Genomic DNA, 109558 nt, shown 5'->3' with positions numbered 1-109558 from the left:
ACCCTGAATACAAGCAGCTTGTCAGCAATGACCCTGACAGATGTCCACCCTCTTAACTTTGCAGAGGAAATCACTTTGGGATTCTTTTGTATGACAAATCGTTCCTCTGCAGGTAAAAAAAAATACATATTGTTCAGCTTAGCAACAATTACAAAATATGTCTATACAGATGTATAGGGAACATCTACTGACCCAAATGCACTTTGCTGGGAAAAGCTGTGGAGGGAGGAGGAGGACAAGATAGAAACAAAAGGAAGCAAGGGGCCAGAGGTACGAGGAAATCCCGACCTGAGTTAGGGAAGCTTAGAAGGCTGAGCGTGGGTGGTGTTTGAAGCAGAAGATGCTGAAATCTGCTGAACTAGAATATGGCCCTATTACCTGCCAAATCGTCTGCGTCTGACCCGTTCAATCACTGGGTAAGGCAACAGCAACGCCAATGTGTAATACACAGCTAAGATGGACACCCCAATACCACACTCGCTCGGTAGGATTCCTGAAAAGGCTTCGGGTTTCTGAGCTCATCTCCTCCTCATCTGAAGGGTCATTGCACCCAAGGAGCCAAAGGATGCAGGACACCCCACACAGGGGTAAGACACACGGCCAGAGCTCCATGGCAGAGCACTGAGACGCGTGCTTGCTCGGGCTCAGTTCAGTCTGTCCCACACCAGACGGACGACCTGTTTGTTCCCTCTGGCTGACAACAGGTCCTTGTCTGGGGGAAATCCATCAGCTTGACTGGCTCTAGTAACTGTGTAAAGGATTTGGGCGATCACAAGGAAACAAACAAACAAAAAAACAGGAGCTGCTCTTGGTGTCATCTCAGTATTGATCAGGGCTCCTAAGGCTTCATTCCTCACCTTCTTCCCGGGGTCCTGAGCTCCCCCCAGTCTTCAGTCCTTGTTGATTTCAGGGTTCTGCTGAAACCGGGTCAGCCCGGGAGCTGTTTGCTGCCTCCCCGCCGGCCCACCCCCTCCTCCTTTATTAGCAGACTCTCCACCCCTCTGGTCTTCTCTTTTCCTGGCTGGCCGGCCTCAGCAGATGGTCAGGAGACCACCAGAGACTCAGCAAAGCTCTCCTAAGTCTAGTAGAAACCCATCGTTTAGGATGGCAACCCCAACTTCCTTCCCAATCCCTCTCCCCTGACCTCGAAGATCGGAAGATCCCCCCAATCAGGGAACTGGGTGTTGGGTTTCTTTGAAGGAAAAGGCCCGCCTGCATCCAGAAAAACGTAGAACACAGGTCTTCCTCTCTAGGTGCAGGAGGGCAAACTCACTGCTCCCATTAGGCACCGTCTCGACTCCAAATGCACCTGCAGGCCACGAGAGCTCTCCAAGTCCTGGCAGAGAAGGAAAGTGCGAAAGGGAGTGATTTCTGAGTCCTTCAAAGCCGGTGATTCAGCCAGAACTCTTCGCTGCTATTGATGTCCAGCAATCAATAGTTTCTCTTCGATAAGCAAGTCTCATATTCCATCCTCCTCTCTGCAAGCCCCCAAAATAAACCCAGCCAGTCCCTAAGAGCCTCCCCTCCCCCGCTTCTGGTGCTCAAGGCTGACCTGAGTTTCTTTTTGAAAATGGGGATTTCCTCCAACCCCTAACCCCCCCAAGAAGGACCCCCCTGGTCCTGAAAATACAGAACAGAAAGCAGCCACGGAGAGCCGATGTCTGTGTAATTAATAAAAACAGTGACAGCCAGCCCGGCCCAGCGCCTCCCCGAAGATCAGCAAGCGTTCACGCTCTTTCTCGCCAAGCAAGGCCCACGGAGGACTCAGTCTAGCTTCTCCAATCACATCGTCAGTGTATTAATAATTCAGCCCCAGGGTGGGGTTGTCTCCGCTGGTAGTAGCTTCGGGGCCTCCAGTTATCAAAATACTAATGCTACCATTTATCAGTGCTGGCCGATGGGGTACCAGACGCTGTTGGAAGTTGCGGGGGAGGGGGTCCTGTCATAACAGGGAAGACCTTGTCCACACGGTTTTGGAACAGGATTTCCTATGTGAGGAAACACACACTGGCCGGTTCTATGCCCCTGGCCGTCGTGGGACTCTCTTTTTTTTTTTTAATTTTATTTATTTATTTGACAGAGAGAGAGATCACAAGTAGGCAGAGAGGCAGGCAGAGAGAGAGGAGGAAGCAGGCTCCCTGCTGACCAGAGAGCCTGATGTGGGGCTCGATCCCAGGACCCTGAGATCATGACCTGAGCCGAAGGCAGAGGCTTTAACCTACTGAGCCACCCAGGCGCTCCCGTCATGGGACTCTCAAGGGAAGACTTTGGCTCAGAGATCAGAGGCCCCACTCCCCCCCTCCTCAAGGACCAAGGGCAAAGGGGGGACGGAGGGTGTGACAAGCCGGGTGATTTGGATTTCTGCGATCTGCTACGAGGACCCCCATGGAGCCTCCTTATGGATTATTTCGCCACCTGCCAACGTGTGGGACGCGTGGCCTCCGGTGGTAAGAGGAAAGGGTTCGGTGGAAATCGGGCATGACGAGGGTAACGTCAAATCCGAGTGAGGATTTCTCCCTCTCCAATTCGCTTTCAACCCGCATGTGCCCGAAAGGGAATTCTGTGACTTGGGGGCTCCTGCGTCATCCCCCCCACCCCCGCCTCCCTGTGTCTTTCTCAGCCTCCCTCACACCCGCTCACCTCCCTCCTTAACGAGGAAAGCCACCCTCGGGCTCCTGGCCCGGAATGGGAACATTATCTCCAGCGACTGACAGCCCTGTCTGGTTTGGCCGCATTTCTTTTCACAGTTACCTAAGGTTTGCAGCAGGTTGTACTGATTTTCCGTTTACCATTGTGATGCAAAACGTTCTTTCGAAGCACTTGGATCTGAGTGACGCATCAGACGATTCAAAATAAAAATGGGAAGTCGGCAATAGGCTGGGGGGCGCGTGGATGTGGCGGTCGGAGTGAGCGCGACACGGGAGAGCGCAGGGTGAGGGACGCTGAGCCGGTTTGAGTCGTCCCGGGGGTGGGAGGACCGGGCGGGGTCAGGGCTGCTCAGGGAGACTGAACCCCACGGCTCCTCTCTGGCGGCCAGCACCCCCGTCCCAGGTGCTGGGGACACACGAACACACTCGGTGTCCTCCCGTCCGCCTGACACCAAAAACTCACTTTCCTTCGGGGAACTGCAGGGATGGCCCGTTAACTGGGCGTGTGACCCAAGCCAGGCCCGCAGAAGTCCCTCCCCGAAAGTTTTCATGCTGAATCGAAGGGGGAAAGTCCTCTTTTCCCTACAGTTCTGGAACTGGAAGGCTGTGGGTGCCTCACAGCTGCTCTCTCCGACAGACGGGGCTCAGAGTTGAGATGACAGAGGGACAGAAAGATACGTCTCCGGTCCCGTTGGAGTCGCTGGATGCAGGGAAGCCCTTCAGCCAACTCGTATTGGCCTGTTCACCCAAACCAACAAGAACACACTCTTTCGCGCCGACGGTGGTTTGAGGAAGGTTTCTGTCGCTTGCATTTCAGAGTGTCCTGATGAGGACGCCTGGGTGGCTCAGGTGGCTGGGCGGCTGCCTTCGGCGCGGGTCATGGTCCCAGGGGCCTGGGATGGAGCCCCACGTCGGGATCCCTATTCAGCGGGGAGCCTGCCTGTCCCTCTGCTCCTCCCCCTGCTTGTGCTCTCTCTCTCTCTCTCCCTCTCTCTCAAACAAAAAGGTAAAATCCTAAAAAAAGAAGAAGAGGAAGAAGAAGAAGAAGAAGAAAGAGAGAGAGAGGGAGGGAGCCCTGCTGAGATAATGATATTAAAGGTGCTCAGTAGCCAACAGGGAAATGAAAATCAAGGCCCGAGAGGCAGCACTTCATGCCCACTAAGGTGGCTAGAATCAAAAAGAGAGTGACAGGGGCCGGTGAGGGGACGTGGGAACTGCATGCCCCGCTGGCGGGAAAGTAAAACGGTGCCACCACGTCGGGAAACGGCCTGCCAGACCCCCGGTAGGCAAAACACAGAACTACCATTTGATCTAGAAATTCCACTCTTGGGGACATACCCGAGGGACACGAGAACGTGTCCGCAGAAAAATGTGTACGTGCGCGTGGACGGAACTTCAGGGCGTTATGCCAAGCACAGGACGTCAGAGAAAGAAAAATGCCACCCGATGTCCCTCGTGCGGAAGTTAAGAAACAAAGCAGATGAGCAGAGGGGAAAGGAAAGAAAAAGAAGACAAGGTGAAAATTAAGAGGGAGACAAATCTTAAGAGATTCTTAACAATAGGAAAGAAACGGAGGGTTCCTGGAGGGGAGAAGTGATTGGGGTAACTGGTGATGGGCATTAAGGGGGGCACGTGATGTGGTGAGCACTGGGTGTTTTGTGCAACTGATGAACCACTAAATTCTGCCCCTGAAACTAATAATACACTATTAGTTATTATTATATTATATTATATATTACATTATTATATCTGTGTATTATTTTATATATAATATATAATATTATACTTATATATTATAATATATAATATATTATGATATATAACTAAATTGAATTTATTTATTTATTTATTTTTAAAGAGTTTATTTATTTATTTGACAGACAGAGATCACAAGTAGGCAGAGAGGCAGGCAGAGAGAGAGGAGGAAGCAGGCTCCCTGCGGAGCAGAGAGCCCGATGCGGGGCTCGATCCCAGGACCCTGAGATCATGACCTGAGCCGAAGGCAGCGGCTTAATCCACTGAGCCACCCAGGCGCCCCTAACTAAATTGAATTTAAATTAAAGAATGCGTATGAGCACATTCACAACAGCATCATTCATAATAGCCCAAAGAGGAAAACAACCCAAATCCTCACCCGCCATCGACTGGATAGAGAGAATCGCCGTCCATCCACACAGTAGGGCATCTTTTTTTGGCAATGAAAAGGAACGGAAGCCAGGTGCATGCCACAACACGAATGAAACTTGGACGCATTCTCCGAAGTCAAAGAAGCCAGGCACCACACAAAAAAATGTCGTGTGATTCCGTTTCAGAGGAGATGTGCAGAATAGGCAAATCGATAGACAGAGGGTAGATGAGTCGTTCCCAGGGTCCCGGGACGGAGCCCCACATCGGGCTTCTGCTCTGTAGGGAGTCTGCTTCTCCTTCTCCCTCCATGCCTCCCCCTGCTTGTGTGCTCTCTCTCTCTGACAAATAAATAAAATTGTAAAAAAATAGGTTTTAAGAGCCCCAAGTGGTATCATGGTTACTGGCATACTTGGGGCGCCAAGGCAATCTGTGAACGCTTCTCTGCAGATCAGCGCCGCGGGGCAGCCCTCGCCCGCCATGGCTGGCCGGGTCACCTCCGCTGCCTCTGCCAGCAGGTCCTTGGGTCCTTGACCTGAGGGAGATGACTCCGTGACCTCAGGGGCCTCAGCTACAGGTGATGGGAGCTGGTGGCGGTGACCCTTTCGACCTGGGTCTTGCATAGAATTTAAACGTGCGGATGACGGCAGGGAAGGGAACGGTGTTCCAGGCAGAGGAACAGCACAGGAGAGGGCAGAGCTGAGAACTTGCGGCTCGTGTGCCGGAAGCACAGGCAGCTGGATTTGGAGTGGGGGGGGTCCCTGGGGTGGGGGAAAGAGGAGCTCGGCGAGGGCAGGGGAGCTAATTCTCTTCTGAGCACCCCTGGGATATTCGTCTCATGATGGTCCTCAGTAAAGTCTCACTGACTGGTCACGGCTCAGGGCTTTGAACTTCTCTCCTACCAAGACTGAGATTTTTCACTGTCTTTCCACTCTTTTCTGCGTCCGCCTGAGAAAGCAGGATATGAGGGCTGGGCCTGCGGGATGCCAACATGCGGGCTGAGGCGATCGGCCTGCAGAAAGCAGTGTTTGGAGAAACAGAACCAGTCGGCTGCTTCCTTAATTAATCATAATAACCAGCAACGGACACTTCCCGTTCCCTCGTAATGCACCAGGATCTGTCCCGCACACACACAAGCCTGGTCTCGCCAAATCTTCATACCAGCCTGAGAGGTGGATGTTATCCCTGTTTTATAGATGAGGAAACTGAGGCACAGAGAATTTCAATAAGTCAGTTATTAATGTATTAATTAATATATTAACCTCTGCCCTGGTGGTCCCCTTGTAGACGCAGTTCAGGTGATGCATAAGTATGTTGTGTCACTTCCTAAAGAACACGGATGATGGGGAGAAGCGAGTAATAGCTCTTTACCATTTACGGAAGGTCAGGCTTGGTTCCAAGGGCTCAGTGTGTGGGATCTGGGGAAGTCCTTTCTAGAGGACTAGAAATGGGGTTTTCTTACCCATAGTTTGCAAATGAAGGCTGTAAAACACGATTTATGAAATTTGGGGACTTGCCTAGGGTCACTAGTACGTGACAGAAAGAGGACCCAAACAGGGCCACGTGAATCCAAGTCCCACACGGGTGAGCCTGCTGCTGAACGTGGGCCACAAGCCAAAGGGCCCCAGCACAGACGAAGCCTGGCCTCCAGCCTCCGCCCCTCCCTGCCTCTCTCTCAAGCCTGGGTCCCCACGGCTCTTTCCCCGCGCAGAGCGGGAACTCTACCAGGCTGGGCCCAGGCACAGGTCTAGTCCCGGCTGGCGTGGGAGGCAAGGCCAGGGTGGGGGGTGGCGAGCAGAGGACAGGGACCTCCTCCGCTTCCCTACCTATAAATAGGGATATTTAGGTTACATCAAGAGCAAATGAGAACAGTTTGGGAAAGTTCTAAACATAGGGAAGTTGCTATAAAAAGGTAAGGGGTATGGTTAATGATGTCATACGTTATATTTCCTTTCCCCATGAACCCCTGGACCCAGCTTCCTCCCAAAGGAGGGAGACTTGGGAGATGCTGACGGGCTCTTGTGCCACGCTCTGTGCAGAGGCCTTTAGACACGCTCACTCGCCTTCCCAGCCCTCGGAGGTGAAGGGGGCCGTCCTCACCCTCAGGTGAAGGCCGAACAGAGGTGTGGAGAAGGCAGGAGAATTCCCGGGGAGCCCGGGCTCACAACCCAGGAATCTCTGCCAAACCTGCCTTCCTACCCCCAACACCTTCCTGCCTGATCTTCTTACCAACAAGTAATTGCATGATTCCCAAATCAAAACAGCACAGGAGGGGCGCCTGGATGGCTCAGTGGGTTAAAGCCTCTGCCTTCAGCTCAGGTCATGATCCCAGGGGTCCTGGGATCGAGCCCCACATCGGGCTCTCTGCTCCGCGGGGAGCCTGCTTCCTCCTCTCTCTCTGCCTACTTGTGATCTCTGTCTGTCAAATAAATAAATAAAATCTTTAAAAAAAAAAAACGCACAGGAAAGAGTACACACACTGAGCCACCTGCTTCCAGGGGTCTTCCTCCCCGGACCACCTACCCTGCAGACAGGCATCTCACTACCTTCCTAGCTCCCCTTCGAGGTTCTCTATGCAGACACAAATAGAGGATATATATTATATCTAATATACGTATTCTTATTTTGCTTCTCCTTTTTGCATACAAAAGTAGCATGCTGTGAGCATGGACGCTTCCCTTTGTGGGCGTTTCGTTGAGCGATGTGTCCCGGGAAGTCCCCAGCAGCGGTGCGAGCCGTGGCTCTCATCCTCCGCAGCTACACACTCTTCCACTGGGCAGCGGAGTGTCCCATATCCAGCCAGACGCTCACACGAGACACCAGCATCGTGTCTGATCATTTGTTCTTTAAATAGCACAATGCAAGATGTCTTGCCCACCATTTTTTATTTGTGCAGAAGGACCCGTAGATAGATTCCCAGACGTGTGATTCTTGGATAAAAGGGAACATTACGGAGAGTGTCTGTAGGCGGTCAGATGGCTCAGACCAGGGGTACCCATGTCTGCCTGGGCATCCCAGTGCCCTGGGGGACTTGGTAACAATACAGACTTCCAGGCCCCGAATGAGGCTTGCTGAATCCTTCGCTCTAGAGTGGGAGCCCGGGAATTGTGTATTTCACGTAGGTGTTCTTACAAGCCATAATGATTCTGTTTGCTTGCTTCTGTGTTTTCTGTCTCTCCCGCTGGAATGGAAGCCCCCAAGGCAGGGGCCATATCCGTCTCGCTCGTGCCTGGATCCCCAGTCTGGCTCATCAGAGCTGAATAAATGAACGGATAGATGAAGGACTATCAGAATGCCAGCCAGGCGAGGGGGCCATGAGTTTTCCTCTGCTGCCTCTGCAGTAGAAAGGGTCACCTGCATGGCACTAAGGTGTCCGATTACTGACAGCAGCAGGGGGGTTGGAGGGAACTGGAGAGGCAGGGTGATGTGTGTGGTGTGCTGCCGGGGGTTGGCTGGACACGGAGAGGGGTCAGGACCCCGGCCATCTGGGAGCAGCTGCACCCCTGTCAAAGTCCCGCGTGCAGCGGGCACACTGAGGAGCGCACAAAGACACCGGCAGCCCCCTCTCCCTCACCATGGAGCCTGACGGCCTTTTGGACAGCCTGCCTCGGAAGCTAACCCATCCTTTCTGGAATGATGAGAGCAGGACCATCCAGGGACTCAGTCTCATCCGCCGGGGCGCTCCTGGAGAGACTGGGGACCACAGTGCTTGCCCTGGTTCTCAGAGGGCAGAGCTCACCAGTTCCGAACACTCGAGCTGATTGTTTTCCTTCTTGAGCAGGGAGGATGGGTTCACACTGGATTACGCTCAGTGCTACCCCGAGGACCCATGTTTCCGAGGGGGATGGGCTTGGGGCGTGGACCATATATCCGAAGTGTGGTGTCATGGCACCAATGAGCCCCACCCCCCAAGGTTAGAGGGGCGGGTTGGGGTAGAGCCTGGGTGGGCTGCAGGCTCACGGAGCATGCTCGCTATAGATTTTGAGGGTCTGGGGGCAGGTCCTTAAACTGCCACAGAAAGAAGTGAGTGCTGCCTGAGAAGGCCTGCTTCAGGCACCGGGACAGCACAAAGTGCAGTATTTCCCTCTGCAGGCATGACGACCCTCCCCTCCTGCAGCCGCCCTCACTTCTGGGCTTCACAGCTCCCTAGCCCTTTCGAGGAGTGGAAGGCACCCTTTAAGCCCTGATATGGGGGGAATTGTGCCTGCCCCCCCAAATCCATATGTTGAAATCCTAAACCCCAGGACTTCAGGATGTGATTGTATTTGGAGATGAGGGTCTTTCAAGAGGTAAAATGAGCTCGTTGGCTTGCCCTGAGCCAATATGACTGGTGTTTTTATGAGAAGAGGTTAGGACACAGACACAGGCAGGGAGAGGACGGCCATGTTCAAGCCAGAGAGGCCTCAGGGGAAACCAACCCTCCCCGCACCTTGTTCTTGAACTTCCAACGTCCAGAGCGGTGAGAGACAACTTTCTGTGGTTTAACTCCCCATCACCCCTCACCCCTGTCCGCAGTCCGTGTTACAGCTGCCCTGGTAATAGAATATAGGGTCCCTCATACAGTGCGTACCTGGGCAGCCACCTGCCCTATTGTTTCTTGCTTTGGGTATTTTTGACCTGCCTTTGGTGATGGAGATGGGCTCAGGTACGTTCAGCCCCACTTTACCGGGGAAGCCTGTGGTCCAGGGCGCAGGCAGATGTCTTTCCTGCCCGAACCACTCTCTAGCTGGTGAGCTCAGCCTGTTTCTTAGCCTCTCCGAGTCTCCTGCTTCCTCGCCTGCGGTGTGAGGGGGCTGCGGCATCACTGGTGAGAAGTGAAATCACGGGCGTAAGACACTTCACATCCAACACTCACTTCGATAAATAGTCATCCCCTCTCCTTCGTCTGCAGTATATACTAAGCCCTTCTTAGGTGCTAAGCGCGGTTCCAGGCACTGTAGCATAGCAGTGAACACTGTGGGCAGAAATTCCCCAGGAATGAAGTCCAGAGAGACTGACGGTAAAGGCGACGGGTCCCCCTCTGCTCAGACTGGCTCTCCGTGCTTGGGGGGCCGACCGAAGGATGGCCTCCCTCCAGCGTGCCCGGCCCCTTCCCCCACGCACTCCCCAAAGATAGACCCAGGAAGGCGGGGATTGCGTGAAATTCAGCCTGGCGCCCACAGCTCCTGGCAGAGACCTCGGATTTGTAGCATCTTCCTATCGTCGTGGCTGGAAGCGTGTTCTCACCTCAATCCTCGATACCACGTACCCTCCACGAGCTAAGCCCCTCAAGCCGAGCCTGAGGGACTAGTTTCTGCTTCAGAAACTCTTCCCTGTACGCCCCCGTACCCCAACCCCCCAACGGATGCTCAGGCCTTTGCATTTTGCCAGCAACGCCAGCCTCGATCCACCCCCCCTTGGTTATCATCTGTGTCTTCTTGAAGGTTCTAAGTGTCTCACTACGCCCGTGGCTGGGCTCCAGGCAGGTAGAGCTCTCAGGTAGATCGGAAAGGCCAGACAGCTCCTGGCCGGCGTCTTCCCCTCCCAGCACATGTCGGTGGTGGTGGGGGACACGCTCGCCCCGCTGCTTCTGCTCCCATTATCTTCTGCAGCCGGTTCCTGAGCAGGGCTGGGCCACCCAGGGCAGCCACAGCCAGCCCCCTAGACATCTGACTCCCCCCTTGTTCTGTTTACTCAGGCATTTGGCTAATTTCAACCCAGAAATATGTCTGGAGCTCCCTAAGCTCTTCCAGAACTTTCCATCCTGCCCTAAGCAGACCTCTCTTCCTTTGACCAATGGACCCCATCTCCTCCCTTCAGATGGAGATTCTGCTGATTTGTGTAAAATCTACATTATAAAGTATTCACACTGCTCAGCCCTGGCCCCGGCCTTCCTTCACAGTTCTTGCTTTCCTGGCTCTGTGCTTTCCCAGGAAGATGAGGAAGTGGGCAGAATGGTGACCAGCCACGCCCGTGCACGCGCCCCCCTGACCTCCTTCCACCACCTCCCCTTTCGGTCTGGTCGCACAGGGGGTCAAGGCGCCCTCGTGCTGGGCTCAGAGTCAGGCATTGTGAGATGCCCGCACGTGAACAAGGGGTGTCCCCGCCTGAAGACGCTAGCATCCTGGGAGGTGAGGCGGGGCTGGAAATAGAAAGCTCTCCCTGGGTCAGCTCTGATGAGTCATGAGGAAGGTCCAGACAGAGCCCTTCTTGGGTGCCAGCTTCGGGCGGGGGTGGGGGGGGCACAGAGAGAGCTGCCCTGGGATCATGGTACTCGACTCTAGGTAGAATCAGAGGCGGGGTGGCAAGGGGTGGAGCCATGAGTGGTGACAGGAAGCAGGTGGATCGTTCTGTAAAGGAGAGAAGGAAAGTTGCTCCTACTGGGCGTCTAGTCTGGGCCAGTGTATTAGTTTCTGGTGGCTGCTGTAACAAGTCGTCTCACACTCACTGGCTTAAGACAATACAAACGTGTTATTTTATGGTTCTGGAAGTCTGAAGTCCAAAATCGGCCTCTGACAAGTCAAGGTGTTGGCAAGGCTGGGTTCCTTCTGGAGACTCTCTGGGGGAGAGTCTGTTCCTGCCTTTCCAGCTTCCACAGGCTACCTGCGCCTGTGCCCGTGGCCACACATGGGCCATGGCAGCTGCTTCCATCCTTGCGTTTCCTCCTCTGACTCTGACCTTCCTTCTGCCCTTTGATAAGGGCAGATAATGACCAATGATTGGTCATTACACCGGCCCTTCCAAATAATCCAGGATAATCTCCCCATCTCGAAATTCTTCATTTAAAGACACGGGCAAAACTGCTTTTGTCATGTAGAGTAGCATATTTACAGGGTCTGGAGATTAGGACGTGGACATCGGTGGGGTCAGGCATGACTCAGCCCACCACGGGCGGGAATTTACAAACGGCCTCATTTAGTTCCCACCTAAGTGCTCAAAGCAGCTTCTAATTCCCATTCTACAGATGTGGACTCGGGTTTCTGAAGGTTTACTAGCACTTGGAGGCTATAGTTAGTGAGAAGTTCATGGGGGATTTGAACTCGGTCTGCCTGACCCCAGAGCCTTCTCCGCCCACGAGGGGACCATTCCGGGATTCTCTGGAGCAGGGAGGATTTGCAGTGGCCTGGAGACATGTCGCCAAGAGCTCTGGTGGGAGGTAAAGTCAAGAGGAGTGCAGAGGGGAGGGGTCGAGGGGGATGAGAAATCCTGCAGAGGGACACCCGTGATTCGGCCCCTCTGTTCCGTGTGGCGGAAGGCCCAGAAGGAATGCGTCCCTAAGTGCATCTGTGATGCAGAGTTTGTGGGGCTGACAAAAGAGTGGGGAGACGTGGCTAAGGATGGGCTCCGTCTGGGGTCGGGGGAAGGGCAGAACTGGCAGGTAGGGGCCAAAGGTTGAGCAAACGGGCTGGAGACAGAGTTCGAGGGTCAACCACTCAGTTGAAGAGGAGGCCGTGGGGCGGGGGGAGGTAGAACCAGGAGAGGGAACAGAGCCGGGAGACAGTGGGAAGGCTACCAAGCTGCCATGAGGAGCGAGGAGCACCGGCCAGGCTGGCAGGTGGTCCAGGGCCCAGCACCAGACTCTGCCGGGGTGGGGGGGAGATGCAGACTTTCAGGAAGAGGTGACCAGCCATGGCAAACACCAAGCAAACGTCTTGCTTGGTTTAGCAACTTTAAAACTCTTGAGGGTTTAGCAACTCTCAGGTGGTCTCGGGAAGGGCTGAGTTTGGTGCCGCCCAGGCCAGGATGGCCACGAAGACAGACCCAAACTTGGAGAGGTAGGCAAGCCCGACAATGACCCTTCTCAGTGGGGGAACAGGATGCGTCCGAGCAAGTGGCCTGTGGTGACTCGCAAACAAGTCCTCTAGTCCTCTGATGCTCCTCCCGTAACAATTCCCGTCCCTGAATATGGGCTGTGACCCACTTCCAGCAAACGGAATGCCTCGGTGCGGATGTGACTTCTGAGGCTAGGTTAGCAAAGGGGCTCGCTCTCTCCTCTCTCCTTCTCTCTCTCCTCACACGTGCACAAGGGCTTTGGAGCGCTGAGCTGCCCTGTATGAAATCTGGGGGCTCTGAAGCTGCCCCGCTGAGGGGATGAATGGAGCGCGCGGAGAGACGGGCTTCCCCACTGCTGTGCCTTCTCCTCTGGCAGATTCCAGCCTTCACCACGGTCTAGCTGCAAGCGCGAGAGGGACCCTGAGCCAGAACCGCCCCGCGGAGCCGAGTCAGGCCCCTGCTGTGGGAGGCAACAGTCATATTTTTTACAGTTGAAGCCACTAGGCTCTGGAGAAATCTGTTCCACATGGTTAGGGGACTTGGTTCAAGGGTGCTGTTGGCTGTTTGGGGTGAAACTTGGCAAGACAGTCAGGGGTCCGTCGGCAGGCATCTTGGTTCCCAGTGCCCCCCCCACCGCTGTGTTCACTCTATGCCCCTCCCCCTCCGCTGGCACAGCCCCCCACGACTCCACAGAGCCCTCCGCAGGGTCCAGGTTTTGGCGACCCCATCCATCGAGTCTGATTTAGGGGAATGATCCACATTGAATCTGTGGCTCTTTCCTTCCAGGGGCGCGAGCTAAACCTACACCTTACACCTGAGCCATGCCTGGGAAAGGAAACATTTTACTCCACGTTAAAAGGATTGAAGAAACCAGGAATGAGGGAGGGGAGAAGTGTCAGCGGATGAGGGAGGGGTCTGCTCTCCCTGGAGGGGCCCATCTCCAGAGCGGGTCATTAAACGTTAAAGAATTTGGTGAACTGGTTGTTAAACACCTTAGATTATAGGATTAGATTAGATTATTAGATTATTATTATCTAATAATAAACCATTATCCATAAGCAGACTCCCCGCGAAGCACAGAGCACAACACGGGGCTCTATCCCAAGACCCTGAAATCACGACCTGAGCCGAAACCAAGAGTCCTGAACGCACCCATTATTAAAAATTAAATTATGTAGGGGTCAGCTAAGTGTCTGACTCTTGGTTTCAGCAGGAAGTCTGCTTAAGATTCTCTCTCCCTCTGCCTGTCCCCGCTCCATGTACTCTCTCTCTAAAATGAAAAAATGAAATCTTTATAAAAAATTAAATTATGTAAACTTATAATTAGGGGCACCTGAGTGGTCAGTGGGTTAAAGCCTCTGCCTTCGGCTCAGGTCATGATCTCAAGGTCCTGGGATCTAGCCCCGCACTGGGCTCTCTTCTCAGTGGAGCACCTGCTTCCTCCTCTCTCTCTGCCTGCCTCTCTGCCTACTTGTGATCATTGTCTGTCAAATAAATAAATAAAATCTTAAACTTATAATTGAATAAATTATATAAAACACATTAAATACTCAAAACTCCTCCCTTCTAATTATTTCACCACATTCTGCTAGCCCCTTCCTCGTGCGGTTGTTTGCGTGGTGGAGGGGCACCCGAGGATGGCCGCTGAGCGTCTATTCCCAAGTTCACATTCAGCGTGAAATCAACCATGGCGGGAACATTTATACCGTGGAAATTGGCCAACACTACACACCAGAGCTTTTTTTGCTTTTTTTCTTCCCCTCCCAGGGAACAGGTTGTAGAACTTTTACAGATTTTGAGATGGGGCTCCGAGGAGCAGCCATGCTTCTTGTAGCTTTTCACTGGCAGCTGGGGATTTCGTGTGCCTGCCATGAAGGTGTGCGTGCTGTTTTCCTCCGGCCTTGTGTGAACAGTCTCTGGGCTGTGGATCCTTGCCTTCTGCTCACCCTGTTTCAGATGCAAATGTCCTGTGGTCCTCTCTGAGCCACATTTAGGAGGTGTGGGAACAGAAATGAAGTGAATCAAGATTCCCCAAGGAATTCCCTCCATGCTCTCACTTAGAACTTTAGCTCTTCTCTCCCCCCCCCCATTATTAGGCGGAGTTCAACAGCAATAAAACCCACGTTATTCTTTTCTTTAAAACATAATTTATTTGGGTGAAACTCACGTAACATAAAATTAAATATTGTAAAGTGGCATTCACTGACATTTAGGGCATTTACAATGTTGTACAGCCACGACCCTATCTGGTCCCAAAACAATTCTGTTACCCCAAAGTAGAACTCCCCACCCACTCTGTACTCTTCCTGCAACCTAGCGCTGGTGACCACCGGGCTGTGTTCTGTGTCTAGAGATCTGTCCGCTCCAGAGATCTCCTATAAGTGGAATCTTGCAATATTTGATCCCTTAGCATATGTTTCCACACTGCGGCATGGATCAGTACTTTGTTTCTTTTTGTGGCCAGATAATACACTGAATTATGTGGCCGGATAATACACTGAATCCACCGTGTGACTCCATCACGCCTGGGTCCATCCTCTTGCACCTGCTGGCCGCAATGAACGTGCCGCGTGAACGCCTGCGCTGGGGACTGGTTTCCATGCCTGTTTTCAGTTCCTTCGGGTCTGTGCCTAGGAGTGGACCCGCCGGGTCCTACAGCGATTCTGTGTTTGGATTTCTAAGGAACCATCAGCCCCCACCCACTCCTGCCGGGCGGTACTTCTGTCATTGCACCCCCAGAGGCACACGGATCTGGGTCCCCCACTTACTGGTGGGACACCCTGAGCTCTTTCTTCAGCTGTGCTGGGCTTCAGTGCATCCCCTGTGAAATGGGAATTATCAGGGCACTAACTTACCTCTTAGGGAAGCGGGGAGCGTGTCACATTCTTCATCCGGGGCTTGGCCCTCCCGGAGCCCTGCGTGAGCGGTCACAGTGTTCAGACGGTCGTGTCTGTAAACGGGGCTGACATGAAGAATGATGGAGCTGGGAGAACTTGGGGACCATGAGGACACAGGGGCCTCCCTTTCCTAGTGGCCTTGACCCTGCTATGAGAGCACCTCTCTCCTCTGTTGACTCTGGGGACCGACTCAGGGGGAGCCACCCACGCTCTTAGCCCACTGGTCCCGCTCAGCCCGTGCAGCTGTCAGGAGAGGCATCTAAGCTAGGGGGTGGCTGAATTAATGGACCCCACAAACCCTGAGGTCACAGAAGCATCAGAGCAGGGTCTCCCCTCTCCTAGCTCTGCCACTGGCCACATCTCAACTGGTCCTTGACTCCCCAGGGCAGCACCACGTGCAGCCTCCGGAAGCCAGAGCTCTGGATCCCAGAGGATGGAGATCAGCCCCAAGGCGGTCATGGAACCTTGGAGTGTCTGTCTCCGCTCCAGACGAGGGTGGTAAGGGGACGGCTTCACAGCGTTCCGAAGGCTCTGGCCTCACTGCATTCCCATCCACTCACCTAATTCACGCCCAGCGGTCAGCGCGCTCATCAGCCGGAGCCAACACCCAGGTAACAGGGTTTCAGTCAGTTAACAGCCGGTTCTAAGACAGCTGGCATCATTAACGATAATAAAGAACAGTGAGAGGGACAGTCTTGTTCATAGGCCTTGAAAGGGAAATTCACTTGTGCCAGGAGACAGAGGCCTGGAACCTTCTAGGCACGTGGCCTCAGGCACTCTTTTCCCCTCCAGGGTCTCAGTGTCCCCAATCTGTAAAATGGGAGGGAAGGGTCCCGAGGAGGTTTCCAAAGTCCCGTCCAGCGCAGGCACAGTGAAGATTCCAGGAAGGGCTCCCTCGGACTGTCCGAGGCCCTCAGATCCCCGAGGGGCAGCTGACCCACCACCTCAGCCCGCCCCGCAGGCTGTGATTCAGCCGTGGTCCGCCCCTCCCCCACTCCCTGCCAGACGCAGTGCTCCTTCCCAGAGAAGGGTCCAAACAGCTCTCCTGACACTTGTCCCCCCCACTGATGGGGGAGCAGGCTTTGTGGAGAGGCTTTTAAACCTTCCTGGTTGCGGTAAATATTGATTAGCTTTGTTCTTTAATGGGATTCTTCTGTGCTCTCGGCCGGCCTCCCCTCCCCCAGTCCCCATCACTCGGGGCCGCGGCTGCTTTGGGCCTCCTTCCTGGCCCTCCACGCTGAACACGCTCCTCACAGGACAAGCCAGGTTGCTGTCCCTGGGGCGGGGGGAGGAGGGCAGGGCCCTGAGCCCCTAACTGTCACGGGAGATGGCTGGCAACTGAGCTCCTTGTCCTAGAGGTTCCTGGCTATTTGGCGACTGCCCGTGTTGGCGTCCAGTCCTCAGAGCCTCTCTTTCCGTCCCTCCCGGGTCCCGGGGAGTGTGGGCCCTCGAGTGGGGGTGGCCTTGCCACAGCACGGAGCCTGCCTTCCCCATTGTTACCGAAGAACTCCCCAAAAATGTATTTCTAAACATTCCACCATGGCTTGGGGGAATGATGGTGGTTTGGGGCCGTCAGTTGCTATGGATTCTAACTCTCGACAATTTGGTGCCTTTTGCTGGCCGCCTGCCTTGGGTTCTCTGACTTCCTTTACAACCAAGTCCATAAACATGTCACCTCGCCCTCCTCTTCTTAGCATTTATGTTCCAGATCAATGTGAGGCCCGAAGCCCGTCGATTACCCTCCGATGAGCTGCAAAAAAGTGCAGTACTAAAAACGGCTGGTTCTGAGATGGACCCGGGGAAGTCGCCAGTAACATGAGTCCAATCTTTTTCGCACAGGACCACATCTTTTATTTATACGATTGCGATGTCCACCTCTGTTTCAGCCCCGTTAACCTTCCCAGCAGCCTTCGGGGACCGCACGTCCAACCCTCTGTGCTCTGCGTCTGTTGGTCACAAGCCCTTTGCAGCAGCCTCCGGTCTTTGCAGGTGTGTGTGGCAATTTCTGGAACCACCCCGGAGGGGACATCTTCTCCAAAGAGACGGCTCCTGGGCAGCTACAAAACTCATGGCACACCAATGAGGCTGAATTTGCCCATTCCTGGCCGGTCTGGGATGAGAAGATGCCTTTTCTGGGTACATGTAATACTCCTGACGGCCAATCGATATGCAAGGTACGGGGTCAACCCCCCTCGGTTCACACATTCCAATAGCTCCTGCTCCGGCCATTGATAAAGTGGCAAAGACGATGCTCATCTCCAACTTTGTACTGGGCCCAGAGCCTCTTCCGCAGTGGACAGCAAGCCCCCTACATCTGGAAAGGGGACACAGGTGTGTGCAGGCTGGATTTAGACACCCTCGTAAGGGACGCTGCGACGGGGTCTCTAAGATGTAGGCTGGAGACAGGGAGCCCTGACCTTGCTTCCACCAACATCCCCCAGGGGATGGTGCAACGGGGATGAAAGAAATGAGTGTCCAGGCTTTCAAAACAGAGAGAAAGCATCCCAAGGATTTGGCAAAGGGGGCAGAGCGCAATCAGGTCTGCAAAAGGTCATGGTTTTCTTTTTCTTTCCTTTTTTTTAAAGATTTTATTTATTTATTTGACAGACAGAGATCACAAATAGGCAGAGAGGAAGATAGAGAGAGAGAGAGGAGGAACCAGGCTCCCCGCTGAGCAGAAAGCCCAATGGGGCCTTGATCCTAGGACTCTGGGACCATGACCTGAGCCGAAGGCAGAGGTTTTAACCCACTGAGCCACCCAGGCCCCCCATGGTTTTATTTTTCTTAGTAATTTATCATTTAGGAAGCAACAGAGCATAATGATAAAAGAATACACAGACTTTGGACCTGGAGAGACCTGAATTCCAGACCTAGGTCCTCTCCTTCTTAGCTGTGTGATTTTGGGCAAATAACTTAACATTTCTGAGCCGTTGGTTTCCTTATCTGTAAATTGGGGATAGTAATAGTGCCTAGTTGATGGGGCTGGGGACCGTGCGTGGAATGGAATGATACAGGAAGAGTCTGGCCCCCGTGTCTGGGCCAAAGGACACACCTGATCCTTTTTTTAGCTGGTGCTATTGCTTCTGTGCACAATGCTGTTTTAGACACTTTCCTGTGCATTAATTCTTTGGATCCGGAATAACGGGATGGCCAGTCAGTCATCACCATAGTTTCCAGAAAAGCCCTTGCAAATCTGAGAATCTGACCGGTGTCAGTGCTGGGTCGAAAGAGCGCTCTCTTGGTGGGGGCGTGGGATTGGCAAGGGGCTCGTGATTGGAAACGCGGGGGCAGGTGACCGAGGACTCCTGGCTAGGGGTCCCTTAAGGAGACGGACACATGCAGTTTGTCTCTGGCTTGGCTTCTCACATGCTCTGTTTCTTCTCTCACTTGTTTTTTTGTTTTTTTTCCAGGCAAAATTCACGTAACAAATTAGCCATTTTAAAGTGAACCTTTCAGGGGCATTTAGCACATTCCCAGTGCTGTTCAACACCACTGCTCCCTCGTCCCCAAACATCAGCCCAAGGGAAAGCCCTGTACCCTTGGGCTACCCTCCCCACTCCTTCTTGCCCCAGGCCCTGCCATCATCTGTCCTGTCCCCATGGACCCACACTTTACATAACGGAATCATACACTTCATGGCCTCTTGTGCCGGACTCTTGGCACTCAGCACAATGACTTCAACCCTCATCCACCTTGAAGCAGGCGTCGGCAACACATTCCTTCTCAAGCCTGGATAATAGTCCATTGTACAGACCTAAGGCATCTCACTGACCCATCGCCAGTTGGTAGACAGTTGGTTGGCTTCCGATTTTGATGGCTGTGAGTCACGCAGCTGCGAACATGGGTGCGCACCTCGCTATTGATCTACGACACTCAGAGGTGCCCTCAAACCTGTCACTTCTCTCTTCCCGCCTCTGGGCCTCTGCACATGCCTGTCTATCCCTGAGGTCCTCTCTCCCCTCTTTAACTCCTACCCACACTTCAGGGATCGGCTTCATGCCACTTCCTCCAGGAAGCCTGCCTGCTACACTCGGACAGACGGGTGGTCCCCTTCCTCAGGGGTTCCCGTAGCACCCGGATTCTCCCGGGAAGCCCTCCCACATGGGGTTATGGTTGCTCACGCATCTGTCTTCCCTGAGGGGGGATGTGGCTGGGATTGTCGTCGCTAACAGTGCAGCCTCAGAGCCTAGCCAAGGACTAGATACACGACAGGGACTTCCAAAATGTTTGCTGAATGAATGCATGACCGTCATCTCTTTCATTGCCAGGTCTTGGTGGCAGCCTCATGGGTATTCTGACCTGGGAACAGTCGCCGCCCCACAGGCTGGCCTGGGGTCCCTCTGGGGGGGCGGGGAGCAGCCACTACCACTTAATATTCCCAGTGGCGAAAGGCCCTTTGGGAGACTTATTGATTAAAAATGCAGTATGAAAATGGGAGCAAAGCTGCCATTAAAAATGATTAATTAGAGTCCTGCTCATTATTCTATTTGGAATGATGCTATTAATATTAATGACCCTTAAAAATACTTCGCATACAGGCACTTATTCCTTATTTCTCCACTTCCCACAGTTGGGTCCCATCCCTTACTCAAGCTCTCCAAACCTTGGACTCGTCCCAGAATTGTCCTCTCTGGAGGGCACATGGCCAGCATTTCTGCCACCCACTGACCCAGGGACGGTCACCGTTGTCTTCCTGACCCCCCAGCTGCAGGTGCTGGGCAGCTCAGAAAGGGGCGTCCCCACCCACTCCAGCCAGGAAGGAGGGACTGTGTGCCTTTTAATAGTTCTATTTTGTAGTTCAAAGCCATGGTGGTTTCTGGGAAGAGGAGGATAATCTTGGACCCTGGGGGCAGGGCTAAGCTTTCCCTAATATGATGGCAGCGAAGATGACCGAGATGGCAGGACGGGGCCGCTTCATTAGAGAGACTGAAACTCACTCCCAGGAGGGTGGAGTGAAAAGCCATGGGGCAGCCTCCCCAGGAGCCAGCGGCGTCAGGGCAGCTGCAGTGGGGTGAAAACGCCACTTAAAAATGTTAACCCCGGGGCGCCTGGGTGGCTCAGTGGGTTAAGCCTCTGCCTTCGGCTCAGGTCATGATCCCAGGGTCCTGGGATCGAGCCCCACATCGTGCTCTCTGCTCCGCAGGGAGCCTGCTTCCTCCTCTCTCTCTGCCTGCCTCTCTGCCTCGTTGTGATTTCTCTCTATCAAATAAATAAAAAATATATATATATATAAAAATAAAAATAAATAAAAATAAAAATGTTAACCCCGCCGGCAGGGCTCGGCGTGCAGGGCCTGGTCACGGCGGAAGCAGCAGCTGCGGTCTCCGAGGAAGATCTTGGTGGCCGGGGTGGGGGAGCACCTTGCAAGAAACTGGGGGAGGACGTGGCACAGACTTGATCTTGCTCCTCGTTTTGTCTGTCCTATTGGAGTAAAAATTATTTCCTCTCATATGTGTCTGTTTCCTGCCCTCGCGGCATTATTATCATCCATCGACCACTTAGGGTCTCCTATCTCCGAGACCAAAGGTGATGGCGTGGACCCAACTAAAAACTCTTACGGGCAGGGACCCTGCCCACTGTGCTCCCTGGTGCCCAGCACACAGATGCGTTTTCAAAATCCTCAGTGAATGATCATGATAACGTTATCATACCCCCAGTGCCCTGAAAGCAACTCTCAGTTGTCTGCGAACGACCCGGGGAGGGGCAGAGAACACGTGAGCATCTCTACTTGTCTTAGGAGGGGCTTTCTTTCCTTTTTTAAAAAAGATTTATTTATTTGAGAGAGAGAGAGAGCAAGCACCAGCGGGAGAGAGAGAATCCCCGGCAGACTTCAGTGAGTGTGGAGCCCAGCACGGGGCTCGATCCCATGACCCTGAGATCCCAACCTGAGCCAAAACGGAGAGTCGGATGCTTAACTGACTGAGCCACCCGGGTGCCCCAAGAGTTGCTTTGCTTGAGCGTGTGTTTCCTTATATATCTATCCGTGTTAGGAATTTAGCAGAAATTTTCTTCTCTGAGTTCAAGATATGTCCATTTTTTTTTTTAATGCAAGTGACATTTATTGGGCACTGGGCATGCCCCTGGGCCTGCTCTGACAGTTTTCGTTCACAAGCTCACGTAACCCTCGGACACGTAGTATGACCGCGGCCTCACTCTCCAGCTGGGTGAGCACCTACTCAGTGTGTCCCGAAGAAGAGACAATCTGCTCTGCTCCCCCCGCGTGCACACCCCACAGCCACAGAGCTGCAGGCCGTTTTAGCAATCGGCCGGTATAACAGGGGTTTACAAATCCTCGAAGGTTAAAAAGACTCCGTCACTTTACCCAGGACTCACATTTCTCACCTTCCGACCTTGATCAGGGAACTGAGGCTCAGAGAGGTTAAGGAAACTCTTAAGGTCACAGAGCTGGAAACCGACAGACCAGAGGCGACGGTGCTTGTTTCCCCGCAAACTGATTCGAAACCTAGGCTAACAGGATCTTTCTCGGATTTGCTATCCGGCGATTTGCTCCCGGCCCTCAAACGGAAATGAGCTGATGCTCCCTCCTCCTTTGTGCCCAGGGCAGCCACCAGCAGCCCACGGCAGCGTCTGCAGGCACGGCCCGGAGCCCCCCTCACCTTGCCAGATTGCTTCAATCCCTCCAGCCGATCAAGCTGGTCTTCCCCGGCTCCCTGGTTCTGCCTTCAGTTCAAGTCCTCTTTAATTAAACACCAGCTCTCCCTGGAAAGCAATTGAATTATCTAATTATGCGCTCCTAACCTGATTGCTATCATTAATGCAGGACGCGGTGACTCACGTGTTGATGGGGCTCTACGGGAGCCAGCGCTGGTGAGCTGCGGTGACGGATGTGACCCCCACGCTCACTTCCCTCCCTCCCAGCCTTCCCCCTGCTTCCTCGGGGTTGGGGCAGGGCCCTGCAGACACGATCCTACATAGTGACCAGTCCCTAGCCCCAGGCGGCAGCCCCTGGAGACTTGGCCACCACTGAACTCTCCCGAGTGACTTCTAGTCCACCTACTAGTGGCCGAGAAGGACAGGGGAGGTAACACAGCCCCCAGAACCCCCACCACTCGGACAGGGCCCCTTGGACCGCTCGGCGGCACCTACAATCTTTGGGTCCAGGACCTGCTGGTTCATCTTGTGCGCTCAGCCTGTTGCTCTCTGGCGAGCATCTCTCCTGTGTGGGCACGCTGCCAGGACCAGGGCACGGCAGCAGAAACCTGCTGTCCCCTGACTACAGTCCCAACAAGACCTTCCCCCCACCCTGCCCCCGAGCCCCCGGGGGTGGGCGCTGCTGACTCATCCCTGCCTCCGCTCCGATCGCACCGAGGGGAGGGTTCAGAACATACCTGCGAAAATAAATCATAACTATGAGGGTGAACTTCTGCTGTTGCGTAGGCGCACCGCGACAGTAACCGCGTTCTTGAAAGCGCTCCCTGCGACGCAGCCAGCACGCGCTGGCTTTAAATGAAGTGTCCTTGTTTTCGGTTTTCCGCTTTTTAATCCGAAAAAATTTCAGACCTCTGCAAGAATAGGAAAGTATAGCCTTCGCCTGGACTCCGCAGCTCCCCACGTGTGCTGAATCCCCACCCCGCCCCCGCTGCCCCGTAGTGCTGGCCTTGCTGGTGGTGTTCTGCTGAATCATGTAGGAGACGTCTGTGGACGTCGTGCCCTTCACCACCAATCCCTTGCAGTTTGTGTCTCGTAAGAATAGAGACGCTTTCTCTTTTTCCCATATACTTTTGAATGCACAGAGGTGAAATGCGTGTCCCCTAAAACGGACCATTCAGAAGGGAACAATGTCGTGGCGCTCAGCACACCCAGGGTCGAGTCCGGAACATTTCCAGCAGCCTAGCCTCAAGCCAGTAACCACGACGGGATCGCTCCCAGTCTCCTGCCCAATCCCGGCCGCAATGGCCTGCCTTCTGAGGGCTGCTCCCTTTGGCCGCCTCAGGATGGTGATCAGGGCAGGAATTCCCCACCGAAGGGATCTACTCCCCCGTACACGGCCCGTGTGCACATTCTGCTAATTTCCGAAGCGCTGTTGCTTCTGGTGATTTCCTTTCTCCCCCTGGCGCGGGATCCAGTCCAGCAACCCACGCTGAGTCGGGTTGTGCTGCCTCATCTCAGGGCCCCTAAGACCAGCCCTTAAAAATGACCAAGTCAGGGACGCCTGGGTGGCTCGGTTGGTTAAGCGGCTGCCTTCGGCTCGGGTCGTGATCCCAGCGTCCTGGGATCGAGTCCCACATCAGGCTCCTTGCTCGGCGGGGAGCCTGCTTCTCCCTCTGACTCTGCCTGCCACTCTGTCTGCCTGTGATCCCTCTCTCCCTCTCTCTCTCTCTCTCTGACAAATGAAAAAAAAAAAATAAAATCTTTAAAAAAAAAAAATGACCAAGTCATATATCTTTTTTTTAGTGTTGGAAAAATTCTAGATTTACAGTAAAGTTGCAAAGACCGTGCAGAGAGGTTCTCCAGGCCCTTCTCCTAGTTTCTCCCGGTGTCAGCATCCTGAGCAACCATGACGCACCGGTCAAAACACAGAAATTAGCACTGGCACAGAACTGGTCCAGGGTTTCGCCCATTTTTCCGCTGACGCCCTTTTTCTGCTCCGGGATCTGGCTTTGCATTCGGGTCCAGCGGTTCTGCCTGCGCGAGGCTGGCCGATGTCAGGTGCCTGCACAGCAGTCATTTTAATCTCAACGACCCTAAGACGGAGGGACTTTATCACCGCCGGGCAGAGGAGAGGAGGCAGGCAGCAGAGGTGAAGTGACTCGCCCAGGACACTTGGTAAATGAGGAAGCCGGACTCAAACCCCATCGCTCTGGCCCTGAAGCTTCCTCCCCTCCATCCGCACCGTGACTGCCACACGCACACTCTCTCTCACACACGCACAAACACACACCACGTACTCACACACACAGCTTGGTGCCCTATTTAGCACTGGGCCCACAGGAAAAGTGTTCACAGAGCATCAGATGGTCAAATAATAGCTCCCTTAATACAACGGGTACGTTCCTGGGAAGTTAGCTGCGGTTCTCTAGAAGAACTGACCAGAACGCTGGGACGTGTGGACTGCGTGCTAACTGCTACGCACCGGCATAAGTCTCTTCGCTGGATCAGCGTGCAGCCCTCGGTGGGGTGTGCTGTTACACCCATCCGACAGATGTGAAAACTGAGTACAGAGAGGAGAATGGACGCATTCCAGGTCTGATAGTTGGGTATTAGCCAACGCAGTTCCTTGAATGGCTTTTTCTCCCCCACTCCTCCCCGTCCCCAGGCCCCCAGGCTCCGTAGGACCCACTTTTAGGTCTCGGGGTCCCCCGGTGTCCTCAGACACCCTGGTCCGGTGGCAGTCGCAGACTCTGGGTGGAGTGGCCACAGAGTCTCCGGGGTCTGGCGGAGCGAGGCTTCTCGTGACTCTGCCCCGGGGCCCCCGCGCCTCCGGATGCCCGTCCAGCCAGCAGGGGGGCAGCCGCAGGCCCCCCGCGCTCACGCAGAATGTGCCGATGCTGGGGCTCCTCTTTAATGACGGGTCTAGCTGGTAGGAGCTTTCATTTCAGCAAAGTGTGAATATTGTTGCCAGGGAAGGCAGCCTCACGCCCAGGGAGCAGGAGTTACCGGGAGGAGAAGCTGCTCGGTTGTTGTTCCCTTTCTCCAAGTTTCACTTCCCTCCGTGTGCTTCGCCACCGGCTTTCATTTTCGTCTGCCTGGAAAACTGGCACACGAATGACGTTTGAGTCAAGGCTCAGACTCTCTCTTCCCCACTCTCCATATGTTTACAAGCTACCCCTTCTGGGGCTGGGTCGGGAGAGGGGAATGAAACGGTTCTTTTTCCCACCACGCGTGAAAAGAGCATCGCGGGGGAGAATGGAGCAGGGCTGGTCCACCGCGGCCCACGTCGAGTCCTGCTTCCCATAGGACGGTGGTCCCCGAACTGCTTCTCCGTCGCGCTCCGCTCCTGTTCATCCTGGTTTGAGAGTCTCGGACAAGAAACACAGGCTGGGAGCCCTCGGTCCTGCTTGGCTGGGCGCGTGCGTACAGGTGGGCGCGCCCTCTGCAGCCACTGTCCGTGGTGGCCGTGAGCACCCCCTTGGGAGCCAGCAGGCCGCTTCCCACCAGCTGGGTGATCTCGGGCCAGTGACTTCACCACTCTGAGCCCGGTTTCCTTGTTGGCAAACAAGGGGGCTACAGCACAGTTCCGGGGGGTGAGGGTGATGGGTATAGGGCGCACGGCCCCACACAAACCAGCTGCGTGGCTGGGACTTGGCAATGGCCTTGCCTTTTCGTTCCAATACCACTTCCTCCTTCCTTCCTCCCAAGGGAGTGGGGGTGTGAGGGCAGGAAGGCACGGGAGGGAAGGAAGGACTAAAATGAGACATGAACGGTCCCTGACGTCAAGTTCTTCGCAGCCTAGAAGAGGAAGAAGCCATATGTGCCCCTCGCGGCAGCGTAAGTCAGACCGTGATCACGTCCTCACGGCCAGTGTCTGCCGAGCACTTACGACGCGTTACACTCGGCTCGGAAGTCACACAGTCACGCTTGTGCGTGATCTCTTCCCGTCTCCAGAGCCATCCCGTGGGAGACCCTTATTCCCGTCCCGCCGAGGGGGAGGCTGAGGTTCAGCTGACGTGTCCAAAGCCGCAGACGTCCTGAAGGCGTGCCTGGGACCCCAAGCGTCGGCAGTCACGAGTTTCATCATCACACTGTGTTTTCTCCCCACAAGAGTCGCCCAGAGGCCTCAGGGTGAGGGCTGGGGTTAGTTCCTCCAGGACGAAGGCCAGGGTCGGCTTCTCCGGGAAGAGAGTGTGGGTGCCGCAGCCTTCGAAGCCGAGCAGAGCTGCCTGAGACCCACAGAGGAAGAGGGACCCAGCCAGAGAGCCTCGGATCTGCTCCAGTCCACTTATGTGCCTGCTTCTTGGTTGCCAGGGGCAGGCAGATCTGGGCAGGGGACATCCCAGGCATGTTTGGGGAACCCCCCCACCCTAACCCTAACCCCCCCCCCCACTGACTGGGGCAAGAAGGGGCAAGGGTGGGGCCGTGAAGAGATCACGCAGGTAACCTGGGCTGGCACCAACGTATCAATCTTGAGCCTTATTTTCCAGGCTGAGAGCCGAGTGTGGCCAGGTATGGAACGGAAGCAGGAAGGCAGAGGCCTGGGGACATAGAATCAAAGCAAGGAGACAAGAACTAAGCTGTCTGCTGGGGGACCTCGCGTGGGTCAGCCATTTATTCCCTGGATGCACTTTTTCTTTTTTTTAAAGATTTTTTATTTTTTTTATTTGACAGAGATCACAAGTAGGCAGAGAGGCGGGCAGAGAGAGAGGGGGAAGCAGGCTCCCTGCTGAGCGGAGAGCCAGATGCGGGACTCAGTCCCAGGACCCTGAGATCATGACCTGAGCCGAAGGCAGAGGCTTAACCCATGGAGCCACCCAGGCGCCCCTCCCTGGACGCACTTTTAAACTAAGCTGCTTTCCACCTCCCCAACTCAAAAGCTCGCTGAGGTCAGACAGAAGAACACTCTTCTTTGGGTGTTCACGGAGCGGTAGGTCACACATACCCGATGATTAGACGCTCCGTGGTGAGAGCATCAGAAGCGCCTTTGGCGCTCATGAAATCACAAGGGATACCTGGAAACGGGATGGAAAGACCAGGGCCCTGTGGCAGGCAGCTGAGGTGGGCCGTGCGTGGCCGTGTTCCGTCTCGCCCGTGGCAGGGGTTCCTGGTGCCCCGGACCCAGTGTGGGAATTCCAGACAGGGTGGGAGTGCTCGGACGGGCCCCGAGATGCGTGTGACGCCGAGCGAGGCACACGTGGACCTCCACGCTTTTTATCAGAGTGCGTTGTCCAAGTCAACGCCGACCGTGGAGATGATGCTATTTTTGGGGGAGGAACGAGGGGGAGAGAGGAAATGAGCAGGGCGCTAGCAAGAACAGAAAGGAAATTTGATTTTAATATTCCAATTAGCAGCGATACTGATCCTATTAACCCACTAATTACTCAGCTTTACCTGTGCACATGCGAGTGATTTAGGATCAACAGCATCACACGCTCTCGTTCCCGCTGCCTGTCCCTTCGTGCAGGCAGCGGACGCTGACCGAGCACCTACCGTGGTTTAGACACTGGGAAGGCCCCGTCGACCAGACCGGCACAGCTGTCCCGGTGGAACTCATGCGCCAGCAGGGGTGTGGGGAAGGGACATCAGGGACCAGGAAATCATACCGCGTGGGAGCAGTAAGCCTGGGCTCTGCTGGGAGCTGCCAGGCCCTGGGGTCCCGCATCAGAGGACCCATATCTGTCTCCTGACCCGTCTGAGTTTTACGAGCCAAGAACTGTGTGCGTCTGGTTCTCTGTCTCGCCCCCAGACCAGGCACTTGGAGCGGCCTCAGTGGGCACTTGGAGGAACTGCCATCGCTTTTGAATGACTCCTCGGGGCCGGCCCAAGGCATCAACAGCCCCTTTAACGCCGTGGAGTTGCAGCTCTCATCTCCTTTTTGTAGAGGAGGGGACTCAGAGAGGGGCCTAATGGGTGGCAGAATGGGGATCTGAGCCTGTTCTCACCCGCGGACTCTCCCAAGGTCTTCTCTCTCCTGTACTCTTTCCAGCAGCACCTGCAGCCTCCCGGACAGCCTGAGCAGGTGGAGACTTCAGAAGGAAGGGCAGCTGGAAGGGAAGAAGGAGGGAGAGGGCAGGCAGGAGTCGTGAGTATCTAACATCTTGTGATTCGGAAACTCAAGGGCCCCCTGACTCAGCAGGATATTAATAAGCCCGGCTGGTCCTTGGAGGGCGGCGCTGCCGGGGAGGCGAACAGCACGGCTGTATCCACCCCCTGCTACCAACAGCAGCTCACACACCACCCATAGTCACCTGTCCGTCTCCCCACACCCAGCCGGCAATGTCCTAGAGCTGGTCTGTATCTCCACCGGCCTGCGCGGAGCTCAGCATACAGGAGAAACTCAAAAAACTGCTGTGAAGTGGATGGCTGGATGGGTGGAGAAATTAACTGACCCCGAAATGTCCCCGAACCATCACGGCTGGTTCCCCTCCCTGCTAATCGTCCGCGTAAGCGTGCGCAGGACGTCCTCGGTCCACACAGGCGGCTGAGACCAGGCTGCACGCCCTCCTCCACGAGCAGCATTTCCCAAGCACCTATTTGTGTCTCGTGCAATTCTGGGCTGTCCGCGGAGCGGACCGAGACTCATCCGCTCGCTCCCGATCACGGAGAACGATGGGAGGCCGAGCACGTGTCCCCAGATCCATCCCCAGAGATCCAGACCCCTCGATCGCAGCACTGTGTCCTGATAAGCTGGGGTCCTGCTCAACACAGCCCTGTGGGTCATCCCGTGAACGGGGCCCTGAGGGGTGCCTGGGAGTGGGGTCTTCCTGAAGCCACCCACAGGGGAGCCTGTGAGACAGCAGAGAACCGCACGGCTGGCATCTGGGCTCAGAGAGCGGGGAGTGGGTTTGGCCAGCAGTGATCATTACAATAGTTCACGACCCGGAGGCCCCAAGTGCTGACCAATCCGACCATTTGTACTGGGTGATCTCAGACCGTGGCGTTGGTAGAGAACCTGCCAGACCGGCAGTTCATCAGAAAACGCTTGTGCTGGGAGGACCCCCTCACTTGCAACCATGAGGGTCCTGAGGCCCAGCAAGGGAGTGTGGGACTCAGGCAGGGTCCCAAAGCTCACAGGGGACACATTGGGGTGAGAAGCTCTGAGCCAGTGCGGTATGGGGGCGGGGGGCAGTCAAGAGCATCGGCTATGAGGTCAGGCGGGTCTGAGGTTGAGTCCGAGCTGTGTCTCTCTGAGCCTCAGTTTCCCCATATGTAAGGTGGAGACAAAAAAGAGAACTTCCCCCTGAGGTTGGGCGCGCAGTCTGTTATCAGTTGATAGAGATTTCTTTCAACCCCAGTAGTCTCTCCAAAACTCTGCTGTCCAGAGTCGCCATGGCCGCACATACGGGCCAACAGGGGAGCTCAGGTGATCGGGAAATCCCAGGGAGGCGGCGTTTGGAAGAAAGAGGGTCGTGCTCCCAGCCCTGCAGGGGATGGTGATTTGAGCCGGCCTCAGGGGACGGTTCCTCCGCACAGTGGAGGACACGAGTGATTCCCTATGATCCTGGACCACGCAGTAGTTTGGTCTGGGACTTCGAAGCAAAGCTGCTATTTCCCCTTTGAGGTACATGAGCTGAGCACATCCTGTCGCTAGAGGCTGTGTGGGGACAAGGGCCAACCTGGCCCGCCAGCCTGATCCCAAGGGGGGCCCCTTGCAGCCCTCTGAGCACACCCTGCAGCACCTGTTAACTGTTTCATTGTGGAATCCTCACAAGGAGCCTCAGAGGCGGGCGCTGCCGCGGACCCCGCTGTACGGATGGAAAATGAGGAGCAGGCAGGTGTCCAGGGGAACAAGCCGCAGTGTGGGGACGCTGCACCCGGCTGTCGGGGTCGGCCACTCTGCTCGGACACGCCAGGCTACGTGCAGATGTGGCCAGAGACCCTCACTCTGGGTCTGAAGGCTGTGACTGGCGGGGGGCCATCGCCCCTTGCTCGGCGACCAGAGGCGCCACAGCGATGTCCGGAGCAGTGAAAAGAGCAGGGCGGTCAGAGGCAGAGGGATCCATGCACAGCGCCGACCCATCCGGATTCGGGCATTAGCCGAGTCCAGGCAAGGAGAAAATTGATCTGGAGCTTGTGTTTTTCCAGATTAAAAAATAGTAATAATAATAAGCATTTCTGGGAGTCCTCCACGGGGTGGGACGTCAGAAGCCATGCCCTTCTGCCTGGCAGATGACACAAAACGCAAAGCATGCGGTCAGGTGACCAGCCGGCTTGTCGTCCCCAGCCCTGGACACATCTGTTAGTGAGAAGGGGGAGCAGGGATGGGACCAGAAGGCAGAAGCATCAGGAAGACCCCAGTGAAGACAAAGGCTCACCAGGACCTCTCGGAGCGGGAGGAGTTCTCCTGGGAGTGGGGGCTGCGTGGGTTAAGTGTGGACATCCTGGAGGTCGCGGGCGACAGACAGCAATCCACCGAGCAAGGGCAGGGCGTCAGCTGCGAACTGTCCCCGTCCATTAGGCCAACTACCGTTAGGAGAGAAATCGAAGCGGGTTTCTGGGATCAAGAGTCATGCTTCATGCATGATGGTGCCTGCAGCTTCTTGGGGACACTCATCCCCAGGCCCCACTCTGGGGAGAAGAGCTTGGCCAGGAGTGACGGCGGCGGCGGGGGGGGGGGGGGGGGGCCGGAAGTTCCCGGAGGCATAGCCAAGGGCCCTTCGACACGGGAGCCGGGCTCCTAGAATTCAGTGTTTTCATGGCAGAGAAGTTCGTACGCCCAGCGGGCCCCGGACGACAGCCTGATGAGGAAATCGTTACAGGCACGGTGACACACATGCCTGCGAATGCCCAGCAAGGACGGAGCTGGAGGGACTGCCTTTCTGTTGATTTCTTTCCCTCCCCGAGCGCTCTTTCGGAATTTCCGGCCTCCTTGGGTTGCAGGGACTCTTGTTCCTGGCTGGTCCCCATGCAGAGGTCGATCTGCCCAGGACGCAGCCTGTCTGCTTGGTGGGGGACGTGAGCCCCTCCAGGGTCCCTGCGCTCACGGAGCAGGAGGGAGCGGGCCAACGCGGTGCAGCAGGTAGTACTATAACTGGGTGAATTATTTCTGATCGGCACATATCGGAGAGGAAAACCACACCGGCCAGCCTTCTGGAGTCCTGGATCACCCTCACCTGGTCAGTAAGAAAGAAAAACGTTTTCCTCCAGGCGAGGAGTCCGGGGTAGGAACAACGGGCAGCTTCCTCCGGCTGACACGGCCTTCTCCCTCGGATCACCAGATTGCTGCTCTGACTCGGCTTCCCTCTCCTGGCTGGTGTGGACCCCCACCTCCGAACACCCCTCACGCCAGGCAGCCCGCCAGCTGCCTGCACACCCGGCAAGCATGGGGAGGACCCAGGTGCAGGATGGCACCTGCGAGAGTGGGCGTGGCTCCTTCCTCAGCTCTCCTGCCCCCCACACTGACAGCCGGGAGGAACATCCCACGTGCACCGGGAGAGGACCGGGTGGGGATGGGGGTGGCCGTTCAGCCTCCCGAGAGCAGATTTCGAACTGTGGGGATTTCGAACTCCTTTTGCTAGAGGAGCTGCCTGGGCCTGGAGGAACGCTGGGGCTGGTTTCCCACATACTTCCCAGACTCGAGCAGAGGACACCCCTCTGCTGGTCCCCCGGCTCCCGCGGGGTCCTGGACTTGCCCTCGCAGAGGTGCTCCGGGGACACTCACCAGAGCCAACATTTCCTGAGCATTTACTGCCACCAGAGCTGAAGATTCCTAGGCCCCTCTCCAAGAATCCCCCCGCCCCCCCCCCCCCCGACAACCGCAGGGAGTAGGTGCTATGACCCTCCCCGCTCGACAGATGACAGAACTGAGGCTGGGAGGGCGGGAGTCAAGGTCTGGGCTCCCGCAGAGCCTGGTTCTGCTTCTGGTTCTGGTAGCTTCCTCCCTCCCGTCCCGAGAGTGAGGCCTGCCTCTGCAGTTCCCTTGGATTTGTCTAGTGTTTTCTGGCAACTCGGCAGCTTTGCACACTTACATTGGGCGTTACGCACACGCGTATACACACACACACACACACACTCATACTTCCCCAGACTCAGCGTCCCCCTAGCTTGCCCTGACTGTGTCTGGCACATAGTATGCTTAGCAAACCTTTATGAGGTGCACGGGCCCCTCGGGGCCTGGGACATGAATAATCTGAAGGCAGGACCCAGAGGACTTGTGATCACTCGCATAGCCAGGCCTGGTGGGGTGCCGGCTCACAGTAGGTGCTCAGCGGGAACCCCACGGTCTCCTGCAGGGAGACGTCTCCATAGATGGAAGCTGGCGGGGCCAGGGCAGTTACCCGCCCCCCACCGAGAGGGGGAGGCCAGTGGTCCTTGGTATCCTCCGTCTCGCACACCTGAAGCATTGCCCCCGAGACTCCGAAATCCACAGGGGTGAACAGTCGTACGCTAGAGACCTGCTCTCTGTCAAAGGCACTCTAGGCTCCGACTGGGCTGAAACTCTGAGCTGTCCACTGGCCTCCCCAGGAACTGGGGTGGGGGACATCCTCCTCGCAGCAGCCTCCCCCCACCAGCTCCCAAAGGGGCCAAGCAGGTGTGCCTGGAGGAACCAGGCTCTTCTTCCTGGGCTGGGGTTCACCAGCACCATCCTGCCACGCAGCCTGGGGCTCAGGGATGGGACATTCTCACGCGGATCCTGGGACCCCGGCAGGGCTTGGGGTTGGGGGAGAGACCATATGCCAGAGAGCCCAGCCATGAGACATGAGTTCAAATCCTGACGCGGCCCTAACCCAATCGCCCAGGACAGGCTCCTCAACCTCGGCGTTCTCATTTGAACAATGGAGAGGATAAGAGCATTTTCACAGCAGGAATGTGAGAACATCCGTAACGTGCTGAGCACCACGCCTGGTGTGGAATACCAGAGCCACCTTGTGTTAAGCATTTTCTAGAAGCCAAACAGGTCTCAAGCATTAGCTCATTAAATCCTTCCACCAAGCCAAGGCGCTGGATACCATCGTTATGCCCATTTTCCAGAGCAGACAACTGAGGCTTGGCAAGGTGAGCCCACGACCCAAGGTCACACAACGAGGAAATGGTGAGCAGGAGTGTGAGCCCAGGGCTGCTTGTCTCTGAAGCCTTGAACCCCAACCTTTACTAGAGCGTGTGCTCATTTAAGACCTGGAATTAACCCTCAAAGCTGATTGGCCATCCCATTTTACAGCGGATAAAACCGAGGCCCAGAGACGAGAAGAGAGCAGTGCGGTCCCAGGGCTGCTGCTGGAACGGGGCTTCCAGCCCCCACAGTCACTGCTCCCATTAACCTAGCACTTCCTGTGCGCCAGGTCTGAAGCCCCCCATGTGTATCATTGCACGTCAACTTTATAATAACCCTAGGTGGAAAGATACGTGTATCAATCCCATTCTTTGTTTGGGTAAACTGAGGCAGGGAGGGGCAGTAGTTCACTCAAGGTCACACAGCTAATTAACAGGAGAGGTAGGACTCATACCCAGCAAACCAAACTCTAGAGCCCTCCTCCAGGGCCCCTGCGGCACGGCCTGCCCAGAGAGCCCAAGCCAGCCTTGCCCAGCAACTTGGGTCCCAGGCAGAGTTACCTGCCAGGAGAATGGGGTCTGCAAGGCCCCCCAGGGCACAGCCACCCCCAGGCAAGGCAGGGTGTAGCAGGAGCCCCCAGCTGGGAGAGCATGGCGTGAGCTACACTACCCAGGGAGATGGGCACGGAGCTGGCAAGCCCAGTCTGCCCGAAAACCATTAGCCCCCTGCCTCTGCGAAGAGAAGTTTTTCCAACAAAATGCAGGCGAGCAAAGAACACGTTCTGCTTTATGTGTCTCTTGTTGTAGGCAGCACACATCTTGGGAGATGTGTGGATGAAAGGCGCCATATAAAATGCAATCAATTATGAATCACCATTACTGAATTAATCACATGTATGATTAATACAGTAATAATAATTAATGGGACTATGGTCTGGAGATTGGAGCGGAGAACTGGCAGGGAGGAGTCAGGGTGCTTCTTGAAGGCTTTGCTGCTGCCTGGAGGTGTCACCTTGGGGAAGGCCCTGGGCTTGGGCCTTGGTCTCTCTCCCCCTGCCTTGGCTGTAGAAGTCAGGGGCCCAGGGATGGCTTGAAAACCCTTGGATGGTCCTGGGCTAGTCCCCTGGATCTTAACTACTCACAGCTGCATCGCAACTGCTCAAGGTCAGGGGGACAAATCAAAATCTTGGTCTGGCAAAACAGAGACCGGAGGGAAGGAAGCGCAGGGTGAACACACAGTGGGGGTGGTCTTCAGCGTTCCCCTTCACTTGAACCAGCAACGTGAGCTCATTTTGACCTGTCTGTCCTTTTGTCTGTCTGCAGCAGGATTCGCCTTCTCTCAAAAATCCCAGAGGGCCTGGACCTCATCTGCTACCTCTCATTGCAAAGCCACTAGATCCTTTTTGCCTGTGACTTTGTAATTTCTTATTACTCTCTACCCCCCTCCATGCAGATGTCCTCATTGCCCAGGAGTCAAGCAACACGGGGAGATTATGTATGTAATAAAGCATGTCATCCCCCCCCCATGTCTCCTGTTCATACTTTGGTATCTTTATTTTATATAGAGCCTTAAAAAACATAGATGGAATAAAATTAAATGCATTGTTCTGCAGACGCTTTTTGGTACTAAGCGTGACATACACAATTCAAATTAAAACTGCAGCTCAGAGCCAAAACCCCGCAACCCAGGAGCACGGTTGGGCTTCTCCGGAGGGGGGCGGTCAGCAACAAGGATTTCCATCTTATTTCATGTTATTTTGGTGGGGGGAGGGGAGATTCATTAACCCTTTCCTGCCCCTGGTGCTCAGCTTCCTTTCATTACCACCAGGAAGAGGTCATTTGTCATAAGGTACCTTGATGAAGCTTTAAAATGAACGTCTCTTGACCACCTGGTCCCTACACGGCCAGAATCCTATTTGTTTTCCATCTTTATAGTTCACTTGACAGGACCTGCGTCTTCTGGATGCTGCCTGCGGCTGCTGTCACAATCATCGCAAGGAGACCACCTTCCCGGGCAAACCTCTCCTTCTGCAGAGGGGGAAACTGAGGCTGGCAGCCGGTAAGCGATGACCCCATGCCACATACCTAGTTAGGGACTGAACGGAGAAAAGCCCCAGATCCTGACTCAGGTCAGTGCTCTTTCTACCATCCCATAATTTCCAGGGCCTGGAGATGGGGAGACCAGAAGATAGTTTCCAGATGGGTCCCTGGAAAAGTTTGTTGGCATCAGCTTCTTGGTGAGGCAGGGAGGACAGGGGAGAACAGGGCTGGAGAGGTGTTGTAAGCATTGTTTCCAGGGGCCCAGAGCTTTGCCTGTGGGTCCCTTAAAGCATAACAAGACACGCCCCAGCCCCTGCACTGTATTTAGATGAACCACGACCTCCACGTCTTGGCCGTTCCTGACTGCATCTCTCGTCAGGGATGATGGAGGAGCAGGGCGTTTCCAGGGGATTGATGACCCTGCCGGGGGGGGGGGCGACAACACACTGAGAACTGACCAGGGTCATCACTCACCCTGCCTCCACAGAAGCCCCACACTGTGCCCTTCTCTGCTGCCTGCAGGCCTGGTGCTTGCCAATCAAATGGCTGGGATCTGTTCGACTCTGAGGAGCCTCCTCCGACTAGATGCTTTGGGGCCAGGGAGCAGGTGACCAGGCCGGCACCGATCTGCTCTCCGAGACAGCTTTGCGGAGTGAGCCCCTCTCCAGTGAGAGGGTTCCGAGAGCCCGTAAAGGAGGAGGCCCTCAAAGGCTGTTCTGACCCCTCCTTGGAAAAGGAAAGATTCACATCTCACAAATGGGTAAACTGAGGCCCCAATCTGTGCTGTGCCCCAAGTTAACCGGGAAGCCAGGCAGTGGCAGAGCTGAGAGCCCTGCCTACAGGCCGGAGTCTTCCTGGGCTGTGTGACCTTGGGCAAGCTACTGACCGTCTCTAAGCTGTATCTCTAACTTGGGACTTTGCTGATAGGAGTTAAGTCATGGGTCTGTTGGGAAGAATCAGTGGCGGATACACAAAACCCGGTTTGCATGAAGCCTGGCCTAAAACAGGTGTTCAAGAAATGTTAAATTATTGTTACTGTTATGATTATTAAAGTAGATGACAGTCTCTAATTCTGCATCGTCTGCCTGCTTTGCGACAAGAGCCGAAATGGTTCTCGGCAGTACGGCCCCTCTCCAAGCTAAGGGGGGAGCCGATGGCAGGGAGGGGTCAAGGTGGAGATAAGAGGCAGCAGAGGGGTGGGGCACTAAGGTGCTCTGTCCTGCTCCTGTTCCTGACACCCTCTGTGACCTTGGACCAGTCCCTCTCCCTCCCTGTCCTCAGGCTTTGTTCTCGATGCATCCAAACAGCAGCGCTGGCTGCCTGAGCACTGCAGTGGGAACCCACCCCGGAGGAGGAGGAGGCCGGGAGCACCTGAAATCCACATGTCCCCCCTGGAAGATGGAGGAAGCTCTCTGCACAGCCCTGGAAGACAGCACCGGCAGGAAACCTCCAGGGGGGTTCAAGAGCCCGGGGCTGCCCAGTATTGCCAACTCCTTGGCCTCTGCCCAGAGGGGCCCCCTGCAGGAGTCCTCCCGCATCCCTCCCGCCCTCTCACCAGGAGTGAGGCCCCTCCTGCCCCCCTACTCTGCGCTCCCTCCGGAGCTGGCTTGGCTTCATCAAAAGCAGGGCCCATCAGGGTGGAGGCGGCGATGTGTCAGCTGGTATTCAGGCTCTGGTTGTGCGCTCAGATCGCTCCCCCTCCCCATCTCCCCAAATCCACCCACCCACCCTTTTACCCACTGCTTGGGGCCTTCTGGGCGGCAGCACTTCACAGAGGGAGTCAGAGCGGCAGGCTTGAGCCCTTGGCTGTTGGGGGTGGGTGGACTGACTCACTTGGCCCCCTCCCTGGTGCCGATGGGGCAGCCCCCACACCCCTGGGCTCTGGCACCCCGTCAGGCCCCAGGGTTTTGGAAAAGGAAGCTGCAGCCCCGCGGCGCCTGACCCGGGCCGGCTGAGGATGCGCCCTGCGCGCACCGACCCGCCGGCCCCCGAGCCGGGAGGAGATGTTTAGGCAGCGACCCCCGAGAGCAGGCTCGCTCCCGCGGCCGCCTGCTGGGGCCACCCTGGCCGCGGGCCCGCCGGGACGCCCCTGCTGGCGGCGCCCCTCCCCGGGCCGTGGCGCGTCCCCCGAGTCTCGCAGTATTTCCTTCCTGCACCTTTAAGAAGACCGTTGCTCCGTGGTGGGATGGTGTGTTAAAGCCACACAGAGGAAGTTACGCAGCCCGGATCAGACCGTGAGATAAAAGCCCCGATGGTGACCGTGAGAGATGGCAAGAGGATTTAGCCCCGGCATTAACTTGGAGCGGAGTGCAGGGGGGCGGTGAAGCGCCCCGCCATCTGGCCCGCGCCGCGCCGGGGGGGATGCCCCGGCGCCCCGACGAGCCGCCGCGAAGCCCACCCGGGCCGGGGGCTGCCGGGTGCCCGCGCGCCGGTCCTCTCCGAGCCGCCCCGGGGGCCCAAAAAGTTTGCACTTGTTAGAGGCGACCTCCCGCTCGGCCCGGGGCGGGCGATGCGGGCGGCGCGGGCGGCCCCCTCCCCCGGCCCGCGTCTCCGGGACGGCTGCGGGCGGCCCCCCCGGCGGCCGGAGGGCTCCCCAGCCCCGATCTGACGGCCGCGGCGGCGGCGGCCACAGCGGCGAGCGGGAGCGGCGCGCCGAGGAGCAGCGGCTCGCCGCCCTCCGGCCCGCGCCCCCACCCAGCGCCGGCCAGGGCAGGCGGAGCGCCCGCGGGCGGCGGTCCTCGGCCTCCCGGGTCTGCGCTCCGGGAAGCTGCTCCGAGCCGGGGTAAGGCGGCGGGGAGAGCCGGCGGGCGCGCGGGGGGGAGAGCGGCGGCAGCCTTGCCAGCCTGGTTTCATTTTCAAGGGGCTTGGGTGACCGTGCAAGCTTCCCCGGGGCCGGGAGCCACGAAAGCGGCCCAGCAGAGGCTCGGATGCAAAAGTTATTCGGTGGCTGCCGTTACTAGCGGAGGACCGGAGTCGCCCGGGAGGGGTGTGTGAGTGTGCGTTTGTGGCAGCATCTTAAAGGAAAAGCTTGTCTTTCCGGCTGGCGTTTTCCTGCCGGGGTCTTTTTCCATCGTGTGTGTGAGCGCGCGCGCGCGAGTGTGTGTGTGTGTGTGTGTGTGTGCCCGCGCGCGCGTGTGGTGGGGATGGATGTTGCAAGAGTGCGTGCATGTGTTTGTGAAGAGGAAATTAACCCTTCTCTCGCGCTACTCCTCCGCCCCAACTGGACCGCCCCCCGCCACCGCCACCCGCCAGCCCCCCTTCCCCGCACCCCCTTCCCATCTCTCCGAAACCCGGGTCTGTGCGACTTGCACAGAGAAACTCTCGGCCAGCCGGGCTGGAAACTTCTTTCCGTGCCGTGGAGGGGTGGGCTAATGGGGGAGGGGGATGAGCAGGGACCGGCTTGGGGACGTGTGGAGTGGAGCCTGGAACAGGGCTGTGCGCAGACGGGGGGAGCAGAGGCAGCGGGAAGGCGGGAAGAGGACCGTGGGCCCGCGGGGTCCGCCCGCTCGGAGTAAGTTGCCCGCCGGGGCGGGGGGCGGCGGAGGCAGGGGCGCTGCTGGAAGCGGCGCGGGGTAAAAGGAGGTAACTATTCCCGGGCGCTTTGCTCGGTGTCTTCTAAATGAGGGAGGCGGTGCCAACGGAGGGGGCACCCTCGGTGCTGGCAGGGCCTTTATTAAAGTCCTGCTTGTTAATTGCTGCCGGGGCTTGCACCCAACTTGGGAAAGCCAAAACGCAGCTGCGGGACTGGGGGGCACGCCCCTGTGCGATGCATGCCCCGGTGCAGCCTACCCGGTGCTCGGACTCCACCCCGACCCCTCGATCCAGCCAAGACCGACCCCCGACCCCCGCCCAGCCGAGGCCTCCTTGGCGGGCCCCACCCCCCAGCCCTCAACTTTCCCGGGCTCCCCGGCAGCCAAGAGGCCGTGGGGGGCGCCAGGAGCCGAGAGGGCCCCTGTTCCAGGGCTGGGGGGCACCCGGACCGCGGGCAGCAGGATGCTAGCTAAGCCAGAGGTGCCCGGAGCACCCCGAGGACCTGGCCCGGGGTGGAGGGCGGGAAGGTGACCCGGCGGCAGCGGGCTCCCCACTCCTTCCTAGCCCTCGGGCACCACCTCCTTGATGGCAGATTTCATTCCGCCCCGCTGCCCCCATGGGAAGGGAGAGGGAACCTCAGGGTGGGCAGCCGCCGGACCCCACTTCCAGTGCTCTCCCGGGGGCCCGCGCCCACAGCGCCAAGTTTCCCACGAGGCGAGGGCGCAGCGGGCAACTCCGGGAGGAGCCCGCTCCGAGCCCAGCCAGCTCCGAGAGGCGCTAATTCAATAAGACAGAGAAATCGGAGTTCAGAAATCCTGGTAAAATCTAATTTTCGGGTTTTAATACCCTGGCTATCAGCCCCCCTCGGTTCCTGAGGACTCTTAAAAGAAATAAAGCGCATTGATTCTATTTGTTCCTGGGAGCTGCAGTTTCTTAATAATATCAGGTGAAGATTTATTTTCCAAGGAGAAAACGATCCACCGGGATACAACCTCTTACTCTGAAATTTCCCGGCTGGCTTCTCACTCCCCGCGCGCCACCTCCTTATTCCGGGGCCTCTTGCTTCTCTCGTCCCTCCTTGGTTTTTGGGGTTTTTTGTTGTTGTTGTTGTTGGTTTTTTTTTTTTTTTTTTGCTTTTCTTTTTTGGCAAAAGCCGCTGTAAGATTCGCTCATTGAGCTCACTAATCTCGCTGTAATACCAGCGACGCCCCGCTGATTGACGAGTTGGAAACACATTTGCTCCCCCGCCCCCAGCAGACTGGGTTGTCCTTGGCTTCCCCGCACCCCACCCCCGCCCCAACCACCACCCCATTTTCCAGGGAATGCGCGGCATTTAAACCGAAAGAACTGCAAAGCGAAAGAACTGCAAAGCGTTTCCCAGATTTTCGAGTTGCTGTGCACTTGGCTCTCCGCGGCCTCCCGGCCTCCCGGCCTCGCTGCCTCCCGGCGCCCAGGGGAGGCTGCCGGAGGCGCAGTCGAAACCCTGGGCAGCGGCTGGTCCTGCAGAGGAAGGAAGCCCGGAAGCCCGCAGCCAGCGCCCTGGGGTCGCCCCCCCCCCCCCCAGGAGCTCCCTACCTGTCCGTGAACAGTTGGGAGTCCTAGGCTGGGAGAATTAACGAGGGACCTGCTGTTTTCTGGGCAGCTCGAAGCTTGGGGAGAGGCATCCAAACCTTTGCCGGCCGCGCTATTTTATTTTTACGACATTTTCTCAGGTTGTAAAAATAGTCGCCAGGCGGGTTCTTTCTGAGAGTTTTCTAGCAAGGAGCGTATTCAAGGCCAGGCAGGTTCTAAGACAGGTTTCTCTTTAAACAGCCAGAGGTGAGCCCTGAAAATGTGGTCCCCCCTCGGCTTCTCATTCATCTCCATCTAGGGCCCTTCAGCCAGGGAGAGGGGCGGGGGCGGCCTTAATGCTGATTTATGATTCCCCGGGACTGACTGGGGGCTCCTGTGGGATCCCAGGGGAGCCGCCAGCCCGCTCTGGACAAAGTCCGCCTCCCCGGTTTGTCATTTTTGGCAGCAGTATGTTTGTGTCTGGGTGGAGAGTGGGGTTTCATGGCAAAGTGATTAACTCTTTAGGGAGGCTTCCCTGTAGGGGGTGGCAGGTGAGAATCGCTGAGGTTAGTTAGCAACAAAGCCCAAGCAGCGTGGGGAGGAAGAGGCAATCATCATAGGTCTAATAACCAGAATAATTAATAATGGGGCTGTCTGGTGTGACTCATCGCATAACCTTTGCCCTACTGGCTCATATTTTTGGCCAGGATCCCACACTGGCCGGACTCAAATTCTCCTGGTGATGTACCCAGTATCTAGGGACACACAGCGATACCGGAGTCATGTTTTCTGCAATGTAACATTCATCTTCCTTATCGCTATTTGGGCTCTTAAATAATTATCAGTAGCTTAAAATAGTAAAGCAATAATCATAATAGTGACTCATTTATAGACACACCCTCCAAAGATGATTGCAGAATTTTGGCCTTGATGAGAAACTCTTAACATGACAAACCACCGTCACTTCCGCAGTAGTCTTCACCGTCCCTGGTTTCTTAGCGTTGAAAATCCAATGGACCATTGTAGAATTTGGGGAGAGATTTCTCAGCACCTGGTTCTTACTTGCTGGCCCGCACTTGGATCTGTACCTGTCTGTACAGGCTCGTCGGCACCCACCGCGACAGCTTTGACATTCTGAGTTGTCGGTCACAATATCGAGAGCCGCCACTCAACCTTGACCCCTGAGCATGTTTTAGGAAGTCAGTGACCCCAGGCAAGAGCACTTCTGCTGCCCTAATAACCCCAGAAAAGAGGGGGGAAAAGCAAATCCCCTTCTAAATAATGTGCCGAGCCTGCAAATGTGCAAATCTAATATTAATAAAAATAACCCAGCTTTCTCGGGAGACCTTGCTAATGCAGCCTCGTTTTTTTTTTCCGTGCACATTTTGCAGAGAGCTTTTATTCTTATGCATCTTTATTGCCCCCCCTCTTTTTAATTTGTTGCAGGTGTTGTTGCTAATGAGCTCTCTTCCTCCCCTCTTACAATGAAAGACAAGCCAGCCCCCGGGTACCTGGATGGATTGAGAGCCAAGTGTCAGAAACTTCATAATAAGTTGCCGATGGCTACCAGCCAAGGTCAGCTGGCTCCCATTAGTGCCTGTCCCCACAAAGCAGAGCCAAATAAGCTTCTCCCCAGTTAAGAACCTCAGTCGCTCTTTCATGTGGCGGTCCAGCCGCACAATTGTTGTCGCTTTAAGCCCATGTGAAAAGAAATCTCTTTTATTGGTCTGAGACGCCAGTCCAGTCCCACCGAGGGAACACGGTTCCGGCGAACACGTACACTTCCTGATTTGATTGTATCTTTACAACGCAGGCTGGAGGGTTGTTTTGCAGTTCTGTTGAGCACATCACACATGAAGGGCCCTTTAAAGACCTGGATTGATTGGAAGGACAAAAATTAAAAGCAATCTGACCCGGCCTCATGCCAGATCCCTGAGGATTCGCTCCCTATCCCGTTTCCATTCACTGTCACAATTCGAGAGCCTGCCTGATTTGATCAGATTCACCTCTGGGAGAGGTGTAATGCCAAGGTCAGGAGGACGCGAAGTTACGGGCAACTTTTTGATCTGCCCATCAGCAGTCTGAGAAACGCTGGCTCTGAGTTTTCCGAATCGGCCTTCGGGAAGAAACAAGTTCCTCGCTCTTCGCACGCCGGCCCTGCTCCCGTCCCTGGGACGTCCGGCCACCGGTGCCTGGTAGATGTGGCACTTCCATGCTGAGGCCCAGAGTCCCGCCTGACCCGGTCGCTGCCTCTCCAGGGCCTGTCTGGGCCACGCCCCTGCGGACTGCGCAGCCATGCTGCCCCTGCTCGCCCTTTTCCTGCACTGCCTCCCACTGGCCTCGGGGGACTACGACATCTGCAAATCCTGGGTGACCACGGACGAGGGCCCCACCTGGGAGTTCTACGCCTGCCAGCCCAAGGTGATGCGGCTGAAGGACTACGTCAAAGTGAAGGTGGAGCCCTCGGGCATCACGTGCGGAGACCCCCCTGAGAGGTTCTGCTCCCACGTAAGTCAGCCCCCCACCGTTCTGTTCGCTCAGGCCGAGGGGGAGGGGGTCCGGGACAGACTCTGCTGATGGGTGGGCAGAACGGCAGGACCAGAGAGATGCAAGGTGGACTTTCCCGCATCTTGGGTTGGGAGCAGATGGCTGTCCCACCTTGGGAAAGGGCCAAAGCCAAGGCCACCCCCAGGGCTCTGCGGTCATGTGACGTCATTCTCTGGGGTGGGTACCTTCTTGACCAGCTGACCACCAGATCCTTTTCTCTTGGGAAGACCACAGTAGTGATGGGTTCTGGGCCGGGCCCCGCAGACAAGCCCCGCCTCCCCTGGGCAAGGGAACAGGGCGCAGGGCACTCTGTGCATCCCTTCTGTGGTACCACGTCCTATCCCACGATCTGATCTGGCAGACGGTGTTGCCGGGCCAGCGCGTGCCACGCACCAAGCAGGAGCCCTGCCGGGGAAGGTCTGATGCACGTGCAGAGGGGTTCATAAGGGTGGAAGGAGAGAGCCAGACCAGGACGGACGGTGTGGCTTGTTCTCTTTCCCATCCCATCCCTGTGCGTGGTGACTGCAGTCACTGCTTAAGTCAGGGGGCCAGCAGCTGTTCAGGTGTTGTCGCTTGAGCCCTTAATTAAGAGAAGGATGGGGTCTTAGAGCCATGGAGCACTTGAGCGGTCCGTGTCACCAACCACAACAGCGGTGATACTAGGAGGGACTCTTCATGGGAGCCCCTCGTGTGGGCGGAGAGCTTGCTCTGCACGTCCTCCCATCGGCTCGCCCGGGCTGGTTCTCTGTTGTATCAAGGAGGCCTTTTAGGGGGTGGGCTCTGAACCAGTGGCATCTCTGGGCCTCTGTTCCATGGTCTGTAAAATGGGCGTTGTAAGGGGCAAGTGAGCTGATTCATATGTGAAAAGTGCTGAGTAGGGCCTTTCACAGAGCAAGTGCCCTGTCGGTGTTAGCTGTTGTCATTCTTGTCGTTCAGATGGAGAAACTGAGGCTCCAGGCCACACCAGGAAGTGGTAATGCAGTGATTCAAGGGTCTGAGCTAAGCTGCCTGCCAGAGAGGGGCCTTCCCACTTGGCCAAGGCTTAGATCTCCATCCCGGCCCCTGTGCCTGGCCGGAGGCTGGGCTGCGCAGCCAGGCTGCGGGAGCTGGTAGGAGGGCTCAGCAGCATCTTTGGGGCGGTGGCAGCCTCCATGTGTCCTTGAGGGAGCCTCCGGGTCTCTGGGCTTATGGCTGGACTGAGCAGGTATCCCACTGGGCTCCTGAGGAAGCCTCCGTCCCACGGGCAGCCCCATTCCGATCACAGAGCAGTCACCCTGGGAAGGTAGCTTCCTGTCTGGACCATCAGCAGGGAGGCTGTCCCTGTGGCAGGTGGCTGGGCCCAGGGAGCAAGCTGGGGAGGGACGGGGAAAAGCAAGAAGGCAGCAGAGGGCTGGGAGTGGGGGTTGCCGGGTAGCTCATGGGGGTCACTGCACTGGGGATCCCAGGGCCTCAGGGCTCAGAGATGAGCAAGGGGGTCAGCTCGTAAAGGTCAGGCAGGGGCAAGGCCACACTTGGGGCCAGTGCAGCTCAGTTCTGAGCCTACGTTCTAGGAGGGTGACCCAGCCCAGCTCATGCAAAGACTTCTCCACACACTCCCGGGACAGTCAACCTCTGCTTCTCGTAGTAGAGCCCTGACTGTATTTCTTCTCTTCAATATTCATCATTGCTTTAATGAACTGGGGGGAAGGGTATGGGACGGGGCAGCTCAATCACAATTCACTGGACCAGCATCTGGTCAAGAGCTTGAGGGGTGGAGATGACCATCAAATGCAAGTCTGAGGCCCTCTCCTGGCCGAAGCTGGATCACGATACCCTTAGCTCTGGGCCTCTGCCCTGCCCCTACTCTCGTAGGGAGAACCCAGTGCACCTGCCAGGGTGGGGTACTCACCCTCCCCCAATCCTAATGTTGTCCCGCCTGAGTCCTGGCAGGTGTCACTGAACGCTGAGGTCTGGAAGGAGCTGCCCTCCCTTCTCCTTCTCTCCTGGGAAGACAGGAAAGGAAGAGCAGCGTCTTCAACATCTCCTGCCTAGGTCCTGCCCAGGGTCCTCGGTGTCTCCACACCTGTCTGATGGACTTAAATATTTCACTACAGGCTGCCATCCCGCTCTGCCTGTTACTACGAATGTGCGGCCAACAAGAGTGGGGACTCTGCCTGGCCGGTGGAGGGGGGCTGGCTTCTGCGGGGAGCGGTGGGGGAGGGGGTCACATCCAGATAACTTCAACCCCCTCCCCGTGCCGCCTCCCCAGAGCAGGTCCTGTCTGTGTCTCATTTAATCATCTCTAGGATGCTCTGAGTGGGTCCTGTTCTAATCCTGTTGTAGGGATTAGAAGGGGGTTGCCTAAATCCTGCCAAGGTCACTCAGTGTGGAAGGCAGACGGCAACCTGTCTGCAGCCGGAGCCCATGCTCCCCCAGCAGGTGGCTCCGCCTTCCCTCGCAGAGCTCCAGCTTCCTGCCCGGTAGAGGAGAGATAATCCCGTATGCCAGGCATGGAGCCAGCCGGGGAGAGCGAGCTGGTACACAGTGGGTTCTCAATGTGCAGTAGGATTGTGTGTTTATCATTATTGTTAGGACGCCCTCAGCAGTGTCCCTGGCTTCTCTTCTTTGCCTCTGTCCAGCCTCCAGAATGCCACGCCCTGCATTCCCAGTCTCTGGGCCTCCCGCCTGCCCTGGGTGGTCAGGGAGCTCCGACTCCTGCGGGCACGGCCTGCGGCATGAACCACCAGGGGGCGCCCTAATGGTATCCGGCCACTCACTAACCCTTAGCCTGGCCAGTGCCCCGTGGGTCCCTGCGGCGACTGGGGGACCTGTCCCCACATCAGCCAATGGGCGTGTGAGCCCTGGAGCACCCCCCAGGGTGCACAGGGAGGGCACAAAGCAGCCACTGTTTCCGAGGTTCAGGGTGCAGACCCTCCCTCCCGCCAGGCTTCCCGTCCTTCCGCAAGGCCACCTGAGACCTGAATTGTAAATTCCAGCCTGGTGAGGAAGGGGAGCGGGGAGAAGACCAAGATAAATGAATAAATAAAAACCTATTGGCTCTAAATGCACAATGAGAATTAATAGGGATGAGCTCTCAACCAAGGATCCGAGGGCAAGGGCAAAATTTCAATGAGGGCTGCAGGAGAGCATGGGCGGCCCCCACCCTCCATTCCGGGCCAGGCCGGAGAGGGCCAGCCTGGCCACGGGGCAGGGTCCAGGGGACAGGAGAGGCCATACCCACTGAGGCTTCTCATCCCCTGTGCTGTTGAGTGTCAGGAGCAGCCCCACGGTGCCCCAAAACACTCTCCTTGTGCCTCTGGAGACAAAAGCTGACCCTTCTCTCAGGAGAGAGATGGTGAGGAAGAGAGAGGGGGTGGGGTGCTGGCCACAGACCAGGCAGGTGGTGGTTTAAGCAACCCTACAGGTCCCCCCTTGCTACCTAAAGCATAGTCCTTGGACTCGCCTTATTAAAAATGCAGAATCCCAGGCCTGCCCCAGACTGCTGAGCCAGGAACTGCATTTTAACATGCGATCCAGGGATCTCAGAGACATCCAGGGTACGGTCCGAGGTATGTAACGGCCTCTTGGTGCGCACACCCCACGGCTGACGTTCCCAGGGGATCCGCATGGCTACGTGCAGAATCCCTGTTCAAGGAGATGGTGGGGAGCAGCAAGCCCGGGAGTGAGGGCTGGAGCTGGGAGCTGACGTCCCTGAGACCCTCTGGAAGCTTCCAAAGAGAGGCTGTGGGTATCCCATCTAGAGCCACAGGCCTTGGGTCTGAGGACCCGGGCTCCCATCCCAGCTCTGTTCTCAGGTCATTTAGATCCTCTGAACCTCGGTTTCCTCGTCTGTAATGGGGGGCGATCGTGGGCTGCCTTGCCCGTCCCACCAGCTTCCTGGGAGAAGGAAATGCTTCTCTCAGAATATCTAGAGGTGCTTGAAGAGGGTGAGTTCTGTTCTCGCGTCAGGCTTTAATATGATTGTTGATCCAATCTTGATCCTCTTGATTTTGAAATAGATGAACATTAAACTTTTTATCCAAGGAGATTTTACATGTACAGGACCCTTGGTCTTGAGCTTGATGGGAAACCAGGAATAGACCATGCAGGTGTGTCTTTGAGCACCTTTCTCCTCAAGCACCTGCTTTTCCTTCTCCGTGCCTCGGTTTACCCAGATGCAGAGCACATGGTCCCGTCCCCCCACCCAAGGGGACTGCTGGGTTGGGTGGATCCTTGAGTCCTCAAGCCCCTTCCCACCGTGACATTGAACACCATATGTAGAATCAAGGTCATAGATGTCCCGCCTCCAGCCAGACCTCCGTGTTCACAAAATGTTCCCACCAAGCCACACTGACCTGACAGCTCGGCTGGCTCAGCCCTCCTTCCCCCTCTGTTGTCCTGGCCCCGAGGCCCGCAGGGGAGAGCGTGTGGAACAACTCGTCCCCTCCCTCCTGCCCTCAGAGAGACAGCACAGCAGATGTTACCCACATACACTACCAACAGGTGTCGGGGAGACAGAGCTGCTGTGGTGGGAGCCCCCAAAAGGTGAAGATGCGTCTCTTCAGCTCACCCTTCGTGTTCCAGCCCGACACGCTTCCCACCTCTGCACCCTTTCATGGGCCACCTCCCCCACCCAGAATGTCTTCCCTTGCTTCCTTCCACATTTACCTGGAAAACTCCAGCTCATTTTCAAGGTTCTGGTTGGACCTCACCTCCTCCAGGAGGCTTTCCCTGATTCCCTAACCCAGGTGGGTAGAAGGCCCCCATCTGGTCACATCCCCGTCATCGTGCTCACTGATGTTGGCCTAGTGGTTTAGGGCGTGGGTCCTAGGACCAGAGAGACAGAGGTTAGAACCCCATGCTGTGTGACCTTTGGCATGAGGCTTAACCTCTCTGAGCCTTATTTCCTCAAATTGCTGCTATTCATAGGTTATGCAAACAGGACTGTCCATTGCACAGCGCCTGGCATATGGTCGATGCTCATTCATGCGGGCTATTGTACTCCTGGTGTTTTCTTTTGCCTTGGACTGTGAGCTCCCCAGAAGCTGAGCCGTCCCATCTTTCTGTCTCCTATCTGTGCGAGGTACGCGTTTAACCAACAAATGGTTGGGTGAGTGGAAGGTGGATGTGATCCAGGAAGACTTCTCAGAGGAGGAGAGATTAGAACTGAGTCTTACAGGAAGAACTGGGGTTGCGATCAGGGCAGAGGAAGCACCGGAAGCTCCCGCTTGGCTCCAGTGGAGCCCCTGCTTTGTGGGACCGGCCACGGGGTGACAGCCGGCGGTCTGCACAGCCTGTCCTTAAGTAGGAAGCGACTCTGGAACCAGAGCTTCACCCAACCCTTAGTTAAGGCAGCTCATTCTGTTGAAACGCCTGAGGCAGGGCCCAGCTTGGGACAAGAATAGTTCCATGCATGACATCTTCCCGCACAGTGACGTCTCCTTCCTGGGGAGCGGCTGAGTGACAGGCTTGGGGCGGCGTGGCTGGGGGGGTCAGTGCCCACATGCGTGAGATCCTTGCCCCTTGCTTTTCTTAAGGGAATGGCTTTGGGTCCAGACACCCCATGGAGGGTGGAGTGCGGTGGGGAGGGGACGGAGCCTGGAGGTGGCGGCCTCTGGTGTCAGAAGTGTCAGAAAGGAGTGTGGGAAGCTCTAGAACTTTCCAGCATACACATCCCTGCCTTCCCCAGGCTCATCTTCCTCTTCCATCTCTACACTCTCCAGCTTTGGTTTTTAATATATTCCCAAGTTTCTCGTGCCTGTATTATCACCAGCTGCCTCAAATCCCACAGGCGGGGAGGAGGGGGATGGACAAATGGACAGCCGGGCAGGCTACCCCCCACTGTGGATGAGAATTTGGGCTCTGGGAAGGGGCAAATGCGAGCTGCTCTTACCCCGTCCTTCTGGGCTGTGGGACTTTGGCTGAGTCCCTTGTACTCTGAGGCTCGATGTTCTCATCTGATCGTTGGGATGACAGCAGCCACAGGCTCCGAGGAAGGCTGACAAATGAGATGAGACAAGCCTCAGAGAGCCCTCAGCTGGGCGCCTGGCACAGAATGAATGTTCCAAAAAAAGGGATTTTCTTTTTCCATCCCAGAACTTAGCTGGAGAGACAAAAGGAGGGACAGTAGAACATGACAGATAGAAGGCGATGCTGTTGACCAGGTCTGGAATGGGAGGTAGAGTCCGCGTGCACGATGGGAGTTCGGAGATGGGCGGCCTGGGGCTGGGGTGAAGGGTGGGAGGGACGCAGAGGAGTGACGGGGGGTGCGAAGGGAGTGGCACGTGCAAGGTCATGGGGTGGGGCTATGCGGGGGACATGCGGGGGGGGGGGGACAAGCCATGTCACTGCCTCGTCCCACCTAACCCCCCTCCCTGTCATTCTAGGCCGTGGAGTGTTTACTGTACCATTAGGCAGATGAAGAGAGAGACGGAAGCTTCCCTAGGTCCACTCAGTGGTGGGGCTGGGATTCAGCCTTCTTCTCTCTGGCTCCTAGTGTTGAGGATGTGACCAAGGATGTGGTGAAGGGAGGGGAGGAGGGGAACCGTGGTCAGGCAGAGGCTGGAACAGAGTGTAGCAGGCTCAAAGGAGGGGGGGGGGGCTCGCCGCGCAGCCCTGGCCACCCCAGGACCGGAGCCCGGGCTGCAAAGCTCCATTTCCATCCCACAGCCCCCCCTGGCCCAGGCTCCCCGGCTTAGACCTGGCCAGGGTCCATCTGGCCCCCGAGCGCCCTGGGAACCAAGTGCCGAGGAAACTAGGAAGTGGCGGATAATGCAGAAAACGGTTCTGCTGGGCCTCGCTTTGCGGGTTCTGATCTGTATTTCCTCAGCGGCAGATTTGCTTAAATATATGAAAATGTGTTTCTAATTCCCTGAGCACACACCAACTGCTGGCGGGGGGTGGGGGAGCATGCGAGAGCAGAACGAGCACCAGAGGGGAGCCAGGCGGTTCCAGGTTCTGCAAAGCCTCCCCGCTGCTGGCACACCAGGCCAGGCCCCCTTAGCCTCAGTTTCCCCCGCTGCGCCGTGATGCGGTGTGCCTAGATTCACCAGCACTCCAGGAGGATGGCCAAATAGATTCTGGGAGTTTGGAGAAATCTGGGCTAGGGTTCAGCTTTGGTCACAGGCAGAAAAAATGGGGGATCCCAGGGCACATAGAGGGGTTCTGAGTGCTGAGCTCAGCGCTAGACTTTTTTTAAATTCAGACTCCTTTATTATAGTAGTTTCATAAATGAAAATCAAAACAAAGAAAAATAAAGATGAGCACTAAAAATACAATGGTACATCACATAATTTCCTTCTAGTTCTATAAATTCTTTTTTTTGATTGAGATATAATTAATGTATAACACTGTATTCGTTTTAGGCATACAATGTAACAATTTGATATATGTAGATATTACAAAATGACCACCATGATAAACTTAGTTAACATCTATCCCCGCACATGGTTAAAGGTTTTTGGTTTTTTTTTCCTTTTGGTGCTGTTTTTAAAATAATTTAAAAATTTTTTCTAATTGAGGTGAAATTAACATTGCGTGAAATGAACCATTAACATTTTTTTATTGCGGTAACATATACAGACCATAACATCTGCCTTTTTAACTATTTTTAAGGATCCAGTTCCAGAGCATTTAATACACTCAAAATGTTGTGTGACCACCGCTGTAGGTTTGAGACATTTTTCATGACTCCAAAAGGGAATCCCATCTCCATTAGCGGTCACTCCCCAGGCCCCCTCCCACTGGCCCCTAGCGACCACAAGTCAGCCTCCCGACTCCATGGGTTTGCCTCTCCTGGACCCTTCGTGGAAATGGGATCATACGACATGTGCTCTTTTGTGCCTGACGTCTTTCACTTGGCATCACGTTCTCAAGGCTTGTCGTGTGGTGGTAGGGGTCACTACTTTGTTCCATTTTTAAGGCTGAGGAATATTCCACCGTATGGCTAGACCACATTTCTGCCTCCGTCTCCTAATCAGTGAACATTTGGTTTGCTTTTGCTTTGGGGCTGTTAGGAATAATGCTGCTATGTCCATGTGTGTGCACTTTTTGTGTGGACATTGCTCTGGGGCATACACCTGGGAGTGGAATTGCTGGGTCATATGGTAATTCCATATTTAAGTTTTTGAGGAACCACCAAACTGTCATCCACAGTGGCCACACCACTTTCCATTCCCGCTGGCATGGGACATGGTTCCGATTTCTCCACATCCTCACCAGCACGGCGTATCTCCCGTTTTTTTGTTTTGTATTATTATGGCCAACCTAGTGGGTGTGAAGTAGCATCTCATATGGTTCTGATTTGCCTTTCTCTAGTGACTGGTTTACTGACTATTTGTGTATCTTCTACGGAGAAATGTGTATTCATGTCTTTTGCCCATTTTTTCACACGATTGTCTTTTTGTACGTGTTCTTGATGTATGCTAGGTGCTAGATCCTTATCAGATGTATGATTTGCAAATATTTCCCCCACTTGGTGGTTATCCTTTTCACTCTCTTGATTCTGTCCTTTAATGCATGATTTTTTTTTTTTTTACTTTAGTGAAATCTAATTGATCTATTTTTTTTTCCTTTTGTTGCATGTGCTTTGGGTGTCATATCAAAGAAACCATTGCAAAGTCCAAGGTCACATGTGTTCTTAGACTTCTGCAGTTTTCGCCCTCATGTCTAGATCTTCGATCCATTTTGAGTTAATCTGGGTCTGTGGTATACAATAAGCCTCTGGCTTCCTTCTTTTGCACGAGGACAGCTACTTCCCCCAGCACCGTGTGGTGGAAAGACTGTTCTTTCTCCATTATGTGTTCTTGTCATCCTCGTGGACAACCCACTGATTGTCCATGTGAGGGTTGGCATCTGGGCTCTCCATCATTTCCTAGGAAACACTGAGCATCCCATGCGTGGTGTATCCTCAGGTCCTCCCAAAGAGCCTACAGGATAAAAACGACTTTCCCCATTTTACAGATGAGGAGACTGAGACCCCAGCACTAAGTGGAGAGTCTGGGCTTGAACTCAGATCCCAGGCTCAGATCCCAGGCATTTAATGTGATGCCGGGGTGAAGCCGGAGGATGGGGAGCCCAAATGCTCATGCCCTCCCCCTCCCTTTCTCTCCCTCCCTCCTTTCCTCCTCCGTGTCTCCTTCATCCCTGACCAAGCTTTCAGGCTGGGGTGTTAGCTCCGATGCTCAGAGGAGGGTCACGGGAGGGATGCCCAGCCCGTGACTTCTTTCCCGTCTCAGAGTATCTCCTCCTTAGCTTCTACAGCAATGCCCTCCTGGACCCACTCAGCAGGGCACCGGGGCCTGGTCTCACATACATACCACTGCTGATAATCCTGCTTCTCAAGTAGGCAGTGCGGTTTGGAAGGGGTCTGAGAGATTCGAGGGACCGAAATACCTAGGAGCACATGCTCGTGGGACTGACGGCTCAGCTGAAAGACGGCTCCTTGGACCCGGCTGCCAGTGACCCGAGGCCCCCGGCCTGAGGCCCTGAGCCCCCACCCCCAGGCAGTCCTGGGACTCCTGTGAACACAACGTGACACCACCAGTGACTCCCTCCAGGTCCCCTCACTTCCTGCACGAGGGAAACTGAGGCCCCACAGGATGCAGTGACTTCCTCGGGCCCCTAGGGAGGGACGGCAGCTGTAGGTCCTGGGCTCTCCGGAAAGAGTGGACTGGAGGCCTGGGGACATGTGGCGTTCCACACCACGTTTCCGTCTATGCACTTGTGCCTGGGATTTGACCTCACATGTCGGCATTTGGTGGGGGGCGTGGGCCGCCTGCCTGAAAGCCACCTGCAGCCCGCAGGGGGGCCCGGGCTGACCCTTCAGTGTCGATGTGACGTAAGGTTAACACATTGCTTTCTGGGCCCCTTGGGTGAGCCCCTGGTGACACGGCTGCCCTCAGAGCTGGCTCTCCAAGGTCCGGGGGTGCTCCAAGGCCCCCATCCCAGCCTGCCCACGAGTTGTGGTGTTTCACGCTGGGGCAGGGCTGTGAGAGGCGGACAGGAAGGGGCCCCGGGACCCCAAGGTGTGGCGGCACAGGGGTCACCTCCATTAGAGAAAAGCAGACTATCTCCCCTGCAGGAATCTTGCGCATCCGACCAGCCCTCCACACCTATAACCCGGGGAAGCTCTAGGGCTGCCCTCCCCGGGCCCCCCAGGAAGGGAACTGGGACCATCAACAACGATCTGGCGTCCTTGTCGCCCAGCCATTGCCAGGGCGCTGTGGGACCATTGGGACCCCTCCGTCCCTCCTTCCAGTTCCCTCCTTCTGCCCGTGTCATTCGTCCACTTGACTCCAAGTGTCGACCAGGGAAATAAAAGGAAATGAAACACGACCAGGACATTTTCCCCCTGGTCATAGCGGAGTCTGTTGTTGGGCAAAGGTGAAAAGGAGGCCAGGGGAGACGCAGCCTGCCTGTAACCCTCAGGCTCCCTCCCTCTGCTCCAGCCCACGTGGACGGCGGTGCCCTTTTGGGGTTCTTGGGGTGTCCCCTCCCTCTGGGAATCAAGAGACAGCCAAAGGCAGGTGACAGTAGAAGGAGGAGCCAGTCGGCCAAAGGGCACACTTCGAAAACCCTCACCAGCAGCTCTGGGGCTGACACTGGGCAGGGTCTGGGCTCCCCACTGGACTAGCTTCTGGGAGCTGGGGGACCTCAAGGCAAGTCTTGGGGTGGAGATTTCCTGCCTGCACGCTCCCCTCAGAACCCTACTGCATTCCCTGGTTCTGTTTCTAGCCTTTGGGACTTTTAAACTTGGAGAGTGAACCAGAGAGGGGAAGGAGAGGGAGAGATAAGGGAAAAACCAGTAATGTCCCAGACACGCAGGAGGACCCAGAGGGGACAAGCAAGCTGGAGCCCAACCCACACTTCAGCAGCAAAACCCCAGAGCAGGGGCTCCTGCCTTTGGGGATCCATGGTGCTCGTTCAGGAACAGCGTGCACACGTGCACACACACACACACACACACACACACCTGCAGGGCACACACGTATGGTTGCAAATCCTCATGGGGCTTCCCAGACCACCCTGAGTCCACCCATGGACCCCTGTGGTCCCTCTGGGGGCCCTTACACTCCGGAAAACCAATGTTTGTCTTCTCGTAACTGAATGGTCCTGTTATCTGAGGGTTTTCTTGATTTTACCTCTTTCTCCTCAGAGAAGCAACAGCTTACACTTATTGAGTGCCTACTGTATACCAAGCACTCAACCTAAACAGCTCATCGAACGCTCACAGAAGTCTTATGGTGGATCCTATATTTATCCATTTTGAATACAAGGAACCTGAGGTTCAGAGAGGTTAAGGCACTTTCCCGAAGTCACACAGCATCGAAATAGAGGAGCTTTGCCCCTCTACGTTGGGCTGCCTGGCCCCAGCACTTAGCTGCTAACCGGGCCATCTGCAGCTGATGTGAGGCACTCTGGGTGTCTTAGAAGGCTCCAGATGGATAGAGCTAGTTGTCATCTGTGTGTGCGCGTGCGTGCTGTGGCCCTCTGCGCTGGGTGAGCGTATGGTCCCTGTCAGCTGGAGGAGGGAGGGCAGGGGAGGAGTGAGTGATGGTGGCAGTTACCCCCCCCCCCCCGCCCCACCCCCGCCGCCCTTTGAGACATGGCGGGGTCTGCTAATCCACTTACTTGATAATTCACTTATATCATGTCTGTTTGGCAGCATGCACGCTCCCACGCACCAGCTCTGGGGAAGGCGAGATGGTTTTGCCTGGAGGAACCCGAGCTGTTTTTCTGGGGAAGGAGTGGGAAAAGAAATACACCCAACAATGGACAGTAATGGACCTAAAAATAGAGGGGCGAGGGAGCTGCGGGGAGGGGGAGCGTGGCGTCCGCCTTCCACCAGGCACGTCTGCGTGGAACGGGCAGCCCGCCCCTTCCCACCGGGGTTCCCCAAATATCTGGCCGCCTCTCAGCGTGGGGGACGGGCATGGACAGGGCAGAGGTCGGAAGGAGGAGAAGGGGGGCCCGGGGCTACTCCCAGATGGAGAATTGTTCCATGGCAGAGTCCGGAGGCCAGTGGCCCCAACCTTGGCTGCACGCTGGAACTTCCTGGGCAGCTGATCCGGCCTGAGAGCCGGGACCCACCCCGAGGGTGTGATGCCGCCAGTCCGGGGTGCCCCCAGGCGAGACTAACCTGAGAACCACCATAAGCCGCATCTCCACATCAGGAAAGCGGCTCCGATTTTGTGCCTGTCTCCTCCACTAGTCCTGTCTCCTCACCCCTGCAGTGACTTTCTGGAAGGCTCTAAACCCAGGTGGGCAGCTGGGACTCTTGGGGGGTGGAGAAGGCAGGGGCCCCGCCAGCCCCCCGCAGGGTCCCTGGGGCGGGCCTGGGCGCCAGGGCTCAGTCAAGTTCCCAGGTGTTCCCAGGCACAGCTGAATGTGCGGCCTTTCCTAGGACGGCACGGGATCCCTTCCAGACTGAAGTGTCTTGTCCTCTTTTCAATTCAAAGGCCAGAAGGGGAGAGCGTTTGTTCTTAGAACTCATCCTTGTGCCTGAGCCCAGGCGCTCCATTCTTGCTCCGGCTTTGGGGGGCGGTGGGACGCCAGCCTTTCCCTTGGGTGTCCCGAGCCTTTCGCTCCCAGGTTCTTAACCCCTCTTCCTTGGAGGAGGGCTGGCCAGCGAGAGTCAGGGCCTTCCGGCAGCTGCTCAATGTCAAGATGGACGCTGGCTCCAGGCCGCCCCTTTGCCCTTATCCCTCACACTCCCCACCAGCCCCTGCCCTGCCAAGCGCATTAACTCTTCTCTCCCTGCATCCCTCCCTGTGCAAATTCTGCACAACCGGTCTGCCCTTCACTTGGCCTCACGCTGCAGGACACTTCTCTCCCGGCCCAGTTAAACCTCCCTCCACCTGTCCACACCTCGCCCACCCTTCTTCCAGGCCCGCCGGAAATCCCACCTTCCCGAGGAAGGCTTGCTGACCATCCCAGCCAGTTCCCATCCAGGCTTGTCATCTGGGCCATGTGTGGGGACCAAGCCACAGGTGGCTTTTCTGGGGTCACCGCAGAGGGCTCAGTGCTCTCCTAAGAGCTCAGAGTGTCCGGGTTACTCGACCTTGAGTCAGTGCCTGGCCTCTGGGGGCCTCAGGTCCCTCCTCACCTATGGGGGTGATGGTGAAAGTGGGGCTCCTGGCATAGAATCGGCGCCCTTCTTCGGATCAGCTGCACCAGGCTCCCCAGTCTGGTGGGGCATCCGAGTGCCTGCAGACAGGGTTGGTGGGTTGGCTGGTTGGCTTTCAGTCTGGAGCAGAATTTCTGGCCTTAGAGCCCGGGAATATTTGCCTACCCTCCTCTTCCAGGAATTCTGATGAGCAGCCAGGTCTGATCGCTGCTTCCCCACGACGACTTTGCACACAGCGGACATTCCGAAATAGTGGATGAAAAAGCGAATAAGTAGATGAATGAAATCTTGCTGGCTCAGTCTTACCACTCCCCCCCCCCCCCTCACCAAACGGTTCCTGCACAGAGTGCCGCACCTGTCCAGGTGTGCCCAGCTGGGTCCTGGTGGAGCAGGCCTGGGAGTCCTTCCTCTGTCCTCTGCCCCACCGCTCCTTAACTCCTTGGAGACCAGGAGGGAGAAACCCTTGCCGGTCCCAGCTTGCGGTTGTTGGCACTGCCGTCCCCACCCATCCCCATCTGTCTGGGTGCTGTATGGACTCCGGAGACTTTCCTATGGCATCTGGAGGACCCAGACAAGGGACCTGCCAAGGAGGGGGAGTCACTCTGCAAGCCTTAATTCAGCGCCTTACAGGTACTGGGCTCCACCTTCCGGGAGCACACATTGGCCCCAGATGGTGCTAAGGAAAAGTGACAGTGCTCATCTCCAGGCTGGGGGCCCGGCGGGGGGTGAGGGCAGTGGCCAGGGATGCAGGCCCTGAGGAAGGGACAGCCAAGCAGACACCCCCTCGGGCTGGAGGGGAGGAGCTCCAGACAGGCTGCCCCATGCTGAAAGGCAGGGGTAGGGCGGGGGCATCAGGAGAGGAAGCAGAGCCCAGAGGACTCGCGAGGCAGGAAAATGACTTCAGTAGGACCACAGAACAGTTTGTAGAGCCATCTGTGGTGCGAAAATCCGTCCGTTGCCCCTAAACCGGGCAGTGACGCCGCACGGAGATGCCGGCCGCGTGCTAGGCTCCCCACCGAGGGCGTGATTTGGAACTTCTAACCCCGGTTCTGCCTTCTGCTCACCAAAGTGAGGCTGGCCACGTGGCCCGGCTCTCCTGGCCCCCGTTCGTCATCGGAAAAACAGAATTCGGAGTTGTGCCTTAGCTCACAGGATTGTCATGGACAGAGGAAATGCAGTTTTGCAGGAAAAGTCAGGATCACGGTGTCCGGCGCAAATAGCAATACTCAGCGTGGAAGCCGAAGGCAGGGAGGGGCAGGGGAAGGTCGGGGACGTTCGGGTTTGGACTGTGCGGGAAGGGGCAGCCTCTGGGGTTACTGGCGGCTTATACTGGGCGTCTGGTGGGGGATGGGGCAGCCGGACAAAGGTTGGGGGAGGGGCTTCGACCTCACCCCTCTTGGGCCCGCCCCTCTCCGTGGGTGCTCTGCCCCCGCCCCGCCCCCGGTTCCCGGGCCTCGTGAGGGACCACCAGGCCCCATTGTTCTGTTCTCCGGCTGGGAAGCCACCGGCTGCTCCCGGAGAGGAGGAGGGCGCCCCTCGACACCCTGCCCTCCACCCCCACCCCGGTGTTTAAATCCTCCAGGCCAGTTTTTTCTCCTCCGTGATGAAATATTCATGTCAGCAGAGCAGGCCCTCTTTGGGAAGGCTGCGTGTGTCTGGCTTAGGCTTTGCACAAGCTTTTAAAGAGCGGGACGCTTTTCCTACTCTCTAAGCATTTTCTGAGTCCTGAATCAATAATGCACTTTACTGGGCTTCTCGGGGCGCGGCTTTTCTCCTCCGGGCACCCTGCCCCCCTCCCGCCCAGTCTCTCTCTCTCTCCCTTTCTCTCTCTCCTTCTTTCTTTCATCCTCCCGTCTCCCCCTTCTTTACTTTTCTTTACTTTTTAAAGAGGGATTAAGTGACAGTGTCGGCTGTTTGGGTGGCGAGCCGTGGGGGAGAGGGGTGCGCGGGAAGGGGGGAGCGGAGAGCAGCTCCGCAGCGCCCAGGCAGGCCGTCCTGGGCTGAACAGGTTGCGTCCCTGCCCAGCAGGAGAAGGCCAGCGGCTGAGCCTTCCTGCTGGCCCTGGTGGGGAAGCGTTTTTGAGCTCTTGGCATGGGGGAGGAGGAGAGCTTGGGCGAATCCTGCTTCTCTCAGTTCTTTTCCAGATCAATTAGAAAGTGTTTACAGAGTGACCAGAGAACACAGGACCAGCATGGAAAAGAAAGGGGGCCTGGAACAAAGAGACTATGTGGAGTGTGAGCCCGATATATTGCCAAGCTTTCTAGGGAGCAAGCCCTCTAGTTTGGTCTTTCTGCTTTTTGTGGTAATGAGCCCCTGTCCCTGGGGGCATGCAAATGGCAGGGGAGCCATTCCTTGTCTGACTCAGAGTCTACACAGGTCTGGTCAGTTACGTTCTGCCAGGTGAGGGGCTGGGGTGCAGACGTGCCCTTGTGGGGGGGCCACACAGATCAGTCCAGGCTCTCTTCAGTTGGGATAGAACCTCCCACTCCAAACATTCTAGAAATCTGACTGTGGGAAGAACCCACACACGCCCAGGGCAAAACAGAACGTATCCTTTTTTCCTAATGTTTTTTTAAACAGTACAGCTGTGCCCCACCCCCACCTTCTCCGTGGTGTCAGTTACCCACAGTCAACCAAGGTCTGGAAGCAGGTGATCCTCCTTCTGGCGCGTAGTGAGAAGGTCCCTAGTAGCCTAACGCTTCGTCCCCACGCCCACGTCCCTGCCCTTGATTCATCGTCTCACACGAGGGGAGAGCACAGGAAGGTATGTGCAGAGAGGGAGGCCGCATTCACGTAACTTTTGTTCCAGTATTTGGTTATATTGCTCTATTTTATTATCGGTCATTGTTAATCTCTCACGGTGTCTAATTTATAAATTAAACCTTACCATAGGCACGTCCATACAGGAATAATACAGTATATGTAGGACTTGGTACTATCTGGGTTTTCAGGAATCCCCTGGGGGGTTGGAAAGTATCCCTTGTGGATAAGGGGGGAGACCACTACAAGAGTTTAAGCTCCTGGAGAGACGAACTCTTGTCTGGTCAACCAGAGCCCTGACAAGATGTCGCCCGTCCCCTCTGACCGTTCAGCTGTGAAATCGGTCCTTCCGGGTCTGCGATCCTGGAGAGCAGCACTGGGCATTTGCATCCCTGCCCCCCTGCCCGGGACTCCGCACCTGACCCTCTCCTGGACAGTCCTCCAGGGCAGCCTGACGCCCTCGGGTCCGCAGAAGGTCTTGCTGGCTGTGTCTGGTGGGGAAGCCGGAGGTGGGTAGGGAACTGCGGACCTGGCGTCCAGGCTCGTTGCCACTCCCCAACTCTCAGTAGTCACTTACCCACGCAGTCCTCCCTGGGTGGCGCTGGGCCGGCCGCTTACCCTCTCTGAGCCGCACCAGAGCGATGAGATGGAGTGAGGCAAGCGAGAAAGTGCCCCTCACGTACACTCTTATGAGATCCAGTTGCGGGGGTAGGAACGTTTAGCAAGTACCACTATGTGCAAATAGTCACTGGGGGTGTAGAGCAAGGGTGGGCAAGACCTGGTCCCTGCTGGCCTAGAGTCCAGCCCCAGTCATGGAAGGTTCTGGAAGGAGGTCAGTTGTGGGCAGGGCTGAAGTGAAAGGCCTCCCTCTCCTCCCAAACAATTTGGGGAACTGGGGCAGAGGAGAGGTGCTCTGGGCAGCTGAAGACCTGAGGACAGGGCAGGTTCGGGGGGTCTAATGTGGCCCCTTGATTAGGAGATGCCCACTGTGGCCGGTTCAGGGTCGAGCTCTGGGCATGACCTGGTGTGGGGAGGAGGGTGGCTGTCTCCGTGGCCTCTGGATGCTCATTGCCAGGGCAGATGAGTCCGGGGAAGACCCCTTGTTCAGGCCCCCGGCCTTTCCAATGGGTAGTGGCTGGGCTGGGAAGAAACACTCCTGACAAGAAACCAAACCCAACAGCAGCAAACCCCACCCCAACAAGAGGAGCCTCCCTGGCCAGCTGCCGCTCCAGCCCTGAAACAGCGTTCTGGTGGTTTCCGCTGATTCACGGGAGGGGGTGGAGGGGGATGACCTTGCTGAGGTCCAGGCTTCGGCTCAAACAGAAACCCGAAAGGGAAGGGGAGAGAACCCTGCAGGCAGAGGGAGGGAGAGAGGGAGAGTAACAGGGACGGGGTCCGGGGAACCACCGAAGGAGCGGGAGGGGGAGTCTCGGGGCGGGGGGAGGTGAGAGACCGGCAGGGCAGCTGGAATTAGGATCCGTTCCCAACAGAATCTCGTTTCTGCTTTGTTAATAATTTATCCTGCTGCGACTTCTCTTACCAATAAATAGGAAATAATTTGTTAGGGAGAATTCCCCCGACACCCCAGCTTTCTCCCTGGAGTAGAGGTGGGGATGCCAAACGGTGTGGGGGACTGAGGAACGTGGACTGGGGAGGTCAGGGTCAGAGCGCGATCCTTTCATGAGTGGGGAAACTGAGGCACGGGTAAGGCAGGGCCCCACCCAAGGTCATACGTGGTGGTTAAGAACGGTCTCCTGTGTCCCAGCTCCATGATGCTGCGGGCCAGGGAACTTATTATTGACCTACACACCTGCCCAGGCTGAAAGAGTCCCCCAGAGTTCTAGAAGCGTCGTGCAGGGTGGAGGCTGGGGCCAGTTCAGCTACCGGCGGGCTTCCCCCACCTTTGCCCTTCCCTGAGCCCGGTTCTGCAAGAGGGAGCTGGCGGTGCCTGGATGGACCCTCAGAGCCCCCTGCCCCACGTCCCTCCCCCTTGGTGTCCCCCGCCACCCCTCCCTAGGGCTCCCCTTGGCCGCCTCCCGCCTCCCACAGGCAGATGCCTCCAGCCGTGCCGGGGTTGACGGGCTGAGCACGAGACGGTTCAGTTGGCAACTCGGCAGACAGGTTCCAAAAAATCTGTCAGCTGCTAAACTGTTCCCTGGGCCTGCCCACACGCCTGGGTGGCAGAGCGATGGGCTGTCTGCCTCCGGGTGGAACCCGAGTCTCGAGGGAGCGGCCCAGGTCTGGGGGCGGCGTGTCCTTCCCTTCTGGGTGAAGGGCAGAGTTTCCTGAAGTGCCCCTGAGCCCGACTCCCCAGCTTCTGGTCCCACCTCGGCCACTGGGAAGCAGTGTGACCTTGAGACATTGCTCAGCCTTTCCTCATTCACAGAGTGCAAATGGAAGGACCCCATCTTCCAGGATAGCGCACGGGCAGGGCGTGGACCCCGCTTTTGTGCTCAAGCCGCAGGGTTGGTGCCGGCCGGGATGCTGTCCCTCCCCCCGTCGCTGGGGAGCTGGGGCCGCGCAAGGTGCTTGCCACGCGGCACCTGCTGTCGTTCTCACAAGGGCCCGGAGGAGTCAGCCTGCGCTCGCCCCTGGATTCCATCCACTCCACCAAGGTCTCCCAAGGAGCCCCCAGGAGGGCCAGGGCCTTGGCTGCCGTGGGGAAGGAAGCCGATGAGGCCACTGCCCTCACGCCACTTCCCCTGCAGAACAGGAGTTGAGACTCAACTCTGGGAAGCGGAGAGACTGGTACGTGGCTGGGGGGAGCCTGGAGGAGGGCTGTCCCTGCTCATCCCGCTACGAATCGAAGGGCCCTACCCATACCCACCATGTTCTGGCGCGCGGCTGCTCACATTCCCCAGACCCGCCCCATCGGAGCCCAGCGACTGAAATTTCATCTCGACGCAGGTTAGGATGCAGGGCTCGTCCACACAGAGCTGTTTATTCCTCTGCCCGAGACTCGGTTACGACTCCGGTGGCCGCCCCTGCCCAGGCTCCTTGGTAGGGGCCCAGAGGTCCAAACAGCCAGACTTCCCCTGGGCTCGGTTACCAGCGTCCCTGCTAATAGTCAACTTTCCCACTCAATTATATTATTTTGCCCGGAGCTCGTCTGCACTGTTTACAGCCTGGCCTCTGACTCCCAGCTGTACCCTTTGCACAGAAAATAGCGCGGGAGCAAAAGCATTCAAGAGACCATTGTAAGGTCTGAAATTCGTGGTATGAAATGGTTTCTCCCTAGAAGAGTTCTTTCCAGGCGACTCCTGCTCAGTGTCTCCGGGGATCTGTTCCCACCCCTTTCCCTGGCGCTGTTGTCCTAGCTGTCTGCCTTCCCCTCGCCCTGCACCCCTGCCTTCACCGCTCCCAGTCACCCCCACCACCTAACCTTGCAGGTGACTTGCCTTGGTGTGTCTGTAGAGACAGTGAAGCCATGATAGGATAGACTTGGTTTCCCCAAGATCTCCTTGGCTAGTCCCACTCTGTTCAGAGGAAGGGACGTGGGGCTGGCAGGTACTCGGATTCTTGGTCTGTGAAGAGGACATAATTCTGCAGCCCTGCCCCCCGCCCACCAGGGGTTGCTGGGAAGCTACCATGCAGAATGGCTGTGATGTGCCTAGCCCAGCCTTGGCACCTGGTTCGAACTCGGTGAATGTCATGGTCATTACGCACTTCTGAGCCCGCAGTCCCCCAGGCAGTCTGTGTCTGGTGTGAAGTCCTGGTTTTTACCGTGAATGAGCCGGTTGACCTCCACCTTCCTTCTTTCCATTGAAGGTTGCTGGGGAAGCCCCTGAGCTAGCGTATCGGGAGCTGCTCTGCAATAATTATTGCTGCCATTTGGAGAGGTTTTCTAGGTATTTCATACACATCATTTCACATGCTGTTGGATGAGAGACTACATATTCAGAGAGGTCAAGCAACTTCCTCAAGGTCACACAGCTTCAATGGATAGAGCTGAGATTAAACCAGGACCTTCAGACCCCAAAGCCAGTTTCCTTAACTGCTCCAGAACCGGGGTTCCTCACTGGGACTATGGGACCCCATGAGTCCCCAGAATTTGCATAGAAAATGTGGTGTGTTACACATTTTGGGGGGAGAAACTTTCAAAGATGGAATCGGGTATGATTTTTATTTATTTACTTTTGGGGAAATATTTATGAACTGTCTAAAAAAATAATTACTGCTTTCAATAATATCAAATGTTGGCTTTGGTAACATCCTAAAAAGTTTAGGGGTGCCTCCAACACCCCTAACTTTCTCTCTGGCTTTAAGTCAGGAGTTGTCTGGATTGTTTCATGATTAGTCTGATCTCATGGAGATGGGTGGACATGTGCAGACCGAGAAGGCACGCAGCCGTGGGTCCTCCAGCCCGGCCCGTCCCTCCCACCTGCCGTCATGAGCTGTCAGATTGAGCCACAGCTCTGGGGGTGGGGGCTGGGGGTCAGCTGGTCTCCCAGCCCCAGGCTCCTCCTCGGAAACCTTCGCTAGGGGGGAACAGAAGGAAAGCCAGGGGAAGAGCTGCCGTTTCAGCAGGGACAGCGCCTTGAGCAGGAGATGCACCCCGCACCCCGAAACGGTTAAATGGAATTCCAAGATCTTGGGGCGGGAGGGCGGTGCAAGGCAGAAGAAAAACAGGAGGGAGAGGGAGAGAATTGTGCTGGCCATGGCTGGGGATTTATTTATCGTGCTCGCTCTTGATGAAGCCCGCCCAGCAGCAGGCGCGGGGCTGGTAAATACACAGGCTGATTCATTACTTTCTGACCATCTGCTTCCCGGGCCGGGGGGGCGGGGGGCCAGCGGGCCCCGCAGGTGATGGCAACGTGGTGTCTGCAGCCGGGCCGGACCCCCGTCCCCTGGCAGAGCTGGCCGTGTCAGTCTTGCTGGTGACAGACAGGCCAGCACTGCCGGGAGCTGTGTGGGATCCCACGGCCCGTGGTGGGGACTGCCAGGAGGCTGGTCAGGGTGAGGGACGTTCGGACGGGGGATGAAGAAGGACTGGGGGAAGGGGAGGTGTGGGGTGATTCCCAGCAGTCCGGGCGTGACAGGAATAATACCAGCATTCAATATGAGATACAGTAATACTAATCCAATCACCATTATATTAAGGACTAATTAATGGGATGACAGTAATAACTATAATTGAGTGAGCAGCTACTGAGGCCCAGGCCCTGTACAGAGGATTTGCCACGTTGTCCCAGACAACCACAGACATCCCATGATGGGTGACAAGTGAACTGGGTTTAAATAGGGAGTCAGGCGAGGAGGGCTTCCTGGAGGAGGCGCATGGGGGAGGGCTCTGAAAACGTTGAGGAGGGAGAGTGGCTGCGGGAACATAAGCTCAGAGGTAAGAGGGGTTGAGGCAGCCAGAGAAAAGGCACAGCTTTGGGTGCTGGGTGGATAGGAGTTATCGGGGTGGGCAAGGCATCTTGATGTCCGGTACCCGTGTGCTCGAAACCAGGCTTGGAGAGCAACGCTCCAGACAGAGGCGCTGCGGAAATCATCAAAAACTCACACATCAGTCCTCCCGCCCTGACCTTCCCCTCGCCGCAGCGTTGAGATGGGCGGGCGCTGGTTTGCTAGGGCCTAGGTGGTGTAAGCCTCAGAGATCTGTTTGCTCCGGGCTCTGGCAGCCAGAATCTTAAGATCAAAGTCTGCCTGACCCTTGAAGACCAGGGCGGGTCTGGTTTCCTCAGAGGCCCCTCCCCGGGGCAGGCAGGTGCCGCCCTCCTCCTGTGTGCACACTCGCCTCTGTGTCCCTCGACAGATCTCAATTTCCTCTCTTTCAGGGACCACAGTTGTGTTGGGTCACGACCCCCCTGACGGCCTCTGTCAGGCCCTCTCTCCAACCAGTCACATTCCCACATCCTGAGGTTTAGGGAGACACAGTTCAGCCCCCAACAAGGTGCCGGGGGCAGTGGAAGGGGACCAGGGGGCGAGAAGAGGGGGTCGCTGGATGGTGGGCAGGGATGCCAACCTAGGGGCAAACTCTGTCCTCCTGCCCCCGGTGTCCGTGCGTGAGCTCTGGCGCAACTCTATCCCAGATGGCATGACCATGACCGGAGCCCATTCTGCCTCCGGACTGGGTGTCCTTCAGCGCTGTTGGCCGAGGGACCAGGGCAGGCGCTGTCCCCCACCCCACAGGCAGGCTTGCTTCCTTTAGTCACCAGGCCTGGCTTCTGCAGGCCAGTGAGCCAACCCCAGGGGCTTCTCAGCCCCTTTCCATTCGGGGTGACAGTGCAGGGTTACTTCTCTGGAGTTCAGGGAAGCTGGGACCTACAAGCTAGACCTCTCTCCCTGCCGGGAAGCATGTGAGGACACCAGCGTTTCAGGACAGCCCCGAGGTTGTCTGGGACAGGAACAGTTTCCTCCTCCAACACCACCCGCTGTCAAGGAGGCCTGGGCCAGTCCTGCCTAGTCCCGGGCCTCCAGCAGTTTCCCCATCTGCTGAACGAGGCCTTGGACTCGGCGGTAAACCCCTTGCATCCTGAGGTTTGCGAGTCCTAAGAGTCAGCAGGCCCGGACCAGGTGGGGTGAACGGTGGCACCACAGGGGACCAAGGACAGAGCTATTTTGGTCGAGGAGGGCTTTGTGGAACCTGCCTCAGTCACACCCTGGGCCAGCCTGCCCACCGAGGACCCCTGGGCAGCCCCGGAGCGTGTCCTCCATAAAGGGCATCAGCAGCAAGGCTGCCGTGGTGTTGCCGGTGGGGGCCTCAGCTCAGCCCCCCAGGGAAGCAGTGAGACCACCCCACACCCCGTGGGAGCCGAGGGGCTCATTTGGGAGTGGGAGACTTTAACTCAGATCTAAGCTGTTTGTCTCTGAGCAAACCAGAGACGTGAAATATTCATCACAAAGCGATGTGAGTGGTCCGGGCGCTGTGGTTCTTCATGAGAGTTTGGGGTTTTTTTTTAATTAACAGACCCTGTTTTAGAGCAGTTTTAGGCTTACTGTGGTGGGAGTTCCCAGTGCTTCCCTGCCTCCCCCCTGCCACTCACATTCGCACTGGTTTGATATGTTTGTCACCGCTGATGAGCGACACCCATGGTTACCGTCAGCCAGAGCCCTTGGGTCCATCAAGGGCCGCTCTCAGTGTCGTCGGGCCGGTGGGTTTGGACCAATGCACGGCGTCCTGCCTCCACCATACCGTGTCGCACAGAATCGCTTCACTGCCCGAAAATCCCCTGTGCTCCTCCTAGTCACCCCTCCAGCCCCGGGCAGTCCCTACATGGGTGACGTCTCCAGGCCTCCGAGCGAGTTCACGCTGTGGGCAGACTCGGGGAATGGATCTGCACCGTCAGGGAAGGGAGCCACGGCGGATGCCCGCGGGGCCCAGGAGGGGGCTGCCAGCCTTCTCAGGGTAGGATGGGAGGAGAGAAAGGAAGTGGGGGCACTGCCCTGTGTCCCGCAGCCAGCATCCGCCCCTGAGCCTGCCCGGCCTGTGCCAAAGCCCCGGAAATGATTCGCCCCCTTGAGATGAGCCTACAGGCACTCAGGGCCCTGACCGCGCGAGGTGGGCACACGGGCCGCAGGGCAGAGGCGGGCCTGACTGCCATGCTCTGCAGCAGAGCGGCCCAGGTGTGGCTCCCAGCGCCTGGTGGGTGCCTTGGGTCAGGGCCCCCCACCTTCCCGAGCCCGGGTTCCTTCATCGGGAGCGTGGAGCTAATAATCGCGTTCTTTGTTGGGGGGTGAGACAGCAAACGGGAGAAATGAGACCACGAGGTCTGTAACCGGCAGGTTACAGGTGCCTGGCGCTCCTGTATTTGCCGGGACTTTGACTTCCTCTCCCACCGCCACGCCTGTCGCTCTCATGCTGCAGTTTTAAGGGTCAGGAAGGTGTCTCGGTGTAGGAGATGTCTGAAGAGTTAAGAACGTGCGTGGGAATTTTCAAGGCAGACAGAGGGGAAAGGTCCGGGGAGGAGAGGGAGTACCACGGGCAAAGGCTCAGGAGCGCAGGCAAGCGGGTGCGGAGGGCAGGAGCGCTCCGGGGGCCTGAGATCAGGGCCTGCTTGTCCCGTGGAAGGACGGACTGAAGAGTTGCATTAAATAGGCGGGACTTTAGGAGCCACGGGGGGCCTCGGGAGCGGGTATGGGGACAGATCACCAGTCCCGGGGAGGCTCCTGGTGCCCGGACCTCGGACCTCAGAGCAGAGACTCTGCCCCGTGGGGTCAGACGCCCTGGCGGTGCGCAGTGGGGGCGGGGTGGGTTGGAGGCTCCCGGGCCCCGCCCCGCCCCGGCCGTCGGCGCCCACCCCTCCCGTCTCCTCTCCCGCAGGAGAACCCGTACCTGTGCAGCAACGAGTGTGACGCCTCCAACCCCGACCTGGCCCACCCGCCCCGGCTCATGTTCGACAGGGAGGATGAGGGCCTGGCCACGTACTGGCAGAGCGTCACGTGGAGCCGCTACCCCAGCCCGCTGGAAGCCAACATCACCCTCTCGTGGAACAAGAGCGTGGAGCTGACGGACGACGTGGTGGTGACCTTCGAGTACGGCCGGCCCACGGTCATGGTCCTGGAGAAGTCCCTGGACAACGGGCGCACGTGGCAGCCTTACCAGTTCTACGCGGAGGACTGCATGGAGGCCTTCGGCATGGTGGCACGCCGTGCCCGCGACCTGTCGTCCTCGGGCGCGCACCGCGTGCTGTGCACCGAGGAGTACTCGCGCTGGGCCGGCTCCAAGAAGGAGAAGCACGTGCGCTTCGAGGTGCGGGACCGCCTGGCCATCTTCGCCGGCCCCGACCTGCGCAACATGGGCAACCTCTACACCCGGCTGGAGAGCGCCAAGGGCCTCAAGGAGTTCTTCACCCTCACGGACCTGCGCATGCGGCTGCTGCGCCCCGCGCTGGGGGGCACCTACGTGCAGCGGGAGAACCTCTACAAGTACTTCTATGCCATCTCCAACATCGAGGTCATTGGCAGGTAAGGAAGACCTGCTGGGGGGCGCTGGGTCGTTGCCTGGGTCCTGGACTGCCGCCTGGCTCTGGGGACGTTGGCTGGTACTCAGGGTGGTACCTGTTTCCCAGGATGTTACCTGGTTCCGGGGCTGTCCGCGGATACTCAGGATGTTACCTGGCTCCTAGGACATTATCTCGTACCTGGGGTGGTACCTGGTGTTACATCAGAGGGGCTGTCTATGGTGGCCCGGGCTGCACAGACAAGACACATGGTTTTCCCATGAAGGGAGGTGAATTGTGGCTGATAATGTCCTCTGGAGGGCCCGGAGAGCTGGAAGGTCTAGAGACCGGTGGAGCTGGGCAGTGTGGGCAGGGCTTGGGCGAATCCTGGGCGCTCAGGAGACACTCTGTAACTGTCCAGCTTCTTATTGAATCGGTGCTTGTGTCTGGGGGTCCTCGGGACTGCCCTCAGGCTCAGTGATTTTCTAGAAGGACAGAACCTCGCAAAACAGTACACTCTCGATTACAGTTCATCACCCTGAAAAGACGTTAAAATCAGCAACCTGAAACGGTGCGTGGGTGGGCTCCTGGAGATACTAGTGCAAGCTTCCGGTTTTCTCTCCCAGTGCAGTCGCGCAGACCGGGGTCAGTCCTTCTAGCGATGATGAATGATAACACGGGTGACGTAGCACCAGCCAGGGAAGCTTGCCCACGCCTTAGTGTCCGGGGTGTTTTGTTGAGAGTAGATCGTGTAGGCATGGCTGAGCGTCTGTATGGTTGACCTTGGTCTTCAATCCCTTGACCTAGAGGGCCCCTGCCATAAATCGCATCATCACCATCAACCAAACTAATGTGTCCCAAAGCCCCAGGTAAACAAAGACACTCTTACCAGGCAAGACATTCCGACCTCTCAGAGATCACTTCTCAGAGGCTGATAAAGGGCCAAACTTTTCTTTGGCATGTGCAGGGTGTGGACAGCCCATACCTGCTGAGCTAATCCTTTACTCACAGCTTTGGAGAAGAATATATCTCCAGGCCACTTTGGGTGGAGGCAAAAAGCTATCTCAAAGCCTTTGATCCCCAGGAAAGGTGGCAGATGATTAAGTGATTGCATGATACCTGAGTCATTTGTTCCTTCAACAGATAACGTGTGGGTCTGGGGGGGGGGGGGGGCAAAACCTCTGCCCCTGAGCCAGCTCCCTAACACCGTGGTCTGCACTCAGGAGAGGCTCATCCCGGGAAGGCTCATCCCTGGGTCAGCGAGGGCTCAGCGATAGGGGGCAGCCCCGTGTGGCGCTGTCCTCGTTTGACTCTTGGATGGGCGGCCTCAGCGGTACTTGGAAGTTACTAGAAATGTACATTCTCGGGCCCCTCACCAGGCCTACTGCATCCTAACCTCTGGGGTGGGCCCAGCAATCTGTGTTTTAGTGAGCCATGCAGGGAATTCTGATGGGTGCTCTAGTCTGAGAACACTGGTGCGCCGGGTGGGAGCATGGTTCTGGAGCCAGACAGCCTGGCTGGATTCCCGGCACTGCCAGCCACTAGCTGTGAGACCCCGGACAAGGACCCTTCTGTGCCCCCTGTTTCCCAGTCTGTAGAATGGGGATGATAACAACCGTGTCCTTCTCATGGGATGGTGGTGACAGTTAAACAGGCTTAAACGTGGGGCTTAATCAGGATTGGGAGCGTGGCTTAGGCCCTGTGGGCAGGGGTCCCACCAAGAGCTCCGCTGGGACAACATACACTGGGGGCATCTTTCCCCAGCAGGCTCCAAAGACCCCAAGAATAGAATTGCTGATGAGAGCAAAAAGCAATTTGTTGCACGGTGTGTCTGGTATAACACCTTTTCTGGAAAATGCATAATACACCAGTGTGCGTAGTTTCTACATCTCGGGGAGGCACTGGAAAAAGTCTGTCTGGATGCAGAAAGAGCTTCAGGGCTTCGGGGCGAGGGCGGGGAGCTGTGTGCTGACCCGTCGCGATGGTCTTGTGTGCTGACCCGTCGCGATGGTCCTGCCTGCAGCGTAGGGCTGTCGTTTTCAGCTCATGTTTGCACTTTATTTCCTGTGGGTTCTGCGTGTGTATAACGGGGGGGAGGGGGCCAAGGCAAAGGCAAGTGGTTGATGAGGTGGCTCAGGGTCAAGGCTGGCAGGTGCACACGCGGGGTCCTGCGGTTCTGACACCTGTGACTTCTAAGCCTCCCCCACTTGGGGCAGGATATGTTAAATCAGGAATGTTCTGGAAACCACCTGACAAATGGGCACTGTTGTGGAAGGTCGGACTCAAGGATGAAGCTCTGTGATCCGTGTCCAGGCTATGGGTCACTGGTCCTCTCCGTGACCTCTGCCTGCCCTGGGGATGCAGTGGCTGGTATAAGACCCTTCCTCCACCCGCAGTCCCAGCCGGCTTAGCAACGTGGTGGTAGGGACCAGAGCGCCACACCTGGGGATGGTGGCCGCCTTTCTGATCTGCCTTTAGCTGCGGCAGAGGGACCCCCATCTTCAGGAGTCTGGTCAACGGCCCTCCTTCCACCTCATTGGGCGATCTGGGTCTGGTGAACAGGTCCTAGCCTGACCCTTCTGTGCCCCTTTCTGGGCCTCAGTTTCCCACTTGTAACTTGAGGACTGGCCACCTGGAGACCACATCTCCCTGGCAGGATGGCAGGGCGGCCCCCACTCAGCAGCTCCCGGCTCCCCTTGGCACCCGGCCTCTGCGGGCGGCGGGGATCAGACGTAGTGGTGGCGAAAATAGGGCTATCAATTCACCGATGGAGTAAGTACTCTTCAGGAGGTTGGTTGGCAGGAAAGTGGCAACTTGGCTTATCGATTAATTAGGTCTGGTTAGATGGTTCAGCAAACGGCTGCGACTTCCTCTGCTTTTCCTTTTTAAATTCCGGGTGGGAAAGCACAGCAGTGCTAGGAAGCCAGAGAGGGCCAGGGAGACAAGATGGGGCAGCAAAGGCGTATGGAGGAACCGCCCAGACGGTGCCCTTGATGTTTCTGAGTGGGCTCCTGGGGGACCTGGGGGTTCCCGGGTTCTGGGATCTCAGACTGAACCCGTTCTGGGATTCCCCGAGTCTCACGGCCCAAGTGCTTCCCCTGTAGCCTGCCAACAATAGTAGCCGATACTTTCCGAGCATTTGCTACAGTCTCATTGACTGAGTCTCATTGAACTCCAAGCTAAGGGCTTCATGGGCATTTTCTTATTAAATTAATAGTCATTTGACTCCCCAGTGGGTTATTGAATTGCTAAGATCCCACAGTCGGAGAACGTGACATTGAGCAAGCCGGACCTGATCCCCACCTTGTAGAGCTTTCCCTATAGAGACAGCACTCCCCTCCACCTCCTGTTTTCAGACACAGAGGCCGAGGTCAGGGAGTATAAGGAGATCACACAGCTAAACTAAACACCAGACAGCCAAGATCCAACCCAGGCATGGCCAAGCTCAAGTGCATCTCTGTATAGGGCCATCTCACTGACCCCCAGCCCCTGCCCCTCCCAAATCAAAGGTCTCTGGTACTGTGGTTGCTCCCAACCTGCCATTGTTGTCAGCTGTTTCTCAAGGGAGACCCAGATTGGGGGGTGGCGGGGGCAGAGACACCCGGCCGCTGCGGGGGAGGAGGGTAAAGCAGCTGGAGAAAGCCCAGGGACCTGTGGAATGAGGAACAAGTACAGAGCAGGGGTGAAGGGAGAGGCTTCAGCACCTTGAAACCTCTGTCCCCACTGGCCTTACCTCCCTGCCTCCCCACCTCCCTGCAGGCCCCGGCAAAACAGCCTTGCCCCTCCTGCCCACTCTGGGTCTGGGATAGAGGGAAAGGGGGGGACCTACCTCTATTCATTCCCGTTCCTGGAAGGCGGGAGGGGGCAGGGAGCTATTTTCTCTTCCACATGCGGGGAAGCTCAGGGGTGGAGCCCGAGAGCATCAGGGTTTAACTGCGCAGCAGATCCAGGGTGACATCTGGGTGGAGAGGAACTTGATCATCCCTTTACTGCCCTTGGAGCAGAGACAGAACCCTCACCTCCGCCCCAAGTGGTCAAGCGCAGCATGGCCCAGACCCGGCCGGCGCCCCACAGGAGAGCTCTCTAAGATGACGCGTTCCCCAGACCCACCACGACGAGCCTCGGATCCCGGATCCCGTAGTTTGGAGCAAGGTCCAGAAAAGCATCAAGCGAGCTGGAGAGGCAGGGCTCCATCACTGATGAGCTAGATCTCCTTAATCTGACTGAGCCTCAGTGTTCTTATCTGCAAAATGGAAATACAGTAACTCCCTCCCCAGCTCCTGGCGAGGATTCAGTGAGCTGGTGTGTGCCCGGAGCTGATCCAGCATCCCCTTCCTCCGGCTAGGTGGCAAGAGAGTTAAGGGAGGGAGGCGTGGGGGGCCAGCGCTGCCTGGGTGGGAGTCCACGGCATCCATCCCCAGAAACCGGAGCTCGGGAAAGATGCAGGGAAGCATGCATTCTCGGGTCAGTGCGGTGGCAAGCCCACGTGTCTACAGGGGCCCAGAGGACAATGTCCCTGAGTGATGCAGACCCATAGAGACAACAGGGAAGGGTGCGGTCTGTGGAGAAATGGGGAGAGCAGGCCCTTCACAGAACAAGAAACCAAAGATTGCCAGGTCTTCTGAGGTTACAAGAGAAGGCGGACAGCAGGTATCTATGTAAGGTCTCTCGTTTTTTGTTGTTTTTTTTTTAAGATTTTATTTATTTGTTTGACAGAGAGAGAGACACAACAAGGGAGGGAACACAAGCAGGAGTGTGGAGAGAGAGAAGCAGGCTTCTTGCTGAGCAGGGAGCACCGCGTAGGGCTCGATCCCAGGACCCTGAGATCATGACCTGAGCCAAAGGCAGACACCTAATGACTGAGCCACCCAGGCGCCCCAGATCTCTTGATTTTTAAAATTTTGGCACCTACTTCAAAATTATTTTTGAAAACCCTGCGCAGGTACAACAAAAACGCCTGGTGGCCCAGGGCAGCTTCTGAGCTGACCGTGTGCCCCTCACGTGCTGAGATGTCCCTGTTCTCTCCCAGCTGTGAGAGCAGAAACTCTGTACTAATAGAGTTCAGCAGGCCCCCAGCAGGGTGGGCACCCAGGGGCTGTGGCTCGGGCGGACCGGCAAAACGGCGTTGCCAGTCCCGCCCACTCTGGGTCTAGAACAGAGAATAGACAGGGGTCATCCTGTTCTCGGCCCCAAGCCCTGACCAGGGCAAATTCCCCTGCTCAGAAAATTCTTGGAGGTTGGGACGCCTGGGTGGCTCAGTTGGTTGGACGACTGCCTTCGGCTCAGGTCATGATCCTGGAGTCCCGGGATCGAGTCCCGCATTGGGCTCCCAGCTCCATGGAGAGTCAACTTCTCCCTCGACCTTCTCCTCACTCATGCTCTCTCTCACTGCCTCTCTCTCAAATAAATAAATAAAATCTTAAAAAAAAAAAAATTCTTGGAGGCTCCAGGGAACCAGGCCAGCTAGGCCTTTATCATCTGGGGACAGGGAAGGAGGAGCGAGTTCCCTGTTCCTGGAGGTATTCAAACCCAGCAGGGTGGTGTTTGTGGGAGATGATGGAGAGAGCTCCGTGGGTCACATTAAGGTCCTGTGCACCTGTTCCATACAACAATAATTAATGTTGATTAAGTGAGCAGGAGCTTGTAGACACACTCAGAAATTCAGCGGGTGTTAGATTACAGGCCTTGGGTCCTCACTGCCTTTTCACCCAGGAGGACCTTGGAGCGGGAGGAGACAAGCTCTGTCCCAGAGACAGAGCTGGGCCCGGATGCGCACGTCTGACCCCGGACTGGCTGAGCCTCCCGGCTTCGCCACTTTCTGCTCTGAGTCCCTGGGCTGGCTGACACCCACCTGGTCTTGTCCCCTCCCCCTCTTCCCCACATCTCGCTTTCTTATCTTCTCCCACAAACGTCCTGTCCCTATTGATCACCCGGTAACTGGAGATGGACGGAACTCAGGATGAGGATAGAAACCTCAGAGGGAAGGTTTCTGCTCTGGGTGTGAGCGGAGAGGACAGTGGGTGGAGGCGGGGTGTGCATCAGAGAGAGGCGCCTTCCCCCCCAGCCTGCGGGCCTGGCCCTCCTGCTAGACTCTTCCCCGGGCCTTTCTGCAGGGAGTGTGTGAACTCCTGTAAATGCTGGGCCCCCGCTCGAGGCAGAGCAGTTTCTCTCCTAGGTGTAAGTGAGAAAGCAGGGAAGACGAGGGAGTTATGACCCTGCTACGACGCGGGGGAGCCCCGGGGACACGAGGCCGAGTGAGATAAGCTGGACGCGAGAAGGACAGGTGCTGTCTCCCTCTGCTCAGATGTGGTGCCTGGAGAAGTCAGGATCAGAGCCGCAGAACACAACATAAAGGCTTGGGGAAGGCGGGGGCAGAGTTGCGGTTTGGGATGATGCGAATATTCTGGAGGCCGACCGCACAGACACTTGCCCAGTAACGTGAAGGTACTTCCTGCCCCTGAGCCACCTAAAAGTGGGAAAATGGTAAATTTTATGTAATGTATATTTTGCCTCAATTAAAAGAAAAAGAAAGAAAATTCTTGATCTCAGGGTCAGGAGTTCAAGCCCCCATGTTGGGTGTAGAGATGACTTAAAAACATAAATACACAGAAACTTGGGGGGAAAAAAAAAAGAAAGCGGGAGAAGGAACAGGTCGGTGGATGGCTTCCGTCTCACACCGTCTGGGGCAGATCCCGCCCGAGCTGTGACCCGGGGCAGGTGACACCAGCTGTCCGGGCCTCCTTTCCCACCTTGGTAAAATGGAGACAGTGACCGTGGGGTGTAAGTGAGGGGAGCCAGGAAGAGGGTTTGGGGCGGCGGCTGGGCCTGGGGGACATCTGGAAGTACCAAGGCCGGCATTGTGCCTGGGAAATGCCGGGGGGGGGCGCCATCCCAGAGGCCCTCGCCCCCGGGGCTGTGTGCATTCCGGAGGGTCATGCGGGCTTTGGGAGCCAGGACCCCCGAAGGACTTGCTGGGTGTCGTGTGCGGTGTGAGTGGTCAGCCTGCCCGTCGGGCCCCAGGTTCGAGGCCGTTCTCAAAGGGGGCCTGTGATCCCGAGTATTTGGAGAGTCATCATCTTCGTGTGCTGGTTTTTTTTTTAAACTCACGTATAACAAATTCCGCTCACTGGGGACGGGGATTTCGTTAGGGGTGTGTCACGCCCCTTTGTCTGGATCTGCTGAGCTCCCTGAGCCGTCCTCCCCACCGAAGACCAGATGTGCACAATTAAGACAGAGTTGTCCGTTGCTGAGAACTGGGGGGAACAGGGGTTCTTGGGGAACTGTGCGGCGGTCCGTTGCCCAGGGCGGCTCCCCTGGGTGCCTCCGCTCTGCTCCCCGCCCAGATTTGGCGGCCTCCATCAGTACAGGGGGCAGGAAGGGCTCCTGGTTCGGACGAGTCACACAAGATGTGGGGTGGTTTGGGAGTGGACCCCCCGACGGCACCGGGAGAACTGTGCCCCCCTTTCTCTTGCTGAAGGAGAAGGATTTCTGGAGAGTTTTCTCACTATCATAGTCACTCATTCCACAGATATTTTTTTTTTAAATATTTTATTTATTTATTTGACAGAGAGAGAGGTCACAAGTAGGCAGAGAGGCAGGAAGAGAGAGAGGAGGAAGCAGGCTCCCTGCTGAGCAGAGAGCCCGATGCGGGGCTCGATCCCAGGACCCTGGGATCATGACCTGAGCCGAAGGCAGAGGCTTAAACCACTGAGCCACCCAGGCGCCCCTCCACAGATATTTTTTTTTTTTTTTTTTATTTATTTGACAGACAGAGATCACAAGTAGATAGAGAGGCAGGCAGAGAGAGAGAGAGAGAGGGAGGGAAGCAGGCTCCCTGCTGAGCAGAGAGCCCGATGCGGGACTCGATCCCAGGACCCTGAGATCATGACCTGAGCCGAAGGCAGCGGCTTAACCCACTGAGCCACCCAGGCGCCCCTCCACAGATATTTTTAATGCACACTTTTATTCGTGTCCTAAGGCCACCAGAACCAAGTAGCACAAACCAGGTGGGCTTAAAAAAACCGAAACGTATTGCCTTACAGCCCTGGAGGCGTGGAGTCCGAAATCGAGGGGTGGACAGGGCCACGCGTCCTCTGAAACGGGTAGAGGAGAACCAGTCCGTGCCTCCCTCCCTGCTTCGGAGGCCGCCAGCGACCGCTGGCCCAGCCGGGTGTCGCGGGCGTCCCTCTGGTCCCAGCCTCTGTCTCCTCCCTGCTGCCTGTCCCAGCCTGGCGTGCTCGCTGGAGCGCTTCTTGGAAGGACAGCAGCGCCGTTGGATTAGGGTCACCTTACTCCCCATCACCTCACCTGATGTCTTAGTCACATCTGCGAAGACCCGGCTTGCGAATAATTTCATGCAGTAGGAGTTAGAACCTCATGAAGGGCGAGTGGGAGCAGGTGGGGGAGAGATGTTCCCGGCAGGAGTATAGCGCGTGCAAAGGCCCTGCTTTCGCTCACATGGTGCCTTCTAAGAACTTCGTGTGACGCGGCTGGAGTGTGTGAGTGCCCTAGGACAAGAGCAGAGGGGACGTGGCTGGATCCTGCCGGTCCCGCAGCCGTGGGAGGGAGTTGGTTTTATTCTAAGTTCCTTGAGAGCTCTTGCAGGATGCTAGGAAGTGACGTCATCTGATTTCTGATGCTTCGACATTTGAGTTGGGAAGGGACCGAGGAGTGGCAGGGAAACTAGGCGGGTTCTTCCAAGGCTGACGGTTTCCAGCAGTGAAGGAGGGTAGCTGGGGGCCGTCTAGGGATGGGGGGGCTTTGGCAGTGGCTAACCGTGTGCCTGGTGGGGACGGGGAGCAGGAAGCTTCCAGGGGACTCCTAGGATTCTGGCGTGAGACCCTGGATAGATGGAGATTTTACCTGGTCACCTATGGACAGCTGGGAGGGAAGTTTCCTGAGGAAGCCGATTTTACATTTTTACAGTTTATTTTTTATTTCATTGTACAGTAAAAATCGTACCTTCTGGGGCACATTCTAGGAATTTTAACACCTGTACAGATTCAGGGTGACCGCCACGACCATGTGGTAGCAGGACACTTCCATGTGCCCGTGAAACTGCCTCCGGCTCCCCCGTTATAGCTGCCCCACCCCCAGTAAGCACAGAGGTGCTCTCTGTTCGGACAGTTGTCTTTCTGAAAATGTCCTACAGGTGCGGTCATGCGGGGTGTGGGTGGCCTCTTTCTCTCAGCACAGTGCCTTTGAGGAACTGGCTTTTTTGTTGCTGGGTGATGTCCCACTGTGTGCTGGGTGACGTCCCACTGTGTGCTGGGTGATGTCCCACTGTGTGCTGGGTGACGTCCCACTGTGCCGGGTGGCGTCCCACTATGTGCCAGGTGGCATTCCACTGCGTGTTGGGTGATGTCCCACTGTGTGCTGTGCGTACCTCCATTCCTGTGCTCATTCAGCCGTTGTGGGGTGTTTCAACTGCTTCGGGTTTGAGGCGATCCTAAGTCAAGCTGCTGTGAACATTCATGCAAAGGTTTCTGGGTGAACATAGTCCTCGCTTCCCCTGAGTAAATGTCCAGGCGTGGGATCGCGGTGCGTGATGAGTGTATGTTGGACTTTATAAGACACCACTGCCTGGTTTTCTAGAGGGCTGCGTGCGGGGAAGGGGGAGCTCCGCTCTGGACCGCCCTGGAGGCCTCCATCTGGAGTGTAGCCCAGACCGAGCCCTGGGGCCTCTGGGGCTTCGAGAGATCCCGACTCCATGGGAGCCTTCGAGAACCCCGAGTGGGGAGACGGGAAGAACGTCCGGCTGGGATGAAGCCCAGAGAGGCTGGACAGTGAAGGCCGGACACTGAGCACGAGCAGCAGGAGGGGAGAGCGGCCAGAGGGACAGAGCCCAAAGCCAAGCAGGAGTTTGTCCCATGCCGCTGGGGGGTCCAGACGGAGGAGGGCAAGGCGGGTGCGGGGATTTGGCAACAGGGACATCAAAGGTGATGTCCCCGGGGGCAGATGGGGTGGAGTCGGGGGACAGAAGCTGTCTTGGGGTGGGTTCCAGGGTGAATGCCATGAAGCGAAAGAAGGTGAGTGAGGGTAAAACCGTGGTGCTGTGAAGGCCTTTGAGAAGTGTGGGGAGACGCGGGGAAGAGAGAGTCCTTCCTGCGAAGCGGGGAGGCGCCCCAGTGTGGGAAGAGCCGGGAAGGGCTGGAGGGGGCTGCCAGGTGGGGGGGGGGTGAGGGCACGGAGGGGGACCTCGCAGCACACGTAAGAGGGAAAAGCACACGGACGCCACCGCCAGATGCAGTATTTGGGTCAGAAACCTGACTTCTAATACTTCTGGCAACCAAGGATGGCCATGCCGACCCCCAGTCCCACCCCCCACCCGCCCCTAGGCTCCAAGAGGTCTCTCTGGGTGACCAGGCTCTTGGAGCCCAAGGGAAGCCTATTTGCATCCTCTTTCCTCTGCGAGGTTCTGGCCCAAGGCAAGTCGCCCCCGCTTGGATCCGGCTGTTGGAAGATTCCTCCAGCCCCTGCCGGTTAGCTCAAGGCCCCACGCTGCTGGTGAGCAAGAAGTAGGCGCCCTTGTTTTACGGAAGGAGTCTTGTTTTCACTCACCTGAACGCAAAACTCACTCCAGGTGTGCGGCCCTCGCTCGGGGCCTCGGGGGGGATCCTCTGGGTCTCATCTCCCCTCCGGTGCGGTCCCCACGGCCTGGCGGCACCCCGCGGGCAAACCCAGGCCCCAGCAGGCTCTGCACCTAGCCCCCAGCTTTGTGACCTGTGAGACTTGGAGGCATGGGCATGGAGCAGGCAGGCAGGCCGTGGAGGGGCGATGAGAGTCAGGGGGGCAGATCGGTCTGAGTCTGTTCTCAGGCCTCGGCCTCCTCAGCGGAGTGAGCGGGGTGGGGGCGGAGGGCTCATCCCGATGACTCGCTGCATGTCACCCCGCATCAAGCGTGGGCTCGAGTCACAGCTGCTCCCTTCCCTGTACCCTGCCACGCCCCCCATGCACGGGGGTGTGTTCCTGCCCCCCGACAGGCAGAAGTCCGTTTGCCCAAGCACCCGTCGCTGAACCCCTCATCCCGGACACACGGCACACCTGCCGCTCACAGACTCCCAGGCTCTGGGCCGTAGGACGCCCTGAGGCCTCACTGGGAACCCTGGGTCCCCGAGGGGCCTTGGCTCGGCTGTCTGGGACTTGGGGAGTCTTGGGGCTTCCCCCCCCATTCAGAGTCGCCCATTCTGAGCCCGGGATCCTGGAGGCCTCTTTCCTCTCTGTGGGGCCACGCCCTCCCTTTAGATTCCTGCCCAGCCCTACACACCCCTACACACCCTACTCCCCGCCTGAGCAGGTGCCTTCCGTGGACTCCTGTCACCCCTCTGCCCCCCGGAGAGCGACGCCACCAGCGCCAGGATTTCATCTGAGAAGATGTCTGGCTTCTCTGTACAGTCTTGCCCCTTCTGTGCAGAGGTTTTTTTTCCCTAAACACAAGCCCTTCCCCTTCACGACTTCCCGCCGCCTCTATCAAGTCCAGCCCTGCGACTCTGCTCCCTCGGCCCACAGGCTTTGCCCCCCTCCCTCGGCAGCCTGGGCTCTGGGTCCTCGCAGACCTGGGGCCCTTGATGTTGGGTCCCTCTGACTCACCCTGTTCCTTCTGCCTGGAGCGCGACCCGGCCATCCCCGCCCTCCTGTTGGGCCAGTTCCTCCTCCCTGGGGCTTGGCTCAGGCGGCCCCCTTCTGGGGCTCCCGAAGGCTGGAGATCTGGGCAGCCACCCCTCCGTGCCCTGCCCCGGCCTTCATGAAGTGTGGTAGTCCCACTGCTCGGCCACAGTGTCGGCGGCCACGCGTGGCCACGTCTGAACCCCCGCCCCCGCCCCGCCCCAGGCACTGAGCTGCGTGGGGTCTGGCTCCTCACCCCGTGAGGCTGGGACCGGGCACCAGCTGGGCATGTTGTGCATTTCTTGGATCCTCTCACTCATTCATCCAGGAGCAAATGCGCTCACCGGCAGCAGCTCCTTGCAGAGCAGAAGGGAGCGGCGTGTGAGCAGCTCGGAGGCAGGGAGGTGAAGCCGGGCCGGGCTTGCTAACGCCCACCCTGTTGCTGCTCCCTTCCATCCTCCGCACCCGATCACCCGGGCCTGGCTCTCCCTTCACGGTGGGAGCACACGGGTCTGGCTTTAGTCAATGGCCTGGCCAGGCTTGGGGGGGGCGGGGTGGCCTTTCCAGGCCCTCCCTGGCCGTACCCACTGTGTCATCCACAAGCCACACACTCCCACCGGTTCCCTTCCACGAGCATCTCCCAGTGACTGGGAGGCTGCCCCTGGCTCTATAATGGGTAATAGGATTTATCAGTAGTCTGGAGGAGGTGATGTACGTTAAAGCACTTAATATAAAAGGACTTCGCACAGAAGCCCAAATTTGATTTGGCCAATGAACTCAATTGCCGGCCTGACTGCGTTCCAGGAGGAGCTGCAGCAGCCGGCATTCATCCCCATTACCCCAGGGAGCCAGAGCCCTCCCTGCGGCTCTGCCCTGAGGGTCCCGCCTCCTGCGGGCCCTGCACCCAGGAGCCCTCCTCCCTCCCTTCCAGACCCAGCCCTGCCCCCTGCCGCCAATGCTCTGGAAAAGTCCAGCATTTTACTGGGTTCCCCTTCCCACTGTCTCTGCTGTGTCCTTTTGCTCCCTCGTCATCTCCTGATCCAGCAGGAGCTGCAAGCTTCCTCCCACCACTGCTTGCTTCTGGAACGGCTGCCCATCGCTCCGCGCTGGTGTGCCCCAGCCAAGCACAGTCTCTCCCTTCATCTCCCCCCCCCCCAAAAAGGTCTATGGCCCCCAGGCCATGGTGTTCCCTTTGTGGGGAGAAAGGACACTTCAAAGGATGACCTTTGGCCAGCAGCACCCTGAGACCCAGCCATTTCCATGGCACCTGCTGGCTGGGAGGGGATACCCCTGCCCCCTACCCTTCCAGGGAGCCCCAGCCCCCTCCCAAGGCCACATCCTCCCTCCTTGGCGTGCAGAGCCCAGCCCTGAAGCCGTGAGCACCTGAGTGCCCCTGCGGCTGTCACCTTCTCCCTGGTCCTGCACAGCGTGTGTCCACCCTCTTGTGCCAACACGTCTGGGCCGGCACAGGCTTGGGGCGAGCGTCCCTCTAAACCCTGCAGCCCACGGACATGTCTCCCAGAAAACAGCACCGTCTTCACCCGAAGGCACAGGCTCTATCTGGCAGAGAAATGGGCAGACACCACGATCGCTTCAAAATAGTCGCTTGTCCCCAACAGCTCCAGGCTTCGGGTGTCGGGAACACGCAAGTCCTCTCTGTTCGCCCTGCGTGTAATAACACACGGAGCAGCAGCCAACTGGGGGGACGCCAGGCAGAGCAGACACGGCCCCGAGAACCACCAGGGCCCTGGGCTCTCCCCTGAGCCCCCCACTGTGTGCCCCATGACCAAGGGGTCCCTGCTATTGTCCCAAATCCTGGACAGGTTTGACCTTGGAAGGGAGCCAGCCCCGGGCCCCTCCTCCCTGCTGGGGCTCCAGCACCCGCCTCTCTCTCTCTCTCTCTCTCTCTCTCTCTCTCTCTCTCTCTCGTCGCCCCCCGCCCCCACCCCAGGAGCAATGACATCACTCTTTCCGGCTGCCAGGCGTTGACCTACATTCCTCCCGCCCTCCTGTCTGGGAGGCGCTCCAAGCACCGGCTCCTCTCGCCCCGAGGAGGGAAGGGCCTGCTCACGATTTTCCCGTGGAGCACTGGTGCCCGGCCCGCGGCCAGATGGCGCTCCCCGCCGGCAGCTCCCGGGCACCGCCCGCACTCCCTCCGGGGCAGAGCACGCTCGGGCCTGGCAGGGGCCTGTGGCCCTGGGGTCCCCACGCTCGTGCGGCTGCCGAGGCCCCGGTCAGGCCCTGCAGGTGGACAGGAGGCAGTGATCTGAGCGTGCCAGTTGCCTCTTGGCAGGAGCAGAGCACGGTCCCCCAAGAACTGGGTTGTCTGGGATGGCCTGGCCCTGGAGGTGAGGCCTGGCCCAGCCTGCAGACGGCTGCCGGTCCTGGGGGCTCGGGGCTCGTTAGGGACTCATTGATTGGAGGAGGGGGCGGAGGCCGTCTGTCTGGAGGATAAGCAGGAGGACCAGCTTCCACTGGGAGAGTGGGTACAGCCCATGCCAGGCTTTAGAGGAGTCAGGGGTTGGGCCGGAAGCCCATGATGCAGACACGAACATGAGCAGGGTGCCCGGTGAGGCTGCCGGAGAAAATGCCCAGTCAAGTTTGAATTTCAGATAAACAAAAAAATGTTTAAGTATAAGTTTGTCCCAAATGTGCCGTGGGATATACTTATACTAAAAACCTATTCATTGTTTACCTGAAATTCGAATTTAATCAGGCAACGTTATATTTTTATTTGCCACCTCTGTCTCCTCAGGAAAGTGGCTCCGAGATGACTGTGTGTATGTCCCCCGTTGGGGACCCCCAGGGCCTGGAGAACAGGCAAGCTGACCTGGGAGCGCTGGCCACGGACAGGCTCTGGGGTAGGGTGTTGACAGGACAGAGGAGGGAGCCTGTCTCAGGCTGGGCACCCGGGGGCTGCCTGGTACGGGCAAGGCCCATCTCTATTGCTCGAAACCCCCCACTCCCACCTCCGTGACCTCCCAGCCGCTCGCGATGTGTGTGGGGCTCGCTCTGTGCCGGGCCCCGTGCTGTGCTCCCCAGGTAACGCCGCCCCTCCCTCCCAGCGGCCCTGTCGGAGGGGAGACTAACACCCTGAGGCTGGTCCCCTGCCACCAGACGTGACACTGCCCGGCTCTTACCAGAGCTGCCGCTCGCCCGGTGCTGGGATAACCTCGCCTCGTTCATTCCACAGACACCGAGAGCCCGCTGGGGCCCGGCAGTGTGTCGGGCACTTGCGAGCAATAAAATAGCAGAATTGAAACTCTCAGATGTAATTCAGCCCTTCCAAGCTGCCAAGGAAAGGTCTGAGTCCCGAGAAGTGACTTGCTCAAAGTCACCCTGCAAATTAGGAGCCTGTGAGTCTGGATGCTGACTCAGCACGTCTCCTCGTCCCGCTCCCGCCCTGCCCTCTCTCCCTCTTTCTCTCTCGCTCCCTCTTCCCATTCTCTGTGTCCTCTCTCCCTCTCTCTCTGTCTCTCATGGAGCTGCTCCTGCTGGGTCCGCAGACTGAAAGCCTGGGACTCTGAGACCCGGGCGGGCTGGAAGTGTCCGCCAGCCACTGGCAGGCCCCTGGGGGCTGGCCGGCCTCACGCTGTCCCTCTGTTCATTATTAAGTAATGCTTCCTGACGGATGAGCTGGAAAGTGCTGTGTAGTGGGGTCAGGTGGCTCAGGGGATGGTTTTCTGGTGAGACTGATGGTTCTCAAAGGTCAAATTCAGAAAGCAGTTCCTTGGGAAAGTTGATCCCATGGATGCAGGAGAAACACTGAGGCGGGAGGGAGAGCACCACCCCCAGGCCTTGCACACAGGCGGGAACCGGTGCTCAGGCCGGGAAAGGGGCTTCTTTCTCCTGAGGCTGCCTGTTCCCTGCGCCAAGGCCAGACCTCAGAACTGGGAAGGCTGTGGGCGGGGGCACAGCCTTGTGTCCCCTGTCCTGGCCTCGTGCGATCAGCAGGGCGAGCTGCAAGAGGTGGGGAAGGGGCCGTGAGGTCCACCAGAGGCACCCGGGAGCCCTGAGTTCAAATCTCGCCTGTCCACACCCAGAGACCCGGAGTGAGTTACTGACAGGAACCTCCTGGCATCGAGCCCCTCCCCTGTGACGTGGGGGATCGTGCCTTCTGGGTTTTGACAAGGATTCGGTTGACAATGCACGTTTGCACAGCGCCTGTCCACGTAGGAGAGCCCAATAAATTATTGATATGTGCTTGCTTATTTTTTTATTTATGCCATCTCCGGGGGCCTTCTGGAATGACGAAGAGAAACCCCAGAAGGACAGCAAGCAGCCTGAGGGAGGGTAGGAAGGGGCGTGCCTGTGTCTAGGGGCCTGTGGGTGGGTGGCCTTCCTCTGGGCCCATGTCTGTCCGACGGGCAGCCCTGGACATTCTCCAAGCCGCTGTCCCCTGCCTGCTTGCGACTCTTCTTAAAGGGGACTCAGTAGCTGTGTGGCCTTGGGCAACGCACTTCCCTTCTCTGTGCCTCCTTTCCTTAGCGTAAGATAGAGATGACGGCTGTGTTACCATTCGAAAGCTCTTGCGAAGAGTTGGCGTATTCATTCCTGGAAGGATCTCAGGATCTCTTGTCCCCAGGAGCTCATAAGTTTAAGGAGTGAGGAAACCAACTGGTCGTAGACCACATCTCCGTTGCGTCTTACGACAACCCTGGGGGCAGGTGCCACTGTTTTACAGATTAAAAACGGAGCCGTGGGATGTTCCGCAGCCTTCCTAAGGTCACACAGAAGTGGCCAGACATGCCAGGCTAGTGTGACCCGGGGCCGGAGCTCCCATCGTGCAATCATCAGGAAAAACGGGAGGAAACGGCGCAGACCCTCGCTGGTGCCCGCTGTGTGCGGTTAGTGACGTGATGTGGCAGGGGCAGGTGCACTACTCCTGTCCGTTCGTTCATTCCCCCACTCACGGGTGACCAGCACCACCGATCCCCGGTAGGCAGGTGACCACCCTGGGACTCCCGGCTCCGTGGTGCCCCCGCCCCCACTGGCCACCAGGGAGTTCAGGCACTGAGTGTGACTCTGGCTTCGGGCTGCCTTGATTCAAGTTCGGGCTTCTGCCCCTTCCCGGCGGGGGGACCTCAGGCCATTCACATCCCCATCCCAGGCCTCAGTTTCCCCATCTGCTCAGTGGATGTGATAACGGTGTGTTGTTCATGGGATTGCTGGGAAAGGCCGTGCGCCCTTTCCCATGGGGCTTTCGGAGCCGAGCCACGTGCCCGCCTTCCTCGGCCGGCGGCGCTCTTTAAGGCACAGCGTGATACGTTTGATGCAAATAGTGAAACACGCCTCTGAAGATTTCTAGGAGAGAGATGATAATAAAACCCTGTTTCCTGGGCTTCGGTCACTTAAGTGACCCCTTCACAATTTTCCCATATTTTCCCGCATTTCCCCAATTATTACCCATTCATTCATTCATTCATTCATTCCTTCGCAGCCTCCTGAGATATAATTTACCAGCAAGGCACCCATTTAAAGTGTGCAGTTCAGCGACTTCAGTCTGCTCACAGACGCACGTGCCCAAACACTCCCATCACCTTAAAAAGAACCCCTGTCCCCCTCCCTCCCCAGCCCCCGGCCACCACTAATCTACTTTCCGTCTCTGTGGATTTGCCTAATCTGGACATTTCTATAAATGGAATCAAACAGCAGTTGCCCTTTTGTGTCTGGCTTGTTTTTTGCTAAGCCTCGTGCTTTCCAGGTTCACCCCTGCCGGAGCAGGTGTCCCGACCCCTTTCCCCTTTATGGCCGGTCATACTCCTTTGCATGTGTTTTGCTTTTCTGTGGATGAGCCCTCGGGTTGTTTCTGCTTTTCAGCTCCCGTGAAGGCCGCTGCGGCCGCTGCTGCGAGCATTCCCACGCACCTTTCTCGCGCGGGCGTGCCCTTGTGTCTGCACGGTGCACACCCATGGATGGGATCGCTGGGTGGTGCGTTGTCCTCGCCAAAACTTGTCACTGTCTGTGTTTTTGATAATCAGCGTAAGCTCCGCCGGGGAGGGTAGCGCGCGGTGATTTCGATTTGCTTTTGGCTGACATCTTGTCATGATCTTGTCGGCCCTGCGTGTGTCTTTCTTGGGGAAAGGTCTACACGGATCCTTTCACCACTTTAAAAATCGGGTCATGTTTTTAGGACGGAGGTGCAGGACTTCGTCCCGTAGCACGGACACAAGTCGCAGCAGTTTTCTCCCGTTCTATGAAGTGTCTTTTCGCTTTCTTGACGACGGCCTCTGACACGCGCCAAGTTTTTAATTTATATAAAATCCAATGTATACATCTTTCTCTGCTGTTGTCTGTGCTTTGGGTGTCTTGGCGAAGAAACCACCGCTTTACCCAGAGCCAGAGATTTGCCCGTATGTTTCTGTTTTTCTTGTTTTAGCTCTTACATATACGTCTTCGATCCATTTGGAGTTAATTTCTGTTTATGGTGTGACCTCACTCTCGTGCGTGTGGATGTCCTGGATTATTAATTTCCTTGCTTCATTGTTGCTTTAAGTAAATATGCCTTATTGCCTCACCTGGGCGATGATACGTTTAAGATCCCAGGTCTGATGCATTTGTCACTTAAAAAAAAATGCTCTGTGTTCAAAATAAATACGAACCCCGAAACTGTTTTATAGTTTGCGCGTGTCTCTCCCACAGCCACGTCGTGTGCTCCACCGGGGGAGACCGCGCCGACGCTGGTGCTTATCGGGGTGGGGAACAGTGTAACAGGGGCCGACGGAGCTGGGACGGTGAGAAGTCCCTGCAGAAGTGACATCTGGTCTCAAACCTGGCGCGTCCCCCAGTGGTTAGCTTTAGGAGAAGGGGGCAGGGCTCGGCAGCTGCTCCCGGTGGAGGGAACAGCGTATGCGGAGGTCCAGAGGAAAGCAAGCTCAGAACCCATGCTGGATGGAGATGGCGAGGGAGAGACAAGAGACCCGGAGAGACGGGGAGAGAGCGGGAAAGGCCAAGCCCTGAACGAGGGTGCGCACTGTATAAGCACAGAGACAGCGTCTCCCAGTCCTTCCTGCAAAGTCAGAAAGTCTAAGAAGCAGCTCCATTGACGGGGTTCCGTGTCTGTGCCAGCCCTGGTGAGGCTTTCCCCCACTATGTGGGCTTCTCCTGGCAGCCATGCCCAACGGGAACTTCTCTCCTTGGGGGAGGAGGCACCAAGCTCATTCCAGGCTCAGCCAGGAAGGGTGGAGAAGCCAAGACACCCTCTGGGAGAGGAGGCCTGTGGGAGGGCCTGGCCAGCACGGAACTGGGGCAGAGCCCAGGTCAGGATTTGGGTCTTGAACTAGCTGCGTGGCCTCGGCTTCTCCCCAACCTGGGCCCCACGGGCCTGTCCAACTCTGACACCCCAGACTCCCCGCCACCGTCATTACAACCTGCTTCTCCGATTCAGCCAGTCTTTATGCATTTTTAACAAGCCAAGGTCAGTGTTATCACCCAAAGTTGAGATGGCAATCTTTTCTTTATGTAGCTGATATCTAAAAATATCCCATCCTCAGGCCAGAGGCATGGAGTATGTCCCTGGTTCCACACAGCTGGGGTGTTCCTCTCCAGCTAGCTCAGTGGGATGTTAAATAGGAATTCAGAAGGGGGAAAAAAAAATCTGAGGTCAAATTCATTTTGCAAACAAACTTCTGTTAGACAAAGTCAGACAGGTTTCTTTCCTGCAGGACTTGTCAGAGCCTGTGATCTGCTAATGGGCACTGTGAGTGTGGGGGTCAGGGAGGGGGGCGTGAGGGCATTAGGGAAGCGTCGTATGTGCTGACCAGTAAGGTTAAGCACAGGACCTCTCTTTGCCAAGGACTAGCTCTGGGGTCCGGTTGCCCAGGGAAGAAGCGTCCCCAGCGCCAACAGGTGCCGGCCCATCCCCCAGTGCCTTTCCAAGAGCCGGGCACACGGTAGGCCCCCCGTGCCTTGGTGGCCGCAGATTGGAACTCTGAAAGAGTGAACAGGCTTCCTCACGCCCCGTGGAGCCCAGGTCTGAGCTGCAGTAAGTTCTCGAGAGGGTCAGGCCTGACCGCCTGGTAGAAAATGACACCTGCCATCTGCCTGTAAACCTGATACCTGCTCATGATAGAGCCTGCAGGAACTGTGCAACGACAAAGAAAAAAAGAAAAACCACGGATCGGCCCAGCCCCTCCCAACCTGGGACAACCACGCTGAAACCCAGTTACGTTTTTTCCCGGTGATTTGGGGGTGGATATGTGTATTTTCAGTGTAACAGGAAGACATACATGTTAGTGTGCCTGGGCTCACTATGACTGGAGGCCACAGACTGGCCTGACTGGGCGGCCTCCATGCCTCCATCCAAGCCCAGACCTGGGTTCTCCGCGGCCGGCCGACGCCCAGCTTTCTCCCTGACCTCCCAGCCGGGCTCCGGCGCCCCAGGTAAACGACAGAAACAGTGGGTCGGGGCAGACCGCCTCCAACCTCCCAGCGGCCTCTGTGTCCTGGGCTGGCCTCCTCCCACCGCTGGGCTCCCCTCAGACCTCAGGGGTGGAACTCTTCTCAGGCCTAGCAGGGGCTCTCCTGTTCTTGCCTCTTTCCAGAAGGTTCTCTCCTTCTTGTCTGGCAAACTCTTGACCCTCCTTCAGGCCTTACTTTTAAACTATTCTTCCTGAAGCCTATGCTGCTCCCCCAAGACTAAGTTAGAACCCCACCCCCCCCCCTTAGACCCTCTCCTCTGTATGGTGCTTAGGCACCTGTAACGATTGCCATGAACCAAAGATTGGCACGATGACTATGGTCAAATGAATAGACGTCATGTTGGGGAGAGGGTCCCTGTGAACACGGCCCCCATCATTACTGTTGCGGGGGTGGGGTCATCCGCTACAGGCGACGAGCTGCGTTACTGTGAGCCAGAGCCCACGGGTGCAGCGGGGTCCCTCTCAGGGCTGTCAGCTCAGTGGGTTTGGACCAGTCCTGCTGCCACCGTGACCTTGTCACACAGAATGGCTTCACTGCCCTAAGATGCCCCCAGTGCTTCACGGGTTAACCCAGTCCCTGGTTTCAGTCATTCCCCTACTAGACAGACTGTATACCCTGCGGGAGCGGGGACCCCCCCACCCCCGCTCTGTTGACCATTCCATGATCTGCTCCCCAAGCCCAGAGCCGATCTCTATAGTTTTTGCGTATTTTAACAAAAACAGGATTCTACTAAACGATGTTATTCTGCAAGTTGCTTTTTACACATATGGACAATGTACCTTGGAAATCTTCCCGTATCAGAACCTAGAGCCCTCTGGCTTTCTTTTTACCCTGGAGGATTTCCACCACGGATGCCAGCAGAAGACCGCCATATACCTGTTCCCCCGACCCAGGGAGCTACCAACCCGTGGTCTGTCGGGTTTCATCCCCATCTCTGGCCACCTTCTTCCTTTCCGTGTCACTCTGAAGCAAATCCCAGAGCCCGGTTCACTTCATCCGTAAGTACTTCAGTGTCTGTCTTGAAAGGAGAAGGACCACACCACCATCCCCGCATCTAACCAACGTTAACTTAAGGTCGTCAAATACAGTCAGTCTCCGTATTTCCGATTGTTTCGTGAATATTTGTTTGAGTTTAGAGGCTGTTTGAACCAGGATCCAGATGGCTGATGCCTCCAAGGCTTCTCTTGGTGTGCCCCCCCATCAGTCTTTGCCCCCCACCCTTCATGGGGTAGAAATGTTGGCTGGTCACTCCTGGAGTCCCCTCTGTCTGGGCCAACTGCGTCCCGCTGCTGTCGTGTGTGTGTGTGTCTCCAGCCTCCGTATTCCCTGGGATTTTGTAGATGGATGCAGAGGCCCCGTCAGATTCCAGTTCAGCGGGCTTGGGTGAGGCCACGTCGGGTGCTGGGTGTCCCGTCGGTCGGCTGTTGGGTACCATGCGTCCTTCCGTCCGTCGGCTGTTGGGTGCCGTGTGTCCTTCCACCGGTCCGCTGTCTCTGCGAGGCAGTGGCTGCTGCCGCTCGCCGCCTGGAGCCGTTGGCCGAGGCAGGGCTGCTGCACGGCGACCTCCCACTCCTGCCTGCCTTCTCCGGTTATTAGCGGGGACACTTCTATAGAAAGAAACATCCCCCATCCACAGTTCGTTACGCAGGGGTCCAGTTTACACAGGACACACAGGACACGCTGGATTCTCTCCCTTTATTTACTGGATTTCAGAATAATGAGTTGCCTATAAATATTTGAATGAATGCATGAATAATACATGTGTGGACGAACCGACCGGGGTTTGGGAGTAGTGGGGGTTCTCGCCGCCTGCCCTCCAGGGTGTGGGTGCGGGGTCTGCGAGGGGAGGGCTGGCGAGCAGCTCTTGCTGCCTGTCATCCTGCCGCGGTCAAGAGCAAAGGTGATTAGGACACAGCGTCTGGGTCGAGGTCACCTCACCACCCGCCCTGGGACAGCAGAGAGCGCGGCAGGCACCGCCCGAGCAGGGAGTGGACGGGTGGCCGGGGCGCCGGGCGCAGCTTTAGCCTGGGAAAGGGTGGATCGGGCGCTTTCTGAAGAGCGGGGCGATCGGGGAGTTTCTGTCCCGAAGGAGAGTCCCAGCAGGTCGGACGGGAGGCCCCCACGGTCACCCTCCCGGCCCGCCTGCCCACACTTCGCTGACCTCTCCGGCCCTCTGTGTCCCCCAGGTGCAAGTGCAACCTGCACGCGAACCTGTGCTCCGTGCGGGAGGGCAGCCTGCAGTGCGAGTGTGAGCACAACACCACCGGCCCCGACTGCGGCAAGTGCAAGAGGAACTTCCGCACCCGGTCCTGGCGCGCCGGCTCCTACCTGCCGCTGCCCCACGGCTCTCCCAACGCGTGTACGTTCCCCTGCCCGGCCCCGGCCCGGGGGGCTGCGGTCTCCCCCGCTCTCCACCCCAGGAGCCGTGGGTCGCACACACACACGCACGTGCGGGTACCCGCGAGCATACGTGCACGCACCTGTGCAGACGGGCGTGCCAACGTGTGCGCGGATACAAGCGTGCACACTCACCCCCTCCCCGTTACCCCCGTTACAAGGCGCCCCTGCCCCCTGCAACACCTAAGCCACCCTTCTGCCCTGGGCGCCGGGGGGAAACCCGAGATGAGCGGCTCAGCATCTTTCCTGCTGTCCTTCCGCTGCCTGGCCCTGCAGGCTGGAGAGACGGCACCATGGGGTGTTGGCAGGGGGCGGGGGGGACCCTTGCCTCCAGGCTGTGGTCGGCAGCACCATAACCAGCTTATGGGGCGTTTACAGCCTGCCACTCGGGCGCCGCGTGCTGCGCGGTCACTGCCCCCTTGACCCTCAGGGTCACCCCAGGAAGTGGGTCTCTTTTATCCCATGTTAAGGAGGGGTCCTCGGAGGCCCTGGCCCGAGATCCCCACAGGCATCCTTTCTCTGCATCGTCCCCTCTGCCAGAGCTAGGGTGCACAGCCTGGGGGGGGCACTTATCAGGGGGCCCCCGCAGAGTCCATGGATATTTTCATGAAATCACAAATCCCAGGGCGCCCCCAGGCTGCTGGGGGAGGGGCTGGGGCTGGACCCCAGAGTGGACTCTCCCTGGCCAACCCCCAGCGACTTCACTGAGGTCCGACACTTGTCCAGCTCTCTGACAGAGGCTGCACCGGGCACCCGATACAGAGCTTCTCCCGTAGCCCTCGTAGCTGCCCCACGGGCGGAATGAGAACCCCCCACTCTCCAGACGGGCACACTGAGGCCCGGCAGCCCTGGTCCAGCAGCGAGCAACTGGTTTGCGCCCAGTTCCAAAGCCAGAGCGGAGCAGCGGCCTCCGGCCCCCGGACCACCCGCCCGCCTGGGCACCCTCGTGGGAGCCTCTCCACCGGCAGCCTCCCTCGACCGATGTGAAAAATTTATGTGACTTTAGGCTGATCAAAGCTGAAAACCTCACAGCGAGGCCGTGACAGGCATGTCGTGCCTATGCCGGGCGACAGGCCTTTGAAGGGGTGACTTGCCAGGCGCTCACGGCACTCTGGGCCTTCAAAGGCACCCAGAGCTCTGGACGCTGACAGCCGCCCCGCCCGGCTCCCTCCTCGCCAGGTGCTGACCCATCTCTTTGTTGGGGCCATTGCCGGAGCCCTTTTAGTGGCCGTCACCTCCCTCCCTGGCAGTCTGCCTCCCTTCATCTGTCCCACTGGCCGCCTCCTCCGCTCTCTGCCCCACCTCCGGGAAGGATCTGCCGTCTCCTGACCCTGGCAGGTGCACAGACCCGCGGACCCAGGTGGCCACCCTCTATCCAGCCCGCCGGGGGCAGACATGTGCCCGCACACACAGACCAGGCTTTTCCTCTGGACCCTCGTCCCTCCATCCTGCAGGGGCAGGCAAAACCCCTTCATCTGGGGGAGCTCCTGGAGCTGGCCCCTGCCCTGCTTCTCCAGAGTCCCCCCGCCCCCCCACCCCGGGAAAGAGGAGTTTCTCCTGGAATCCCCAGGAGCAGAGATGAGGCCCGAAGTGCTGCGTGTCCTCAGTCTGTTCCTTCCTCACCTGGGACCCCCACCTTCTCTAGGACAACAGGAGAAAACGGCCCCCAAGATACAGACAGAAACAAGTCCCAGCTTGATTTTGCTCCCACCGGGTCCCCATCCTGGGCAATGGCACCAGCACCCAGGGGACCAAGCTGCAAGTGTGGGGGTCCCCCGACGCTAGCCCTTCCTCTCCACTGCCCCCGCTTGGTCTCCATATCCCCTCCAGTTGGGGCCGTGCTAGCCGTCCTCCTCGCCGCAGGCAAAGGGCTTTCCCCACCAGGGTGCCCCTGCCCGGGGCCCTCAGAGTCCAGTCCTAGCCCAGTCCAGCCCCTCATCCTCCCAGGCCGCCCTGGTGTCCGCTGGGCTCACTCTGGGGAAGTCTGTGCCTCATGTAGCCTGCTGTCCACATACCCCCCCCCCAAGGGCCTCCCAGGGCACCAAGGGGCGTCCTCACTCTCCGTCATTCTTCAGGGACACGAGCCAGGGAAGCCTGGTACCAGCTCCTTCCTTCTGGGACTGAGGATTCTTACCCCCGTCTCCTCTCCTGGAGCATCCTTCAGCCCCCGGGGCATGGACCCGGAAAGGCCATTCCCAGCTGTGTGGCCTTGGGCAGGTCACTTTACCCGTAGCCCGGTGTCCCAGATCGGTACAGTGAGGACACCGATGAGCCCCCATGGGGTTCTGCAAGGACCAGGTGGGCTGCGCAGGGCCACACTCAGCACATGCCTGCCACACGCGGTAGCTGTCACGATTCTCGTCTCCGCGAGTCCCCGGCCATCTCCGCTTCCCGCCGACGGAAGCACACACTGTGGTTTCTGCCTGGAGGCCAATTCCTCCAGGGCCTCCAGGAAACCCCGGCCGCGGTGCCCCTCCGGTCCTCCGGCGCCCCGGTGCTCCCCGAGGAAAGGCACCCCTCCTCCTTGTCCTGCACAGGAGGGCCTGAGAGCCTAACCTCAACGACGAGTGCACGTGATGCCCCCAGTGGAGTGTCTGACACTTACCAGCAGGTCCCCTGGGGGTCGGTCCCAACTCTGAGACTCAGCTTCTCCATCTGCAAAATGGGCAGAGGCGGCCCCTCCCTCTCCGGGCGGCCATGAGGACGAAACCGGGTAGACGGGGTCAGTCCTGCGTGCGGCTCCAGGTCTCCCTCCCCCGGGCCTGTCACCGCCCCGGGAGGCCCTGTGACCCTCCTTCTCTCCCCCAGGTGCTGCTGCAGGCTCTGCTGTTGGCAGTAAGTACGCTCCGGTCCTCGGGGAAGGCCAAGGGCGCCCCGAGTGCACGACTCCAACCACGCCCCTTCACTTCGTCACCTCTCCCCGCTCCCTCCTGTCCCCCCGTGGCCCTCAGCCAGCACCCCCACATTTCTCCCCTCGAGCTTCCTGGTCAGTGCTGCTTTGGAAAGGGCCCTGCAACCCCAGCGTGAATGCCCCACGCCTCCCTCTCCTGCAGGACGAGAATGGGGTCCCTTCTCCCTGGCCGGGGGCAGAGGTAGCCCCTCCCGCAGCCTGACTGTGGGGTGTGCCTGGCTCAGGTAGTCTGCACCTGTGTGCCCGGGAGGCTGGGGCAGGGACGCCAGGGTCCTGCTGCCTGCAGACCCTTGCGGAGGGGTGGGACTGCGGGAGGGAGGCTGGGCGTGGGCACCCACGGGCTGACACGGCATCGGCAGGCTGCGGGCTCTAAGCGAGGTGCTTCCCGGACTGCCCCCCACCCCCCGCCGTGGGTTCTGCCGCCAGCTTTGAGAGTCAGCAGGAGACGACTTGCCAGGGTCAAAGGGGCCGCTGGTGGCCCACGTCACACTTCAGACATGCTTGAGTGGGGCCACAGCCCACTGTGGCCTGCTCCCTGCTGGGACACTGAGGGCAGAGACGGCGCCAGAGGAAGCTGGACCCCGGAGGGGATGCCGGCCCACTGCAGCGCCCCATACCGGCCAACTCCCCACCCTCTTGCCTTTCTCGTCTCTTGCCAGGCGTCGGCAGGCCCCGGAAAGACCCTGTCCCCAGAGCCCCCGTGGCCACTGTGGCCCTGAGAGGGGACCCTGGCCCTCCCGCCCCTGCCACTTCCACCGGGCGGGCCCCCACGGCCCCCGGCGGGTGCTCAGGGACAGCCCGGCTGCCCTGCTCTTCCCCACATCCCGCCACGTCCCCACGCCCGTGTGTGATGTGTGCTGCTGTCCGGGCTTGGCTCTTAGAGCGCATTAGACCCTAGAGCCTGAGAGTCTGGGGCTGATGGGGGGCCTCCAGGACGTCCGGGTCCCCCGTGGCTGGGCCCGAGCGAGGGCATCTGGGGCTCCCTGCAAGCCCCTCGATGCGTCTTCCTCCTGCCTCCCCCAGCAATGGTCAGGCGGGTCCCGAGACCAGCATGGCCGAGAGGACAGGGTGACCAAGGAAGGGGAGGTGCCCGGTGGCACTGAGGAGCTCTCCCAGGAGGTTTTCTGTCTCGGTGCTCCGTGGAGCTTGCCTCCCCACTCCCCCAGGCCCTGCTCTGTCCCCAGCATCTCAGCACTTGATTCCCTGGGAGTGGACAGTGCAGAGTTAGCCAAGAAGGCGAGCGACTCTGATCAGCAATGCAGAAGGGCACCTCTGGGCCGGGGGGTTAGGAATGGGACCGCTGAGCTTTTCTGGGCTGAGTGTGGGGGACAGGGCCAGCATCCTATCCTGCCCCTCCTCAGCCACGGCAGCCACTCTTAGGGGTCTGCAGCCACAGACAGGCTTGGAAACACCTGCTCTCTGGTCCTAATTCCCTTCCAAAGTTGGATGGGTACATACTCGAGGCCTGGGGTGCTGGGTGGCCCCCTGGGCTCACCTGTCTCTCCACCCACTGCAAATGCTGGGAGTCTGAAAGGACTTGTCCTTCCCAGAGGGTGCCAGGAGGATGGGTCCGAGGGAATTCTTCCTGGTCCCAGCTGGGAAGGGGCGTCCCAGCAAAGAGGAGATAGCAGGGGTGCCTCACTCCTTGGGCAGAGCCGTGACCCTTCCTCTCTCTGCACACGGACCAGGGGAGGAGCAGACCACATCTCCGATGGGCAGAGACCCCTCCGTCAGCTGGGGAAGAGATCCACACTCAGCCTCGCCCCCTGCCCCCCGCCCCACCTCTGGCCTGGAGTGGGGCTCAGCCCTCTCCACGCCTGGCTGAATGCCCTGGAAAAGTCCTCGTTCCAGAGCCATCTTGCTTAACTCCTGCAGGGGACCCGGAGGGTGACCTGCCCCAGCTCTTTTCATTTCTGTCCTCCTCTCTTCTCCACGGGAGGCATTTGCAGGAAGCAAGAGTAGCCAGGAGACTCAGGGATTTTAGGGGAGCCCCCTGGCCCAGGGATCCCCTTTGGGGTGAAGAATGGGTCCACGCTGGCAATTCCAGGACAGAAGCTGGCCGGCTGCCTGATCGTTTGTGCTGAGCCTGTGACTAGCAGACGGGGGCCAGACTCACCGGGCTGGGTGCCGTGTCTGCGTGCGAACAGCAGCCTGTCTGGGTGGGGGACGAGCTGCTGTGTCACGGGCGCACACACACACACACACACACACACACACACACACGAACCCTGAATCCATTTTCCGAGCTGCTTCTGACTTGGGGCAAGCGGCGTAGGGCACGAAAGCTGCACTGCTGGGGGGTGAGGAGAGAGTCCAAGGCCAGGGCAGTGAGCCGAGGCAAGGGGGGCTTGACTTGTGAGGGTCTCCAGGACCCAAGTGGCAAGAAAGGGGCTCCTCAAGCCCTCAGTGGGTCGTGGTCGGCTTTGCCAGCTGAGCCCAGTGCCAGGCGGCACAGTGCTCGTGGCGGGAGCGAGGCGGCTCCAGCACAGCAGACAGACGACCGCAGCAGCAGCCCGCGTCCGGGGGCCATCGCTCCTCTTAGCAAAGGAAGCCTGTGCCCTGGGCCCCATGCACCTGGACCCCCAATAATAATGACAATCGCCCCCGCTGGCGGAGTGTGGACTTCTCCTGGCTTGCGGCTCTGAGGATTAGGGCTCTCAGCTCTGGGCCCCACAGGTGAGGGAGGTGAGGCTCAGGAGAGAACAGCCGGGTTCACGGTACGTAAATTACATGTCAGTTAGGCTGTGGAGAAAGGAAGAGGCAGCTGCTCAAGGTAACCCGGTTACAGAGGCACCCAGGCAGCATCCCAACTCAGGGCTCGCGGGCTGCGGAGGCCAGCTCCCGGGCCCTGCCCCCCAGTGCGGCCACCCCCAGCCTCAGAGGCCGGGAGCTGGTGCCGTCTTTAAGACCTGGCTTGCGCACAGCTCCCCAATTCCAAAGGAGCAGACGGGTCCTCCATCTGGCCTGGCACACCACATGGGCCGTTGTGAGAATGCGTTTCCTGCACACCTGAGCATGCCCCAGAGAGCCCGGCCGGGGGTCTTTCTGGCCCCCAGATCCCAGCCCCCCAGCGAGGTCCTGAGTCTCCCCCATGTGCCTTCCAACAGGTGCTTCAGCTCTTTGGCCAGAGTCCAGCTGGGCCTGCGAACCTCTGGCCCAGATGCTTCCCCTGCCTGCCAGTATCAAGCTGTCTGCAGGGCAGGGGCTGCGGGGCAGGAAAAGCTGCTCAAGATGCCTAATCCTCGCCCGCAGAGGGTGGTGGGAGAAAGGCTCCAAAGCAAAAAGCCTTCGGGGCGGGTTTTATTGTGGCTCTAATTAAGCCCTTGCCAATTTGGGTCCTGCAGCCTCTTCTCATTGAGCACCATATTAATGTCAATTTGATGTCCAAAGCCTCCCAGCTCCCAACTGGAAAGTCTCCTGCACTTTTTAGCTGGTAGATTTCCTTTTTCTCCCCACCAACCGGCATCGTGTGTAATCCCTTTAAGACGTGGAAAGAATGCGATTTCTCCCCTGTCCCTCTGGGTTTGTCCTTTGAAATTCAGCGCTGAGCGATGCCTTGCCTTGGCCAGCCCAGCCTGCTTCCCCTGCTTTGTGTCCCGTTGGTCCCAGAGATAGGCTCTGTGGCACTGGGGGTTGCCACGCGTTGGGGTCCCTGGTGAGAGTGGGTCCTAACCGTGGGTTGGGGAGGTAGGCCAGATGGCGGAGGGGCTCTGGGCCCCGCGTTGGTATCGGGCAGAAAGCCTCCAAGGACCCCTCTGGACACGTTTGATGACACACGCCCCCCTTTACCGTCATTAGCCAGGGACTTCAGCACAAAGAGGTCTGGGCCCAGACACGGAGCTGGATTGAAGTCTACCCTCGGTGGAAACAGGGACCACATAGGGAGAGCGGAAAAGTCGTGTCAATCAGGTGGCCCACGGAGGAAAGGACAGCCAAAAGCATGCAGATTCTCGGGCTCCCCCGTCCCCCCATCTGGCTTCAAGTCCACGTGTGCCCTCCGTAAGCTGCAGTAGTGTAGACACTGCCTCTCCGGTAGATTTGGACCCAGTTCTAGTTGGCCAGTGTAGACAGAGCCGCTTCTGACAGGGCTGCTGCTGCTAAGGGTTGTGTGATGCCTCAGTGTGTCTCCAGGACCCCCCAGCCCCACCCTGTCACGTAACTGAGTGTCTTCTCTTCTTTCCCCCAAGAGCGGATCAGGCCATCTGCCGCTGCCCCCCTGGGGGAGAGCTCCCCCTGGCCCCAGACGCCCTCCAGTGCAGAAGGTATGGGGGGAGGGTCCGCACGGGCGTTAGACACCCCCCAAAAGCTCCTTAGACCCCAGGCCCCTCCCTCTTTAGTGGAGGCAGCAGGTGTATGTGGTGGGACTGGGGGGGGGTCCGTGAGAGCTGGGGGTGGGGCTTGGAGCTCTACTTGCCCCCACTCCAACTCTCACCTTAGCGATGCCCAGGGTGACACCGTCAGACCCATCGCCTATTCATCCTTCACTGCCCCCAAGGGCTTTGGAGCCGAGTGGAGACTCTGCCTGATAGCAGGAACCCTGTCCTGCCACTGTTCCCAGGACCCCGGGGGGCGGGGCTGGAGGCCAGAGAGAGTCAGGACTCCCGCAGGAGCCGGGTGGAAGTCAGACCCAGACAGAGGGGCGGGCTATGGGCAGATGAAAGAAGATAGTGCATTCCAGGTGCAGGGCCAGCTAGGGCAGAGGCTTGGTGGTGGCCGTGCGCAGGGCAGGAGGCATAGTAGAAGCTTCTGGTACCCAGTTGGGAGCCTCAGTCTCCTACAGCAGTGGGAGGAGACATGCGTAGGCTCGTTGGTGGCCAGAAACGGACATGCGCAGGAAGCACACAGGGGCTTGCCCGACTCTCCAGGAAGGGAGGCTGTTCCCATCCCAGCTCACCTGTTCCCTGGCCGTGAATCCTACTACCTGCTTAGACAACAGCCCAGCCCCTCCGTGAGCAGTGAGCAGGGTTCACGGCGCCCTCTGCTGGCAGGCAGTTCTGGAGCTGGACCCACACTAGGTGAGGGTCTGTAGGCCCCTGCGTCTAGCATCCTCCCTGGTGATGGAGACCCTGGAGCCATCACTTCCCTGCCCTGCACCGCCTAGGGCGCCGCAGGCTCCCAGAGGGACGCTGAGCCCTCTCTGCTGCCTGGACAGCGTCCTGCTCACTCACCAAGATGGGGCCAGGTCCTGGTGTGTTCTGATGCGGAATGCAGGCGCCGTCTGGGCTTGCGGCTCCCAATACCGCTGAGCAGGGGATCTGGATAGGAAAGGACTCACTTTGGCTGGAGGAGGGGGTCAGAAGGGGAGTTGCCAAAGCCTTGGACACCAGGGCCACTCTCTGGATTTGATGCTCACGGGAGTTTGGAGAGGAGAGGATCTCCTCTTGAGGATCTCAAGCAATGCCTGAGATTTAAAAAAAAAAAAAAAAAAAAAAAAAGATCAATTTCAGCAAAGCACCTTGCACCCTGTCAGGGGTTGCTGGGAGTTAGAAAAGGAACTGGGGGGAATTAATCCAGCCGAGTGTGTAAGTGGTCTCCGAAGAGGCACCAAAGTCAGGGCTTTTCCCACATGCTCCTGGATGTGCTGTGTCCCCTCACATCGGAGCAGGTGACAAGGCTGCCCCGGAGCATCCCCAGGGCACGGTGGAAGCCTTTGCTGGGCCTTCCCGGGGCCCGGACAGCCCGCCCAGGGCAGCTGGACTGTGGCGACGAAGGAGCTTATTTCTCATCTCTCCAAGCTGTGGGCACCTCCGCCGCTGCCCCTGCCCCGGCCTCCAAACCTTTCCAGCTCAAGCCCAAATCAGCTCAAGTGGTGCCCATTGAAGAGTTCCAAGGTAAGAGGAAGGCCCCGGGCTGGACCAGCCCTCCTCCCGCACCTCTAACCTCACCTCCGCTGGAAAACAATGATGCAGGACGGAGGACCCATGCCTGGTTCAGAAAACCCTCCCGGAGTAGCTAGGTCAAGGTGAAACTGAGCTTCTGTTGCCTCAGTCCTCCCTCCCCAAGGGAGCTGGGAGCAGGTATGAGTCAGAAGCACCGTGGGCAGGCACGGGGCAGGCAGAGCAGCAACCAGAAATAGTCTGTCCAGGCTCCCCTGGGAGATGTGGCCCAGGGGCTTGTCTCGGTTGAAGAAGGAGCTGGGACACAGGGGCCACTGCCACTACTCCTTGAGACACTTGGAGGCCTCACCTGGAGGGACAGGTGAAAGGGGGAGGGTCCAGGAAGCCCAAGGTGTGGCGTGGCCGCGGTCTCCTCCCTGCCACAGCTCCGAGGCTCATTTCTTTCCTCTCCCACCACAAAAGGGAGGTTGGGTCCTCTTGAGACACACAGAGGGCATTCCAGGAGGGTGGCCAGCGTGGCCAGCGTCCTTCCCATTCAAGGGCAGCCACACTGGCTTTCCTTTTGAAGGGGATGTTGGGTCCCTTAGGAGGGACACCAAGGGATGGCCGCCTTCATGGGGGCAGGGAGTGAAGCCCCAACACCTTTAGGATGCCTTGCCCCGGCAGTCATAGCGCTCGCCCAGTCCCGGGAGATGGGGGCTGGGGTGGGGTGGTGAGGCCGGAGGAGACAGCAGGATGGCACAGGGATCGCTGTCCTCGGTGTGGAGCCATGTGCATACAGTAAGAGTCCGAAGCCAGGCCAAGATGATCAGGAGGCAAAACGAGATGGCCCGGGCACAAACCCTAAGATGGCATTCATTCTCAGGGGTGTGCAAGAGGAGGCCCTCTGGTGCCAATCACATTTGCAGAACAGCTCAGGCTAATAATAAAAGGTCGAGCAGGTGGGCGTTTTCCTTCCAACCACCTTCCAAAGCAGCATGCGGAGGAAGCTCCTGGCCCATTCCATCTTGCCCAGCATCCACGCATGCATCTGTCCTCCACCGAGTCCCTGGGGGTACAGTGGTGAGCGCCACGGACTCAGGAACTGCCCTTCCTAAGCTCACGCCGGCCGCATGACCCATCCTCCCTGCATGAATCATGTCCAATCGCCCGGCATCTCGCAGGCATCCTTCCAAGAGCACGTCACCCTGGCACCCCGCCAGGCAGGTGCTGTCCACAGGCCCTCCCTGGGTTCCTGTCCCCAGGGCCAGGTGGGAACTTGTGGGCTCAAAGGTGGCGCGCCTGCCTCCTGCCAGATGGTGCAGAAGTGTCGGAGGCCCATGGTACCTTCCCGGCCTCCCTGCATGTCCTCGGGCTGGTCTGCCCTAGCCCCGTGCCTCAGTTTCCCCCAATACATGGTGCAGGGGGTGGCAGGAAGGCACAGTCTGCCTTGGCTCACTGACCCGTGGTGTTTCTCACGCTCGGCTGGCCCAGACTGCGAGTGCTACGGCCACTCCAACCGCTGCAGCTACATCGACTTCCTCAACGTGGTGACCTGTGTCAGCTGCAAACACAACACGCGCGGCCAACACTGCCAGCACTGCCGTCTGGGCTACTACCGCAACGGCTCTGCCGAGCTGGACGACGAGAACGTGTGCATCGGTGAGCCGCGGGGCGGGGCGCCGGGGAGGGGCGGGGCGCTGGGGACGACCAGAACGTGTGCATCGGTGAGCCGCTGGGGCGGGCCGCAGGGGAGGCGCGGGGCGCAGGGCGGGGCGGGCTCCGGAGACCCTGGCGTCAACAGGTGCTGGGGAACCCTGGGGGCCGGGGTGGGGGGCGGATTTCATTTCCGGGATCCATTTCCTCTGGGCGTCTGGAAGGAAAGAAGTTTCTGGAATCTGCTCTAGTAATAACTTCCGCCTTCGGTCATCCGCAGAGACATTGGAAATTCAGAACCACTAATTAGAGTCAAAGACTGGTTCTAGAGTTTGCTGTGTGCCTCAATTCCCCACTTGTAAAGTGGGGAAGTGGATTAGATCAAAAGTTTTCAACTCCCTTTTTGTGGCTGAAGCTTTTCTCCCAGTGCAGTCCTTCTGATGCTCGATAAGCAGAGGCCCAGCTTGTAGGACCCCGTGGGCACTCGGACTGCTTTCTTCAGACTCTGCTGCAGGACTGGCTGTGGGGTAGAGAAGAAAGCCTCGGGGGGCCCTGGACCGGGGGTGGGGCTGGCCATCCCGAAAGGCCAAACCCATGGCCTCGGCCAACACCCGCCAGCCTGGAAGGGCTGCCCACCACCTCTGCCTCTGTCTCGAGTCGAGCCCAATGCTCAGTCCTGGGGTCCCCAGACCCCTAAGCCCCCCAAGTCCCCCACTGCCTGTCCTCCACCCACCAGGTCAGCTCCGACTTCACAGAGGAGGGGCTGCCCTCAAGGCTGGAGCTGTCAGTCTGAACGATGGCATCGGCCTTCAGATAATTCCACCAACTCTAAAGTGAACCTAACGGAATTGTGCTGCTGCGGTCACAGGAGCCAGCAGCAGGGACAGGGTGGAGCCTCTGGGTGGGAGGAGAAGCACTCCCCGCTCCGGATACCCTCCTCCTTTCCTCGCCTCTCTCCGCCTCCTCTGGGCCAGCGTTGGGCTTCAAGGCCTCCCAGGGCGGGGACGCTTGCCCCCCTCCAGAGCAGAGGCCCCAGGAAACTAACTGGGAAGGGGTTAGGGAGAGGCTGGGGGCCTCTGGGGCGCTCCCCCCCACCCCCACCCCGCCCTGGAGAGGAGATGACGAGGCCCACCCCACGCCTTGCCTCCGAGGAGACCCCCCCCCCCCCCCGACAAGAGTCTTAGAGCCCTTTGGAGCGTGGAAGGAGCCGCGCTCCGTCCTGTTACACAGACGGAAACTGCGGCCCAGAGAGGGGTTGGGGCTGCCCCAGGCCACACAGCAACAGGGCCAGGGAGAAAGAGTGGGTAATGGAAGCTAGAGAACCAAGACAGCTAGAGATGTGGACGCTCGGGCAGCCGTGAGCTCACGTGTTCACGGGGTGGGGCGCACCACCGGGGGATTACGGAGAGCCGGCTGGAGGGACGAGGGGCCGGACGGGGTGGGGGTCCGTGCGGAGGACGCCCGCAGGTCGTCCTGACCGCACGCCGTGCACGTGTCCGTCCAGAGTGTAACTGCAACCAGATCGGCTCCGTGCACGACCGGTGCAACGAGACCGGCTTCTGCGAGTGCCGCGAGGGCGCAGCGGGCCCCAAGTGCGACGACTGCCTCCCCACGCACTACTGGCGCCAGGGCTGCTACCGTGAGTGCGCGCCCGGGGGGCGGAGCCTGCTGCTGCGGGGCGGGGGGGGGGGGTGGGGGCTAGTGCCTCCGGAGGCGGGGCTTCGGTTGTGGGTGGGGCGAGGGGCGGGGTCCTGGTCGGTGGGCGGGGCCTGATGCGTCAGGAATCTGGGGCTGGTGCCAGGTGGGAACCATGGGGCGGCGGAGCTGGGGGTCAGTTGAGAAGGGAGTTGGAGGCAAAGGTGGAGCAGGCGGTTGGGGTTTGTGACGGGGAGGGAGGAAGGGCGGCTGCACGAGGAAACGGGGGCCTGGCGGGACCGAAAGGACGAGTGGGCGCTAGCCTTCGGAGAGGGTGGAAGGGCGCAGGGAACAGCAGGTGCAAAGCTCCGGGGGAGACAGAGCAGGTGCGTCCCAAGGCCCGTGGGCCCGGGAGCAGGGAGAGACGGGCAGTGGCGGGAGGAAAGAGGCCAGGTCTGGCCCGGCCACCGTCACCGGGCACGCAGGGGCGTTTCTCACCAAGTGCGCCCTGAGCCTCCAGCACCCCCCGCCGCCGCGCCGCGCCCCAGTCGCAGAAGCTCCGGCGAGGGGGTGGACGGGGCCCCCGCCCGCGTTAACTGCCCCTCTGCCCCGCAGCCAATGTGTGCGACGACGACCAGCTGCTCTGCCAGAACGGCGGCACGTGCGTGCAGAACCAGCGCTGCGCCTGCCCGAGCGGCTACACCGGCGTGCGCTGCGAGCAGCCCCGCTGCGACCCCGCCGACGACGGCGGCCTGGACTGCGACCGCGCGCCCGGGGCCGCCCCGCGCCCCGCCACCCTGCTCGGCTGCCTGCTGCTGCTGGGGCTGGCCGCCCGCCTGGGCTGCTGAGCCCGGCCCGGACGACCCCGGGGGGGCTCGGGGCTTCGGGGGCCCGGCGTCCGAGGCCGGGCGGCGAGAAGGGTGCGGCCCGAGCTGCTCCCAGGTGCTACTCAGCAGAGTCCTCCCGCCCGCCCGCGCCCCGCCCCGCGGCCCCCGCCCCGCCCCGGCAGTGCCCGCCGCCGCCGCAGGGGACGCGGTGCGGCGCTGGCCCCGCAGCCTGTGATTTGGGTCTTAGTTTTTCTTTTCTATTACCCGCCGCCCCCAACCCTTTTTTTTTTTTTTTTTTTTTTTGCTGGCGGTGAGACGGGGGTGGGGAGAAACGCTGCTCACCTCAACACCTCCAGGTCCACCCTCCCAACACACACTCACAAACACACACATACACACACAGACCTGCGCTCGCGACTGTTGCGGACACCCCCTGCGCCTGTCCCTGGCTTGCCACCGGCCAGCGGACCGGAGGTCCTGTTGCCTACAACTCTTCTTTGTTTTCCTTTGCAACCCACCAGACTCCGTGAGGCCTGGTGACCAAGGAACTCACCGTCTGGGGGAGGGAGTTAGGAAGGAGGGTTGGGAGGGCTGGAAACTTTGTTTCGTAGAGAACTATTTTTGTTTGTATTAACGTCCCCTGTAAGGAGGACTCAGTGGTTGACGGTGTGTAATCCCACCGAGTAAAGAATCTGCTCACTGCTGCCTCCTGGGCCTGTTTTCTTTGTGTTCGTCTACACCCGAGCTCACAGAGCGCCCTTGGAGAAAGGTTTTCACCGTGAGGGCCACCACGTCCCCCGGCTTTCTGTGAGCGAGATCAGGCAGCCCTCCTCCCAGCAGTGGGGCTAAGCCCTTCTTAGGGGGGGCCCCACACCTTAGCAGCTTCCACAGGCGGGTGCCTCCCTCCTTTCCCTTGGGAAAAAAAATGCAAAGTTTATTGGCACTTTTCCTCAGCTGTCCTTGAATTTAAAGACACATGGGGGACGTTGGTGTCATTGCTAAGAGGTCCAAAGGAGGGGACTGGTGATTTATAAATCGGGATGGAGGGGTGTCTCAGACCTGTGGGACCCCCAGTCTCGGGCCGGTGTCTGCGGCTGTAGCCTCCTTCTAGCACTCGGGACTGGAATCCGCAGATGGAATCCAGAGCCCGCCCCCCCCTTCCCCTTTCCCTCCCAAAGATTGCACAGGGGGTGGCCAAGAAGACCCAGGAGCAGCCTGGGAGTTGTGAGAGGACACTGAAGAATAGGGTCCACCCGCTGAGGCCCTGTGCTGCGGGAGTGTCCCCTGCATCTCTCCTGCCCTTGGGTGCTCGTACTTTGCCCTGTGACTCTCGAGAAGGTCCACATTTCTCCCAAAGATTCCCAGAGCCATGGGTCAGTCCTGGCTCCCAGCTGCTCCTGCAGCAACCACCACCACCCCCCCACCCCTGCCTGCCCCTGCCCACAGTTGCCTTCTGGAATCTGCAGTCGCTCGTTCCAGGCTGGGAAGTTTTAGACCTGCCTCTTCCACCCTCAAGACCCCAAAGCAAGGCTAAGACCCAATTCAACAGAACTTGGCCTTGAGGACGAGGAGATTACAACGCAGCCCGGGAGGGACGCTACAACTGGGCATGAAACAGGATTCGAGGCTGGTCAAGGCCAAAGGCCAAGCTGCTGGGTTCTCTCAGCTCCCACCCCCAACACCAGGGGTCAGCTCCCAACCCTTGAAAGAAGTGCCTCTGTCAGGCCCCCGTGGCTTCGTCACCTTCTTTCTTACCGTCAGAACCCCAGTGAAAATAAGACCTCCCAGGGCTCCCTGTGTATGGGAGTGGGCTTGTGACACAGTTCTGGGAAATGTAAGCAGGAGGGATGGATGGGGCTTCTGGAAAGTTCCTTAAAAACCCTTCCCCTCCCTACTCCCCAACAAGCTTTAGTTGGAGGGTTTAGGGCTCTGGCCCTGCTCTCTTGCCCCTCCCCCCAGTGCTGAGGCAGCAGAAGTGAGAGGCCCCCCACGCCCCGAACCCCGCCTCCCCCGAATCCCCCCACCCCCCGTCTCCTGGCAACGCCGTGAGGGCATCCTTCCCAGGATGGTGGAGCTGAGGAACCAGCAGAGACAAGCACACCAGGCCTACTTGCCAACCTCTGCACATCTTCATGTGAGAGAAAAAAAAATAAATCTTGATGTGATTAAAACACTGGAATTAAGGTTTTCTGTCTGGCGCAGAGTTTTCGGTTCTTAATCTACTGGCTCTCCTCACCGGCATCTGCCCCCTCCCCCACCTCCGGCCCCCGAGTCCACTGAGGACGGGGAGACTGACGCCCTTCCTCTCTCGACTGCAGCCTGCCACCCCCCGCCCCAACACTGCCCATGAGGAGGACAAGGGATTACAGCATTCGCCTGCAGTGTCCGGGCCTTGCCGTCTCAAGCCACCTTCGGCCACCGCTAGACACAGTACCGGTGGCTACAATTTGGAAACAAGGGTCGCCTTCCTCCACCTCCTCACGATGTTAAATACAAAGGCACCACAGTAATATACGCCCACACACACACAAACACGCCCCTTAGGTCCGGGCCCCACGTGAGAAGCAGAGCCTGAGACAGGGGTTCGGATATGCATTTGCTGAGGTAGTGAGGGACTAGGGTGTGGGGCGTGGGGAAGGTCCAGCACCGATGTCCCCCATCAGCCTGGTTCACTGCGGGGACTTTGGAGCAAAAGTCCCATTGTGAAGCAAGGGGCGTCTTCAGGTCCCGCAGCCATTGGCCCCATCCTGCCTGGGGGGGCTACAGTCAGTCCTGCAGTACAGTAGGTAGGTGCCGTAAGCTGTGAATAGGCCAACACAGCAATGCGGGGGGTGGGGCTCCCATGAAGGGTCTCTGGGCTGAGTACCAACAACTCTGCACGTGCACGCACACACTTTCCCCCTTTGTGTCGCCCTGGGCATGTCCCTGGACGGGCCCTGAGGGGTCTAGGAGGAAAAGGGCTTCTGCAGGCACCGCTCTGCCCTCCCCGACCTCTCCCGGCCAGACCAGCACTGTGTTCGCCCCCCTGGGGCTGGTCTGAGTGAGGCCGGGGAGGTGGGCGACCCGTACATCAGAGCAGCGGCCCCAGTCCCTGACCTTGGCTGGAGGCTGGAGGGAGAGATGCCGTTTGGAAAACTCTGACATTTTCCAGGCAGCAGGGAGAAGGGGAAACAAGTTCAGCTGGACCCGAAGTCATAGCCCAGCCTCTCCTAAACAGCGCGTCCTGTCCCTGAGCTCAGGTCCGGAGCCCTGCCTCTGGAGGTCAAGAGGCCAAGGTCCCCATTCCGCAGCTCGGATCACAGCTGTCTGTCATCCTCACCGCCGGCTCCCGCGCACAAGCGAATGCCCCTCCTCACCCTAGCGTGTGTTTCCCACCCTCAGCGCCTTTGACATGAGGACCGGAAACTTCCGGGAAGGCGGCTGCATCCCTGGCCTCGGGTCACAAGATTCCAGGAGCAGCTCCTTCTCTGGGGTGAAAACCGAAAGTGCTTTTAAGCATTGCGGATCCAGAGCCAAACAGGCCCAGATGGAGAACCACGGCCCCAGGCAGAAGGGACTGTCATACCCATTTTACAGACGGGGAAGAGGAGGTCCACCAAGGGAGGCTAGGAGAGAAGCAACTGGCCTGAAACCACACTCACTCGCTGAGCCGGGGGGCAGGAGCTGAGTCGTCAGCCTGCTTCCGGAGCCCAGCAGCCCAGGCCGGGGGGCAGCTGCCCAGGGTTGGGGTGAGGGTTGGGGGTGGGAGGCCCGCAGCTGCTTCTGCTTCTGCTCCTGCCTGCTTTGCCCTTCAACCCTGTGCCCCACGTAGTCCTGGTAGCGGGCTCCAAGGCAGGCAGAGCAAGGAGCCCTGGGGAGCTGGGCTTCATCCGAATAGCTCTGCTGTCAAGGGAAATGTCTTCCCCCACCCAGCCGCCCCTCTGCGGCAGCCTCGGCTCGCCCCCTGCCCCCACTCGCCCCCTCTAAATGAGCAGGACTGCTGTGTTAGCATTTCTGGCCTCCCTGCCATGCGTCACACTTACGAGGCATTTATGGGCGCCTGGGGAACAGCCCTCGGCATCTCCAGGCAGGCTTGGGTGGGCAGGGCTCAAAGGGGGTCATCTCACGCCTGCACCCCTGCCCTAGCCCCCACAGTTCTGGCTAGGCCGGCCCCCCTCAGCAGCCCCAGAGGGACCCCAGCACGTCTCAGCACGTCTCAGGCCGGAAGAGTTCAGGGCAAAGGCCCAGGGAAGGAAAGCTTTATTTTTCCTTTTCAAAACACAAATCAGACCGTAGGCAAGTTAGCAAATACAAAGAAGCGAAATAATAATAATTTTGGAATTAAAATCACCCACAATCCTCCGTTCGGAGCTAATAACAGTTAATATCTTCTGATACCCATTTCCAGTACTTTTCCTTAAAGCAAACGTACACGGACGGGGGTGGGGGGGCAACTGTAAAGCCCACTGCGGTTGGGCCTGACCTTCCTTATTTCCCGAATCCCGGCCAGGGAGCTGGAAGTGGGCTTTGTCAGCATGACCAGGTGACTGAGGACGACACGAGCGTCCAGAAGTGTCCTGCTCAGAGAGCTCAGGCACAGCACAAAACCCAGCTCCGGGGAGTTTAGGCGGAAGAGATTATTTGAAGGCACGTGTCCTGTGGGCCCAGAGGCTTCCGGGGACCCTGCCCTCGCCCCAGGTCTGCCTCCTGCTGGGTCCTCACCAGGTACGCTCAGCCTTGTGCCCAGCAATTTCCATTCCACCCAGGGAGATGGTCTCTCCTCCCCAGCCGGAAGAAAGGCACAAAGAAACAATGACCATCCGGCACAGAGAGGGTAAGGCAAGCGGCCCAGAGCCACACAGCCAGGAAGAAAGAGCGCCTGGGATGCAAATCCAGACTCTCTGGTGCAGAACCAAGATTTTCACCTTGAACTGCACGCGGCCGCCTCTTCCCTCTACTTTATTTGTCCTTTTAAAACAATAATGGCCTGGCCCTGAATATCAAGGGGTGTTTGGCAGTGAAACAGAAATGCAGGGGCGCCTGGGTGGCTCAGTGGGTTAAGCCTCTGCCTTCGGCTCAGGTCATGATCTCAGGGTCCTGGGATCGAGTCCTGCATTGGGCTCTCTGCTCAGTGGGAAGCCTGCTTCTCCTGTCTCTGCCCTGTTCATGCTCTCTCTCTCACTCTCTCTCTCAAATAAATGAATTTTTTTAAAAAATAAAAATAAATATTTAATCCGACTCTAATCACAAGGAAACAATCAAACGAATCTAGATTCTGGGGCATTCTAAAAGCTACCTGGAGTTTACTTGTCAAAAATGTCCGTACCATGACAGACTGACACAGAAAAAAACTTACAAAGGAATGGAACGTTTTACACACAGGAGGCTGAAGAGACCGGGCAACTAAATGCAATGTGTGATCCTTGATTGGATTCAGAATTAAAGTCTTTTTTCAAAAACACAGCCATAAAGTACATTTTAGGATAACTATAGAAATTTGAACACAAATTAGGTAATTATATCCAATTTTGATAACAGTACTGTTACTGTGTTTTAAAAAGTCCTCATTCCAAAAAAAAAAAAAAAAAAAAAAGTCCTCATTCCTTGGAAATACATTCTCCAGTATGTAGAAGTGAGATATCATGATTATCACAGCACACTTTGACATTGTTGCGCGAAAACCAAAAGCAGAGACGGATGAACAGAACAAGGAAGCATAACGAGGTAAGATGTCGGAAACTGCGGAACCCGGGTACTTTACGCCTTCATTGAATTTAGGTCTTCATTGCACTGTTTTCACTTTCTTTTACATTTAAAATTTTCAGGACAAGAAGTTGGATGAAAACGATGAAAGAGGGACGCCTGGGTGGCTCGGTTGGTTGGGCGGCTGCCTTCGGCTCAGGTCATGATCCCAGTGTCCTGGGATCGAGTCCCATATCGGGCTCCTTGCTCAGCAGGGAGCCTGCTTCTCCCTCTGTCTCTGCCTGCCTCTCTGCCTACTTGTGATCTCTCTCTCTCTAACAAATAAATAAATAAAATCTTTAAAAAAAAATAAAAGAATTTTTTGTAAAGATTTTATTTCTTCATTTGACAGAGAGAGAGAGAGAGACAGTCGGAGAGGGAACACAAGCAGGGGGAGTGGGAGAGGGAGCAGCAGGCTTCCCCCCAGCAGGGAGCCTGATGTGGGGCTCGATCCCAGGACCTTGAGAAGTGGGGAATACAACTGTATCCCTTCCTCATGCCATACATAAAAATAAACTCAAGAGGTTGAAGGCAAAGTAACGTTTTGGAAGCTTTAGGAGACCGATAAATTCAACCACATTACAATAAAAATCTTCTGTACCATAAAAGACGCGAGGAAAAAAGCGCGAGCCGTGATGGAGACAAGATCCTGGAAATGCCTGGCAGAGATAATGAATTAACATGGAAAATATAAGAACTTCTAACAACAACAACAACAACAATCAAGGGAGAAAACGAACAGCCCAAGAGAACGAGGAGGGGAGGACGAGAGCCCGCAGACCCTGGAGGAGGGAAAGAAAATGGTCAGCAAACCTGAGACCAACCCGGTGGCAACGCAGGAAATACAAATTTTACCCCCATCAGATTAGCAAAGAAGCTTTTTAAAAATTCTGGTAGCGCCGAGTGTTTGTGAGGTCGCGGGGCCACGAGATTTCGCATGCACTGCCGGCGGGAGCGTCCATCAGCGGACGGTTTAGTCTAATGTGCCTTGGCCCGGCAGTCCCTCTGCTCCGCGCGGCCCGAGAAAGTCCAGCACCGGGGACCAGAGCGCGCGTGCAGGAGTGACCACTGCAGGACTGGACAGTGAGCGAGAAGCGGGAAAACCCGGCCACACGCCACAGGAGCC

The 109558-nt window shown here is 57.7% G+C and overlaps 1 protein-coding gene across 8 annotated transcripts; it reads left to right on the top strand.

Moving 5' to 3' along the window:
* Positions 1-37331: 37331 nt before the first annotated feature.
* On the top strand, positions 37332-103414 carry NTNG2 (netrin G2). Of its 8 annotated transcripts, XM_046022840.1 has the most exons (12): positions 37346-37847; positions 41594-42655; positions 66826-67469; positions 89656-89828; positions 92675-92701; positions 93437-93557; positions 95748-95757; positions 96958-97039; positions 98513-98608; positions 100088-100255; positions 101754-101888; positions 102500-103414. In XM_046022840.1, exons 2-12 carry the CDS (start codon positions 42443-42445, stop codon positions 102730-102732), a joined length of 1902 nt encoding a protein of 633 aa, XP_045878796.1. In that variant the 5' UTR covers positions 37346-37847; positions 41594-42442; the 3' UTR covers positions 102733-103414. The 8 variants fall into 8 exon arrangements, with proteins under 8 accessions (XP_045878794.1, XP_045878795.1, XP_045878797.1 ...); XM_046022843.1 differs by lacking the exons at positions 93437-93557; positions 95748-95757 and having other exon boundaries at positions 37348-37847; positions 96965-97039; XM_046022838.1 differs by lacking the exons at positions 98513-98608; positions 100088-100255; positions 101754-101888; positions 102500-103414 and having other exon boundaries at positions 37332-37847; positions 41594-41722; positions 41961-42655; positions 96958-98186.
* Positions 103415-109558: the final 6144 nt, after the last annotated feature.

The sequence above is a fragment of the Meles meles genome, chromosome 11 (assembly GCF_922984935.1).
Source record: "Meles meles chromosome 11, mMelMel3.1 paternal haplotype, whole genome shotgun sequence".
Classification (NCBI taxonomy): domain Eukaryota; kingdom Metazoa; phylum Chordata; class Mammalia; order Carnivora; family Mustelidae; genus Meles; species Meles meles.
The sequence above is the reverse complement of the archived record's forward strand: the minus strand, read 5'-3'. Positions and strand labels throughout refer to the sequence as shown.

What these genes read in the sequence shown, in the direction of transcription:
- NTNG2 (XM_046022839.1), top strand. Translation starts at nt 42,443, where the DNA reads ATGCTGCCCCTGCTCGCCCTTTTCCTGCACTGCCTCCCACTGGCCTCG. An exon ending in CCACGGCTCTCCCAACGCGT is followed by an intron (nt 89,829 to 92,674) that starts GTACGTTCCCCT and finishes TCTCTCCCCCAG; the next exon opens with GTGCTGCTGCAGGCTCTGCT. An exon ending in TGCAGGCTCTGCTGTTGGCA is followed by an intron (nt 92,702 to 93,436) that starts GTAAGTACGCTC and finishes GTCTCTTGCCAG; the next exon opens with GCGTCGGCAGGCCCCGGAAA.